At 37.9% G+C, this 144,179-nt stretch overlaps 2 protein-coding genes across 4 annotated transcripts; one reads left to right on the forward strand and one right to left on the reverse strand.

The window, feature by feature from the left end:
* Positions 1 to 6,808: 6,808 nt before the first annotated feature.
* On the reverse strand, positions 6,809 to 50,692 carry LOC137266384 (cilia- and flagella-associated protein 99-like). Of its 2 annotated transcripts, none has more exons than XM_067801881.1 (19): positions 50,642 to 50,692; positions 49,079 to 49,234; positions 46,288 to 46,432; positions 31,066 to 31,160; positions 26,638 to 26,750; positions 25,402 to 25,493; positions 24,636 to 24,694; positions 16,939 to 17,046; positions 16,466 to 16,618; positions 15,439 to 15,527; positions 14,342 to 14,546; positions 13,780 to 13,838; positions 12,878 to 12,960; positions 11,755 to 11,807; positions 10,758 to 10,898; positions 10,121 to 10,204; positions 9,110 to 9,189; positions 8,216 to 8,393; positions 6,809 to 7,180 (listed from the first exon to the last, which is right to left on the reverse strand). In XM_067801881.1, exons 2-19 carry the CDS (start codon positions 49,184 to 49,186, stop codon positions 7,043 to 7,045), a joined length of 1,983 nt encoding a protein of 660 aa, XP_067657982.1. In that variant the 5' UTR covers positions 49,187 to 49,234; positions 50,642 to 50,692; the 3' UTR covers positions 6,809 to 7,042. The 2 variants fall into 2 exon arrangements, with proteins under 2 accessions (XP_067657982.1, XP_067657983.1); XM_067801882.1 differs by having other exon boundaries at positions 6,815 to 7,180; positions 50,573 to 50,669.
* Positions 50,693 to 53,991: 3,299 nt separating this feature from the next.
* On the forward strand, positions 53,992 to 114,855 carry LOC137266385 (uncharacterized protein ZK1073.1-like). 2 transcript variants are annotated; one of them, XM_067801883.1, is made up of 14 exons: positions 54,003 to 54,121; positions 54,294 to 54,344; positions 81,969 to 82,026; positions 82,430 to 82,547; positions 93,466 to 93,528; positions 96,373 to 96,433; positions 96,788 to 96,874; positions 98,326 to 98,403; positions 104,245 to 104,256; positions 106,174 to 106,289; positions 107,620 to 107,655; positions 108,909 to 109,053; positions 109,604 to 109,655; positions 110,421 to 114,855. In XM_067801883.1, exons 1-14 carry the CDS (start codon positions 54,110 to 54,112, stop codon positions 110,630 to 110,632), a joined length of 1,101 nt encoding a protein of 366 aa, XP_067657984.1. In that variant the 5' UTR covers positions 54,003 to 54,109; the 3' UTR covers positions 110,633 to 114,855. The 2 variants fall into 2 exon arrangements, with proteins under 2 accessions (XP_067657985.1, XP_067657984.1); XM_067801884.1 differs by lacking the exon at positions 104,245 to 104,256 and having other exon boundaries at positions 53,992 to 54,121.
* Positions 114,856 to 144,179: the final 29,324 nt, after the last annotated feature.

Raw genomic sequence — 144,179 nt, forward strand, 5'->3', positions numbered from 1 at the left:
CTATCTATCTATCTATCTATCTATCTATCTATCTATCTATCTGTCTATCCTACCTGTCTATCTGTCTGTCTGTCTGTCTGTCTGTCTGTCTGTCTGACCGCTCCCGTCGTGTGGTGTTTTCAGCGTCCGCCAGGAGATCGGAAATTCGAGGGTTCGACCCTGGCCGCGTCTTACCAAAAGACGTTAAAATATGTTACTTGTTGGTCCCTGTCTGGCGCTCGGCATATATGGGTACAATAAAGACTGATCGGGTCGGCAACAGGAACTAAAACGCACTGTCAAAATTAACAAAGAAACTTTCAAGTGTTTTCAGAAACTCCACTGGGAAGAGCAGCGTCCGGGTAACTTCATAGCAGCCTTTGTAAAAAGGAAGTTGCACATTCATAGAACTAACCATATGATGGCAATGCCATTTCCTTAAACATTTACTAGCCCAGGGGTTAAACCGAAGACGCGATGTCCAGTCCCCACAACGTGTCTTGTCCCGTCGTGATACAGATTTGAAAGCGGCGTAAAACCGCACTCATTCACATGACCAATTACAGACAGCGTGAAGTCAGGCGTTAAGAAGTTAAAGAACCAGAAACGTTACTGTTTCAGGATCGTTACCATTATCAAATTCTTGATAGATCGTGAACATATACCACAATCAGGGGCATCTGTGTAACCAATTATAGCAATATGATACAAATGAAAAAAACATGATAATGGAGTGCTATTGATCAACGAGGGAGTTTAAAGTAATGGATCCTGACAGCTGTTACACAATGTCAGCACATCACAGCTGTCAAATGAAGATCAAATGACACTTTTATCTCATGCATATTGTAATACCATTGGGTTCAAAACCGATTATTTGACTGTACATTTGTTGTGATTTTCCCTCAATTCAATTACACGGAGAGAAATACATACAAAGCTATTGCATGCGCAATCTGGATGGTAGATAAGCAAAGAGGAGTTGCTTCCCTTGAACTGAAAAGCCTTCGTTATGCAGTCCCAGTAACGTTGTAAAATTTGGACACTGGTGTTAAATTTGACTTGATAGTTAAAAGGCCCCTTTGTAGTCAGCTGTCAGATTAAGGTCGCATGATCTTCTGAAAACTTTATACAACGATTTGTGTGTTTCTTTTGTCAGCCATGAAACAGGATTTGGTAATGCCAAAAATAAGTCACCTTTTGAACCTTTGTGTTTTCACCCCACAATGCAAAATGGGCAGCATTAGAATATCAATGAAGTTACTATAATCTTATTTTCCTTGGGAATTTGGTCAGTGGTTAAGACATAGTAGCCAGGTCGGTGTAGTTTTTTATTACATATTTTTATTACCAAGATACATATTTAATAAATTACATATTTTTAACCTGGTCACCTTAAGAGAAAAGTGAAAATGTTGTCTTCCGGTATGTGAGTGAATGTATGTATTGTTCTTCACTGCAATATTGCAGATATGTTCGGGTGTCTTGTAGATAATCAATTCTAGACAGATCGGTTGTTGTTTTACGCCGCAGGAAGCAATATTCACGCTATATGGCAGCGGTCTGTAAATAGTCGACTCTGGACAAGATAATCCAGTGATCAACAACATGAGCATCGATCTGCGCAACTGGGAACTGATGACATGTATCAACCAAGTCAGCGACCCTGACCACCAGAAGCACGTTAATCGCCTTTAACATTGGTTACAAAAGCTAATGAACCACGTCAGCGAGCCTGACCACCCGATTCCCGTTAGTCGCATCTTACAACAAACGCGGGTACTGAGGACCAGTTCTAACCCGGATCTTCACTGGACAGGACAAACCAATGATCGAATGAACATGAAATGACCCTGATCAAGCAATTAAATCTGACAACCAACTCCAGGTCAGTCAAGTATTAGGCGGCCACACAAGATTACCGAGTGAACAAACGTGGTCTCACGAGCCTCTTCGTAAAATCCACTCCAAACTAACCACAAGGAGCGTATTTCTCAACAGGTAATGTTTTGTGATATAGTATAGTTTATGTGTATGTAGGAAGATATTTAGTTATGATAATAGAAATATACAGCCTTGACATATGTGCAATGAGTAATTATAACAATATGAGTCTTCAGGGTTCCACGACTATTTAATACAATATTTGCCGTATAAAGCATCCCTGACCAAATTTTACCCTAAAACTATTATGTACCAAACCCCGTTGACGCAGCATAACGTCATTAGCATAAGTTAATTAGCAAGGTAATTTGCATATCACGTGATCGGAACAGGAACAAACGCGCTCAGGATACATCGACGCTTTTCGGTGCCCTCTGCACGTTGTGCACACTTCTAATATACACAGTGAACTTAGTTAAGCATCCCGTTACACATTCTCTTCCGACAGAGGTTATGTAGGTTACGTTGCGTAGGAAGATATGACAGGAGTAACCTCTGTGGGAAGAGAATGCCCCTGACATATCTCACGGTTGAATGAGCCCCGATCTTAACCCTTTGGAACATATCTGGGACATGTTGGTCGTCGCGCTCAACAAAAGGATCATCCTGTATAGACCTAGCCCAGTTGGACGCTGCTTTACACTAGGAATGGACTGCCCCTTCAAGAGGATCAGGAGGCTGACAAGGGGTATGAGGAGGAGATGGCTGACTCTCATACTGTCACATGGAGGATACATTCGGTTATAACTCTGAATCGTGCACGACACACAATGACTCTTTGAACGTTCACCAATAAATTGGACATACAACACTGCAGGGGGGAAGGGAAATCAGTAGTGTTTCTGTTTGTTTCCTTGTCTTTTAATGAGACTTTATCATCATTAAATCAACATGGATTCCAATCATAGCGTCAAAGAAGCATACGGATCAGAAACACATTTTTCCATCGTTGTCACTTAGAGGCGTTTTATGAATATTGGTGGTGCTTTCTTGAAATGATTGATTGTTGTTACTCAAAATGACGCGAAATAGCTGACTCGCTCATGTTTTCAGTCATTTCACGATATAATTTCATATCACAATCTGATTGTAACATATATTCTGCTACAACTACGGTGTGAGGTGGATGACAAAAAATGTTTATAACATGTAAAACTATATTTATGTCATCCACTTCACACCGTGAGGTCATTGTTTCAATAATTGGGTTTCGATGACAGTATGTACAGAAAATAAACCTACACAAATAGAGAGTTTATCACGTTTTAGGATATTTTCTAAAAAATCGATCCTTCTGTGACAAATGTTCATCAAATGTATATTGTTCTTGAAACTGTTATAAACACTAAATACCAATATAGAATTAGAATACTGTCAGAAATGACTGATAATACAATGCAAAAATAGGATTTTTTGTTAAACGTATTTGCTCGACTTTCAAGAAACTGGGTCCTCTGGCTGAAACTCGATGATGACGTCACGGTGTTATTTTGGTCGAAGTCGTGTTGTCATTCCTTGGTGTTAAGAACTTCTTATCTGTGAACGTACTACCAGTTTTGCTTTCTATACCATTCTTCTCGCACTTCTGGCTGTTCCCCAGTTCCTTCTCCGTAGTAAATAATGAACTGTGTCAATATTATACATACATACACGCAAGCACGTACGCATTACGCACGCTCACACAGGCTGAGCTTTAGTCTAGCTCTGAGCCGGGAGTGAATGAAACAATCCATCAGCCTCCTGAACCATTTTGGAGACTCCCTAGAGGGATGTAGATGTTAATCCTCTGGTTAATTCGGGTATAGTACATTCCCACTAAAAGACGTTAGAAGTGACAGGTCCCATGACCGACATGCTTCAACTGTACCCACACTGCCCACATAGTTAAAATCACTGGGAGCGAGTTTGGTTTTACGTCGCGTTTAATGCTATTCCTGCAATGTCGAGGAGAGGCACCGGGAATCGACCAGGGCTTAGATGAGTCTTCCGCCTATTTCATATAATGATCCTTAATTCTGCTTATATTCATGCTTTCAATCTTGGCATTTTTTTTCAGACGTTCTGAACTAATATATCTGGTAGGTGAGATGGAAATTCTATCCGCCGTTTTTAAATGCAACAACGCTTGTGCGAGGCGGGAGGCCCCACATCAGGAGGCAGATCTGATGAGGAGGTGGAGGGACTAATTCTTGATGGAATGGTTGGTTGGCTGGTTGTTTAACACTGACTCACCAATATTCCAGCTTGAGAAAGGGGGGGGGGGGGGCTTTAATTGTTGTCATGTAACGAAATTTACCCGTATATTCTCTAAACCGGGTATTGACGGTGCCTTGATGTAATGTACGCCACAATTGTAACACACATAAAGCGGGGTTGTTTGTCACGACCAGTACTGACCAGTGCTGACGAATAGTGGAGCTGAATTTTCCATTCTATGCTTAGAATACATGTTTGAAACAAGATCATGAATATAATATATGTCCTAGTACATTCCCCCTGAAGTCAACGCATAAGTGCTAATTCCCCTCACAGAAAGACATTGAAGATGGTGCATTCGGACCTATTTGTGTGTATTTTTTACTGGTTTTTATTTTTAATGTTCACATGAACCCAATTTGGTGTGAGAGTATGATATGAGTCTCAACACAAATGCCATAGTTGGCAGGTATAGTGACGACGTCCCTGTGAGGTGCTGCTTTGGATGGGCCGAATGAAGGTCGTGGGTGCTTACCTGCAGTCTTACTAGTCTTAGATGAGAAATCTCTAAGACGTGAGTGGTAATCTGAGTAGATAGTAATGAAACAAATCCACATACCGGGTGGAAATTTGAAGTCGAACTCTCGCTTTTGACTACAGAATAAGGTGGACATATTTGGTGGAGAGGTCAAGATCGGCGTCCTGTACGTCAGGACGTCATCCTCATCCTCTGAAGTTCCTTATCTCCTTTACAGCGTCAGTTTGGATTGTGAGAGGACGTTTAATGTCTTTGTTGAGTACAGTTGACTATCCTGAACTTCTGATGGACAATTGGTCAACAGATCCCCTTTGGAGGTGTACGATTCTTTCAATGCGCTGATGGTTCCACTGTATACAAGCTACTGTATAACAAAGTTGTCAGGAGGTAGCTTGACAGAGCACAATGTTTGACTGACTTCCAGTTTTAGACGAAAGGCATCAGACGATCCCTGAATGGTCTCGGGATTGACATTTTGGTTAATACCAGTAGTCTACAATCGATGTCCTTGGCATCATCAAAGAGGACAGATTCTGGTGACCTGTTTTGCAGACAGCCTCCTCCCGGGTACTGTCTCTGCAACATACCTGGAATAAACTCGGCCAGACTCTTTAAAGAAGCCGGGTGACAAATGTCTTTCTTTGGGCGGATCTCAATGAATTTGAATGACAGGATTTTGGAACTTCTGGTGGGTCAAACGAACAATCTTTTCTGTGATGGACTATAGTCTTCCACTGAAGAACCGTTGAGCTGTCATGAGCTGAAACAACATGCACCTCTGATTACACTTATCAGAGGTATACACAAAGTACGCAGTCTAGACTACCAGTTGCCCGACTTCCATTTTTGTGGAAGTCCCGGTGGCTGAGCTGACTTGGCGACTGACTTTGTGTGCTGGCGTTAGGTGCCTGACTCTGAGGGTGCGGGTTCGATGGGACTCAACCGAAAAAGTACGAGAATTTGTACTTTACAAAGAATATGGCATATGTAACATGCACGTCATTCCAGGTTGTATGAGATGGTTGAGATGTGTGTGAAGACATCCATACTTCATTCAACAAGAGATCACTCTGCATCTTGATGACATGGCCAAAAGAGCTGAAGTTCAACTCAAACAGTTCTTGGGTCGTGTTGACTTGTCTGATCCTGGTCCCAAGAAAATGATGTAGTTAGTTGTATCTCCGAAGATCTTACTAGCTCGTCATAATATTCAGTGAAAGTAGGATTGTGGGTTAAATTCTTTTGCTCTAAGTCTTCATAAATGTTTTTGGTTTAGATCTACTATCACTTGATCAACACAGCATCCTTAGCAGACACTAGAATAACCTAAAACTTACTAGGTGTTCATGTAGGTGTAGGTGTTTCGGCACTCAGCTTGTCTGGACACTTCTTTACAATCTCAAGACGATACAAATCAACCCAAAATGTTTTAAGCTATCAAAACATTTTTACTAAACACCCAGAATGGATGAGACTTCTCTTCACAACTATTAGATACTTTGTCAGTTAAGAAGATGTGTTGACAAATGTGTACTTTTCCCTGCAAGATTACAGCTCAAAGAACAGCGTAAGGCTGTGATGAAAGAGGGGTAAGGTAATCAAAGATTCTTATCCACTTCACACATATTGACCTTGTGGGGAATTAATTCCAGAGTTGTGAACACATCAACTATGAGGCTAACCCACCTCCCCATTAGTAAGTAAGCCATAATAAAGAGTGAATGATCTTAGTTTTATGCTGTTTTTAGCAATAATCCAGCAATATTACTGCTGGGATACCAGAAATGGGTTTCAAATGTTGCACCCAGGTGGGAATTGAACCCAGGGCTTCAGGGTGATGAGCAAACACTATAACCACTAGGCTACCCCACCACCCCGAGCCACAATAATTGAGTGAATTTAGTTTTACGCTTCACTCAGCAATATTCTAGTTATATGGTAGCATTCTGTAAATAACCGAGTCTGGACCAGACAATCCAGTGATCAACAGCAAGAGCTTCGATCTATGCAATTGGGATACGATGACATGTGTCTACCAAGTCAGCAACCCTGACCTCCTGAACCATGATAGTCACCAATAGTAATGGTTGCTGAAGCTCGATTTTAACCCTGATCTTCATGGGTCCGAGTCACAATAACTATAACAACACATTGAAATACAAATAATAACCTTTATTCACTGTGTACTGGCATCATTTTCATGCATTAAAAACAAATGTGTTTATTCAGATTTGTTTGTACAACAATAATATAATGGACGGTTTCAGTAATACATCAAATCGCATTCAGTATTTACAATATTCTTGCACAATAACAATATTAGGGACGGTTTCAATAAATATCACAGCAGAAATTATGATGATGCAAACAGAGCTTTTTAATCCATCATGTTGCCATGGCAATAGCATTGGCTCCACGGAGACGACTGGCTGATTTACTACTGGCAACACCTTGTGATAAGACCCTTGCAGTTTTCTCCCTTGATCGTTCAAGTTCCTGCCATCGATTCTGCTCCAGGTAATTCTGAAACAGAGACCACACAAGTGAATTAGTGAAGGTGCAACAGTCATGGGAGGCTGTGATCTAAGAAATTAATCTGAGACAAGCAAAACCTAAGGATGAATATATGATCATCTTTTCAAGACATACTGTCCAAATACACACAAACCCCAGCTAGCCCTCAGCATGTGACAGAGGGAGCCATATGTGCTCCAGAGAGGTGTATCGATGGTGTTGGGGATAGTGTTAAAGGAAACAGCACCAGTAGAAAGAGTTACACAGGAACCCAGCAGTGTAAGGGGTAAGAGTATAGGGGTAACCTAGTAATATTTGGGATTAGTATACAAAGGAAATTCACCAATAAAAGGGGTGAATCAGCAACCGTAGTATACACTAGTGGTGTGACAATTCATTGACACGCATCGAAGCATCAATCCATGGGCTGATACAGTGAACTGATTCAAAGTTTCACACTGTCGTATATCCCGATATGATACTTCTAATGGCCACGATATATCAACTTTTAAGTTAGAATATTGCTGAGTCTCAATATTTGTCAAGAAAAAAGACTTACTTTTGTTTGATGATTAAAACATATGTTAACCTATTTTCCCTTCATAAATACACATTTCTTGGGGATTCTTGCGTCAAGAACTGTGTCAGAACATTGCTTGCATGTTACCAACATTCACAAAATCTGTGTATAAACTTAATGATCTCTTTTCTGATTGAACATTGAACGCTGGTGAATTTGATCTTTGGTGTTTCATAGTTGGTGTTAGAACTGAAGATGCTAGTATTGTGATACGTATTGTATCGCCATTCTCATGTCATGATTCATATCTTATCACAACTGAAGTGCACAATACTTTGGCAATATATTGTCATAACTTTAATTTCATGACGTCTTGTATAGCTTGTTGTATGTGAATACCAGCACTAGTATGTCCCATGTTGGGATTCAAATGACAGACCCTCTGATCAGAAGCTGGATGCCTTGTCCACATGACCAAAGAGGTTAACCCTGTTAGCACGAGTAGTTATAACAAACAAACACACCTTCTGGTGGATAAGACTTCGTGTCCTCTGGGCAGAATGGCGACTGGCCACAAGTTTGGCGTTTTCCTGTTCACGAAGCCTCTCAGCCTTTTTCTCCTCCAGGCGGCGCTGCAGCTCTGTGAGCTTCTCATCCTGAATCTCCACCTTTACTCCACGTGTCTTTTTCCTCTCTTCATATCTGCAGTGAAAACACACGTGAACTGACCTACATATTATTGGCATCCACCCACAGGGTGTACTACTTTCCTGAATACTGAGCTGATCTCATGGTTGATGAGGTAGAAGTGTGAGTGTTTCCAGTCATGAATGGTCTTGCACGCAATATGGGCAAAACATTTCTAATCAAATATAGGAAATGCAATGTGATTAAAATATGAGAGTGAGCGTTTCCAGTCATGAATGGTCTTGCACGCAATATGGGCAAAACATTTCTAATCAAATATAGAAAATGCAATGTGATTAACATATCATTCTGCTGAAGTCTGACTATTTGATTCCCTGTAAAGAATCGTTGACTATGTGGCAGTGATGACATGGGTTCTAACACCATATTCAAGACTGAAAGAAAGCATGGACTTACAATTTCTTAATGCCAGGCATATAAACAATAAGAACCATATTTAAACAATTTCCTTGGTATCATGGTGCTGGAATCAAGCCACCTTCCACTCCTTGGGCAGACCGCCTATCCACCTGACAAGTGAAGGGCTCTAAACTAGGACTGAGAACCTCGAAAATTGTATGGAACAGCTGGTCAAGAGCCTGTCTTACAAAAACATACACAATACCATACAGATACATAACACTATGTGACCCTACTGTGAAGTCCATCTACCTTAATTACCCCAGATCATGAGCAGTCTACTGGTATTAGACTGGGATGCTTTGACTTACTTGAGTGCGGCTGCCCTTGTCTGCTCTGTACGGTGTTTGGAAATCGTCTCCAGTGTATCCAACAGCAGCTGATCTTTGGCCTATAGAGACACACAGAAACACATGATTTATTTGTTGTTGTATGCTGTAGTTAGCCACAATATACCTACATTGTGCCAGACAGTGATAAACCAAGTCAGTACCACACAAACCAGTGGTTGATGTTATAAGCAACCTTTAAGGCTGTGGAGGAACAATGACAACAATATGTAACCATATGTCTACCTCCTGATTCAGAGACCTCTGACAAGCAACAGAAAGCTGGACACATACATGAAGGCTGATTTGTTGTTTAACACCTCACTAAGTAATATTCCAACTATATGATGGTAGTCTGTATACAATCAAGACTGGTCCGGTCAGTCTAGTGAATAAAACTATAAGCATTGATCTATGCAAATGGAATATGTTGACTGGTGTCAACCAAGTCAGCAACCCTGACCACCCAATACCTTTAGTCGCCTCTTACGACAAGCAAGTGTTACTGAACATCAATTCTAACCCGAAACTTCACATGTTGAGATACACTTGAGGTTTCAATGGGAGAGAACACATAAAACACTGTAGTTGAACAACCACTAACAAATCATACAACTTATGCAAGAACTTTATCTTACATATAACACAAGAAAATCATGGAATATTTCTTCTTATCCCTCCTGATATTATGCATACAAATACGTGTTCAGAAGCTAAAATCTTGAAAACTATGTTTAGTATTGATGTGGAACTGCTCAATCACAGAGGTAAAGGACTTCCATTTTCAAACATCTCTCAGTGCGGAGATAGTTGTAAGTGCCATGCCTTTAGCAGTAACTTACAACTGTCTTAGCGCTAAGAGAGCTTCAAAAATGTAGACGCAGGTTTTTTCTCATACTCAAACGTATCAAAATTTGCTAACAATCACAACAATGAAGTGAGTAGTGGGACACCTTGGTAATTATGTTACAGATCATTGACAGCTGAGCTTACCTGTTTGGATGCGAGGATATCGTCACGGCGCTGCTCTTCTTCCTCCTTCTGAGACGTCCTCATCAGATTTAGACGCTCTTGTAGCTGCACCATAGATCACACACAACTAACACTATGCTCAGACAAGTTTTATACATGCCTAAAGCTTAAATCATCCCCTTCTACACACTATACGTTATTCTTATACTGTAAATTGTTTAGACAGCTACGAAAGCTTAAACAGTTTATACAGTTCAAAGATATTCACTGTGGAAAGGAATGGGTTCAAATATTCAAACTCTTGTTTTCAAGGAATCAGAGTAACTGGTAAATGTTAATGATGACAAATGCTTGTGGTACTAGGGAAGATCATTAAAACAACCAACTGTCCTTTGATTTTAACTCATCTCTATGTCTGAAACATCTGATTCACTTTTAAAGAATTGTGTGTTTTTTTTATCTATTATTTCTGAGGTTGTAAGAATTTAATGACTTAAGTGTTTATTGTTGAAGGTCACACACATCAATATTCAAGGTCTTTACACAAAAATCTAGACTAGACCAAAACGTCCAGTGACTGACATCATGAGCACTGATCTATGATGGTCAGTAAACCTAACCATCAGTGTTACTAGTTGGCTTGACAAGATGATCTCACCTCGGCTATGGACATCTCACTCAGCAGGCCCATGCCGGCTGTAGATGTCAAGTCCACAAACTTCTGTCTGACTGCTGGGACAGCCTCCATTGCCCGGATCTGATGGATGAGCTCCATCTTGCGCCTCATCTCAATCTCCGCCTGAAACAAAGTGTCGGGGAATGTCAGCATGTGAGGTTAGTGATGAATCTAACAGTTCTTTTCACCATAGTCTATCTCATAGTCGAGGCTCTATATTATTTCCCCTTCCACCCAGCTTTTTTTGTAATGCTGTATCCCAAATATGTGAATCACAGAAGTCTAGATTTTGCACAGGTCTGTTTTCATTGGGCTTCTTTTTAATTTATTGATGTTTTCTCTGTCCACTTATGTATTTACAGACACTAAACATTAGTCCAGCCTCAAGCTGTCAGAAAGCTTTGTAAGCCTCAGTTCAACATCACCAACTTATGCTTTAAATATTCATATTTCCCCAATGAGAGCACTGGGGCTGTACAGTGGCAGACGTGAATCACGTTTATGTAGAGTACTTGTTCATGATGTTTTGCATAGGGTCATGCATTCTCGATTCTAAGTATATATTCCTGCTTCAGCCTATCCACTGATGCACATGATGGGGAAATACAGTTTACGAAGGAAGATACTATATGCACTACAACTAGATGTGGACAGTTGACAGAGAAGAGGACTTCTGTTGCAAATGTGAAATCTTTTGTCAACTGATGAGAAACAAAATGCAGGATTTCTGGCAATGATGTGATATAGGTTCTATATTCATAAAAAGTAACTAAATATAATGCACACCTGCAATTGCTGTGGAGAGAAACTGTTCAATATTCAGTTATTACTTTAAAAAGGTACACAGGCCTTTTTTTCCCTTATCTTCATCATGTTTATAATTTAAATAATCGTTACTAATGTTCTATTCCATCATTTGTTGTTCCTCCCTGTGGTTGGTTTTTGATACACAAAGATATAAGACAAGTCATATTCATACCTTCTCCAAAGCTTTCTTCATCAGTTCTCGACTCTCCTCAGTAACTTCCTGAACTGCAGACAACACATACATACAGATGAGCACAGAGTTTCAAAGTAAGACTGACAGTAACAGTTAAAGTAAAAAGTGTAAAGGCACAATTTCACATATTTCTGACTATATTTTGGCCTGTTATATATACTCATGGAAACAAATAAGGGAACACACAAAAATACATGTGTTCCTTTATTCTTTTCCAGGTTTCTTCACAAGGTATATACTGCATTGTGGGTGAAATTCTAAAAATATATAAAGGAACACTTGTACTTTCAAGTGTTCCCTTATTCGTTTCCATGAGTATATCTTAGGGCATTTGCACTCACTTTATCTTCCAATTGATGCAATAAAAGACTTATCATACGTTATGATTTGCCTGAACTTGGTAATTGAAACTTCAAGATGAACAGCTTCCAAACTGTCACATGAGGTGTTGTCAGGGTTTGCTGAATTGGTCCTTTTGTCTAGGACTGAGTACTGTCTTCAAAGGAGTTACAGGATATTCATAAACAGCAATCCAAGAGACATAACTCTTTGGGGTTCGTTTAAAATAATGTTCGGTCAGTAGAGGGAGAGACAGTCAATTTAATGCAACATTAATTCATTTGAGTTTGTAATGTAATATTGTAACCTAAATGCACATATGGGGATACTAATAGCTTTGCTAAGGGTTGGTAGTTTATATTATTGCGAGAAATGCCTCATATATTTGAAGGAAGTGTTGTGTGAAATAGTCCCTTTAAGGAATACAGATAATTCTGCCATTTTTAGCCTAGACAGTGTTTTGCAGCTAGAAGATTGATTGTTGTTCAACTCTGCAGTGATTTGCCAGTGAGCAAATATTTGCTCAATCACAAATCAGCCTGTCAATAATGATGTCAAGAATAGACAACCTGTTGATATTATGAGCTTGTCAAGTACAGCTGAGGTCTACAATGAGAAGCAGCTGAGACACCAAACATGACTCTCCTCCCAATTCAGTCGTTGTTTCTGACAGACAATGCAGTGTTAGGAACCATTTGCAATATGACAAGCTAGGCTATTCCCACAGGATCAACATGAAGAGTCTACATTTGTTATTACCAACCTATTTTCTGTTTGTACTCTTGCAATTTCTTCTTGGCATCTTTGGCATTTCTATGGCCCTGCATTGTGTCCTCCACAAGTTGTCTGGAAAACAGTACCACTTGTCATCACTCATTCAGGAAACATGGAACATACTGCAAGAGTGTATACGTGTTAGAAACCCGCCCAGTAGCCCTTTAGCCACCCTAGGTAGAAAAATGAACTGATCCTGATTATATAAACTAGCCTTCTTTATAACTTGAAGTTGCATAAAAATAGTATCTCATCATACATCTGACACGTTTTGTCTCCTGTGAACTAAACAATTCTGCATTTGCTAAATAAGGACTTGGGTCACTCAGAAAAAGTAGTGAAAACCAGTGCTCAAACAGAAATGTCTAGAAGTAAGTCAGGGCATCCCCTAACACACTGAATATGGCTTACCATTACTTTAATAAATCAGCCTAGATATTTGTGTCACTGAGAATGTCATGAGGGGAGCGAAGTTCTCTTGTGACTTTGAACAAGTCCAGAATGAAAGCCCTTGGCAGAATTTATGTGTAACAGTACTTTACAACATGTGGATTATACTTGTAGTACTTAACATAGTCTGTGGACTAAACTTTAAAGGTGTTACCACAGCAGATAGCATGGATCTCTGTCTATAAACACCGGCAAAAGGAAACAAATTGTATTTATAGATATTATTGACTATAGCTGGGCTGCAGAGTAATGATGAATGGTTATGGCAAGTGAGAAACACAGTTTGACAGTTTCGAATAGTCCAAAATTAAACTACAGAAGAGTACTAGCTTTATAAATGTTACATCATGTTGACTGATGTAGTGTCATAACCGAGTCTCTGTCTCAGTCAGCTACCATGTATCAACACTGGAAACAGCTCAGCCTCCCCAGACAACTCACTTCATCATTTGCTCCTCTTGGAACTTCTTCTCCAAGAACTCCTTCATCAGCTCCTCGGTCTGACAGAACAAACAAAGTACCACTGTAAGTCTAATATGGAGGTGAGGTGAGGTGAGGTGAGGTGAGGTGAGGTGAGGTGAGGTGAGGTGAGGTGAGGTGAGGTGAGGTGAGGTGAGGTGAGGTGAGGTGAGGTGAGGTCTGATGTGATATGTTGAGCTAAGGTGGGTGAGGTACGATGTGGTGAGGTGAGGAGAGGTGAGATGTGGTAAGGTGAGTTGAGATGTGAGGAGGTGAGGTGAGGTGAGGTCACAGATTCAATCCCTTTAACAGTGAATTCTATAGAATATCATCATATGTAACATATATCTGGTAGAGTACAAGCAAGGTTATGAAGGTATGCAATTTCACATACAGAATATATGAGAAAATGTAAGAACATATTTAAAAATCATCATAAATGAAAATAGTTTACTTGACTCATTTTATGATACAGAACAATATGAGAAAATGACTTTGACAGTCTACAAATAGATCATGTGACACTTCTTGTCTCTGGACCTACCTCTTTCTTCATGTCTTGCACTTTGCTCTTGTTATCCCGAATCAAGTTCTGTCGTGCCAAGATGGCTTCTTCATGACTAAGCTTGCCTTCAAGTCTCCGACGCTCAATTTCGGCCAATTGCACCTCCAAGTCCCTCTGCCTCATATCGGACTGCCAGCGTAAAAACGCTGAGGAATCTCGAGCCCCAGCCTCCAGTTTCTCAAGTCTACAATGTTACAGGGATAATGTTATGTTTCACTCTTACTTCTTTGATGCTACACCTACAGCATCTTCCGACAGAAACACAAGTTTCAAATTCAGGAAGTTAAGCTTGAAATGCTTGCATCTCAATGATTTGATGCACCAAACTTGAAGCAACTCATGAACACTGTAAAAATAGAACTAAGTTCTACCTATATAAATACACACATTACTAAATATATTAACAAAGGTTTGATCTGGATTTCATGTCATGATAAAGTGAGTTTAGTTTTTAGTCGCACTCTGCAAAATATGGCAGAGGTCTGTAATTAAGCAAGTCTGGACCAGATGATCATCAGCATGAACATGGATCTGCACAAGTGGGAACCAATGACATGAGTCAAATAAGTCAGGGAGCATGAAAACATGATCCCGTTAGTCATCTCTTCCAGAGAAAGAAGAAAACATGGGTAAGAAGAGCAAAGGGGTAGAAGGGTGGGATGGTGGCAAGTAAGAGAAAAATGGAGTGTGTGTGGGGGGAGTAGGAAGGGAGGAGAAACAGGAGATAAATGGGGCAGAGGATTAAGGCACAGAGAGCGGGAAGGAGAGAGCGGTGGAAGGGGGCATTTTGTTGTTTTATTTGCAGCTGGAGCAATAGGTACTGTTAGAGGAAGAGTGACAGTTTAGACAAAGTGAAGAATACGGTACAGTCTGATAATACAACCTTGACAACCACCCTATATAAAGCATGGTCAGACACTTAACCAAGTGTCTTCACTCCATCATATACAGTTCTTCTTTGCTGTCTTCCAGTCTTCAATTAAACCCCTGAAGAAATGCACATCAGGGGAGATAACTCCATGATGCAAACTGACTGTCTCAGCATCCTACAAATCAGATGTACTAAAACAACTTACTTCTTCAGTTCTTCTTCCTCTTTGCGCTGGTACAGCATGCCTTCGCGGAGAATACTGGCTGCATTCAGTTTAACTGGAACCTCTTTGCTCTGTAAAACAGAAAAAGATGAAACTATGTATCACATCCACAGTCAAGTCATCCATACTGGACTGAACTTAAAATTCACAGTTTAGTGACATTCAACACACATTTCTTCACTGTACACAGTGGTAATGAATAAACAACCTGGAAGAATCTATATTCACGACATTAGTCTAGGCATTGGATATACACCATTTTTATTTTATTCATTGTATTTATGTCAGCATGTTCTTGGACTGGACATTATGTCAGTATGTTCCAGGAAGATGGGTATATGTTGGTATGGTGTCAATAGGATATCATGTTTAAGGATAGTGGCTTTATGTTGGCATATTCAAGTGAAGGTGGGTATATATTGGTATGTTCTAGGACAGGTGGCAGACTTTATATTTGTATGTTCTAGGACAAAGGTTCTATGTTGATATGTTCTAGGACAGGTGGCAGGCTTTATATTTGTATGTTCTAGGACAAAGGTTCTATGTTGGTATGTTCTAGGACAGGTGGCAGGCTTTACGTCAGTATGTTCTAGGACAAAGGTTCTATGTTGGTATGTTCTAGGACAGGTGGCAGGCTTTATGTTGGTATGTTCTAGGACAAAGGTTCTATGTTGGTATGTTCTAGGACAGGTGGCAGGCTTTATGTTAGTATGTTCAAGGACAAAGGTTTTATGTTGGTATGTTCTAGGACGTGGCAGGCTTTATGTTCATATGTTCTAGGAGAAAGGTTCTATCTTGATATGTTCTTGGACAAGGTGGCAGGCTTTATGTTAGTATGTGCAAGGACAAAGGTTCTATGTTGGTATGTTCTAGGACAGGTGGCCGGCTTTATGTTTGTATGTTCTAGGACAAAGGTTCTATGTTGATATGTTCTAGGACAAGGTGGCAGGGTTTATGTTAGTATGTTCTACGACAGGGTATATTTATGTAAATGTGTTCCAGAACTCACCAGAAATCCAGGCACAGGATGAGCTTTATGTTTGTCAAAGTCCAGTTTTCCATCTTCTTCTGACATAATGTTATTAAGAACTTCCTTTGTCTTCTGAGACTTCTCTGGGTTGGCACATGCAAACTGCATCCTAGATGCTTCCATCAACCTCTCCTTAAACATGACATACAGGAGGCATTATACAGGAGATTCTATAAACAGGATTGGGAAGTAATGATACACAGACACTGTGCACACCTAACCTTTGATGTTTGTTTCATAATGAAACACAATAGACCAAAAACAAATTTTGAGATTGGGATTAACATCATTACGAATGATAATTGTCTTTGACTTCTGGCACTTCCAATGTAAAAGCGCCTGATAATATAGATGTGAAACTGATATTCAGACAATTTGACTCAAACAATATTGATTCTCCAGTGAATTAACAGTGTGTTCTGACTAAACCCAGGGGCTTCTGGTTCAAATACCTCGGCAGCCCTGCGGTTGGCCTCCTTCTGTCTGTTGATGCGGTCAAACTCTGATGGTGTCCGGTACAGTCCAGATGGGGGTGGAGTGTGCTTCTGCAGTTTGGGAATCTGTTAAAAACAAGATATAAATTACGACAGAAAAGAAGGGATCTGACAACAAACAACTTTAATAGACAAGTTTAGGACTAGTCCACAATAGGTTGGTTTCTTGTTTAACAATATTCCAGCAATATGGCAGTGGTCTGCAAATACTCAAGTCTGGACCTGACAGTCCAGTGATCAACAGTCTGACCATGGATCTACACAACTGGGAAATGATAACACATGTCGACCGAGTCAGCAATCCTACAACTTGATCCCGTCAGTTGACTTTTACAACATGGGTTCCAGAAGATCAATTCTAACCCGTATCTTCACAAGTGCCCAGTCTATAAGCCTGAGAGCTGACAAGGAACAAAGGATACAATACAAAATGATTTCACAGACAAGTGATTTGACCAGGACAAATGTCAGCAATAACATCCTGTAAATAATGAAGTCTGCACCAAGCAAACCAGTGACTGAAATCATGAGCATGAGACAGATCAGAGAAACCAACTGTTAAAAGGCAAAGATGAAAAGCAGTTTAGGAAAGCTGTTTCATTGTAAAGATGAGCAACAGGAAGCCATAACATTGTTATGCACGAAACATACCATTTTGATGGATTTTAGGGGTCAAGTTAGTGTTATCTATGGGGTCAGCTTATACACAGTAACATACGGTACTATAAAGTCATACCCCAGTTGCCCATTTCTGAAAACCAGTGTAAACATGTCGGTCAGGATTACTGAAGCAATCTTCATTTACATGTCCAATCAGGAAGCCATGTCCAATGCAGGGAAACTGCTCACAGGCTCAAAGATAAGCATGCAGAAAGATCCATTCTCTGTGATAAAGAAGAAATGGGTAATCCTGGGCTGCCAATCTTGAGACATCCACGATCAAGAGGAACTATGATTGAAGAGGACAATACTAAGAGGTGGAGCCTTCATAGAAATCCCAACATTCCTTGGCCACCCTGGACAAAGGATGATTGAAAATGAGACATTTTCTATTTTATTGCATGCTCACAAATGCCAATATTTCTCAGCTGTAACCACCATTACTATAATATAAAATATACATTTCGCGTCTAACTTAGCATCATGCCCATGTTGATGTTTCTATGTCAAAGACATTACTTTTATTATCCTGTAGACTCAAACGGTCACCTCTATACATATAAGCTTACAGCAGATCATCTATTAGTGTTTGTCCACAAATATTCATTGGATTTTTGCTGTGAATCAAATGTTCTTTATATTAGTGAGCACAATGTGCAAAAATATGTTTCACATGAAATGTGACATTTATTTTCCAAGAATTCATACCATCAGGATTAATATTCAGCCTTACGATAGGATGATGTAAATCTCATCCATAAACTAGATAGTCCAACATATACTGGTAGTTTTGACCAGCACACAACATTATATGACCATAGCAGTGACTGACCATGACAACAATAGGATTGGCTAGACCACCCCAGAGTGAGTGAGGCTGGTTGTATGCCACTGTCAGCAATATTCCAGAAACATGATGGTGGGGAACACCAGAAATGGGCTTCACAATTTGTAAACAAGTGGGGATTTGAACCTAGGCCTTAAGTGTGATGAGAGAACTCCTTAATCACGAGGCTAGTCCTACACCCCTCAGCAATTATATACTGAATATTGCCAGCTATCGAGCGAGTGATGTTTTACAGATCTACACTGTGATACCAAGAAACCATTAACACAATGTGCCACGAGGCTAGTCCTACACCCCTCAGCAATTATATACTGAATATTGCCAGCTATCCAGTGAGTGACGTTTTACAGATCTACACTGTGATACCAAGAAACCATTAACACAATGTACCACGAGGCTAGTCCTACACCCTCAGCAACTATATACTGAATATTGCCAGCTATCCAGTGAGTGATGTTTTACAGATCTACACTGTGATGCCAAGAAACCATTAACACAGTGTACCACGAGGCTAGTCCTACACCCCTCAGCAATTATATACTGAATATTGCCAGCTATCGAGCGAGTGATGTTTTACAGATCTACACTGTGATACCAAGAAACCATTAACACAGTGTACCTCTTGATGTAATGAACTAAACCCAGGACCTACTGCAATCTCCCCTTGTTTGTCATTATTCAAATGAATGTTATTTTTGATCAGTTACTTTACAATGGATAACATGCAACACTGCCATTGTACGATTAATTTTCAACTCCCTTACAACAATAACAATGTATACCGAACCCAAATGTCTTCCGACATGAGTCGTCAAATACTTAACACTCTGAAGCTAGCAGGGTTCCAACTTTAATCTACTTTAATGTGTTAATAATACATGATGGAATCAACACACAAGGTTGATATTCTATTTATCACACAAAATCATCCTTTCAACATTATCTGTTTTTAAACAGTAATAACTAACATCTTTACGGTAAAAACGTGCAGCTAACCAGCTTGAGAGGCAGAAAGATTAGATATGTTATTTGATTATGATGTCATGGTAACGCACAACGTCACAATAGCCTGCGAACTACTGGGATGAAATTTCATTGTTGCAACTTCTGTGGAACTCTGTTGGGGATGAAAAACGTTTTAGATTCCATTGTTCATTTACAAAGTAATACAATTTACGAACAGATAAAAAATGCCATCTCCCATTTACAGTCCAAATCCAAATGCACCCTATAACATAATAAAATATCACAAGCAACTGCCCCTGAAGACGCTTTGTTCACACGTACAAGACGTGGTCAGACACAAGAGAAATACATGCTCATGAATAATCAGAGAGAAGGCAGGACAGATAATTATCAGTCATTATCCAAGAATCCCACACATAATGACGAAGCTTGGCAGATGTCTATCAGACAATTATCTAGTCACCTTATCAAACTTGGAGTGTGCGTCTTCCGGTCTGAGCAAACAAGGACAAAGATTGGGAATAATATGAAGATTATACACATATATCACGTATAACCACGGTGTAGTTTGTGCCTGACAGCGATCATTATGTATGATGTGCATAATTATTGGGATTATATAAGTTTAATGGTTACAACATTCTGAACACCATCATGGTGACATCAATGTTGATTGTACTTAGAAAACTCATTATGCAAACACTGACAGCCAGAAACACTGGGGGTGATTAAATCAGATCTGGGTAATTATCTAATGCAAGTGCGTAGTCTTGCGTAAATATAGAATAAAGTATTGTGCTGACTGAAATATTATTTCACCCTACTGCCTTCTTTTTTGACATATGCTCCAGAATTTGTCTTCATCAACTCTTGCTTTTCATAATATGCAACAAAGAGGATTGGGTAGTCAGGTTCGCTGATATGGTTCTGGTGGTCAACACACTCCATCTGAGTAGGTCAATGCTCATGATGTCAGTCACTGGTCTGCCTGGTCCAGACATGATTATATACAGATTATCATTTACTCATATGGTGGGAGTACTGCAGATTGTGACAATAACTGAAAATGAGCACAGGGTTCTAGCTGTTTCACACTGACATCAATGAGGAGTGAGTGAGTGTTAGTTTTACAATGCACCAATATTCTAGCTATGACAGCGGCCTGCAAATAATCTAGATTTCATGTCATGAGTGAGTGAGTTTAGTTTTAAATTGCACTAAGCAATATTCCAGCATTATAGCAGCGGTCTGCAAATAAGCGAGTTTGGAACAAACAATCCAGTGATCAACAGCATGAGCATTGATCTGCACAAATGGGAAGTGATGTCGTCTCAATCAAGTTAGTGAGTCTGACCACCCAATCTCGTTAGTTACCTTTTTAGTCGCCTTATGGGGTTAGCATGGTTTGCTGAAGACATATTCTACCCTGGGACCTTCACTGGTCACGTCAACTAAGTTAACTGGACGTGATGAGTGACTGATTATACATTGTATAGCCACAATATATCAATATCATGCAAAGAGAACACTTTCAGTCTTGTTCTAACCCTCGACTTTAAGCTTCAGATGTATACCAGTAAATTTACAATGTATTCACAAAAAGCCATAACAAACATACAGGAAAGTATGTTCGCAGTGTGCAACATCAAAGGCATGTGAATAATACGGTTAATGCGGCCATTAAAACTATTTGACAAGTGTGAATGTTATTTGGAAGTACATTTAGATAGATCAACAAGTGCCATGGACATGCCAAGTGACTTTAAGCAACACAGATTCTAATTACAACCCATCACAGCATTAGCAAAGTGTGAGCGAGTGTGGCTTGAGGCTGCTTTAGGCAATAATTTGAGCAATATCACAGTGGGGACACGTAAAATGGGTTTCACATGTTGTACCCATGTGGGGAATTGAACCCAGGTCTTCAGCTTGATGAGCGCATGCTTAAATCAATAAGCAACCCCACTGTCCATTATAAGAGAAAGCAATGACTTGAACCACTTAGTTGTGTTGTTCTAATCCTGACTGCATGTGAACATCACAGGTGAGTGAGTTTTGTTTTACGCCACACTCAACAATATTCCAGCTTTATGGCGTTGATCTGTAAATAATCCACTCTGGACCAAACAATCCAGTGATCAACACCATGAGCATAGATCTGAGCAATTGGGAACTGATGACAAGTGTCAGCTTAGTCAGCGAGCCCGACTACCTGATCCTGTAAGTCGCCTCTTAGGACAAGCATAGTCGCCTTTTATGGCAAGCATGGGTTGTTGAAGGCCTATTCTATCCCGGACCTTCAATGGTCAACATGACAGACATGACTGTTTCAGATTTGAGATGGGACAGTCTCCATAAGACTGGTAGTGTTCATTCATCTCAACACAAATCTGAAATGACAAAATTCCTGCCACCTGCCCCCAATATTCTAGATTCATGAATGGTGACAGGTTTATTTAGAGACATTTAAAAATGAAAACATTCTGATATGTTCATTCTAGGGTCTGTAATGTCTTGTTGCTACAACTTATTTTGATCAGTCACATTACCTTTTCATATTGTAAATATTCAAATGTGTCTTTCCGAATATTTCAATGACTTTTATTCAGTATGCTGTGCTGGTGTAAACTGATTTCACAATCTACTTCTCATCTAACCGATTTCGTATTGAACATGTTGATAAAATTTGAAAACCTTCTTACAGAATATACATAACAACCCAAACAGCTTTTTCATGTGATGTAATTTATTCCAATCCTGTCATTATTCTTACTCTCTGTGTATGTCCCTGATCTGGACAACTATGTATTCTTGTATTTTGTGGACAGATCAATATTCATAGACCTCAACTTGGAATCCTTGTCCATTTGTGGCACACTGCCTCAGCAGCACTCATCAGAAGTATCAATCAATGGCAACCTCGTCTTTGCTTCAGGCATGACAATAACACCTCTTAATTGAGGTAATAACTCCACCAGGAAGAAAAGATAGAAAGGACTGTGTTGGTTTATGGCAGCAAACTTATCCTCAGACAGGACCATGGGGATGGAAAATAATACACCATAGTCCCTCTACATATTTCCCCTCTTAAGATAAGGGTTTTAAACTGCCCTTGGGAGTTCAAGGTTGTTGTAAGAGGTGACATGTGGTTTACTGATCAAGCTTGCTGACTTGGTCAGTGCATGTCATCACATCTTAACTGCACAGATTCATGCGAATGATATGAATCACTGGATAGTCTGGTTCAGGCACAATTATTTACACATCAGTTCCATATAGATGGAAAAGTTCAGTATGTATTCTTAAACACCACACAAAATCTAAATGATACAAAATGTGAATCAGGACACAAGGAATTCCACTGAGATTCAAAGCAATGGGTTCAGTTCTCCATTTCTGGTGTGCACCACAGTGATATTGATAGAAAAGGTGTTGTAAAAGTTAACTCACTCACTCACTGCAGTCAGCAATATTCTATGTGATGACAGCCTCCAAATAATAAAGTCTTGAATAGATAATCCAGTGATCTTATAAGCAACATTGTCTGGTCATGGTGACTGTAGTCAGCTAAATGGACATCAAACCTGATTACCCAGCCTACTGAGTCACCCTCGACAAGGAGCAGTGGTTGAGGGGAGCTTATTCTGATCCCAGGTCAATACAAGGTGGATTCAGATTTGATTCATTTTGGCATTATTTCTCATATCTCCTATCCTTCTCTAATCACTGTTCTTCTTTCATCATTGTCCTTTTCTTGTCATTGTCCTTCGCTTGCGCGATAATTGTCCTTCTCTCTTCATGTCCTTTAATCATTGTCCTGTCCTCATCAGCCTTCTCTCACCACTCTCCTGAATCTCTCATCATTGTCCTTTCACGACTGTCATTTAATCACTGTCCTCCTCTCATCATTGTCCTTTTCATCACTGTCCTTCTTTCACATATATCATTGTCTTTCTCTCATCATTGTCCCTCTCTTATCATTGCCATGTCAACATTCTGTCACTCAATTCTTACTCAAATACACACTATACCAACTTCACTAAATCAAAATAGTGTTTCTTATCCTAAGATTAAAAGTCTACATTTATGATGACATCACAATGCCACCATTAAAAAGTGATGTAAAGCATGTACTCATTGTTAGGATTAATATCTACCTCATATTTTCACATAATCACAAGGAATTTATCCAAATGAAAGCATTCAGTAGTTACACTGCAATCACCTCAGAACTAAGGCCCAGAAAAGGATCTTTCATTTACACAAGAGTGTGGGTGTCTTGGAGACGATGTTCAGTCATATCCGAGCTTGGTGTGTGAGAATCAAAAGGCAGGAGCAACATTTACTATCTTGGTGAAACCCACTAGAATTGATACAGCTCTGACAGGTTTTCTGAACTGTCATCACAGGGACACAGTCTATTTCTACGCCAAATTAATTGTGAAGGAAGCTTGATAGTACTTGGATGAAACAATACCCAGCACACAACTGATCACACACACCTCTGTCCATCGTCACACCCACAGGAAAATATACAAATCACATCTGAGATTCTGTACATCCAAAACATGCCAAGAAGGCATGGACGATAGACACACAAAATTAGATTACTTTTTAATGGAACGAAATGAATGAAAACAAGAAAAACAAAGTATGAAATATCAAATTCTAATCAAACAAAGCCATTCCTTTACATAATAAGCTTTGGTTGAATAATCAAAACCTTTCAATATTTAAAGGCCTTTAGTGTGTGATATTATTACAGGAAACTGAGTACTTGTTATCACAAAGCATGCTGTCAGAGATGATGGCCACGGCAAAATGAAAATCACCATTACACAACATCAGTTAAATTATGTATGATTGGAGCACAGTTGCTACAACAATATAATACTCCTTAATTTAACGTATTGGTTACTGAAGCTTGTAATTGGAAAATATATTATTCCTTTTAAAATGCTTTCAATAATATGAGAACTATTTAACAGGGGGAAATCAGCTCTCATCAAAGTGAATGCATTTGGGATTTAAGAAGGAGGAGAGGAAAGGGCAGAAGGTAAAGGCAGAAGATTAAGGGAGCAGGACATGGACAGTTTTAACGAAAGACAGCAAATATAAAGAAGGCGAGGTGGAAAGCGAGGAGTAGGGTAAGTAAGGAGGTCATGGGCTGTGTTGTACTCACTGGCTCAGGAACTGGAATACTTCTGGCTTTTGGCTGAGTCAGCTTGAAGGGTTTCACCTCTGTGAAAAAAACACATTTCATCAGCTCATGGTTTCACACTGTCACATGATTACATGCACTTTGTATAGTTTTCCCATACTTGTCCTTCTAACATCAATTACCCCTTCACGATGCCAGGTTGGAACTGGTGCCAACATGTGGTGGTAACATGGACTTGTTGACATGGTTAATTGTGTATTTCATGTGGTTGTTACTCATCACATCAGTGAATGTCTGGTCTAAAGTGACTACTGTGAACGTATTATATATTGCGCAGGCTTTATTTTCTCACAAAATAATTTACCACAAAATTTAATACACAGCAATTATAATCCTTTCATTCATTTAGATCTACCCACGCCTCTGAATTCTTACCATAACACATCAAATTTAATGATCACAATATATCTCACTTCCTAAGAACTTAATACTTCTGTGAGTAAAGGTACTACTGCATATATTGCGCAAGTAAGGATTTCCTGTGACCAAGCAATACATACCGCCTGACAGGTTAAGACTCTCTGGTTGTTTTCACTGCTATTAGTGGCAGTCTAACATACAGCTTGCAGTTCAAGCAATTACTGACTGCAGAAATAATTGACGGAGCGATGTAGTCAAAACTGTCAACATCCGCAAAATTTGCCCCACGCGAAAAAAATGTATGTTTACAGTATTTACAGACAGCAACAAACAACCAAGGACAAGATGCCAGTGCTGTGTTACCCACCTGTGGCTGGGGCCACCTTTTTCTTGGGCTTCACCTTGTGGTCCAGTTTGTCCTTCATGTGCATCACCATCTCCCGCAGATCTGAGAGCCACCTACATCATCCAAAACATCAAGATGTGTCAATATCTCCAACGGCTCTCACAACCAACTGCCATATTGACAATATTAACTCTTAAACATACAGCCCTTTTTCCTCATCATACCACCCTGATTCCTAGTGACCTTGTGAGAAATACTACTTTTAAGTCCTTCTTGTTGATATCTGAACTGAAAGACCTACTTGTAGATATCTGAACTGAAAGACCTTCCTGCAGATATATGAACTGAAAGACCTTGCAGATATCTGAATTGAAAGGCCTTCTTGTAGATATCTGAACTGAAAGACCTTCTTCTAGATATCTGATTTGAAAGACCTTTTTTCTAGGCATCTGAACGGAAAGACCTTCTTCTAGATATCTAAACTGAAAGACCTACTTGTAGATATATGAACTGAAAGACCTTCTTGTAGATATCTGAACAGAAAGACCTTGCAGACATCTGAATTGAAATATTTTCTTCTAGATATCTGAACTGAAAGACCTTCTTCTAGATATCTGAACTGAAAGACCTTCTTCTAGATATCTGATCTTAAAGACCTACTTGTAGATATCTGAACTAAAAGACCTTCTTGCAGATATCTGAACAGAAAGACCTTGCAGACATCTGAATTGAAATATTTTCTTGTAGATATCTGAACTGAAAGGCCTTCTTGTAGATATCTGAACTGAAAGACCTTCTTCTAGATATCTGATCTGAAAGACTTTTTTTTCTAGATATCTGATCTGAAAGACCTTCTTGCAGATATCTAAACTAAAAAGACCTTCTTGTAGATATCTTAACTGAAAGAGGTTTTTGAAGCTATATTGAATTGAAACTGAGATTTTTCACTGATTTCAACTGTCTACATGCTGCATGTGATCTTGTTCTTGCTCACCATCATCAAATTTGCTCCAAATCTTCATTACTGTTTATCACCATAACAATTCACCATGCTTCTACGTCTTTGTGATTTTTCTTGCATGTAACAGTTCACAAGTAAATTAAAATACCCAAAGGTTTCTACAATTAAAACCAAACCTCAGAGTCATGTTTTCACTTTAGCATCAAAATCTCCAAAAGCTCTGACAGCAACGTTTGTAACATGCATATCTGACACCTACAACATGAACGTAGGGGATTCATCTGAGACAGACTCACCTCTCTAGGGGTGACAGTAGGTTTGTCTCCACAAAGCTCTGTTCATAAAACTTGCCCCATTGATCCTTCACCCACGTCAGTAGATTCCTCTCATCCAGGAAGAAGTTCAGGAACTGCCATTAGGAAAAATACATAAACACTTAACCATCCCTGCTGACTCAGTACAGAGTGATGAGTACAGAATATCCTGTTTATAATGCCACCGTCTGTCTGGCAGAAAATATGGACTTATGTCCAAGGTGGCATTATAACCAGGTAGGAGAGTTAGTGGTGCTATGCAATTAACTAGGTGATTGAGCTGATGTCTGCAGTAATGAACCTTGAACGATTGGATAATCCCTGCGTCTAAGGAATGCAGGTGAGTTGTTCTAGGTGGCAGAAGTGTAAAATCACATGTGTTAATCTATCTGGGATTACATGACTAATCACAGCACTGGTGAACTTGGCCAATTAATTCAAGTCATGTCAATTAACAAATTTAGGGGTGTCTACTATATGTAACCAGTGTAACTGGTATTATAAAAGGGCGAAAATCCAAAAACCATACACATAAGGTATTGTATCCAGTTTGGCATTACAACCAGGGTTATATATGGGCAGTAAATCTGTTCTGACACAAAACATGGCATTACATCCAGGGTGGCATTATATTCAGGGCCATTATAATAAGAGTGTACTGTAGTTCAAGACTAGTAACAGTCCCGTTATATGGCACACATTTCCAGGCTCATTTCCTGCTCACATCAATCTATTACTATCCCTGGTCAAAGGACACTACCATAGTTTCCAATACTTTTTCAACTCCCCTGGGAATATACAGTCATTCTGGCTGTGAGGTGCACTAAACGCTCACATTGCCAACACATACTCAGAGATTAAGTGGATCTAAGTATCTTACTATGCAAATGTGTCCACCGTGGGACCTGTCCATAGATGTCTCCGCTGGGCATCAAACCCATGCATGCAGCATGATAGGCAGATGCCTTACCACTGAAATGTTGCATTCCACTGCGCTCATATCCATGCATGAGTGCTTTTACATGTCTGAAATCCACACAGTTTCATATCATACAGAAGTTTCAACATGAACACCCACTAAGAGAAGTATCTTGAGCCAACCATCCATGCATGAGTGCTTTTACATGTCTGAAATCCACACAGTTTCATATCATACAGAAGTTTCAACATGAACACCCACTAAGAGAAGTATCTTGAGCCAACCATCCATGCATGAGTGCTTTTACATGTCTGAAATCCACACAGTTTCATATCATACAGAAGTTTCAACATGAACACCCACTAAGAGAAGTATCTTGAGCCAACCATCCATGCATGAGTGCTTTTACATGTCTGAAATCCACACAGTTTCATATCATACAGAAGTTTCAACATGAACACCCACTAAGAGAAGTATCTTGAGCCAACCATCCATGCATGAGTGCTTTTACATGTCTGAAATCCACACAGTTTCATATCATACAGAAGTTTCAACATGAACACCCACTAAGAGAAGTATCTTGAGCCAACCATCCATGCATGAGTGCTTTTACATGTCTGAAATCCACACAGTTTCATATCATACAGAAGTTTCAACATGAACATCCACTAAGAGAAGTATCTTGAGCCAACCATCCATGCATGAGTGCTTTTACATGTCTGAAATCCACACAGTTTCATATCATACTGAAGTTTCAACATGAACACCCACTAAGGGAAGTATCTTGAGCCAACCATCCATGCATGAGTGCTTTTACATGTCTGAAATCCACACAGTTTCATATCATACAGAAGTTTCAACATGAACACCCACTAAGAGAAGTATCTTGAGCCAACCATCCATGCATGAGTGCTTTTACATGTCTGAAATCCACACAGTTTCATATCATACAGAAGTTTCAACATGAACATCCACTAAGAGAAGTATCTTGAGCCAACCATCCATGCATGAGTGCTTTTACATGTCTGAAATCCACACAGTTTCATATCATACTGAAGTTTCAACATGAACACCCACTAAGAGAAGTATCTTGAGCCAACCATCCATGCATGAGTGCTTTTACATGTCTGAAATCCACACAGTTTCATATCATACAGAAGTTTCAACATGAACACCCACTAAGAGAAGTATCTTGAGCCAACCATCCATGCATGAGTGCTTTTACATGTCTGAAATCCACACAGTTTCATATCATACAGAAGTTTCAACATGAACACCCACTAAGAGAAGTATCTTGAGCCAACCATCCATGCATGAGTGCTTTTACATGTCTGAAATCCACACAGTTTCATATCATACAGAAGTTTCAACATGAACACCCACTAAGAGAAGTATCTTGAGCCAACCATCCATGCATGAGTGCTTTTACATGTCTGAAATCCACACAGTTTCATATCATACTGAAGTTTCAACATGAACACCCACTAAGAGAAGTATCTTGAGCCAACCATCCATGCATGAGTGCTTTTACATGTCTGAAATCCACACAGTTTCATATCATACAGAAGTTTCAACATGAACATCCACTAAGAGAAGTATCTTGAGCCAACCATCCATGCATGAGTGCTTTTACATGTCTGAAATCCACACAGTTTCATATCATACTGAAGTTTCAACATGAACACCCACTAAGAGAAGTATCTTGAGCCAACCATCCATGCATGAGTGCTTTTACATGTCTGAAATCCACACAGTTTCATATCATACAGAAGTTTCAACATGAACATCCACTAAGAGAAGTATCTTGAGCCAACCATCCATGCATGAGTGCTTTTACATGTCTGAAATCCACACAGTTTCATATCATACAGAAGTTTCAACATGAACATCCACTAAGAGAAGTATCTTGAGCCAACCTTCCATGCATGAGTGCTTTTACATGTCTGAAATCCACACAGTTTGATATCATACTGAAGTTTCAACATGAACACCCACTAAGAGAAGTATCTTGAGCCAACCATCCATGCATGAGTGCTTTTACATGTCTGAAATCCACACAGTTTCATATCATACAGAAGTTTCAACATGAACACCCACTAAGAGAAGTATCTTGAGCCAACCATCCATGCATGAGTGCTTTTACATGTCTGAAATCCACACAGTTTCATATCATACAGAAGTTTCAACATGAACACCCACTAAGAGAAGTATCTTGAGCCAACCATCCATGCATGAGTGCTTTTACATGTCTGAAATCCACACAGTTTCATATCATACAGAAGTTTCAACATGAACACCCACTAAGAGAAATATCTTGAGCCAACCATCCATGCATGAGTGCTTTTACATGTCTGAAATCCACACAGTTTCATATCATACAGAAGTTTCAACATGAACACCCACTAAGAGAAGTATCTTGAGCCAACCATCCATGCATGAGTGCTTTTACATGTCTGAAATCCACATAGTTTCATATCATACAGAAGTTTCAACATGAACACCCACTAAGAGAAGTATCTTGAGCCAACCATCCATGCATGAGTGCTTTTACATGTCTGAAATCCACACAGTTTCATATCATACAGAAGTTTCAACATGAACACCCACTAAGAGAAGTATCTTGAGCCAACCATCCATGCATGAGTGCTTTTACATGTCTGAAATCCACACAGTTTCATATCATACTGAAGTTTCAACATGAACACCCACTAAGAGAAGTATCTTGAGCCAACCATCCTTTGTTTCATTTTGTAAATGTTGAGCACCAGGCATAGCAACATGCTGAATAGCACAAGACTGATGATTCTATAAACATTACAATTTCCTGTTCACTGAATGATTTAAAGCCCCTCTCCCCAAACATATGAATAAAGTACACTAAACCTTATTGGTAGTGGGGTATCCATGCAGTCCTCTACATCCCAACTAGACTACAGACTAGATTACAGCAGAATGTAACCAACCATCTCTCAACCAGACAATCCTGTGATTGATATTGGCAGCAACAATTAGAACATCATGACATAACCAAAGATCAACCAATTCACCAAGTCTGACCATTGAATAACCAATTATGACAAGCAAAGGTCCTGGGGCCTTGATTTTCGAAGTTCTCTTAGCACTAAGATAGACATAAGATAATGTGTGCCTAGCATTCTAGAAATTGGTTAGTAAAGAGTAACATAAAACTTTGTGTATAATATTTCAGTTGTTTTTTTAGTCTTGCTTTCTTGTCTATTGAAACAAGGTAGCTGTGAAGATCCAGGCTAGGAGTGGTCTTCAGGAAGCCTTATTGCTTACTGTATTTGTTTACTGGTCAGGCTTGCTGACACATTTCATAGTATCCCAACTGCATAGACTTATGTTCATCATGTCAGTCACTGGATTGTCAGTTCAAAACCAGATTATTTACACCACTGCCATGCTTGAAAACTGCTGAGTACAGCATTCAACAACAAACAATCCAACAAATTTAATTCGGATATACTGACCTTATACATTTTGTTTGCATTCTGAGATTGCAGAAATTTTCTCAGGTGAGGTAATCCAAGCTCGTCCATGCGAAACAGGATCAGGTAACAGATAACTGGAAGAGAAAGTACAGGTTAATCAATTCACCTGCCTAGCTGATGAGGTTACTTACACATTTCTGTTAAAGTAACAAAGTACTTGCATTACAACATGTACACACTCTCATGTTCCTGTGTTAATATGCCAAATTAATTACGTTAATTACTGACTCCGGCAGCAAGGTGACTCACTGATGAGGCTACCTACACATCAACTTAAACCTGCCCATCTGATTAGGCTAATCTCATACTGACGTTTAGGTTAACTCTGTTCTAATGATGAGACTAAAGAAATAGAAAGAGTTGATACTAAAGAGTTGCTGTAATATTTTGCTGTTTCACAAAAGGAGCATAGTGCTACGGTTGTTGAAAGTCTATGATGCAGAATGGGAGGTACAACAGTCGTATTGCTACAGATGCTTTATGAAATGGGGCACGACGATGGGGACACGAGGCAGAATGATATATTCCATGTTTCAGCTCTTTTCCATATTTTTATATATATAATTGCAAGACTCCTTTTCGTTTGACTGGCTGACTGACCAAGCAAGGTTTTGAATGCATTTGTTTCATTCATATAAAAAAACATAACCCATCCATACCCATTCACAGATTTGTTTTTTGACTGGATGATAATAAAATTCTGTTGTTTGTGTAGCATACTTTCTCTAATGAAATTATATACCTTAAACTTTTGTTAACAGTGATGTATCTATTTATTACAACTGCTGTTAACCTGTTTTAGCCTTTCTCTGCGTTTATGGAATTAAGAATGTAAATACAGACGAGTATACTAGTACATTTTAGTTTCATGCGTTATACTCTGCTACCTATATAAATATTAAAAGTACCGAAGCCAATTCTCAAATACTGATACATTCGTAACCAAAAATGATAATTAAAACGTGAAATCTGATTTCAACTTCAAAGGCTAGACTGAGTAAGAACCAGGGCCCTTATTTTCGAAATGTTCGTAGCGCTAAGAACTCTTAACTTTGATCGTAACCAGTGTGTTAAGAATGGGTTTAAGAAGTTTGTAGGGCTACGGACGTTTCGAGAATAGCTAGCCCGATATTATATCATTTTCATGTTCTGCTTTTATCACCTCTTCAGCCAATGTGTGAACAGCTGCTGAACTGAAGATGTGGTGATAAGTATTATTTACTCACACAAATCTACCATTACATATATTTCCCAGAAAATGCATAACATGAAGACAAAGAGTGTAACTATTTTTTCAACAATATAAACTGGAGTAGAGTCTTTGATAGATGTAAGCCAAGACGGGTTTATTCATTATTATGTTATTGGGTTTTGGATGCTTTAAAGAAACTGTTATTTTCCTCAGTTATTGCTTGAAAACTTGCAAGCATGCCTCTAACATTATCAAGATGATTTATATCTTAAAGACAAGGACAAAATTTGTATATGACCAACTTCTTTATTTGAGATAACAGATAGCAATGCCAGAATATGTGCTTGTATGTATTGAAATGTTGCATCATGTGAACAAAGAGGTTGTTTAACCATAAAGTTTGCCTTCGTCTGACTTCCCAACTTGTAGAAATGCCTAAAAGGAATTTTCTTTTTTGAGGAAAAAAGTTGTTCATCCAGAAAAGTTGTCCATGCCTAAAACCATATTATCTGAGGACATAAATTTTTTTCAACACCCGGGCTCTCAGAGGAAACTACTGCACATCTACAAGCAAGTAATTACACTTTGAGATCATTACAAAAACATCAAATGTATTATCCTGATTTTCCCCCTATTTGTTTGAAACTGTTGAAAAATCTTTGGTTAATCTGCAGGTTGACCTGGCAACCAATGTGAAAATTGTCATTGATGAATTGGTCTGTGTTTGCTTGTAATTACTTCCTGAGGCTATACTAGTTAATCACAATGATCAAACAGTTCTACATGAACAATGAGTTATAACCAGAATGGTGCAACAATATCTTTGTGATATTTCTTTTGTAGATACACTTCCCATGTCGATTTGTATTTAGTTTGTATTTGACTTGCCAAAAAGAATTAAAGAGACAAATAGGTATTGTAACTTAATGGGGTACTCCATTTAGGCAGAACAATGCATTGGTGCATCAGTGAACTGTGATTTAGCAATGTTTAGCAATAATTTCTAATGGTATCAAGGCGGGGACACCAGAAATCACATTATAGCTATGTAGGGAATTGAATCTGGGTCTTCATTGGTGCATCAGTGAACTATGATTTAGCAATGTTTAGCAATAATTTCCAATGGTATCAAGGCGGGGACACCAGAAATCACATTATAGATATGTAGGGAATCGAACCTGGGTCTTCATCATGATAACGAGGGAACGAACGCTTTAACCATTAGATTATCACACCACCCATCCCAAATATAACTGTAACTGAATCAAACCTTGTGAGCAGTGATTGAAATAATTTTTCAACTCAACCTGACAGCCGGGTTGGTGGCCCACAAATGTTGCCTGCCCATCTTGAAAGTTGCTTGCCCACCTCTTTAACTCACTTTTTTGCAATAACTTACAAAAACGTTTTTGTACAAACAAGTACAAACGAGTAATTAACCCTCTCTTTGACTGGGTCTTATTGAACCATGTGACTACAGATATCCAATCATAGCATAGCTTACTAAGCCAACCAGTTTTAGTGTCCTATTACTATCTTTACTGGCTGAGGAGATGTCCATGTACAATTATGGAATATACTTGTAGATTTCATTCATCTTTCTTAAATCAAAATATGACATGACAATTAAAATGGAATGATCGTCCTGAGAGCGAACTGAAAGTAGGTCAACATTAAAAATTTCAGCCAGACAATCGGGCTGGTGGAGAGAAATTCCAGGCAGCCAGATTCAAAATTTACCTGCCACGGGTAGTTGGGCAGGTCGTTATTTCGATCACTGCTTGTGAGTGAGTGAGTTTAGCTTCAAAACCAGTACTTCATTGTGACAAGTGAACAATTCAACCTCAAGGTTACCCAACCATCCCAAGTGCATTGTGTGATTTCATGCACTATGTTACATGACATGCTTATTTTTTTATTAGGGCAGTGGTGTAGAGTAATAGCCTGATCATCAGACTCAAGATCTGGGTTTGATTCCTCACATGGGTGTAAAGTGTAAAGCTCATTTCTGGTGTCCACTGCTGTGATAATGCTGGACTACTGCTGTAACATACCAAGACATCTTCAAAATATGGTGGAAATATGTGTACAGTGCAGCCTGTCCCAGACCGGCTTGGGACCAACTAATAGTCTGAATTACACAGCAGTTCGATTTACACAAAAATTTAATATAAAGAATCATTAAGTTTAGTCCAGTATATGCAGCAATCCGAGATAGGCAGGGTCCGAGTTGGACAGAGTGCACTATATTATGATACATACTGTATTGGCACCTCTCTATCATGACACATATTGTAACATGACCATACTCCACGCTTCACCTCTACCAGCCATTTTAATGTACAGTCAAAATGTTTCCAAGTGATGTGACGTAAGTATGCTTCCCGTGATACATATCGCCTCATGACCTTTCCAAAATATTCCACCCCTAACAGTCACACCCCTGCATGTTCATCATCTAGATCAGGACTTCAAAACATCATGGAAGTCATTGAATATTTTGAGCAGTTAAAGATTCATACAGTTTGCACATTGGTTTTTGCTTTCGTACCTCAATGCAACAAAAGAAACACACTGTCAATTCTTATAATTAAATTCAACAACAAATACTATAGGCTTTCAACAATATTTCTTTAAACATAATCAAATTCATTGAAACAGGTATTTTTGTTACCTCCGATTAACAATTTTGGTGTAAGAATTCGGTAATGGTGTGACTCAGGTAACTCGTTTCCATAAAATGACATGCCTTGCTACCATTAGCCAATCAGCACAGAGCACCCCAAAACAGCTGTCAATCAACCATAAACATGTAGAACAACAAATACATCAACTTTCATAGATAAAAAGGTTTGGAAAAAAAGCAACAAAACAAAAGAAACTTTAATAAAAAAAAAATAACAAAAATATATCTTAAATCAAACTTATACCTTTGTCTTAATAATCAGATTTTAAAATTACTGTGAAAATTACACATAAATTGTGTTTTGCAATTCCCAAAATTCTTGTTTCAATTTTCATTTCACTAATAATTATCTGAGCAATTCTCAACCTGTTTTCAACAAGCGAGAGTATGTCAAAACACATTAGACATGCACAGTGCATTGCTTTCTGAACAAGCTAATGCACATTGTGAGAAAAAACCCTGCACACATTCTTTGTTTAAGGGCCACTAACCCAGTTAATCATAATCTAAACAGAAATGCAATTATTTATAGGACTGTGGTATGTATACTGTCAGTAAGAAGGGAGCATGTCAGAAGGCCAAACTGATGTGCATGTCTGGCATCCAGTGTAGAGTATGGCCCTTCAACTGAACAACTATTGTAGCACTGAAGGTGACAGGTGGCCTCCAGGGTCCACTCAGGTCACAGTACAACCTGTAAACAAGTCTCATGAGTCATGAGAGAGAGTAAGGCTTTTGTGTCTGACACAAGTGAACGTACCCACATGAATAAATATGGTGGTTTGTTTTGTTTGTTGCATAATGCACCACTATGTAAAATACAAACTAAATTATGTGGCAGTGGTCTGTAAACAATTGAGTCTGATGGCCCGCTTTTGACCTGGATAATCCAGTGATCAATAGCATGAGCATCAATCAATGCAACTGGGATACAATGACATTTATCAACCAAGTCGGTGAATCTGACCATCCGATCCTGTTGGTCGCCCCTTGCTACAAGCACGGATTGATGAGGACCAATTCTAACCCAGATCTTCACTGGGCCATAAATATGCATGTGCAAGAGAAGGACTCTCACTGTTTGCTGTTCTGACATCTCTGCATAAACAAAACGAGCGAAGACATGTACATTCCTATCTGACGTTAAGTGCATGGGGAAAGACATGCCTTTAAAACATCCACATAATCTTTCCATATGAGGGGTCTGACTACCCATCTTGGTCAGGCTGATCAGTGAGACTGAATAACTGTAGGTTTATTGAGTGTGGATTGAGTGTAGACTGAAATTGGATTGAGTGTGGACTGAGAGTAGACTGAGGGTGGATAGTGTGGACAGGGTGGTTTGAGCGTGGACTGAATGTGGAGGACAGGATTTGGGTGAGAATGAAGATTTTTATGGATATCAACTTCTTTATGAGAGAACACAATGTTTCGGAGTTAATGCTTACTCCTTCATCAGGTGATTGGGAAAGGGATACAGAGGTGTATTTATATGTACAGGTAAAACAATAACAAAGTAACAAGTGGAATGAGTTAACGAAAGCTAGTATAAACAAGCACTGATAGGAAGCCGATAGTTAAGATAACAATGATGGAAGCCAATGGTAATGCATTACAGTTGATTGGATATGTTTACATAACACAGATACGGTACGGGGTGAGCATGTTTACATGAGGGTTGATGATGTACAAACACAAGTAGGTAAGGATGTACTCGGGTAGATTGGCTATACATGAATTACATAGATAGAATGTACACAGGTAGATGAGATTAATTTATCAATAAGTCCCAGGCACTTGGTAGGTACACTCCTTGGTCGCGGTTGATGGCTGGTTTCTGTCTCCGGATCTCGATGGCCTCTTGTAGTTTCCTTTGGCGCCAGTTGTTGTTGTTGATAGATAGTATCCTAGTGTCCTCCCATCGAATTGAGTGTTCAGGGTTCTTGAGAATGTGTTCAGAGATGGCCGATTTCTGGTCGAGTTTCCTGACTGAGGTCTGATGTTCCTTCATTCTGGTGTTGATTGGTCTCAGCATTTCTCCAATGTATAGGTCGCCACAGTTGCAAGGGATCTGGTAGATGCATCCTCTTGGGTTAGGGTGTTCACAGCTGGGTCCTTTACCGTTGGCTTTTAGGTAGGTCTTGATGGTCTTGCCACTGGAGAAGGTGACATCGATGCTTGGGTGGGTTGGGTGTGGACAGGGTGGATTGAGTGTGACCTACATTTGACAGGGTGGACTGAGTGTGGGTTGGATGTGGATTGAGTGTAGACTGAGGACGGAATGTGTGGACAGGGTGGATTGAGAGTGGATTGAAGGTGGATGGAGGGAGGACAGGGTCGACTGATTGTGGACTGAGGGTGGATTGAGGTGGACATGGCCTTCAGCTGTAATGGGAAGATTTACCATTGTGATCTGAGTAAGGTCAAAGACAGTTCAGGGATGTATCTTGGAGCTAACCAATTCTAAACTATTTGTACCTGACAGGTAATTGAAGGTCATATATTCTGTTCAAAGTGGTTCTCGTATCCGAAATTCAGAGGTATTTTAACAACTCAATACAGTTTCATAATGTAAAACAAAGAATCAGGTCTCCTGGTCTTCATCAAAGATATACATACGCGTAACCTCCAGAAATATTTCAAAGAAATGTACCACTTAATTTACTAATATTTGGACACAAGCTAATTGATACAAGACAATTAAAAAAGTAATAGGTGAGTTAGTTTATCACAGCTTAAATATAGATATATTTGAAAGTACAGTGAAATCCCAATGAGTCGAATGACAGGGTCTCGATTATTTTGCATTATTCGAAGTAGCTGTCAGTCCCAACCATTTTTCCTTTCATCACAGACATACATTAGTACTGACTACATCGATAGTTGCATTTATTACTTGGTCCCAAGTGATCTGACTCATCGGGATTTGACCGGACAAGCAAATACAGAAACAGGCCTGCTAAACTAAACATTATCCCCTAACATATTATCATCAAACATATTTTATGTATTATTGTAGGTTATTACTAACACTAGTGTTTAAAGCATTTGCATGTCATGCCAAGTCCCCTGTTTGATCCTCATAGTTACAATGTATAAGGCAATAGTTCTGTTGTCCCCTGGCATAATTTTGCTGGAATATTGCTGAAAAACTGACATAACGATTTTTAATCGTGTGTCATGTACATTACTTCAAGACCTTGACGTTAACACAGAAAAGATTCAGCTGTAATTAACGTCTGTGGAATACACAAAACAGCATCACTGTATTAAAATGGCAATGAAAGATGCAACCAAATAAAATAATAAGCTCAAACACGATCTCAGCCTTTGATAGACAACCAGCATTTCATGAAGTAGGTCCGCATTGCATGGATATGCGCACTTGATATAGTGGCATGCATGTCGCTGAAACTCACAATGATATAGAATGTTGAAGGTATATTTGTCTTAATAGGAGAGTCCTTGAATTTTTGTGCATTAATTGACTTCACTAATTCATGTTTAATAGTCTTGTTTTGAGTTCAGTTACTGGAATAACACTTTCATAATCTGGCACAGCGTGACATCTAAGCCCGACCTGCTATAAACACTTGCACCTGTATGAAAGATGATGCTTAAAACGCTACCCTTGACCTACATGTGCCATCTTAAGATCCAGAAAACATTTTTGTTGTAATGAATGCATGTCTCCGTCATAAATGGGTCATTTGCAAGTTCATTGTGCATAAAACTTGACTGACTAGTTTTTCAAGCCTAGCAGACTTTTTGTAAAATATGCAAATGGTTAGACTGTCAGAGCTTATTGTCATGTTTGAGATTGACAGTTGTCAACATCACAAGTGCTGAATTGTTGATGATTTAAAGAGGCACTGTTAGGTGTATGTTTTGTCAAATTGTCGTTTTGAAAACAGGTGGATAAATCACCAACAACAAATCCACAAATGATTAAACTCGGAAAACTTTACAGCTGAACTGTTTATTTTTTACAATATTTTGAAGAATATGGTCATCAAGAAAAGTTACCATGGAAATCTGATAAACTGAAGATTGCAATGCCTTCTGTTGCATAAACTTACTGGGTATTCGTTTCAGCATAATTATGCCACAGTTATTTTTTTCTTTTCAATAATGTTTATTGTAACAGCAAACCATCTAATGCCAATAAAATATCACAATGAGTGAGTTTAGTTTATGCCGCTTTTTTCAGCAAAATTCCAGTGATATCATGGTGGGGAACACCACAAATGGGCTTCACACATTCTACCCATGTGGGGAATTAAGCCTGGGTTTTCATTGTGCAAAGCCAAAGCTCTGACTACTAGGCTACCCCACCACCCCAATTTCCACTGTGTGTTACAGCAAGTCCAGCAAGAGTGATCTGTTCGATTTGAGAAGAGTATTTTGATCTAATCTGTCCCTCCGTTTTCTAGAGCAGTAACTGAGCTTTCAAAACAAAACTATGATTTTGACTTGAAAGATTGTATTTGTATGTCCAGGTCTTCATATCTGCAATACAGGAATTATTGGATGACACACTATAACTGAAATTTGGTTATGGTGTTCGTGTACTGATGAAAACCTTTTGTTCTGGAGATATGAACTGTGCACTCAGACAGGTCTTGATGCAAAGAACAATCAACAAAATGTATATTCTAAAAATCCCTAATTTGGTAAATGCAAAAAGCAGCAGATAACAACCTGTTGGTTGTGTTCAACCTACGTACTAGTATTAGAAATACCTGGACAAAACATGACTATGGATGAACTGATGGTCTGATGGATGAACTATATTCTCAGCTAAAACATTACATTCCTAGGCAATATGAATCTATGTTTCCTCAGCGAGTCAGTGAAAAGGATTTCACTCTGCTTTTAATAGTATTCCTGTCATCTACTGGGGTTAAATGGGGAAGAAAGTCCCCCAGTGTCACGCCTCAGTTGACAAGGCTATATGTGCTTCCAACTGTTACATTTAGGCCAGACCCCATTTTGTTTCTTGTTTCAAACATTTGTGTCGCAAGAAAACCTAAAGACAGATATGGTGGTAGAGGTGGTGGAAATAAAATCACCAGTCAAAGTAATATTTTGTATTTTACTACTGGCAGTTTATGAACGGAATATGGGGCAAAAATCAATCTAAAAGTCTGAAAGAAATTTTCTGGTAAGTTTAAGGTTTTGGGCTTATAAAACATTAGGATTTTATTTTTTGGACAGGGAAAATTTCATTTTTTTTATTCTTGAAAAAATATGGCCAGTGGGGCAATAAAACAAAAACAAAATTGGTCTGGCCTAAAGACTGTTTTAGCACTGTATACGAATACTGCATCAATGTGAAATAATTGTTTATCTTTTCATATCATAAACCATCAAATAGCCTGTGAAACATGGTCATCATTTAATATACACTTAAATCAGCACATGTGACTAAAATGTAAGTAGTACAGGGTACATTGTCTGCCCCAGAATACCACAAAAAATGGAGAACATTTATCTTCTTGACAACAAAACTCTTAAAAAATCTGGGACAGGCAATGAATCTAGAAGAAATATTACTCTCATACAGTATAATCCCTAGAGATCAAGGTAGCATATCACAACCAGATACTAGTTACTGTCTGTTTACAACAGTGGGTGCTAGTGCCAGGTAAAGGTGAAGGTCAAACTCAATGAGCGACATTGTGTACCAACTGGGGACCAGCCTGTCTACGTGATGACAGCCACACTGACATATGTCATGGGACAATATCCAAGTCCTGACTTAGCTACTGTCCTTGACAAAACAATCTTGAATATGACATGATGTCAAATATGGTAATTTATTCAAACCGCATTGCATTAGTTAACAATGAGAACAAGCAGAAATCAACAAGGTGTTTCAAGGAAGATAGCTGCAACTTGGTCCACTTTGTTTTGTTTGTGCGGCTATGTGCACATAGTTATAAAAAATATATAATTTGGGGGATACATTTTTTATTTTTAGGTGCAGCCCAGCACTGAATAGTCCATGCAACATTGCCTGATAGGAAGGATACGGATTCTTTCGGAAAATACTGTTCAATGCACACCTTTTATGCCTCACTTAATGTTATCAAGAAACCATCAGTTTTCATGGGTCCATGAGGTAGTTGAGTGAGTGAGGCAGTATTTCATCTTACATCACATCACATCAGTCACACGTGTATCAGATTTAATAATTTTGGTGAAACGTTTGATGCTGATAACCTGAGAAACACAACTAACATGAACCTGGATTTGAACCCCAGACCACTGGTCTCTGTACAGTGAAGCATTATTAAATGACAGAACAAACCCAATTTATTTAAACTCCAGATTTATCGGACTCCTAAAATCTATTCCCTCTCTTTGAGTATTATGGTTTCTAAGGGGCTTTGGTGAAAGGTCAAAAGCACCAACAGTACTTTAGGGACCATTCATTATTTTTAGCTAGAGGGGTGATGATGATTTCTATTGAGATGCACGTACAACGTGAATGACCCATTTTAAAATTAATGTGCAAAGAAAGTGACCCCCCTTGCCTGTCATGTACAAAATCAATGACCCACTGCCCAGAACATGTGTACAAAATTCATAATCACCCCCTACCTCCCCAGAACAAATTGGGTAACACCCCCCTTAAAATCATCATCACTCCACTCAGGCAGTAATTTGCACTTTTTGCATTATGCCACAATGTGTTGTCACTGTGCTGTTCTAGTCAGCCCCTCATAATTTAACATTTTTGCATTACATCACGATTGTTGTCAGTTGTCATCGCCTTGTACAACCTTCCAAAGTAAACTACTCCGCTGCATCTTTTTTCTTGGCTTACACTTGCATCACTCAAGTAACATCACAGGTGAAAACATTATGTTTATGTTTTCAGATGAATTGTCTCACTGTTCCACTCACAATTTTACAGCGTCACAGAACTTTCGCAATGTTTACATTCCCAGAATGCAATTGTGGAATGTCGTTTGACTACCCAGCCTCACCTGGAGGCAGCGATTGAAATAATTTTTCAACTCAACCTGACAGCCGGGTTGGTGGCCCATAAATGTTGCCTGCCCATTTGAAAGCTTTCATTCATCTTTCTTAACTCAAAATATGACATGACAATTAAAATGGAATGATCGTCCTGAGAGCGATCTGAAAGAAGGTCAACCTTAAAGACATCAGCCAGACAATCAGGCTGGTGGAGAGAATTTCCAGGCAGCCCGACTCAAAATTTACCTGCCACGTGCTGTCGGGCAGGCCGTTATTTCGATCACTGCCTGGAAGTGCTGGTCTTAATTTTTATTGGTAGTAGAAATGGGACATTCACATTGCCCCAAATCGTTTACGTCAATCACAGATGTAACTAAAATAATTTAGAGAACATATCGTCCTTGTGCATTAACTATAATAGTTCAGGGTGAAAGTGTGCTTCATTACACTATACATGGTGGTAGAGTGAACTGTATTTCTTAAATCATACCAAGCTGCACTCAGTTGTAAACTATGTAAACAATAATCTGACCTACTGAGTCAGCGTTTCAATATCTAACAGTGCTATCATACTGATAACAATCTTACACATTTACACTATTAGACAGGGCGAATTGTGCCGACAGTCACGCAATCATTGTTCTTAGTGTGGTTGACAGGATCAAAGCGTCATGTAACAGCACTGATAACACTTAAACCAAGTTACCTGCTTTATCTTACAAGACCAAGGTCTGCTATATTCCTATATGACCTATATCACCATGATTACACGTACACATTGTGTGCAAGAAAAACACCTCCTTCAGTGTGACATGAATTTCCTGCTTCCAGCAAAGAAGCTTGACATTAAGAGCATCGTATGAGTTTTCTATAGAAATCACTCCAAACTACTTTAATAAAAGTGAGTTAGTCTAACTTTAAACTTCATGGCTGAAGCAATATGAAGATGCAACACATGTTCTGAAAATATAAAAAATATACGATTCTCAGAATCGAAGAAACCCCAAACATCTGTAAAACCCCATTTCCAGTACGATTTGGACTCTCGGAAGCAGTGACCGTGGCAAGTTGTTTCATAAAATACAAAACCATCAACAAAATTGTATCTAACAATTTACTGAATGAGTTTAAATCATTTAGTAAATGACAAACCATGACCAAATAGGTACATTGATGTTCACGGTATCTATCACTGGTTTATCTGGTTTTGAGTTTGTTTTTTTAAAGACTTTGTCATGAAGCTTGAATATTGCAAACAAATAACTGACCCCACTGGAACTTGCTGAAACCCGGCGGTGACACAGCCTCATTGGTAAAATGTTCACTACCCATATGGTATGCCCATTGCTGGTGTACCCTGCCATGATATTGCTGAAATATTGCTAAAAGCAGCCTAAAACAAAACTCACTCACTCACTCACTCAGACACACTCACTGGCTGAGTATACAAATGGGAAAAATGCACAGCAGAGCTGTGCGGAGCTTGAAAACTGTGAATATTATCAACAACAAACAAATGACTGACCCCACTGGCATTAACGAAGTGTGAATGGGAAAACTGCACATCAGCGCTGTGAGGAGCTTGGAAACTGTGACATCCTGACTGTATATCAAGAGCAATGAATGTAGGTGCCAGAACATCACACTTACTATAACGGTTATTTCCGGAAAAGACCTTGTTGTAGAAATTGTCTTGAAATTTATAGTCTTTGTACACACCACAGTCTGAATGTAATGAAGGACAAACTTGTGTAACCTTGGCATGCCTCCTTAGGTGATGAAGGGCAAAAAGTGATGAAACATTGATACCAAACAATAAAAGCATTATGCATTCTCGTTCTTCCATCTTCTGAATGTTACAAAATGAAAAATGGCTAGACAAATAAGCTGAAATGGAAACCAATATAATATTGATATACTGTCTGGTTGAAAGTATCACGTTAAAATGTTATTGTTTTGAGGTTTCAAGATCCATATTTTCTGCTATAGATTTTCTCCTCATATGTGAAACCCATTTCTGGTGTCCCCTGCTGTGATACTCACTTGCTCACAATAGATTTTCTATTCTGTGGAAGATCTCAATCCAAAACTTTTATGCTCAGTTTAAAAAAATGAATATCCTGTTCAGGGATTTATCTAGACTTGCTCTCGGGGTCAATACCTGGCACTGAGTTGACAACAGTAAATGCTTCCAGGTGGGAACATTTCTTATTTCGTGTCAACAACTGTCAATAACAGACAGTGTTTTAAGTGTCCTGGTGAATTCTACTCCACCAACTAGACAAAACAAGACTATGTTAATGAAAAACAACAAAGAGGTTAAACCGTGATTTTACTCCATGCATAAAAGTAACTCTGAAAGCATGCAATCTAAAAAATTACAATTTAGGGCAAAATAACAAAGTTTTCCCAAGGAATGGTCTTCCGCAGATGTTAGTTTGGAATTATGTATAAAACTCTGGATCCCATTTTGCAAAGTAATGGATGCACTTCAACAACTGGTATGACAGTCGTAACATTGCATTCATTTGAGAAATGGGCCCCTGTCAACAGACCACCGCAAACAAGGATGGTTGGCTTTGATATGCATGCATCATCAAAAAACACTACATCTGACATCAAATGATTTCAGTTGCCTAGCAAAGTAAACCACAACCTATTTAATGATGTGTGAGACATATGAAACATCACTTTGACATGTTTTTAAACAAAAGAAAATAATGTCATGGTAATGTTGTGCAGCTTGTTGATTGTTTGGTTCTTCCTTGCTGCAGCTGCAGGCTTGTTTACACGGTGGATGTCAGGCAGCATGTGCTTCCACATCACAACATTGTGTGTGTGGCAAGATAAGATAAACACAAGTATACATACAGGTATTCAGCTTCATAATATGCTCATTAAATCAATAACTGTGCTCATGGTAAAAATATTTAGATGCCAAGGACGGCTTTCAAGATAGCTCACACGAGGAGTCATGGGACGTAAGGTTTGTTGCTATGGTAACTGAATCCTGAGAATGCGGATCCATCTTTCTTATATTAGTGTCTTGATGGGAAATGGCTGACTTGTAAAGGTCATTCTGATGTCATTAAAATCAATTTAATCTGTTCAGATAAAAAACAGGTCAATAATAAGAACATAGTATGATGTGTATACCTAAAACTTGAACAAAAAGACTGTATGTCAATGAAATAAATATTGTTAAAGTTCAAATTTAACATCAACACAAATTAAACTGCAGGTGTTCCAAATACATGCAAAAACCAGCTATCTGCTATAGACATCACCACCATTTCAAAATAGCTTGAAGTAATAATGTTCCACCCTGTTCTTTGATAGCAGCAACACCTGATGTGATAGCATGCAAATGCAAAATTTCATGAAACTGACAAGCATACTTAAGAGTCTTAAACAATAACTGGACACTGGCCATGACCTATCCAATGTAGTGACCTTTTGAGTGACATTGACCTTTGATCATTTCATTACATGAGCCAAAGGGTCCCCAGGTCCATGTGCAAGAAGACCATTGTAGGATATTTTCTAAGAACAAGGCCCGCAAGGATCCAGTGGAGAACAGGTCTTCAGCAACCCATGCTTGCCACAAAATGCAATTATCCATATCGTAAGAGACCACTAATGGGATCGGGCGGTCAGGCTTTCTCACTTGGTTGACACATGTCATCAGTTCCCATTTGAGCAGATTGATGCCCATGATGTTGATCACTGGATTATCTGGTCCAGGCTTGATTATTTACAGACTGCCACCATATAGCTAGAATGTTGCTGTGTGCAATATAAAACAGTTAAACTAACTCACCCACTCACTCACTCTAAGAACCAACAATCTTTAAGCCAAACTCATGATGAAAAATGCCCTCAAAGTTACCTTGAGTTTTGACATAAATGTACTTGATATTGTAGGAATTTTGTCAAAAATGTGTAAATATATAGCTCTGTGGAGATGACAATTACAAACTGATATTGATATAACCATCTTTTTTTAAAAAGCTGAATGTGTACCCTGACCTTTAACTAGTCAATACTAAAATCTTTTCAAGGCTTGATCTTTGGGACGTTTATGTTTGCTTATCTCATAACCTTGTCCCTTGATCTTTTCATGACATGTCCAAGAGAATTTCCATGGGGCAATGTAAAAAAATTGCCCAAGGAGGAGTAATCACTTTATGTAAAAGCTCACTGTGTTAAACATTAGACAATGCTCAGCCAACATCTCAGTATCTTACATGTCTAGACCTGGGGTTTCAGACAGCAGTCAGCTCGCTCAACAAGTGAGTTAGTGTAGTCTGGACGTAAAATTGCTTTTCACAATTACCTGAGTACAATGACTGATCAGACCGAAGTGTAGACTTTCCATCTTTGGCATAGAACCCGTCTGTTACAATCTTCATGATGACAGAATACCTCGAGCAGCCAGAAAACACCTCCATGATGAACGTTCTGTCCCCTTCTTCTGATACCTAGCAACCAATTACATTCTGAATGATGCATGGTATCAAACCCACACATGAAAAACATATTACAAATTAAGAGTTTTTTCATTGCTTTGATATTACAGTCATGAATAACTGACATAAACAGACCATTTTGGTTGTGAAAACAAAAAATTCAAAAATTATTCTGAAAATTATCGGATTTGTTCCCATGAATAAGAATGAGACTCTATTCAATGTTTTAATGTTATGGAATAAATGGAAACATGACGCTACAAAGGCATCAATATGGCTCATTTCAGACAATTACAGGAAGACTTCCTTGTGTTTATGAACACCTGAAAATAAGCAGACGCAAGCTGATTTTGTAAGGGCTAGTTAAGACAGCATAAAATCACACATGTACATTTCCAAAAATTACAAAAATCATCAATATTACCCATTAGAAATAGACATCCTATCTTATCCTATTTTATCATAATGAGATCTGATAGTCAGTGATACATGATACACCATATTCATACATGGTCGCTATGACATGATGACACTCGGTGTCTTTTGTGACCTCCATGAGCTGGGCGACATCGATCCACAGAAGCAATCAAGAGGAATGCTCGGCCATTCAACTTGTAGCGCCAAAAGCAAGCACTGAAGTGTGTGAAGACCGATTCCTTTGAGTAGCTCAACACTAAAGTGATGATGATTTGGGGGTGGCTAGGTTAGGTGATCATGCTGGCCATAGCAAAGTTTGGAAATTCTTGTTGTCAGATTAAGTTCTTACATGTCCTGGAGACATGAGGCAATGTGTTGAGACAATGCACCATCAGCCTTTGTGAAGCAAACTGAATTAAACTGAAGGTAGCATAACTTGTAAGTACAGTACGGCCACCAGTATGACCAGAGTGGTATTGCTAACATACCTACACCTGCCACCAGTATGACCGAAGTGGTATTGCTAACAAACCTACACCTGCCACCAGTATGACCAGAGTGGTATTGCTAACAAACCTACACCTTAACACTTCTTTACCTACTGCAGACAGTTAAAGGTGACATGCAACGTACAACACAACTTTGCAGATTCTGGTACCTTTCGGTATGCACTTACCGAAACAAATCATAAAAAATGCCAATTCAACCTATAAAGTTGAAAAAAACGCGATGAAAAAAAAGCCCGCGAAATCGGAGTTCAAACGTTTCACTAAATTCCCCCCAGAGCTGGGGGGAAAACTGGTTTCAACAGCTGTGCTGCGCTGCGTCCATAACGCATGCGCAGTGAATAGGTTCGCGGAGCTTGAAACAGTATGCATGCCCAGCGTCTGAGGGCGTGAGCAGTAGTCTAATCTTGGTTGTGTACACAAACAAGTAAATGATCTACTCGTTACGTAAAAAAAACTTGTTGATTGTGGTAAGCAGTCTCTGTCACAGAGAAAGCTCAGTGTCTGGTTTATTCACACCTATATGTCTGCCTGCCTGTCTGCTAAAGACAACATGCAGTACACAGCTTCAATCATTGACCACGTGTAATTTGAACTAAACACCTATCAGAGTATATGGCACAAAGAAAATAAGTTGATTTATGACTCGTGCACCCGAGTCCCGTCTCTGCCACATTATGTAATTAGGCAGGTGTTATACACATGACATGTTTTTATGTCTGTGGGTTGCAAACAAAATACATTCATTTTTTTCGGATGATTGGATCTGACGGAAACTGGTGCAAACTCTTGTCAGTTTCAAGTCCTGCCTTGTACTTGGACGAATGACAGATTCCAGCCACGCAGTAGTTTACCATCTCTACTGATGTGATTTTTGATTGGATCGAGCGCAAATTCGGAGAACATGTATTTTCAAAACCCAACATATCTATATACATTCTTCATGGATAACGACTTGTTTTAGTGTGTATGATTTTGTTTGACAACAGTATATGAATCCATACTGAAACAACGCATCAAGTACACAAAAAGAAGTTGTTATCCACAAAGAATCTTACTTTCTTGTGACTCGCTATACTTCTAAAATGCCCATCAAACAGATCATCTGTCTGTACACACAATGAACCCTCAGCAGATCAGCAAATGAAACAGCCAATCAGAATCCGTCGTTACATTTGAGTGCACATCCAGGTGCTAAGACTGGGTTCGGTCTCCCGAGGGCTTCGTTTCGGGGGAAGTAAGCCCAAGTACAAAATATTGCACCTTTGAATCGCGATTGTACGCTTATAATTTTGTTTATTTGTTTTTTTAAAAGCAGCAATGTATATTATATGTCATGAATAAGTGATAAATGTGTTTTAATTATGTTTGATTTTTTGGTTGCATGTGACCTTTAACATATACAACACTAAACACTGAGTCATTAACACTGAATCTATGAAAAAAAAGAAACACAACATTCCAATTTCTATTCATAACATGTTTTCATTCAGTTTCCCTGCCAAGGGAACATAGAAGTAAGTCTTACATAAATCCCTGATGATAACTACATATGATGTGTGAAAATCTCAAGTCGTCTGCAATTAATATTATGACATTAAAAAAACGGATATAAATGATCTTTCATGAAAGAAAAATACTGTTGTACTGTTGAAATATAACACATGACAAGTTGACATAATTGCACAATATATCAGCAAGATAACCAAGTTCTATTGATGTCACTGTTACGTACCTGATGTTGCTTCAGATAGGCATTGATTTGCTCCTCTAACGATGTCATCTCCTTGTCGTAAGTGTCAAGGACACGGACGCAATGCCCTAACAGCTGACCGTGGTTCATTGTAGGTGGTTTGATGGTCAGGGCAGCTGAACGGAATCAATTGTGCAACTGTCCAGGAATAAGACAAGAAACAAGTTCATCGTAAAATATCTTTCCTAGTCATGCCAAGACCAAGACTGTGGACGGTAAGAGTGTTAGTATTATTACAAGCCTCTACATCTATTTCAGTGATCATCCTGAGCATGATGCAGATATGTGATTAAGTGCTTGCTATTAATTGTGGATTAAATGCTCAAGAACAACTATGTATCTCTGAAAATTTAGTAACACAAATAACTGAAATATCTAGCAGATAAGATCCTAATGCTTTTGCATCAGAAGTGCCATAATTAATGTCATATTGATAAAGACACCATGTGCTTCGGTTTGCAGGGTAGACTATTGAAGAAGTGCTTGTGCATTACTTTATCACTGATTATAGCTTCTTTCTTGCCTGGTGCATGTGGAAAAGTCAATATTTTTGTGAAGATGTTTTGATGAATAGTCTTAACAAGATTAATATTGTTAAAATGTCAAGGTATCAGTATTTTTCAAATAACATGTTTGTATAAATATTGTTTTCTATAAATAATATGCATTATATTATCTATAAAATAAGATATAATACATTTTTTATAAATAATTATGTTAATTATTTAACTTTTGATATTTGTTGTGTTTTTCACTCACTTGTGCCTTATCACTGAATAATGTTGTCTGATTATCACGTTTGATAACTTTCCCCAAATTCAGCAGTCACTACCCTTTTAAAAATATGGGTACACAGGCGTTTTGTGCTAAAAAAAATAACATATGAAATTACCTTTACTTAATTATTTGCAAGGAGTGAGTGGCTGACCAATTGTTACCTTTAGAATTTTGCAATTATGCGTGAGCCCTACTCAGGACAAGGCTATATCTTTTGTCGGTTAACCAATATTGACTACACTAGGAAGCAGTGTTGGCTCAAGAGAGGTTTTTGGAGTACTTTGACTCATGAAATTCAGTGAGGACCCCCTCTATTTTACATCTGCCCATCTATTTAACATTTGAGGGTGTCCAGAAACATTATTTTCATCAATTTGGACCCACTCAAAATTTCACCCAAATCTGACACTGAGAAAGTACTAGTATCTTAGCATTTGGGAATTTCATCAGAAATAAATGGGCAAAGCAAATACGCACGCTCAGTCTGATATCTAGCGAAACCTAAGATTCGCTAAAGTAAGAATGTTCCTCTCGATTCAAAAGCAACACGACTTCTGTCGCGAAAATAGGAAACATAAACAGGTAGCTATTGCTACGGCAACCGTAAACAAAGTAATTCATGGGTCCTTTAAGGGGAATGTGATTTGAATGGTGATAGAAACTGAAATATTATCGTCTCAAAGCATCATTGAAGGTTACCTGGACTAAACAACAACACAGTAAAGCAGTATTAATCCCAGTGAATCAAACAACTTGTCCAATGTTTACCTTCCCGATCAATCAGTCGCCATCTTCTCTTGGTGCATTATGGGAGTATGCGAAAGAAACGATTTTTCTTGTTTTCCCTGAAGCAATCAATTCAGTGAAACATATTATATTTGCATTACCAACCATTTCTAACAATTTATTTTATCATGTATATTCACCAAAGAACTCAGAACAAGTATAAACAAATTACCGGGAAATAACGAGGTCACCGGAATATAATATAGACGGTTTCCCTACGACTTTCATAGCAAGTTAACCAGTCCTGTAAAGTTGAAAACTTAATCGATGGAATGTGAGTTGATGAAGCCATAAATGCTTTCAAGAATTTCTATATTTCGCTGTTCGTAACATTCTCAGTGACTTACTACATTTTGTTGTCATTTTGTCGTTGCACATTAGAAAAAGTTGAAAAAAAAACCCATCGATGTTTGTATGTTGTGGGAACCTCTCGTCTGTCTGAGGTCGTCCGTGAGAATAATATTAAAGCTAACGCTTACAAATATTGTCAAAACAAAACTTTATTTATTTGCAAACTACGAACATTAGTATCTAAAAAAAAAGTTAAATCATACAGTGTATAAAAAAATAACAAAAACCAAAGCAAAAACAAAAAAGAAAACAAACAAAAACAGAAACAAAACAAAACAAGAAACATAAAAACAACAACAAACAAACAGGGAACTGAACCTGTGGAGAATGTAGACTTGCTAATTAAAGGCTGTATCATTCCAGTGACAGGAATAGTGGGTGAGTATGTTCATTTTTACAGGGCTTTTAGCAATATTCACGCAATATCACGACGGGGGACAAGAAAATGGACTTCACACATTGTACCCAGTAAAGGGAATACGAACAGAAAATATTTGTCTGGCATCTAGAGTTAGTGAGTTTCGTTTGAATATATTCCGCTTTTAGCATATAGGCCAACACTATTTCGACGAATGGCACCAAAATTGGCTTCCCACGTGGTACCCATGTGCCGAATCGAACCGGGAACTTCTGGGTGACAAGCCACATCTGTAACTACTGGGCTATCACAACGCCCCTTTATGGTATTTAGACGTGAATCACAAGTGACTGCTATTCATATTACTCCATTCCCTCTCCTACTTCTGGTGTTCCCCGTCGTGATATTGCTGGAATACTGCTTACAGCGGCTTAAAAATAAACTCATTCACTATCAATATTACGAGATTGTGAGGAACGAATGCCTCTTTCATTTGTCAATTAAGGCACCCGAAATCTTCATTTTCGTTTTAGTCGCATATAACGATCTGTCGTGTAACACAAGCACCTAGACGCATTCTCCAATCGACTGGAATACAAGATTCTTATTATAAAACTCGGGGGCGAAACAGAATATGGAATCTACTTGGTGGAATTAATTCATAAGCAGGTATTAGTAATTAAACCTGTGGAAATTTTCCCACATGTGGCCTCAGGGCATTGGTGGATTGCTTTTGCTACACAGCATCTACGTATTCCAAATCGAAAATACCATTTTGTCCTCATCTTTAATGGCAAAATATATGCTAGAGAAATAGTGCCAGGTATAAAAAAGTGTATGCCCATGTTTGACGGAGGCCAAAAGTAAAAATGTTATTAAGATTAATGGTTATCGATAGAGGTGTCAAATGCCATATGATAAGAATTATGTCCATATGAGTAACTCATGCACAGCACAAGACTGAATGAGATTTGACGCCGCTTTTAGCAATATGTTGGCAATAGTTTTATTTTGTCGATTCACACTTGTACTTGTGTCGCGAATCAAACAAGCTAGTGACCAGACTGAAGTTGGTTTACATTCTCAATGGTGAGTATGATAACCATGACCACCTCCCTCATCGATAACACCTCCCACGCCCGTTGACGTAAAGTAACGCCATAGGGAAATCCGTTATACCTCTCGCACCACTCAGCAATATTCCAGCTATATGGCGGCGGTCTCTCAATAATCGAGTCTGGACCAGACAATCCAGTGATCAATAACATCAGCATCGATCTGCGCAACCGGGAACCGATGACATGTGTCAATCAAGTCAGCGAGCCTGACCACCCGATCCCGTTAGTCGCCTTTTACGACAAGCACAGTCGCCTTTTATGGCAAGCATGGGTTGCTGAAGGCCTATTCTACCCCAGGACCTTCGCGGGTCTGTAATGGTTAGAGGTAGGAGGGTGGTTGTAACGTATGACATATTTGGGACTACACTTTCTCAGTAAAGTACAAATTTTTGTACTATTGTTGGGTTGAGTCCTATCCGGGATTCGAAACCGCGCAGTGTCAGCCGCCTAACCCTCGCCAGCACACAAAGTCTGCCGCCTAACCAGCTCAGCCACCGCGACTTCCACAAACATGGAAGTCGGACAACTGGTATGCTCGATTGCAGACTTTTATTCACTCTGCAGATGTGGTCTGTTGCACCCGTACTTGCGGCTCGAGCACTTTGTTCTGCAGCTAGATGAGGCATATCTTTGGTGACTGTCGTCAGCAGTGCTGTTATCGCAAAGACCCAAAGTAGGCTATACCCTCACCCACACGTTGTTTGCCCCTGTCGGCTGGCTTTGCGATAATTGAAATACACACGTGAAGATCCATGTTAGAACTGATGTTCAGTAACCCATGTTTGTCGTAAAAGGATCGGGGGGTCAGGCTTCTGTCATGACTGAAACACCTCATCGTATGCCAATTGCGTCGTGGATTGAAGTTCATGCTGTTGATCACTGGATTGTTAGTCAAGACTCGATTACTTACCGAACCATTATTGCTGAATGCAGAGTAACAGAAAACTCACATCTATGTAAAAGCATGAACGTATTTAAGAGGACCTTACGGTTGGGCGATGGGTCCGTTATTCTAATACAACTTCGATTTTGTAAAATTCAAACTGCTTAAACTCACTAATGCATTTTTTTGAAACACTATGGGATAATATTCAGTGTCACATGTATTTGTCTGCATATACAAAGCCGATAATGGATGCATGACATGCAAACTGATATATCTGGTCAGCATGCTTAAAGTGTGGTGGAGCCCATTTGAAACCATTCATTTGTTTGTCTTGTATAAACCAAATATCGCTGCAAAAAGTGCATGTTTTAACGCGACCGTAATTGAAAACAAGTGTAGTTTGTAAGTGTAGTTTGGTCGTGACAGTTGCAAAAGAGCTCTTTTGTGTGAATTTTCCATCCAATGTAGATATATTTTCAATAATGTAATCACTGTAAACTGCAAATTAGTTTGTGAGTAACGAAATAATAAACTATTGATTCCAGCAGAGTACGTCGGAACAATGGCGATACAACGATAACTAGTTGTAGGGAAAATGGAATGTTCCATTGACCTCGCGTTCAACTGCTCGGGAGAACCCAAACAAGAGAGACCTTGGTTGTAAACGCGCACTGAGGCATTCATAGCAGACGTTCGTCGGATATTTCAATACTTTGTAATTAAGCGAACATTTCAAAATGCAATTAGAAGTGAGTGGCCTTTTAGTCAGAAAAATGAAATTGTTATGCATATTTTCTGTGAACAATCTTAAGAAGAAATGCAGCAAATTACGAAATTCCATCGATTCCGGAGCTTGGAATTTTGGTAAATAGCGGAGTGAGAAGAATGTTTAAGTGCACTCACATATATTTCTGTTTTCAGGCAAGAGAAATCTCAGCTCCAAGAGTTGGAAGGTTTAAGATTTACATTCAGGTAAGGATATATTTTATTTATCCAGAAAGTCATTTTAATATGCTGCTGCTCTGATAGTTGAAGATCGACATGCAATTTTTGTTCTTCAAGAGCGCATTCCAAGTTTACGAGAAAAACAGAGGTTGCGGGCAACGAACATGGATCTGTACACCACATTTGTACGCGTATGCACCTGGTGCCATTGTTTTGATTCATTCTGAACATTGCTTATTGATTAATCAATTGTAGTTTGTACTTTCGCGACGCAGCTGTTTGCTTTCATTGTTTAAACCAGATCGAGCAGTTCTGCTACGACTAGATCTAGTACGAGACTGGTGCTAAATTAGCGTCAAAGCAAATATTCATGGAAGTTTTCAACGAAAAACTTCTCCAACGTATTTGTTGGAAAACTTTAATATCAACTAACAGTAAATAGGCCGATACGTATGTATGTTTTTTATACTTGTTAAAGGAGCACTGGCCAATTTATGAAAAAATAGTTTGAAGAACATGAAACCTACAACAGTTTGAGACGATTGTGTCTGGCTTATTTACTGGGTAAAACGAACCGGGAAGAGAGAAAAATCTTAAGTAGGAAAATTATTGCTATAAGGAAAGTACTGCAAAGAATGAAAATGAGAAAGCTGTTGTTTTAATATGCAAATATGATATGCAGCAAACTGTATAAACATGAACACATGAACAGATTTGCATTTTGTAGCAGAAAAAGAAAAGCACTTGCAGTGCAGACCTAATTGCCTCCCTTTTCAGCCAGTGTTTCTTACCAACCACCATTACATGCTCAGCCCCACAATATCTCACTGCTGGTTTTGTTGTCATGCTAATGCGAGAGTAGCAAGGGCAACAAGTTTCTGGCGGGAAGTGTTTTGCCTGGTGGTAGGGTTGGGCTGTTTACTATCACATGTCCTCGTTTTAGCGTGCTCAAAGGGAAACAGGTGTTTGTTCTCAAACAGTTGACTTGACACCACTCAAATGAAAAGATGTTTGTGAAATTGTAGTTAAAGGATTGAAATAATATCTTGCTGTGATGGGAACAATGGTCTTCTGTTTTTCAACAATGTTTTGGTATAGTGAAGGCGAGCTGACCTTCATTGAGCAACACTATCTATGATCTAATGTATACATTTTGAAGATGGAAATCCATTCTAGGAAAGATAGACCTCTGGTGCATTTCTAAATTGATAATTTGACTAATAACTGAAACTTTTGTTGTTTTTGGTTTAGGGTTCACCAATTAGATTATATGTTTTACAGATCCTGGTCACATTTTAGTAATTTAAGAAGAGTTAAAATTGAAAAAAATGCATGTTTTATAGTGTTACAGCGATGTATTTAGTCGTCTATTCCCTCTTCACCTGCAGAAGAAAGTGTGTAGTGCAGGTTTAAATAGTGTATTTAATTTTGGAATTACAAAAACAAAAAAAATCATGTTTTTAAGAGCTTATGGTAATAAATTATTACAAAAACATACCCAGTGTTTTTTGTAAGTTATGATAATAAATTCTAACATTTTAATAAGTGTTACAAAATCAGTTGAATAATTATGATGAATTATATTTATATATATAATATATTCCTCCATGAACTATTGTGACTGTGAATGTGGCATTTGCCATGAACTTGTTTCAGTCAAGCAAGTTTTATTTCAGGCTGGTAAGATTACTTCATACTTTTACTAGCTGTATAGGCTAGTGAGTGAGTGAGTGAGTGAGACACAACTGTCAACAGTATACCAATCATCTCATGGCAATGAGGGGAAGAAAGCCTGAAGTAATGCAGATATCAGGCTTTTGCCATCATTGTTGAAACCCTCGTCAACCATACATGTGGTGCTGACAATTCTTTTGTGGGAGCTGAATATTTCTGGCAAGAAGCAATACCCAGCAACCAACTGATCACACAAACATCTGTCCACTATCACAACCATCTAGAGAACACAACCATCGAGAGAAACATACACACAACAACTTACGCTTGTGTAACTGACATTCCACAATAACACTTGAATAGAGCTAGAAACCCGATAGATAACACAAAAATGAAATATCATGTCAATTTGCTTATTTACAACAAATCAAAAATAAGAAAACTTGTAAAGAAACACATTTCATTCTAACATGTACTTTGCTTTCAAACTCAAATTGAAAGCCACTTTTAATAATCAATACCTTTCAATACATAATGGCTTGGTGTAGCATAATATTTGGGGAAATGCTGTTCTTGTTCTAGAAAGCATGCATACGGAATGAAATAAGACAAACAGCAGCAGCTGAATGAGACAAAGTAACACTGAATCATTTAGATTAAGCATAATAGAATTTCAATTTGCCGATCAAATGAAGTACATACGCTACCTATCATTGTAATGAATTGGTTATTGGAGCATGCAGCTGCAGAATGCATTAAGGAGTCCTTGTGTTTCTTTGCTTTAAATAACTCCTTTAAACTTTCACAAAGTAAGTTTTAATAGTCTTGTTTTGAGTTCAGTTCAGTTTCCTGAATAATACTCTCATAATTCAGCATAGTCGGTTGCCCTGTCTGACGTAGCTATAAAGACATGCACTTGTATGATAGATGACGCTTATGATGCTATCCTTGACCCAAAATTTAACATCTTAAGAATATAATAAAAATGCCTGTTAAAGGGCAGGCATTTGTGTGTGATAAATAGGTCATTTGTAAGCTCGCTGTTCATGAAACATGGCAGACTAGTTTTGAAAGTGTACGTCACTGATCGTTTGAAATAAACACTTGATGTGTTCTTGTCATAATTGATTAAATGTTAAGGAAGAGAAATTTGATTGCTAAATTCATTATTTGGTCATGAGACCATTATTGTTTATCCTGGAAATGTCACTATTGAAAGGACAATATTCAGAAGTAATATTCATCATGCTTGACTGTCAATGTAACTTTTAATTGTGATCATAATTAGCAAATTATAATTAGCCCCAAATTGCATAAAGATATTGTTTGAGTGCCACATACATGTTGTAGCTTCATTTGAACATTGTTACAGTTTAATTAGCTCTTAAGATTTTCTTTTAGATTTTTATTTATGTTATTTGTCAATGTGGATGATGAATGATGGAATTTTTTATGTATATTCATTTATGCCATCATGGGCAATAATGGAAGATACAAAATGAGATTATTGATACAGATTACAGAAAATGGGTTCCAGGAGGCTGTCATGTCAGAATTCTCCAATGTCAGTGGTGTCTTATCATAAGAGGATTATGAATGATTTATCTATTCCTGATAATATCTGATAATGGCATAACAGTGGGAACTGTTAATGCAAGCAGTACCTCTGCAAGGGAGCGACATAGTACTTGTTGTTTTAGGTCACATATGTTCCTTTGGAAGTACAGATATTGTAATATTATTTGTCATTAAGTTATTTGTTAGAAGATACTCATTTAGTAGTTGATGTAATATGCCATTGTTAGATGGATGTAGCTATCTGTTTTTAATGTGATGTTGTTGATACAAAGGTATATACTTGTACATATGTTCATATTGTATGGATACAAATACAAGATTGTTGATACTGTATGGACCCAAGTATTTTCATTGTCATCATTAGTGAATGCTACACTAGTAATGCATTGCCACAGAAAGATATACAGTCATCACAATGATAGTTTTTGGGTCCATGATGTGTTATGAGACACCTGGATTAAACATAACAGGTGCTAAAGGCCAAGTAAGATTGTATTCTCCATTTGCATTGCATAACTGCTACCTCGTGTATTGTATTTAGAATACTAAGACAAATTTTAAGCTTTCAAAACTGTGATTGATGTGTATTATGCATGACAGAAGGTGGGAAAGTGAAATGTAAAACATGCAATAATGCTGAGGTAAAAATAAGTTGACCATTCTATTGTAAAATATCAAAGGATTGAAATATAAGGTGTATGTGATTGTATGAAGGAGATATTGTTAATTCTTTTTAAGAAACTTTGACATCTTGGTAGATCCATAAATATGGTGGCACATAAACAGCATACATAAAGCTGGACCCATCAGCCTTACAATGTATCATGTGCAGTATTTGTAATGAGCATGTTAGGTTTGCAGTCTACTGAATAGCAGGTACTTAATTTTCACCCCCAAAATAAAGAGTTTGTTTTGCTTCACTAAGTTATTACCATTTAAAACTAAACCAGGGCATTTTTTATGTCAGAGTTAAATAACCTCCAGTGGTTCAAATCATCTTGACTTCCTATGTTAAGTGTGTTGAGGTCTGTGGATAGTTCAAGCACACACAGAGGAAACAGGCTATACCGACCATTAAAAGACACTACCTGTCACCATTATATTCAGGCAGAAAATGATGGCATTTATGCATGTATACCAATATATATTATCATCCAAGACCGAAATAATTTTTTAGCTCAGCTACTTTTGATTTACATAATCAAAGTCACACAGACTGGTATTCCCCTAATCTTTTTTCTGCCTCTGTCCTTTGAAAGGAGTTGATTTGTAATTCCCTTAAACCAAAGCATCTGTTAGTTTATGTAAACAAATGCAGTGTTCCAAATAAAGAGGCCCTTGGGGTGCTTGAATGTTTTTCCTAGAGTATTTAAGTCCTTTAAATATTGACCGCAAGGGCAATGAAAGGACCCCTTGACTTTTTGTGGTTTAGTCTAAACTCTTGACTTTCAGTCTGAGGTATCCAAAATATGTGATACATTACAGCAGTACTCATTCAGGATAGGATCACAGATCACAGTCCCATGGTTATGCAAACCCGATATGTCTTAGGCAGATAATTATTTTGGAGAATTTGGAGAATATGGTATTTTCAGTTTGCTGTTCATGTTTAGATTGGTCATGCGTTCATCTGACCTCCATCTTTTGGTTTATGCTTTGATAGGATGCAGAATGAAGGATGCAGGATGCAGAGATGACTTTATCCAGTAAAACTCTAAAGATTATTTTTTCCAATATTATTTTGTTGTGATTCTGTCATGGCTGGAGGCTATTATTGAGAGTGGTCCTTGATATCATTACCACTGAAGATGTTTGATGTATTTATGACCTTGTTGTGGAGTGAAGAAGAGGCCAGTTTGGTTGAAATTCTATCCCCAAAACAATAACATCTGCCAGGGGTTCAGTTACATTGGCCCATTTTGTCAACTCTCATTTATTATCTTTCATTTATGTGTCCTTAATGTCTTTTACGCCACAACATTTATATTTATTTGAGCATATTGTTTAGAGATGTTGTGTCTGGTTGTCAGGTAGCTATCATACCATTTCTAGTTATGGGCTCAGAAGTGCTTTTCTGGAGTTGTTCTAAGAGCTGAACACTTTATTTAGAATGCCTAGACCCCATATTAACAATAGCTGTATAATTTGCTTGAACTCCAATTCCCTAGATTTAACTTCAATAACTTGTCCTTGACATGTTCTTATTCTTTGATACATGTTTGTGGCTTGTATTACCATGTGGTCTTAACACTTATAATATATGACCTTCATGAGTGTATGTCATTGATTAGCACAGTGTTAGATTTGGGTGAAATTTTGAATGGGTCCAAATTGATGAAAATAATGTTTCTGGACCCCTTCAAATGTTAAATAGATGGGCAGATACTCACTGAATTTGATGAGTCAAAACACTCCAAAACCCTCTCTTGAGCCAACACTGTTATCATAACTCATGAATTATGTAGAGTGGATTTGTTGTTGTCATAAGTCCTGTTCTGTTAATGTACGTTCACTGTCACTACTGCTGTATGTATTGTATAACTTGGTTTGTGATTCTTTCATCATGACATGGCAACATGTCCTTGTTATAACTTCTCTTCTGATTATGCAAAGGTATGTTATGGGCACTGTTGTACAAAGTGATCACAGTACTAAAGGTGACCGTAACTCCCATAACGCATCATAGTTTTACGGTAGTCTTAGCAGTAAGGAACCCATAGAAGTATTTCATTGTCATAACATCTACTCTATAAGTATAAATATATGAACCTAGACTTAGAGGAATATGTCCTTGGTTTAACTCCATTATAAAACGTCTGTTCTTTAAATCAGTAATCACTGTCATACCTGCCAAACTGTCAATATAGATATACGAAGTATACCACAATGTATTTTTGTCATAAATATTGTTCATTATATTGATTTTGAATTTGTTTGTAGTATGCACATGGTTGTAACACCTGGTCAGTTCTTTACATTTGCACACTTTGTGACATGTTCATGGGAAAATCTCATGCTGGCACCTACATATCTTTCTGACAGCCTATAGGCTGCAATGTTTTGTTTGACTATGTTGATAGATACACTGACCTGATTGTCTAATGAGTCATGTTCATCCATGTGACAAACAATTACATTTGTCATGTCTGATTTGTCAGCAATTTGATTTTCGCATATTGTCAGGAACAATGTATAACTTGTAGAGATAGACATTGTAATGAACCACATATACAGTGGTATATGTTGCTTATGTGAATTTAATTGTTTCTACATGTAGTAGCTGCATGTCAACAACGTGTTTGAAATTGAAAACATTGACCTAATACACTTACAGCTACACACGTATACATCAGTAAATCAATGCAGTAAACATACAAGTTGTTTGCCCCTGACAGCTGGCTTTGTGATGACTAAATCAGATCGAAACTATTTTGCCCCTTTATGTGAATCACCTGTTAAGTTCCGTGTTAGGATTGATCTATGCTTGTCCTAAGAAGTGGCTGAATGCATCAGATAGTCATTGTATCCCAGTTGCAATAGATTTGATTCTCATGCTGTTGATCATTGGATTGTTTGATCCAGACTCACCAAATGTACAACTTTTGTTGCTAATACAAAGGCAAATTCTTGTAAAATTGTGTTTCATGTGTAAGATATAACATGCCCCCTGAGCATTATTGAAAAGTAAGCCAGTTTCCCGAGGACTTACTTTTCAATAATGCCCATAGTTCATGTTGTATCCAGCTTATAAAACGACTGAAGATATACACTTTAGATATAATTTCAATATTTGGTATTCACTGTTGAAACCAACTGTGGTGAGACTGGTGGCTGAGGCCCTGCCTTTCACGCCCAGTGCAAGTATTTTGCACATGCTAACTGTGCTCTGCATGTGCACTGCCTGCACTACTCGTCTTGCAGGAAACACATGCCTTAAACCAAAAAAACAATCTCATTCTTTACAGCGATCTTTCATAGCCTAGTGGATAAAACCACAAACACAGTAAGTTACGAGTTCGAAATCAGGTGTTGACAATATATGCTGAAAATATCAATAATGTCATAATTTATGATCACATTCAGTGATTGCAAAACAAAGTCGTATCAGTCTTTAAAACAAATAATAACTCAGAACAGGTAATAAGTCGGAGTAGAGGGACGATATTAAGGTGATGCTCAGGTCAGAGGGACATTATTAAGATAATGCCCCGGTCAGAGGGACATTATTTAAATAATTGCCTGAGGAAGCGAGATTGTATCAGATCAGAGGGACATTATTAAGATAATGCCCCTGTCAGAGGGACATTAGTTAGATAATTGCCTGAGGAAGGGAGATTGTATCAGATCTGAGGGATATTCCCCCCAAAAATGTCCCTGAGAATAAAAGAGTGACGCCCCTGGAGGTTTGTAAGTTGTTATATTAGCTGACAGATGCCAGGTAATACCAGTCAAGTCTTCCGGTAAATGAGGCTAAGGGCCAGTTTTGGTTGGTTTGCTCATTGGGTTTTAGCTATTACTGCGTGTACATGTTGCTAACAGGTGCATTACCAGCTACATTATTGCTTTATGAAACCAAGTGAGGAGTTAAGCAGAGATCTCAACTCTGGTCTGCATTAATTATAAGATATGCAGTCACTTAAAGCTCTGATAATGTGAATAATGTTTACCTATTTTGCAAATGACCCAATGTAGATTAGTCATAGATGCTGTATACATGTTTTCTGAAACAGTATGTATCTTAAAGTAGATTTACTCCTTTTGCAGGGTGATATGATTTAAGGACATTATGGTGATATGATGTAAGGCACGATGTCCTTGATTTCAGTCGGTGGAAGGTTAGCGTTGAAGAGTTATTTTTTTCTGGAAATAGTTTGAACTGAACATAACTTCGCCTGAATGGTTTTGCATTCACAGTGTTTGTTCCTTTGTTGCGATGGGCGATGAGATACATACCCCTTTAGCTAAATCTAAACCTGTTTCGGATCGCTGTACACCTAGCCTTCTCAAGGCAGTTCACTGACATTGTATTTTGAAAAAGTAGTCTTGCAAATCTGCATTTCAGTTTGCTGATTAAGGCTTTAGATCTCAAGATATATCAGTCTGGAGAAGACCTAGGTCAACTCATCAACCATTTTGGAATCCAGTGTTACAAATATATTCACTGAATCAAATTCTGAGAATTATAGGTCCTATAATGATAGCTAAATAACTACGAAACCAAGCACACTACACGATTTCATTACTCTACACAGCCCTGAACATTTTGTACAATAACACTTGAAATAAATTATTGGGGGTCCTTGAAACTTCAGTTTTGTAAGTCAAGGTAAACCCACAAGTTCAATGCCGTTTTCTGATCTATATTTTAAGCAGGTCAAGATAACAAATATTATCAGTCTGTGACTTTCTTGTGTTGGGTAATAGTGCCACTATAGAGTATGAGGTATAAATGTTGAACCATGCTGTACAAACGATGGTGGTCTGTATTAGTCAGATTAAGTCACCATAAACTAAGTATTGATATTGTGGGCATTGTCCTTGCCTTTGGGTGTGATGATATGCAATATGCAGGCTCACAGAGCTTTTGTCACAAATCGTTCTCATAATGTCTTTCCTTCCAAATTTGCAAGAGTATATGGATTCTTATGTTTCAACAAACAATTGACAGCAGATGGTGGTGGCATGCAGCTTACAAATAAGGTGAAGTTTAGCAACATACGTTGGAGATGCTGTATTATCCTCAGGGAGCAGAGAATGAAAATGTTCATTGCACATTGATCTCTAGACCACTGTAATATTACTTGGGCTGTAATATAGCCAGTGTTCAGAGGTCAGCATAATATAATATGGACATTTTATTATTATGTTTATCATCATTTATTTATTATGCATAAGTCTCCACACCCCGTTGCCACTGCTTTGCTGAAACATGACTTTATTGTTCATTGACATTACTGTGATTCATGGTATTCATGTGTGATGGTATATAGGATACTACTACTATTCTGTCATGATATCCGTTTCCTCACAATGAAATAGGGCATGTCAGTCATTGCATCAACTCAGTAGCACTGATGTAAGAATTGTTCATTATGTTTGATAAAGGATATAAATAGGATGTTTTGCTCCATTTATGCTCTTAGGATTTCCTGATGCTTACACTATTATTGCCCGGTTGAGCTGAAATAGGTTTTGATTCGGAGATTTTATGGCTGAAAGGCAAGTCCAAACTGGCATATCTGTATAACTGCCGTTCAAAGCTTCAACTGACTGTTAAGACTTACTCAGAACCAGATAATGTTTCAAATGTGACAGTAGAAACTATGTGGGAACTAGTTCCCAAATTTAGCAAGCCAGTTGGGCTAGCTATGTCTAAAAGTTACTAGCACACAAAATAGTTCAAAATAATATGATGAAAGTGTGTTAAGTTATGAAGTTGGAGCTCCGATATATTTACAAAATGACCTCATAAGAAAATCACTAGCCAGTCAGGCCAGTGATTGTGGGAATTTACTGTCCCAACAGGATTTTTACTAGCCACAGGTTAGCAGGCTAGTGGCTTTTTTTGCACACTTAATAGAAATATTTAAATAGATTCCTTCAAGGCCATGAACTCATAAAAATGGAAAAGATGTCTTCGCATTTAGACTAAATGGCTGAGAACTATGGCACCACTGGATTTCGGTGCAATAGCTATTTGCATTGTCATGTGACTCAGCAGCAGAAATTCTGACATTTTGAACCTTTGGATGGATCAAGAGTTTTGGGACACATTCAGAGTATCCCATTATCATGCTGGTCCCAATTCTTTCACATGAATAATCAGCTCAGACTGTAGAATCACTCCTTAACACTACGAATCTCCCACAAGTTCAATCACAGTCATCATCTGTATCTCAGGAACAATTATCTAGTCTGCTCCACAGCCTCAATCTGAAACTAATGTCAAGGTGACAAGGAGGGATTAACTCCGTGCTGGGTCATGTACCAGTATTTTGCGTATGCCTGTAGACATTTGTTGTGTTGAAGGTTAGGAGATGCCTTTCAAACACACAGCAGTTATGAACAGATTCAGAACTACATGTAGAAAAGCTGAGATGTTGTTCAACATCAGAAACTTAATCGACCTTGTGGTAGTGAAAGCATGACTTTAGTTCTGTGTCCCCCATGCAATGTTTTAATTTACTGTGGAGACAAAGAGACCTCACTCATCACAAACACTCGCCTTTATTCAGTTGCATGGAGGCTATTGTGTGTCTTCATGAGGTTCCTTTATCAGTATTTATGCGACAGGACTTTGTCATTAGTAGACGGTGACTTTTAGACTAAGATGGATTTAAATGAATGTGTAGTCTCAGCTATATTTGAAAAAAAGAAACATATTGTATGTTAGCCAGAACTCTAATGGTGCCATTCTTAAATCTCAGTAACATTGTAAATGAAAAAAGTTTTTAATAATGTGTATTTTTTTGTCTTATAATACGTTTGATTCATTCATTTGTTTTGTTTCCTTCCACCTGTATGTTTACTAACTGACATAGCTCATTGATGCTTTGATTGCATGACCTAACTATCTTATGTGACTTGTTTAACAACAATGGACATTAAACGTTGCAATTCTGTAGCTTCAGCAAGATAACCTGATCTGAATGATATTTCAAGAGTAACCTTTCCTATGGGAAATTTTAGAGTGCCACTGTTTTCTCTTACAACTTCTCAGTAACTAAAAGTGCAATGTGGCACAGCCCCAATGTTGCTAAAAACACCGCCAAAAATAGCTGCTGTGGGGGCTATGTTTATACAATGGCAGTTGTGATTCACCCATACATGCCATTCTGCTGGTATCAGCAAATCAATGACATTAATAGAATGGCTAATTAATGACCTGCAAAATGGTAGCACCACATGGCCATATTCCTACCAACAAAGGGAAAGCAGAGCATAAATCGCATGTTTGGTAGCACTTTGGGTGTAAGTGCTAAGTGGTCAGTGCGGGATATCTTTCACAATGAAAGACTATGATTTGTGGGGAATATCATGCAAAACTTAGCCAAGCTAGGCACATCTGTCTTCTGTAGATCATGAATGTCAACATCAGAAATATCAGTTTCAATACTTCAATTTTCTGTTGATATTTATCTCAGTGGATATGATTAGTATAATGACACTGAGAAAGAAACTCAAGTCTAACCAGGGGTTTATGTTCAGGAATGACCAATAACAATGTGAGCTTCAAACTGCTTTGATAGTACAGTCGTTGTAGATAGGTCAACTTTCTGAAGGTCATCATCCGACAATTTTACAATTGTTTATGATACTTTGCATGAAATAGATCTGAAGTGTTAGGAATTTTTTTGCTATAGAATTAGTTATTCTAGGTACCCACTGATTTTCATTTTCAACAAAAGATTTATGAGAAGATCTGAGAGCTTTCATTTTTCATATTAATTCTTAATAGGTGGTTAGACTTGAAATATCTGGTTATCTCCAAATATTGCTTACCGATATTCAAGCATTGGGTAAGAGAACTTTGACAATGAGCCATTTTCAGGATTATTAGCCATTTTCTGCATTTAGAATGGGCCTCTGCCTTTGTATCAATAGTATGCTCCAAAATTTTAATGGGTCATTTTTTATTCTAATGTGTGAAATGGTCCATGACCCCTGCCTTTCCCAGTCCCTGCCAGTATTTTAAAATTCCAAGATGTCCTGATTTCTGAAACCTTTCAAGGAAGCCAAACTTTGAACAGTTTGCTGCCATAGTGTGCCAAGATAATCCAGTCCACTACAAATTGGCAATTTCCCCAGTGCCACATGAGTAAAGTTAATTTTGATGTTAAATGACACAAGACATTACTATTAATGAATCCTCCACAGTGATAAACAAGATGGTGTACTGACACTGTCAGCATGCTGAGTCCTTTGACAATACTCTTGAGCCAGATTAATCTTTGCTACTCCCAGTGATTACATTAATTGTTGGTCCTGAGATATGACATTCAGATGTTAGCTATGCACAGATCAATATCCCAAAATAGGAAATGTTCAGAAAATGTGTCTAATTGCTGCATGTAATTCTTGTACACATGTGCTTGATATTCTGTGTCAGTTACTCATGACTCGGTCCGGAATGTTGAAAGTGTTGTGCAACTAGTGCTGATTTCGCAATAATGCAGAGTATGTAGAAATCCTGGTGATCTAGTGTACAGACTTGGAAACTGTGTGTGCATTAGCTTTTGGATATCAATTATCACATGTTAGCATGCTGGCTAAGCTTTATTATTGGGTTAAGGCAGGAATGTTGATTTTTTATGAATACATTTATTGGCTTACATCGTTTTCAGTTCCTATTTGTGTCAGTTTCCATGAAGTAAGAATCTAATCTTCCAAGGGCAAATCTGTTTACACTACACATTAATAGGTTTTAACTTAATGGGTCAGTATCTAGACACTGTTTGAAGGTGATCTCTATACAAGGTCATTCCATCAACCTCAACCACCTTCTACACTTTATGCCCCACCCAACACACGGTTATTGCTGGGTTAGAAAATGGGCACAGCTACCCATGTTTGTTATAAGAGGTGACTTATGGATTGGGTGGTCAGGCCAAGTCACTTTGTTGATTTTGTGTGATTATACACTGATAGTGTGGATCTTTGATCATGATGTAAATCAGTCACCTGATTGTCTGGACCTGACCTGATCATTTAGCTGCATTAATTAATTATGCAACATGTAAATAATTTTGCTCTTATGAATTCCATCAAGGAAATGATATTGGTTTGTGAGACATGTGTGATAAAACACTGAAAATATTTTGCACAAAAAGTTTGATTTAAGTGCTGTTATGTTTTAAAGAAAATCTCAAAAGGATATGATGCTAAGTTATATCTGTTGTCTGAACATCATGCTTCTCAGATCATGTACCCTATATAAGTAGATGGACCGCGTTTCAGAAAGCCATCATAGTGCTACGACTGTGACCTCCAGTACTCTAACATGGACCTATGACAGTTGTAGTGTTACGACAGATTGGCGAAACTGGGCCTTGGTTTGGATATTTCTGGTTTCATAGAGTGTAGGTGCAAACCCTAAAAACAACCCCCATATAAACTGGCAAATGCAGAAACCTGGTGGGAAATAGGGAAATAGGGAAACATCAGCTTTATTACCATGTTCATAATAAAATTAGCAAGGTTCTTTGTTGAGGGGATAATGAAGACGTTTCCTTTGAGGTATTTATCAAGCCTATCAACACCATTTCAAATTTATTGTCCCAAGTTTCGTAAGGTGATTTCTGTGAACTATGCATGTTTTACACGCTGTGGTACACTTTAAAAAGTGTGTAAACATAAATCTGTACTGAAGACTTTTTCATAGGCATTTTTTAGACAGGTTCTCTTAAAAAAAGTGTGGATTATAAAAAGACACACATTTACTGAACTATTGTATTGACCATTGATGAACAAATGCATTTTCGTTTTACGAAAGTAATTTTTTTGAGCATGTAAGTAGTTGAATGGTTATGAGTGTTTGTGAAGGTTTCTGTGTATTGACTGAGAAGAAAGAAAGATCAATGTAGACAAGCTCCCACCAGCTTATTGCCTGGCAGGCAACCTCCCTGACCCTGCCATGTCTACAGCCACGTAGATCTGGAAACATTGATTTCCACATCCACAAGCAACCAGTGTTCTTGGAGGGTGGATGGCAGTCAGGAAGGAAAATCCCCAGAAGGAAATATATTGACAAGAACATACAGCAACATGTTTGCTGTATACTGTTTGACAGATCTTCCTCACACTTGTAGAAATAGTAAATATGTTAACGAATCACATATGAAATCCTATTGCTGTGTGTGATGCATGCAAATCAGTCAAATTGATTTTCGTTGCAGTAACTAATGGTATTTTTCACTGTTTCTGTTCATAAATCGCAGTAGACCTTTTTTGTCCAATTATTTCATTAATATGATGTTTTCATGAAATCCAAGATGATTACGTTTTATTTACACTGCCATCAGTTTAATCAGTGACTCAGTTAACTTGAATATCAATGATTTGTTGTTAAAATGAGATTCTCCATCAGCTGGATGTGCTTTGATTTTGTTATTGCCTTCCTGACAATTCGTGCCAGTATTATTGCATGCAGCTTTATTGTCCAGGTCTGTATATCCCTCTGTGCAACCTGTTGAGTGCACTGATATTATAGTGAGTGTCATTAACCATAGAACACTCCATCTGAACCTCCTGAATCCTGATTCCTTGCTCCACAGACAAGCTTGTGTGAGCGGTATCGATTCCAGTCTCCCTAACTCAGTATTCGCTAAGAATTGTGCAGTTGAACACGGAACTGCTCGGCATTTGGGACGCTCTATTAGTGTAGGAATCAATTCTGTGCGTGGGCCATTGACACTGTGCTTGAATTTGTCGTGGAGAGGCAATGATTACGAATGGTACCACTTTTGTGGAGTAAAGTCTGTTTATTTGGAAGGGTAATGATTACAAAACACTGCTGGTGTGTCATCTGTGATCATTACCGATCTCATCGTTTATTATGTCCTGTGACCAGGTTCTCCTTAGTTTATCTGTATAGTGACCACCTTCAATGAATGTCACCATCAATATCTATGATAGATGCAGACAGATTGCTGTCATAGTCAAAATTTAGAAATATTTTTGCTGATGAGTTGTTTTTAGGGAATACTTATTGAAGTTTCTAAAATTAGAAAGGTTTTATTAAAGTATCGACTCAGTGCTTGAGTTTATGTCTTAGGTTATACTGAGGTTTTGCAATACTTAATTACAAAAAGCTTTTAGTGCCAACAAAGGTGATAGTAATACCTTTTTTTAATCTTTGATAGCAATAGCCTCATGGAGAATCCAGTCTCTTGGAAACTATATTTGTCATAAGAGGTGACTGAAATAGATCAAATGGTCCGACACGATGACGCGGATGTTTGAGTATAGGCAAATCTGACCACTCTCTCCCATTTGGTTGCCACTTACTACCAGTTTAGGCTGCAAGAGAACAGTTTTGATGTGAGAACTTGCGTTGACTGCTGTAGTATGTTTGCTGTAGGAGACATAGGCATTATCTACTGTAGTGCATGTATATTGCACTACACATTAGATATTGGATAGTATGGCATTCAGTGAACAGATGTTTATGTTCAATCTGTTTGATATATTATTAATGTTTACATAATCACTGTTACGAGAATAAATCAGTATATGATATGTGTGGTTGACATCCCTGTCAGAAGGGAGACACAATTATCATACCCAATTCTTCATTGTCAGATATATGAGCAAGATTTATGCAGCTCAGTGCTTTTTGAAAATGATGATCTATAAGACATGCAACTTCATTTTATGACACCTTGCTGCACAGTTGCACATAGGACAAAGACGGTTATTGCAGCCAAGGGTGTTTCATAAAGTTACTGACAGTTTTATCTCTGTAGACATCATGACACAGCTGAAATTTTGCTGAAGAGACATTTTATTTCTCTTTACTGTCAAAAATATATACTTTTCAGCATTTCATGATTCTGTCTGTATTGTTTTTATGACACGTCTTGTGAACATCTTTTGTCATCAGTGTTTTGATTATCTGGTCATGCAATTTTCACAAACAATTATGCCTCAGGTGTCATATGGAATCTGCTTGGTGAATTGTTGGAACAGTTTTTTTGGTGTTGATGATTTACATTGATGTGCGAGTGGCTAAGTTTGGTTTTACACCTCTGTCAATGATATTCCATCAATGTCATGGCGGGGACATCAGAAATGATCTTCACACACTGTACTTACGTGGGGAATGGAATCCAGGTCTTCGGGGAGATGAGCAAATGCTTTCACCACTAGACTACCCATCCATCCTTACATGGTTCATATGTTATGTCAAGTATTTTAATAGTACTTAAACATTTTGCAACACCAATACAGAAAGTGCTTATGGGAGTATTTCTCCTTTTCTGAAATAAAAGGTAAAACATGAATTATGGAAAATAGTCAGTCTTGATTTTCTGCCCCAACTGATTCCAATGGGTAGAACAGTTGAAATAGTGATGAAAAATATGAATGGATCACTGGATCTGTGATTCATTTCTAAATCATTTCTACTTTTGTTCCATGATTCATACACACGTGATACCATATTGTGCTGTGTAATTTTGCTATAGGACAAGTATGTAGCATCTGCATCAGTCGCTAATGACAACAATCTAAATATACAACATATTGTATTTGTAATGAGGCAGGTGACACCAATTTATTGGTCATCCTGTGGACGTAGTGTTTCACAAATGTTTCTGATTTCTGTTGGGCTAAATTTCCATTTTACAAGTTCCATGATGAGAATAATGAAGTATGAAAAGATAATGACTGTAAATAATGTCATTGGATATATCCTAAACTAGATTACTATGATGAATACAGTATCACTGCCAGTGCCAGTGTAGAAAGGTGGTTGATTACCATGAACTCTGCTGCAAGTTTTTGATGATAGATTTTGTTTTGTTTCATTAGGTTGCTATGGTTACAGCCTTAAAAGGCTTATTGTGAAAGATTAATGTCCTTTTGTATTATTTCCATGGAAATTAGTGTCTACTTGAAGCCCAAGGCAAATCACTACCAGCCATGCAAAACTTCCACAGATTAAGAACCTGTTAATACCATAGCCCTTTTTTCTAATTTGGTAAAGGCTGCGGAGTGTTATTGATGATGAAGAGATGATAAAGGTCATCTGATGGGGTATTAATTGATGTAAGCTGCAACATCATTGCTTATGAAGTGTGCTTCTCATCATTCCTTCTGGCATGGATTGGACACAGCTCCAGGAAGTACGTGGCAAGTGATAATTCTCAGGAGGTCTTCATCTGAAAAATCACACTGTTGGTGCTTCTGATGACAGCTATTACTAAATTTATTAGCCATATGTCATACCTGGCAATTATACATCCAGCAGAGTGATTTGTTAGCAACTTGTAATTGGTTTCGTTTTGAAAAAATGTACCTGAATATTATTTCTTGTATTTGCTTATTTGTTACAATGACATCCAAGAAATAAAGTTATCAGGTACAAAAATGTGTGTGCTAAACAGACAAAAATCCAAGTGACCCATGAACAATCCCTAATTTCATGGATTTGGAGAGGCCCTGATGCTGAGGAAATCTAGACTTATCAAATCCTTCTGGAGAGATTTGGAACCATTTCTAGTCTGTTCATAAGGGCCTTGGAGACAGACTGCTCAACAAATCTAATATATTAATTCAGAACTTGGATAAGGGATACAAAGCATGGACGTTGGACCCAGTCCTTGTACAGGGAACATGCAAAACAAGCACTTTTATTATTCAGTGAATTTGTCCTTTCATCTGAGTGCCGTTTAAGGATTTTGATGTTTAGAGAACAACATTTGATAAGATCAGATAACTTAATTTAAGTGTCATTCAACACCTTCCAGTCTGCAAGATGAATTTGTATGTAAGAATTTTTTTCATAGTATTCATGAATTAGATCAGAAGAAATGTTACTGGGCACTTGCTACGAACTAGTGGCTAAAGATGCAAACAGCAGTGTTACCTGAGTGAGTGAAACTTCAATGACATCATTTCAGTTTGTCACAGTTAATTGGGATTGGAAAAGACCAGTTAGTCTTTGTAATGTTTGTGTGAGTGAGAGATATGTATAAACTATAACAACTCAGATGTGGGACCTTTGTCCACTGTGACAGTAATGTTCCCAAATTGTGTAATGTCATGTTGATATTTGAATTACATTTTCCCACCCAGCCATAATATAGGCACAGAGATATAATGCTGTGTTTGGCACAAGTAGTTTGACCTTGAAAGTCTGTCTAGCTTTTTGTGGATGAAGTCAGTAGGATCCTTTCCACGGGGATATTGCCTCACAACTGTTGAAAGCGGCTGAACACCTACACTCTTGCATCCCATCCAAAGCACCAAGCCAATGATGAAATGTAACTAAAGTAGATAGTGCGGTATAGCCAGTGCATGTTAGACACAAGGGTTAATCTGCGAGATTCAAGCTGGAAGATAATCTGTGGTGTGCACATGCTCTCTTGCATGTAGATGTTTGTACAGCTGTTTCCATGTACATACCATAAGTAGGACTTTAGAAGGAGATAAAAACAAATTGATAAATTTACAAAACATCTCAAGGATGTTGCCCTCATGCATGTTGAAACTTTGCCTTGCTCTGATGTCCTCCTGAAAGATAACTCCATGCATCCATGGTAATTCTCTCCTTGTAATAGGCAAGTCTGGATAAGCAGACAGCACAGATGCCAGTCTTTTTAGGGTTCACCTTGTCCGTAATATTTATATCATCTTGATTTTTTTGTTTACGCTAATGGTTAGCTTTCACAACTTACTGTTTTGAGATGTGTTGAAGTTAGTAATATGTTAATATGATAGCACTAACAAAATTGTAGAATTAACAGTTAGTAATGTTAAAACATATTTTAAAACTTTGGCCAAATTCTTTTTGTTGATATTGACAGTTATTACTTTGGCCAAATTCTTTTTGTTGATATTGTCAATTATTATCCCCAGCTGTTAAGTGGGAGGGGGATATTGATTTGAGCTCTGTCCTTCCAATATGATACGGACAGACTCTCTGAGAAAAAGTTATGGATAGGGAAACCTAATAATGTTTTCAGGACATGAATGCCTTTTTTGAGTTTGAAAACAGAAACCAAGTTACAGTTTGTTCTGAGTTATGTCCCTTGTCATGCATTTCCAGACTTAGTGCACACTGTCCCCCAAGGGAACAGATTTTCTCATTTAGTAGGTTATGTATGAAGCTTACTTGCTGGGAGAATGAATAGTTGTCAATAGCTGCGGATATTGCCGACCATGTCTTCTTGTTAGAATTATGACCATTTGTGCTCATCAAGTTTCACACAATACACTCCTAAGCTATATTTAACCTGTGATTATTTGTGATGCGTGAATGCTGGAACACCTGAGTCCATTCAGTACTGACTGATAGGAGGGTGTGTGTTCAGCCCTGACACAGTGTGAGAAAACATCTCAAGGGAATCTGCTGTCTAATGTTCCTCTGATGCCAGTCATACAGTACTCTATTGATTTTTGGAGTTGGTCACTCTGCTGGCCAACAACACTCAGGCCACCCAGATTTTCTTTGTGGGTCATTGCCATCCACCATCACAGCACATGACACCTTCATTACCATTCCAGTATCGGCAAAGTGATCTGTGTGGAAGCACTCATTACAGGATTCTTCAAAACATTCCCTCTAAACCCACTTCATGTGTCATTTTGATGCAAGTCATGTAAAGTTTAAGATTGACATGTTTACTTTCTGTTTTCCAGATTGATTTATATTTGTTTCTTCAATAAGATTGGTTTGAGATGGCAGACAAATGGAAAAGTACCAACTTATACGGTGCATATGAAACTAATTGTATGAGAACTGAAATGGCAGCATTTTCTAGCTGCAGAGAAATTATTTCAGCATCAGGACACTTATTTGTTTGTAAACACGCTGTTCAGTTGATTGTGAATCCAAGAACAACATTGTAACAGACTGCCTCAGTAAGCACAGTGTGGAGCCATGTCACTGTACAGCAACAGTGCTGAGAAGAGCTATCACTATGAGGAGCTTGGGTCACTGGCAGGGTGATTTCTTATGAGTACCTCCACTTCCTGTCTCCATCAGGTGCAAAGTCTGTTATTCAAACACACAACAGTCTGCCTTGTACCATGAAATCTATTCTTTGCTGGTGCAATTTGAGAAGGGAAATAAATCAATGGGAGTGTGACTCATGTTCTTCCTGTAGGGATAAGATGAAAAAAAGGAAGTCAATTGTGCAAGTTCTAACAGGTTTTCAACTGAAAATTGAGTTAATAATTGCTTACAAAGTGGCATCACATGAACAAGTCATGTTGAACGTCAAGGGTTTAATACCCGAGACACTTTTTTTATATCTCATTGCATCAGTTGCATTTGTGCAAACATTTTGTGTGTTAGACAATTAGAGCTCCTAATTATTGGTATTGGCTATACCAAAGACACAGACACAATCAATGTATGTACGAAATTCCATTATAGGGTTTGACACCTTCGATTCACTCTTATGTATAATGTCAGGAAAGAGTTATTGATGTGAGGAGCTTGAGGACATACATCGACTCATATGTGTGTTTTGTATTTGGAGTGTGTGTGTGTGGAGGTCTCAGTGTTCAAGTTAACGCAGAAACGTGTTTTTCACACACACACAAAAAAATAAAACCATAGATTCTGGACGCATAGATTCTGAGCTACATCATTTTAAAAAGTACCATAAAACCACAACATATAAACAAAAAATAAATTATAACATGATAACATGATTCAGGATTGTACTGAAAATTTCACATGCAAATGATTTGGACTACATATTTATAATTTTATTTCTGCATGCACTCGTTCAAAACCTACCGTGATCAATGGGTGTATGGTTGAAGTAAGATCATTGAAGCATTACTGTTTGTATTTAAGGAAAAGGTCATTAGCAGAATATGCACTTAATATTATATGCCTTGAAAACATTGGATGTTGCTTTAAGGCATAACTAAGACTTAGAGTTATACCATCAAGACATGGCAGATTCTCTTGTCAATACTTGTGGCTTCAAGCATGATCCAAGGTCATGGTCACGGTTATGACACTTTGACGACTAGTGCATGTAGACTGCTGTTGGCAGTTTAATTTGAAATTTAACACAATGTTATCATTGTGAGTAGCCTTAAAGTTCATCAGAAACATGTTTTGAGGTGTTGAAGTGAGCATGCTGTATTGCTTCGAGTTTCAGATGGATCAGGATGAGGACAAACATCTTTATGGTTTTAACATGTTGTTGCTAGTATCTGGTAGTGCACAATCCAGGCTATGAACCTATTAACATGTTACCTTATCTTACCAAAAGCATGAAGGACTTTTCCACTAAATTTGCTATTATCTGTTGAGGTAACATTTCCTTGTGACAACTCCTGTTATCAGTGGTCATCACAGACAGAAGAATTAATGTCATAAAGCATTGCAGTCATCAAAGTTTGCAAATATTTCAATATATCACCGTTTGTGTTTGATATTTCATGCAAAATATTTTCATGTCTTTGTATTAGAATGGCATTAAGATAAGAGAGTGGCCTCTTTGCCAGTCCATTTCATCATGGAATAAATGTTTGAAAGAAATTTAGTGTTACCACTTAACAGTTATGTTGTACTTACATAGGGGTTTTTTAGCATGGTTGTTGTCTCTTCCTCCTTTCCTTTTAAGTGTGCTAATAGTTCATTGGGTATTTTTGAAGACAAGATCAGGAGTATTGAGACTTGGGAAATAATAGTACTTGTTTATTATGTTAGAAACTGAAAGATCCATGAGGTTAATACAATGATTAATATGTTGGTAGGTTATGAACAAGTGAAGTGTAGATCAGATTTGGTTACAGGAAAATATGTATATTATACAATCATGGTTTATAAGGTGACATTTTGTACTGATATGAATGATTATAAATGGCATCTTTATTTGCACTCACTGTGATCATTGCTGCTGCTGATGGATAAATGTAAATGTCTTACGTCTCAGAAACTGCTTTCAGTTTGCAACGATACTCTCCATGAATGTTTCTGAGATATATGATATGAATAATTTACAGGTACATTCAGTTGCTCTTACTTAACAACCCGATCACATTACTTAGCCCACAAAACTTACTTGAAGAACAAGCATACATTACATGTAACATTGTGTTGACCAGAATGTGCCTGGGAGCAAGAGTGATGTGGTGCTAGTTTCTGAAAAGTGAAACTTGTCTTTCCAGTTGTTGATAAATGATAGATTTGGGGCATTTGCTGCCTTGGAAACCAATTACATTACGGAAAGAACTTGTTGGCTCATGTGTCTAAGTGTTATGATATTGTCATCTGATTCCTTCATATTGCTATAGTTATTCTGTCAGAACACTCTCAAGTCATACAATCATGTTCAGGTCATATACATCTTCCACCCTAAAAGGGTTTAGGCTTAGCTGATTCTCTCATGTTGATAAACCATATAAATCTGGCATGACAGAATCACTGTTAATATGAAAGAATTGGATGATCCTTGATATTTGAGTAGCATATATGATATGGACGCAGTTGTATCACTTGAGTGTCCTGACAGCTAGATATAGTAAATATGATGGAATCAGATGATTATTAACATTTTTTAGTAGTACATATGAATTGGCCACACTTGTATCGCTTGAGTGTGAATGAGTGCTTTCAGCAGTATTCGAGCAGTATCGGGGCTGATACCAGAAATGGGCTTCACACATTATACCCAAGGGTGGAATGGAACTCTTGTACTTGGTGTGATGAGCAAACACCACCAGGAAACCCCACTGTCCTGTTACATGAGTGTCTCCAGAGAAATTAGCTATTGTAACAAATGAATCAACTGATCCGTAACTTTTTTAGTAGTATATATGACATGATCACAAATGTATGACTTGAGAGAGTCCTGACAGATTAACTACAGCAATGTGAAGGAATCAGGTAATCCTTAACTTGTTTTGGTGATATGGCATGATCCCAGTTATAGCACATGACGGGAGATTGCTGTATTGTTCAAGTTGTAAACACCCACTATCACATGGACAAGCCAGGAGAAACAAATTAAGTTGATGCAGCGTTATTACCTGTCAGACTTGATGTACCTGGCTCCAACAGTCTATAATGTATGGGATTCTGCTGGTGTTTGTCATTAGCACAGTCACTACCACCAGATGCACAATGTCAAACACCAACATCTACATGATGCTTAGTAAATGTAATTTATGCATTTCATAATTATTTTAGTGGATTTTATTAATAAACTATTACACAGACTATTATCTAATGTTTGGATTGATGATATTCGATACTTGTTTTATGTATGTAAGTAATTGTTGCTATCAGTGCAATGGTGAGAAAGATTTTATGGTATGTGAGAATAGAATTGTCTTGAACAATGTGTTGGTAGTTTTGAGTTCTCTGTATTGTGTATGTGGATAGTGTGACTGTCATGAGATATTGTTATGTTTTTAGCTCTTTTCACTATTCCAAAGGTTTCAACAAATAATATTACTGTGTAATATGTCTGTCATTGTGATCTGTTTGTATTCAGCACATCATGGCTATATGTAAACTTGATGTACTATCAGAAACCACAAGACTATTCAACTGAAAAAAATATTCCTGAAGCTTACAAGGTCCATAAAATATTCACTGAATTCTCATTTGAATATTCATACAGTCCTCTTAAGAATGTCATTGTGGCGTACTCCTCCATTTGTTGATTTGTCATCGTGTAATTTGTAGTAACCATTTTATGTGATGTTAAAGATCATTATTTTGAATGTCATTCTGCATTCATAGCTTTCAGCCAGTGAGCCGTGCCAATTTACACTTGTCAGGGGGTACACAGAGTATGTGATCTAGACCACCAGTTGTCACATTTCAATTTTGTGGAAGCTACAGTAGAGTAGCTGATTGGTTGGATCATTGATGTTGTATGCTGGCGATTTATTCCTTAATCTGAGAGTCTGCGTTCGAATTGTAGACGTTATTCAACCCCCAAAGTGCAATAATCAGTACTGTACTGAGAAAGTGTCACCATAAATATGACACATTTGGCCACTTTCTATATGGCTTAAATGATATCAGCAATGGTGTCATGAAAGTTATGGTATGATTGACATTGATTGTTGGTTTGTTTGTATGTATTTTCACATCCTTCATGAAAGTGAGAGACTCATGATTTTGTTCTTATTCAATGGATGGAAGCTGTTAAGTTCTTACTTGTTATTCTCTCTGGTGTTTTGATATATTTGAGGTTTATGACAAGCTGACAGTGATTCTAAATGTCAAATTTTCATACTTTATATGAGTACAGATATTTGCATTTCTTATCAAGCAAGCCAGCAAGATACTAAATCACCTGAGTACTTTCAGGTCTTTTGTGGCCTCCTTTAGATGGAATTATGTATGCCATATAGGTTAGGAGTCTTGGTTTATATATGTTCTATCAGCATTTCTTGGTGAAAATATTTCCTGTATCCTGTTCAACTGCTTTAGAGAAATACTTTTTGACATTGATCTTTCAACATTTTACTAGCCATTGTTTTGAAATGAAATTGAAAGATTGGAATCCGGTTTGTAATTAGAACATGTTTCCTTGGGCTGTACATGCAATATGCAACAGATTGTGTGGTATGTAGTGAAATAAAGCATAGCAGATTTGTCGTAGACAGCATATCAATATTTAGCAGCTGTAGCTTTGCTGTACCTGACAACATACAAACACTGATAAGTTGGCAGGGTAGTGTCTTGTTACTTCCACATCAATTCAGCCATGGTAGGCTGGTTGATGGTGGATAAACAGTGTAGTAAATATGTCCGGAATTCTGCTTGGTTAACATTCTGCAGTAGGAAGAGGAAGTGGTTCAAGGTCAACCAGGGAAGGCAGGAATAAGCAAGGGGGAAGGGAAGGAAGGAAGAGGTCAATCTTCAGCTTAGTTGAGCTATCTCAGTTTATTTTTAGGAATCTTCATTTGAATAATTCAAATGTTGATTACATCTTTTATGAAATGAACAATATTCTTTTATATCTGGCACATTCAAGCATTTGAAATTGAGTATTTTAGTACAGGTATCTCTGAGCTTGAGATTCACAGCAGTGGTTTGGGACAACTTAGGTCAGTACATTTACTAGTATTCAGACTAGTATTCTTTTTCTTACCAGGAAATGGTTGCATGAAGTAATTTTAAGTTAGTTTAAAACCATGTCCTGTTTTAGTGGTATGATAAACAGCAACAGGTGGAAAGGCACATTTGACTGGTTATGGTGACATTACACTTGATGTTGATGATTGCTTAGTAATCATAAGAGCGTTTATGTTAGCTTTGGCCCAAATGTTCATTCAGTTCCATTACACAGACTGTCTTAAGTCTCTGCCAGAACTGTGACATGTATGTGTTTATCAGCCTTCTGTGAGCATTCCATGCTGTGCGGATGTGAGGCATATCGTGTGTTATAATACTGTGTCTCTATCAATGGTTTCGGTGTCAGACCTTTTGATTCCTTTGCAGCACGTGATTTGAACAGCATAAGGTGGTGTTGCTAATAACACGTATGAAAGCTTCACATGTTGTGTGTCATGTACACACATGTTACTTCTCACAAATGTGACATATTTTAAGTAACTTATTGTACTGCTCTTCTTTGTGGCAGTTTGACTTAGCAAGGTTCTACTACTAGTAGTAGAATTGAGGTCTGTATTTTCATGCCATTCTTGAGGTAGTGCACATTAACTTCTTGCTTTTTGAACGGAGTCAGCATTTCCTGCATTCCTGTTTCATAAACAAAAATAGATAGGCCTTGGGCACGAGTGGACTGTTGACTGTTGATAGTAGAATATGCACAAAGAGCACAAGTTATAGAACTTCATTGAAACTTGGAAAACAGATCATGTTTAGACAATTTATGAATTATCCATAAAATGCAAGGTCAGCACATCCCTGCACACAGGTGGTTTTATTTTAGGCATTTTTGCTGATATTTGCATAATACTTATTAAAGCACCATAAGTTTAGTCATGCAATACAGCCAACAATTTCAAGTTTGAATAAAGTATGGTGATTACATAACCCATGTTAACTATCGTCCTTTAGTGTAGTCCAATGTCTGTCAGCCTTGTCATGAAACATTGTATGTCTTGATACTATGATATCACATATACTTGCATCGTTAAATCTGTACAATAGGGTTCCCTGTTCTTTACACAAACCTTAAATCTTAATATGGTGCTGCCTGATAGGATTTGATTCCTTCCACAATTGTCATAATATTTGACTGTTCAATCCGTTTTACATACACCTTGATGAAGCTTGGATCTATATACCCAGTTTCAGTTGTAAGGTTCATATCATAACATGTGTCCTGGCTGTGTGTCATCTTGGACCCTTCAGTTGAAATAGTTACCCTTTCCTTCAATATCTGATTTTCTTGTCTCAGGCTTGAGTGTTTACAGAGCACCTTGATACAGCCTGATTGTATGGTGATGTGAAACAACATTTCTTCTCTCACATGTGATGATAAACATGCTGCATGTGTGAAGTTATGGACTGATTTACTGCTAATTTGTTCACTCCATCAGCAAGTCATCTATGTCACCGTGACATCACTAGAATAGCTTGAATCATTTTCATAACAATTCTGCATTAGATGAATGCTGATGTAATGTTTGAAGCTGTCACAAGGCCTTTGCTTTGTCAGTATGCTGCATGTCATAGCTACATAACTGTTTCATTGTCCTGACTGAACTTTACGAAAGCCATGTACTGTATCTTGGAGAGTTTTAATCTTGTAATACCCTAAACCTTTAAGGTGAACAGTTTCATTGTAACTGTGGGTGAAAGGTTTGTGAAGCAAACTAGAATTCCAAATCCATATTTAATGATTGTTACTATAAAAGTGATGATAAATTATAGTTCACACACAACAAATTTATCAAAGGTTTTTGTGGAACTCTTTAGAGTGTTATTTCATACTCTTCATACTCATACCAGGTGCAACCTTGAGTTAATCAGGTTGTACTGTCAAAGTATTGGCTGCACCAAGTTATCAACAATGTTGTCTCTGTGATTGACTGCAAATGATTCCTTATCAGCAGACTGAGAGGGATTGTCACAGCCAACTTCTCTATCTCTAGAACTACTCACTTTGATGCAAGTTTGAAGGAACATTTGACAGATTGTTGTTTTTTAAGTGACATTTCCATTCAGAAATCTAATTTCTTGTTCACTTGAATGCGGTTGGCAAAATCAACTTGTCCACCATTGCAAGTGAGATATTGAACAGTGCCCTTCATCTGACCTTCCATATTGTGGTCTATTGAACTTAGGTATTTAAGAATATGAAAACAGATTTCTGTGCAATTTTTACTTAAATAATCTATCAACATGATAGACGTCACCTGAAGAGACCTATTTAATGTGGTAAATTTCTATCAATGCAGTTCGTAGGTGAATAAAATGGCAACCAAAGTCACCTAGATTGAAGCAATATTCTACCTGCACTGGTGCAGCCTGGATGTAGTGAAATAGATCCCTGGGAGGGTATTCAAAATCGGTTACAATCACAATCCTGTAGTGTTTTTGAAGTTGTTGAAACAGACAAATCTTTAGTAAATGTCTCTTTTCCTTACCAGTGTCTTTTACGATTAAGAGCCATTAGATCACACTCTCAATGGCTCCATGATGTGTATTTTGTGTCCAATGTGTATATGATCTTGAAATGTTTCAGTTGAAAACCATTTTGATTGATTTTTCTCTTGCAGGGAGACTTGAAGCACAACCAGACAGCTGTGCTGACTGTTCACGATCTAGGATGCAACCGTAAGTACATCAACACCACTGCAAGGGCATCCTTGCCATGGAACGCCAAATACCTCACTCAGTCACATAATGCAAATTTACCCAAGTTCAGATTACCACATCAAATCATGAAATCATCTTACTTAGACATGTTAGATGTGATCAATATGTTGGAATTAGAATCCCTCCACCCTCAAACATAGTTACAGTATCAGACTGTCTTGATAAACATGTTTTGTCTAGATACTTTAAATGAATAGTTAATGAAATCATTTCCTTATTGTAAGAAGTAATTATGGAAAGTTATCTCAAATGGTAAATGCTTGCAATTTGGCAAGTTTGTGGAATGTGAGGAGTGCTAAACAACATGGATGTTGATTACACTCAAACAGTGTTAGAGTCTGTACCGACGTTGCTGCTTTAGATTCAATGTGGACCAATTTCCTGACCCATCCTTCAATGGAAGAGATCACAAAGCGAGCAGCTTTTATTCACGTGGATGTTCCAGGCCAGGAAGATGAGGCACCTGATTTGCCAGCAGAGTAAGTTACATTGTCTTCCATTCTCTCCCCCACCACTTATGCTCCCTGTCTTACTCTCCATGGTGTAGAATCCAAATCAGATAGTGTCGTTGTTATTGATCTTGTAAGGGATTCAGCTCCAAAGACTGAAGGTGGTCCTGAAGATCATATATGTCATTTCTCACTCCACTAGTCTTCCTACCATGTTGGATGTGTCCATTTCAGTAGCATGATCATATTTTGAAAAGCAGTAGTTATCCCATTGCAGCTCAAACCTTTGTAAGTTCCAGCTACTTGCCACTGGATATTTGTTTCAGCAAGTGTCTCTGAAACCACTTCGGACATTATCATATCTTAATATCAGTTTAAGAAGTTTTGATTAGCTTGAACAAAAGTTATATCTCAAAGTTTTGGAAACCAAAACATGCCTTTTTGTATTGACCACTGAAGGCCATATTTAGGAGTCGACAGGCACTACTAATATAGCAAGTTGTGAAATATTCGATACTTGACCATGGTATTTTCTTTCAGTCATTTTCAGGAAAACTCTGTGAGTCCTTTAATTTAATCAGAAAGTTTCAAGCACCAATCTTGTCAAATAAATGTAGGTGACTGTAAGTTTCCTAAATGGGATTGTTCCAAAACTTTCCACCATCATATTATGGTCATTCACAGGTTTTGCTTTACTACTCATACAAAATATCAAATTCTGTTGTACACCATCCTCATGTTTAATTCACAAGGCTGAAGCTAGCAGCTATTGGGGCACCTATGTATTAAACAGATGACATGTTTCTTCCCAGCACACTGCTTACACACCTTTAGACCCAGAGTCAAATCAATGACAGATGTCAAGATAAAAGGTGTGTTGATCCTGAAGTGATTCTGTGATATGTCAACTTCAAGCTGCTGATGGTGGTGTAACAGGAGAAAAAGTAAATGAAGCAGGCAATCACTTAACATGCGCTCTTGTTATCGGTGTCCGATCATAAGCACTTAGCGACAATCTCCAATGATACTTTTCATCGCTGTGTTGCCACTGCGTTACTGAGGTTTTTGTCAGTAATACGTTGGTTGCTTGTTGATGTGTGTTACCACTGACAATGAACAAACTCATTAAGTCCTCAGAGTAGTCCAAATACACTGACAGCTGCTATATTATGCTTCTGTTTGAAGTGCACCGGCTTATTGTTTAGATATCTTGCAGTTTATTCTTTTATGATAATGCTTATTTATTCCAGTTATTGATTTTTGCAACTGTTGGTGCTAAAAGTGAAAAAGCCTCTTTCATGGTGCAACTTCCATTGTTTGAGAGTTTTAGTCAATTATCAACATGATTGGTGCTTATTTTGACATTTTTCTTTTCGATGAGGATGTTACAGTGTTACAGGGCAACAATGGTTGCCATAGAGCTGGGTTTTTGCAGTTGCTGTTGAGTAGCTCTGCCCAAACAGGAAGTGTGATTTGAAATATTGTGGTGAAATGAACCCTTTCAGAGTTCAGTGCAAACACATTAATTGCCAGTATGGACCTTACATATTATTTCAATTTTTAAAATGTCGAATATGTTCGCCTCAGTGTCAGCTCTGTCTTATTTTGCATGATGATGAAATGTTTAGATGAAATGGTGGTACAAATGTGATCTTTGTTGCCGAATTGAAAGAGGAATGTTTCAACTTAGGACACATCTGATTTTCTTCAAGTGGTTAAACTCACAAATGTCATTTGCTGATGGTTTATGCAGAACTTGAAATGATAGTTCTTCCAGTTGTTGCCATGTGGTAGTATTTTAGTCTTCCTTTTGCATATGGAACTTCAAAGTAATTTATATTCACCAAATACAGGATGTATATTTTGCAAGAGTTAATATATTCTGGCCAACAATGTTAGGACTATTTTGCTTCTCATTTATTACATGGTTAAACTGATGAGTCATGATTCTGAGATGGTATGATGTTTTGTTAAGAAAAACTTTAGGCTAGTGTGGTCATTTTTCTTACTATGAGATCGTGGCCATATCTTCATTGTTGTTCACCACATGGGGCAAAGCAAACAGGCACATTCTGCACTTCAAGTTGCGTCTTGTAAGAATGTTTAGACATTTTCAGGCTTACATTAATTTATATCGTTAGACTCAAAATGACACAGATTTGTCCAGGATTTGACAAATTGATAGTAACAAATATGTTTATTCTTTTTTATTAGGTAAATTAAGTTTGAATTAAACATTGGTACTTACTGAACAAAGAAGTCATTTGGGAACAGATATTTTTGGGGATAGTTATTGCATTGAACACTTCACGCAATTCCATGAAAATATACCCTCTAACCTCATGATCCTTTACTGATTTTGCTCAGTATATGATTTGAGTGGTTTGCATTATTCAATTGCAGAAACTAAAATCTTTCCCTTTGACTCTCTTTGATTCAAGATTGTCACCAATTAAACTTCTCCCACAAATCAAATGTTGATCTTTTCTTTAACAACATGTGAAATAACATTATTCACAAAACATAGACTGAACCAGATGACCTGCACAGCCATTGACCTTTGCTTAGTTCTCATAGGAATTGAATTACTTGCATGACATTTGAATGTTTGTAAAAGAAGGTTCTTTCATACTCTAAGGATGTGCTAAGGATCAAGGTCCTTCAAATCTACAAGGTTATCTTCCCAAAGGCTCAGAGCAATGAGGAAGCAGATGGAGAGCATCATGGTTTAACTGAGATTATGTAATTCGGTAGGAGACAGTTCTTGCTCCAGTCTCAGACACCATCTCCTGAAGCCCTTGTGAACGTTCACAGAGATGTGGGTGGATTATTTCCTTGGAGATTGACTACTTATGTGTCAGATGGAGTCACTCAGCATTTGATATGGATCTTGGCTTGATTTCGTCAATACATATGTATGCTTTGTGTAATTAGTTCTCAAAATATTATGTATTTATCGTATCTGGAATCGTTTGAGAAGCTGTTTTACAAAATATTCCACTTGTTTACCTTCATAAAGTTACATTTTGCAAAATTAGCAGTGACATTCCCATTATCATCTTTGAATATTGCAGTGAACTTCTGAATTGAAGTAGTGACTATAAAATTTGCATGTACTAGGATTCAAAATACAGAACTTTATGGACACCAAATCCAAGTGACAACAGATTGCAGTTGTCATCTGTGGAAGGACTGCATTTGCAAAAGTTCAGCAAACTAGTACTGATTGACTGTTAATCTTGCTTTGCTGTCATGGCCTGACCTACAACTTCAGTGTTTCAATGTAGATGTCAAACATGCGCCATGGTATAATGACTCTGGCTTTGTGCCCCATGGCACTTCCACTATATTTAGATGTCAAATATGCACTGTGACTTTTGCCTTAGGCTGATGCTGCAGTGGAGCCAGTGTCAGTGAATGTGTAATCTCCCTGATCATGTCTGCTAGGCTAAGAACTAGAACTAGTAGAAGGATGCTCCAGTTATTGATTAGCTATGTACCTCCTGCCTTAGTGCATCATGTCATTGCCTGTTTCTTGGTCATTGAAAGAGGAATCACAATGGTTTACCATCCATCTTCCAAGTTACAAATGGATTCTACTGGATCAAATGCACTTTGGTGCTTACCAATGGGGTTTTTAGAATTCATCAATGTATCACCTGTAGCAATCATGCTGTCTTACTGAGAAATGGTCTTAGAGATGACCAGACAGTTGTTGCAGGCAATTTTCAATCTACGATATAGCAGACAAGTTGGTGTAGCAATTACTTGTCACATTTTAGACATTTTCCTCAGAGGGTGGTCAGGAGGTTTTATAATGGAATCCATCAGCAGCTTCCCACTCATCAGATATTACACAGCATTTATCGATATAGCAATAAAATCTTATCTCAGGATATTCATTACCATCAGTGCATCATGTTATCAGTTCATAAACAGGCTTGGACTTGTAGATCAACCTATTGTGTACTAGCAGAGCCACTCTCAAGAGAGCAGATTTGCAGGTGCTTTTGTTGGGGGTGAACCCACATGGGTTTGAGAACATGGAGATAGTTTTGTTAGCGACAGCTTTATCGGCATTGTACGCCCCCATATTTGAGCCACAGTTCCTTAATTGTGTCTGTGTTTGCTGAGCAGGCACCATGGCTGTGTGTGCTGGGTATGATCTGAACACCAATGGTTGGCTAAGGCAAGAGATCTATGTAATTATTTGTCCAAAGTCATTGGTTGAATGTTTCCTCATGGCCGAGTGACTGTTGTTATTGGTAGTTGATGAAATCTGGTTGAATAAGTGCAGCAGTAGCCAAAGACAACAGTTCTTTTTTGTTTAATGTTATAATCTGTGTCAATGACCTGAAAGTATGACATTTTCTCTTTTGACTGGGTTTGGATCAAAGCTTAAGTAGTGTAGACAGTGGAACTGTTGCATTTGAAGACAAGGGATCAATATAACATTTTGCCCTGTTGACCATTTACATACTGATTCTCTTTCACGTTGAAGAAAGTTTTTTCAGGGTGTTATTACTCTCTTGGTGCCATTCTATTCGGTATTTTTGTGTGAAAGTGTGAACTTTCTTCTTAATAATTCTGCTTGAAGTGTTAAGTCAGATGACTTCTGATTTGTAATAGTCCATGTGCTGCCTCGTGTGTAATTTTGCTAAAGCTCACAACAGCGATAAACTGTCTAATTTACAATAACATATTGACTTTTTATCCATTTTCTTAAAAGTGTCCATCATCTCCATGTATGTGTTGCCTGCATTAGATGAAATAAATAAAGATCTACAAACATGGTAAGGAAGACAAGTATGCAGATTAAAAATAGATATATTGGGTAATCACTTTACTATTGTTTATTTTTAAATCAATTTTACATTCTTTGTTTGGAAGCAGCTGAAAACTAATTGGGTACTGGTGATATGTTTTGTCTGTTGTACACAAATACACTGGAAATATATGTAACCTTGTGTATCGGCCACAAAATTTCTGAGTCCCGTGCTGGGATTCGAACGATGGACCTTCTGATCCGAAGTCCACTTGACCAAAGAGGCTGACCCCTGTCAGTAAGCTGACAAGGTAAGGATGTCATCTGTGGGATGACTCCACACCCTGCTATACTTGCAACAGTTCTTTGACGGAAATATCCTCGTTCATCAGGATACAGCTCAAGGAAAATGAAGAAAATTTGAATCAAGTTTCCCTCAACAGAAACTGAAATTGGATGGGGTTTTATGTGTCTGAAGCTACATGTGACATGAGAAAAAGTCAGATTAGTGATTTTAAGGAAAAGAACAGTATCAAGGACAAATGATAAATGAGACATAAATGTTTGAAATACCCTGGAGAGAGACCAAATTGACTTAGCAGTGTAGAATTCAGGTTGTCTTATGTCAAGCCATGGCCCAGTGCGCCTTGTTCTCAGCTGATGCGGAGACAAATGATGCTGGCACTTGCCCTGCTGAGATCTTAAATCTTTGCAACTTCAGATACTGGTTCCATCTCAGAAATCTACATGTCTTTTGTTTGTTTTTAATCCCTTGATATTAGATTTATTCACTTTCAAAATAAATTCAATACAGTGGTGTGGTGGAATATAGAACTGCAAGTAACATTGATCTATTCTGCAAATTGCCACAGATCCCCAGCATTTCTTTTAATTCTTAATTTACCAAAATAAAATTCATTGAACATATTTCCTGGAATCTGTTTAATGAAAAACTATAGTTTTATGGCAATCAGCTTATTACATATTTGGATGTGCACATTTAAGCTAGTATTGACGGTAATTACTCTGTATTATATTCAGTTTGATGATGTTATCAGTGCACATTCAGGAACCAGCAACAAAGATGTTCCAAACGATAAAACTTGTGCACTGATCAATTCTCTCAATGTTTGATGCAGTGAGAGATTTTTCATTAATTTCATTGTTTTGATTGTACTCAATATCGAATCATCCATGTGTGTAGAAGATGCTGCTGCTTTGTGGATTGGCAGTTATGATTTAAAAGATTAAATTTTTGACACATAAAAAATGTAAAAGATATTTATCTGTAGCTGAGTTACATTCCCAAAGAACAGTTTGCAAGGTTTTGTTTTCCCAGCAGCTATTAGAAGTCAGTGATTGAATTTGATCATTTTAAACATCAGGAGTCAAAGTATTTGTACAAGGTTGATGGAGAAATGCAAAAGTGAGACCTGATGGAGAATGGATTGATTTGGATTCATTCAAAATAACACCAGTTGTATGAGATTTGGTTGTTCTGAACTTTGGTCACTAACAGAGAGAAGATATCTATTCTAATTTTATCTAGAAATATTCTGCTGAAGGTTTGCTGATTGTAATACAGTCAGATCGTTTGTTAAAGGCCAAATGTATTGTGAAAATGTCTGCGCTTTTGCACTGATAAATATTCAATGCACACATGATTACGAAGTATGGTTGTTGTTGTTGCTCAATGCTGTAAATGCTGATACCAAAAGGAAGCAACCACCAGGATTACTAACACTGCTTCTGAGCATTCTTATGCTTGCTTCTTGAACTGTACTTGTACTTTCAATATGAACACAGTTCAGTTCTGAATCTGTGGAGGTGGTTTACTTCGCTTGATGGTGGTATATAAGAACAGGACATCAGGACTGCTGGTCTTCTTGCAGTTGAAGCCTGGGTTGCCCAGTAAAGGTCAGATTAGAAGATAGCCTAAGAAGACTAACTTAAGACTAAAATATTTAAAAGGAATACTGATAAGATGTAAGGATGCCTCCTAAAAAGCTCTCCAAGCCCTCAGGATACAGTTATAAGAGTTGAGCAAACCAAATGGCACTACTTTGCATCGATAGCTTAGTCTGTGGGAACATTGAGATATTGGTAAATTGCATTTCCTTGCCATGAAGAAACTCTGATCTGAGTGTCAACCCTTGATTCACCTGCAAACAAACCAGCTATACAATATGCTTGTGGTTAGGAGTATCTAATATCTAACTCTCTTTGGTCCATATATACACAGTGTTAAGATGTATGAAGTGTACAAGCAGTAATGTCTGTGTTATATTCAAATCAGCACGAGACTGTGACCTAATTGACGTTCTGTATGACATACAATGTTGACTCTGCTCATATCCAGTACTGTTATTCTCATGCTGACAGGTCCCCTCCCAAGAAAGGGTCTGGAATAAGCGTTTGGTAATAAAGTGAGATATAAGTCATCTTCTATGGGCATGGATGTTAAAGTCTGCATGGCTTAGGCAGGCCAGGCCTTTGGCACTATCAATGGATGGCAAACATGCTGTCACTAATTGGCACCCAAATCAAGGACATAAGTCACAAATTGACTACAGCTGTTAAATGTCTAGTTCCTATTATCATACACTGATCTGGTATGCCATGACTGCAATCAATTATCAAGATAGAATGTCGCTTACATCCTCTGAGTTTGATTCATTGTAATAGGCCTGTCATAAATATTGATCACTAACAGCTAATAACAACTCTAGGAAGTTGGCCACAGTGTTCAGCAAATTAAGTTACTTCTAGGGAGGTAATATTGTTTGGAACATTTCAAACATAAATTCTTATGTGGTTGTCATGAAGTATTATCTTCATGTTCATGGCAGTGCAACATGTTAAATGACAAGCTGATAACACATTTCAGTCAGGTATTAAAACAGTATGGGGATACAATCAGGTTTTGTGTGTAATAATAGCAAGAAGTTTAGGAAACTAATTCCTGCTTAGACAGATATATACAGGCTTGTCTTCTGGTTCAATTTCAAAATGTCATTCATGTGTATGTTTGTATTTCCATGTCAAAAATGGTATGGATGCCAGTTTGCACATAAACTTACATGAAACAACAAAATCAAGGCTACGAGACAAGGGTACCATGGGAATGGTTGATTATTTGAAAGTATTTTACGTCAGTCTAGCATATCAGATTAGGTTTGATGGACATGGTAAAACATGACATGGTCTGCCTGTTGTGGCCTGAATGCTTACATGTATAATATTGTTCCGTGTGAGGTACGTACGTACGTCAGTATCGTCGTAGTTCTCCGTGTGAATAACAATTGACTGACTGTATTGCGCCTTCTATTGACATGCGTAACCTTTGCATTTCTCCATGACTGATTGCTATCAGTCTTAACGCAGTTCTCTACTGTCAACTATAAACACTTACCTTCAGTTCATCCTACTTATTGTTTTTCATTTGTGTTACCCCTAGCATCATCTGTGCAGAATGCCCTCTATCGTATCATTTCATTTTATTTCACCTACATGCCCGATCATCTTAAGTGTTGAACAGATCTGTTTGACATTTAATCGGGTTTAGTTCAGCCATTTTGATTTGTAGAAACTTGTATGAATGCCAGACTGTAGAGCATAGATATTGTATTGTGTTTGTAAGTGAACTACTTTTTACAATGCTTATCCCAATAAACTTTTCATTGTTGGTCTTGAGTGTTGCCTCATACTAGTTTTTCTCCTTGTTTACCTTTTAATGTTGTTTGTGTTTGGGTGAAGATGCTGAAGTCATATCTGATAATGAATGGGGCTGTGTGTATACTTTGGCCTGCCAGCATGACGGCATAATACTGAACTTCACCATTACTATTTTATATGCATATTATCACACAAAGCTATGCCTAATATCTGATGGCATTCCTTGGAGGTAACCATGGTAACAGGAAAAGAACTATATACTAATATGATGGCCATGTTCCTGGCATGACTTGTCTAATGTCTCCCTCCAGCACTAAATTCCTCCCATGATTTGACTGACTGCCCAAGCACCCATGTTTCAGTGTGTCATGTCTTGATACTAATAAGTATTCCTTTTCATGTAATTGTCTGCTGTATGGCAGATCCATATCTTTTACGACTAGAGATGCAAGTACTTCAGAGAAAGAAGTACTTGTTTGAAGCACTTTGTCTCATTTTTAATATATATTTCACTTTTTGCAACCATATTTCCAAAGGTACCACAACACAGACCATATGCAACAGCTCTTGTGTAGAATTATATTAATGTTTACAAGTGTATTGTGGTCTGCAAGCATTCCCAACATGTTATGCCTTGCACTGAGGAGGCCCGGCTGTACATGTAACAGTTACTATAACGCATAACAGACAAATGATTTACCAGTCTAGCTTGTTTGGACAATTTCTTTCCTTTCTTACCTTGCACAATCAACTAGCCAAGAACATGCCAACATATGGATGACATACTCCAGGAATTAGCTGGAATTTAGCGGTTTTACAACTGTGCTCAGGCAATTCAGCTTCAGTAAGAAAAATTGTAGTAGTGGTTTGAGCCAGTCCTTCACTCCAATTTTAGTTCCCAAGGCACATCCCACACCGGAGACATTTTCACTGCAGTAATAATAATGTAATTCTTATTGATCTCATGGAGAGAGCCACTCACTCGTATTTGAGAAAGTGAGGGCATTGTATTAGGCAGGAGACAGTCCCTAAATTGAGAGCAGACTTCTTAGATGATAGAGGCCTTGGTTATAACTGGTCTGTGTGTCTTGAATCTGTATTCCACACCAAAATGTTGCACACTTACATAGAGAAATTGTGCATGGTAATATCTTAACCATGTAGACTCTGTAGTAATTAACTAAATATTATAATACTAACAGTGAAAAATGTGTTATTTGATGACAACTGATGGCTATAAGAAGACTACTTATCTTGGATGAATTACGGATAGTTTTGTGTTCATAGATGTGCAAACATGGTAAATTAGGCATTAACATTGTATGGTGTACATTATTGCCAGTTGAATGACTATAAAATAGCAATTCCCACAAATGTCACCAACATCTATCAGTTTTCATTGTCAATTAATATTTAATGTGTTTCAGCTTTTCAAAGGCATGTGGACCTGTTGACGCTTTTGAACTATGTACACACATACTTACATATTGTATGTAATTTATGCCATAGAAGGACTTAGTATGAGACTATGTGACTGAGATATATCATGCATATCTTGTATATCCTAACAAATACAAATCACAAAGACTGCGGTAATTATTCAGGCCAACTCAAAATGTTTTTTTTTACCTAGAGAGTAATTTGATTCCTGGTAGTCTTACTCATGACGTAAGCATTATCAGTCGGAAATAGTGAAACACAATGTTTTTGTTCTACTTTAATGAGCATATTGTTATTCTGTAGTTCTTGTCAGTGGGATATTGGAGAACAGTGTTCTTATCAGTTTCAAAGAAAAACATTGATTAGTATGTAATGTTATCACATAATCATAGTGTTACTGATAGAATGGTGTCCTATTCAGACACACAGCAGATTTGATGATTGAGATAGCAATATACTGACTCTATGATAATGGTAATATTCCTAGGGTATATTTTCATGCACATGGACACTGTCAGGTAATGAAACTAATGAAACTCATGAAAGCTGTTGTCACAATGTATTTACAGACACTAACAAGGAAATAACTCGTAAACACTTCTAAAAGCATGGCAACAAGTAATGAGATTAGGGTTTCAAATTAAGCTGCATGACAACAGATTATCTGGTAATGTTTACTATTATATGACTAATAAGGGGGATGTAATTTCTGCATACCTTTTTCTTCAGATTACTATTATTTCATTTTGCGGGTTAGAGTTAAGATTTTTTGTGATGATGTTTATTCTCATGAGGAATAATTTTAAAAGTCATTAAAAAATGACAAGACTTATAGCCTGTTTTACAGTAGTGTTTCTGCTATGTACAGCTACCAGTTTTCCTTATGGGACAATGAATGTTCCTTTGCATTGTCAGCAGCCAATAATTTGCTCCACACCACATGCAATATTTCCTTATTTAATTCTATAGCAGCCTCTTTGTTGTATTGATATCATGCTGTATTGCCTCCTTGACTTGCAGGGTCAGCGTGATCTGCATATATTTGTTGTATATGTTTTGTTTTTTCAGCTACACATTTCCCAGCATGCAGAGCCTTGGCGAGGACCTTGTGTGTGTACTGGACCAGTTGGAGTATGTGTGTTTCCCTGTCACCACATATTGCATAATACACAGCTTTATCCTCATCTCACTGTGCATAGCTCACGCCTAGCTGTGGGTCAGCACTCTTGTGTCCTCATTTCTTAGTACTGTAACATAATGGCTGTAAGCCTGGGGAGAAATTGACTTTTTATGATCATGGGGTCCCTGGATCCATTAGGTTCCTTAGCTATTGGGGTAATATTCTGTGTTTTGCATTTGGGTTTAAAATGATATACTTTAATTTGCCTTCTTGGCTTTCATCTTTTGAATTCTGGGTTGCACGATTATGATTGGTTTGTCAGCCATGCTCATAGGTATGCAACAACATGGTAAACATTGAAGTCCTGTATTGCATTGGGCTTTCCATATCAAGCTGACATCAGAGATGACAACACTTACGATTTTATTGTATTTGTTTAGGAGAAACCAACTTAAAATACGCGACTATGGTAGCGGTAAAAACATACAAATTTTTCAAAGAATACATTAAATTAAATTATCAGTCAGATGGCATACATATCATACACAGTAAATCCTAAAAACATTTTAATCAGTATCAAGCTGTATGTGGATAATTAATTCTGAGTTAGATGAGTACACTGTTATTAACAAGCTCTTGTGTGTCTGTCTGTCTATCTATCTATCTATCTATCTATCTATCTATCTATCTATCTATCTATCTATCTATCTATCTATCTATCTATCTTAAATAAAACCCTTTGGAAAAGTTAATGCTAATTTTGGCAGAAATACTAATCGGGCTAAATTAGGGTTGGCATCTCTTTGACATGCCATGGCATAACTGGAATATTGTTTAAAGAGACAATAGACTCTACTCTGTCACTTCCTTGCTCATAGTTCTATTCAATTTCTGTTCTAGTGACAAAAGTGTGGTAAAATCTCACTCACTCTCTACAGTTAAAGCTAATGCAATATTAAGAACGGATTTAATCTTCCAAGAACAAGTTTTGTGTAATGATAACCCTTTATGTGTGATTCTTCAATGGTAATGAAACAAATGTTTTCATTTTTTTGCTCATTGTATTGTCCCATGAACAAGATTTGTAAATCACAATGTCAGTGGCTATGAGAAATTACCAGTCAAGGTACTCTTTTGATCCTTCCACATGAGAGTTGTCAGTGTCATCCTAGCTATAACTATCAGTGACAGCTGTCAGTTCTGAAGTGAAGTAATCCTGTTTAGCTTCATTCATTTAGAATGCATCACACCTAACTAAGTGTCTAGAGAAACACAATTTGGTCAAATGTTTCTGAAAAGCATTGTGCGAGGCATGAACAAAAGTGTGAACAAACATTTGAAACGTTTTGAATCAACAGACAAATGTTCAAAATCAACTCGGTTTTGAAAATCCACTAATGGAAAGAGAAAAAGAAGCAAAATGGACAAAAATTATAATCAGTACTAAGAATGAAGGTTTTAATAACCTTCAACTGATTTTTTGTCGATTTTGAGTGTAAATGGTAAGATTTGTTGCGTAGAAATGGTTTGGCGTGTAAGAGCATTGATCTTTTGGATAGTTTGTTGACAGATATGTTAAGGAAAGATCTAATAAGAGAAGTACAAGCCCTAACTTTGCTTTTATATCGAATACATTTGAACAAGTCCACTGGTAGCTTAAGGTTTGCTGTACCTATGCAGTTTCCATGTTGGTTTTGTAAATCCTTGACAGCAGTAGTGAAATTTCCATGAATAAAGTGTATTACACAGTAAAGGCTATGGCAACCTGATATACCTCAGGGGTTATATGTGGAGCTAGGATTTGATCCTATATGGCTTCCTTTGGTATTCCTTTTGCATTTTCATGCTTCCACTTTCACAGACTGTACTGATCAAACTTAAATATTCCTAATGACTATTTGAGCCAACTGATAAATAAAACAGACTTAATCTCATTAGGAGATCATTGATCTGATCGGAACTTTGTTGGAAGTGACATGCTTAGTTTCTGGAAGATGAATTCACAGATGTTTCAGTGCCATACATATATGTGGAAATCTAAACATCAAAATGTTTATTTCTGGCATATTGTAAATATTTCACTAAGAGAAGTGTGGAGATTTAATCACTGAATAAAATAAGGGCAATGTTACTTGTGGGAGTAGAAGAATATTGAGTGAATTGATTGAAGTCTTGAAGGAAATCACTGTGGGAAGATTAATGAATATGTTGCATGTGTAGAAATCGTGTTGTAGACACACTACTGGGTGGTATTGTATTATTTAGTGAGAGAAGGAAATTTTGTATGCCTCACAGACTGATGGTCTAGATAGCCTGTTCCAGCCACAGTCTGTGATGGTATGAAGTGATGGATTATTTCTAATTTTCAAATTTTAGCTCAAGATAAATAGGGTTTATACCAAGTGCATATATTTAGGTCTGCATCCTTTCAATCTTAATGCATTATATGTTTGACATCACCTTGCAAAGTGTTTGGCCTGTTACACAGAATGTTGTTTTAATAATAAAACCAGACACATTAGAAATGAGTGATAATGGTAGAATTTGTTGAACTGTATTGATCACAGTCCTTGTACAGCTGGAGGGTTGATTCAGCATGAATTGATGAAACTTAGAGTAACTGTCACTTTCTTACTTTGGGTGTAAGGTATGTTGTGTGTGCCTTTAGTTTTAACACACCTGCCCATGCAGTTTTGAATGAAGATGCATGTTTATGGCAAGTTAGGTAACGGGTATCTAAAGTTCAGGCTTACAGTGTTACCCAGTCACATGCAGAATAATAATTTCTGGCAAAGTCTGATTAAGAACTCTAGACAGTACAATGCCCTGACTGTGTGTGTGTGTCTGTGTTTCAGCGTGAAGCAGGTGATTGGCCTTGGAGAAGGAGCTGGAGCTAACATCATCGCCAGATTTGCGGTAGGAGAAAGTCGAAGACCGTATTTCCTGCTTGTTTGTTGTATTGGAAATACATGATGCTGACTTTTGTATCTGTTTGAAAAATTAGGATGTTTATTATTAGAGTGTATAAGACATACATGGATATGCAGATGTGAGAAAAACCGAATGCATTTTTGTTTTATTGATTATTTGCATATTGTTTTTGTAAATGCATGGTATAACAGTATGGGTTGGCACCCACATCTAAGTGTCTAAGTATGTTAGATATTTGAAATGCAAAACTGAAACAATATACTATTGCGATGTTTAAAGGTTAAATGACTTATTAACTGCAACAGATAGTACTTTATTATAACACTGGTATTTGTACAGATGGCCCAGCCTAACCGTGTCCTTGGAGTGTGTCTGATCCACTGTACAGGGTCTACAGCAAACTTCATGGAGGCACTCAAGGACAAGGTATGTAAGTCTTCCTGCAGCTGAACACAAGGGTATATTTGTTTGTTCTTTTATTTTATTTTTCATTTATTCCAGTAAGTCGGGATACTAGCACAGTTGTATTGGGAGACAATGGTTACAAAAGAGCAGCATATAAGCATTAGTTCTCTGATCCAGAGAAACAATCAATGACAGTATTCTGATTCAAATAGATATTCACACACTTCACCTTTCAAAAATTGATAAACTGCAGCTGTATAACAAAGCTCTGTCAAAGTGTTGGGATAATATTACGAGGTTATGGCAAAAATGTTCAAAGCTAATGACACTACACAATGGTAGTTAGGGTAGATTGAGTTCTGCTGTGAGCAGTATGTCAGTTACTCGACTTGGGGTAGCCAAATGGTTACACCAGAGACCTAGTTCTATTTCCCACACCATGATATTGTCAGAATAGTGCTAAAAGTGGTGTAAAATCTTACTACATGATCAGAATTCAAGAATTATGTATTTATGGAACTTCTGACAGATGCAGCTCTGCAGAGCAAATTATGGCATCTTTACAGACAGGGTCCATGTGCCTACAGAACTTGGTTTATTTGAGAATATGTTGAAAACTGCATGACATTTTCAACACAAAACAGCTACTTCACTAATATGGATTCACATACTGAATACATGTTTGTTTCTTTCTCTGCTGAGTTTAATATGACAAGCAGAATGATTGGAAGATCATCAGGTGGTTTTCAAGGGTCAATAGGCTAGCAATCACTGTTGAACTAGTAAATATTTGACGTATTGTGTAACTTGTGTCTACATCAGGCCAGTGCTCTGCTGGAAGCTAAAAAGATTGGAAAGGGGATATTGGAAGCATGTTCCAGCTGTGTCCCTGCTTACCTGAAGATTTGTCATCAGTGATGCCAACTAACGTCACTGTAACATCTCAGTTACACTTGAGTTGCATCTCATTCAATCACAAATATCCGAACCTAAGTGCTTTACTAACTATTCCCAGCAGAAGGAGTCTGAATTATCGTCTTGGTTATGCAAGGGAGGTAACTCTGTCACCAAGATCTAACCACCGTTATACCCACAAATCAAAGTTGGGATTGATAGAAGTCAAACTTATTAAATGATGACAGGTTGTAATAGTTAAAAATTGATCATTTAATAGAATTCACAATAATACCACCAGTAGTAAAATAAATAGTAGAAAAGTATAGACAGAGAGTAAGTTGATATAATAAACTGGGTATTGTATTTAAAACTTCAGTGAACTAGGCACAATTGAAAAATGAGCACTTAGATCCTTTTATGATTTCTGTACTGATCATGTTTTTCAGTTTTTTATAAGCCCTTATTTATGTGATGCTGTGTCATGTGTTTGCATAAATACCAACAAGGATTGTTGTATAACTGGAATGATGTTTACCATAGAATTAAGTGTGTACCTTGTCTTCGTGTGTCCACAGGTTAGGACGTGGAAACTTGACCAGATCGGAATGAACCCATCAGCAGAGGCTTACTTGGTGTTCCACAGATTTGGCTCAGTGAGTAGCTGGCATGTTGCTAGTAATAGATGTCTTGAACATGTCTTGTGTCTTAGCTTGTGCATCATCTTGTGTGGAAGGTGTTCTTTGGTGTTTGAGTGTTCAAGGGATGGGTGTCAATGATGGATCGACAGCCATGGGAAAGAGGTTGAAGCAAATTCTTTAAATATCTGAGGTTGTATCGGTAAAGTTGATATGTGTGAAGCACATTAGTTCAAGTAAATATGATCCAGGTTGAATGTTGTATATTTTCCCACTGCCAGATTTATGTGACCATTTGGGAAAACATTAGTTAGGTCATCATTCAGTCTTCAAGTGCCATAACAGAGCATAGTGATCTATATAATTGTAAGATTTTTCTAGTAAGGCTCTTGTTCAGGGTGATTGTATTACAATTATCCATGACAGGTATTAAGGTTGCACAATGCTAGTTTCTCATTTTGTTCAACAGCATTTGGTTTCTGAATTAGTTACAGCTGTTACATAAATTTTCATGTAGAATATATACAGCATAGTAAGTGTTAAGTTGTATTTCATTTCATCATAGATGTGTTAATTTTGCCAGTAAGTTGTTTATCATGTCCGTGTGATGGGGATGGATGTGCTTTTGCACTTGTGTGATTTCAGTTTTCTAATGTTTATATTGTGTGTATGTATTGTGTTTCAGGGATACAACGTTAAGGTGCATTGTTATGTTTTGTTTGTGTTCATTCTCATTTGCTCAACTTCATTTCAGTATTTGGCAAGATGTTACCTATGTTTCAGTATAGAGAGAATGAGTATGAGTTGGAATTAACACTTCATGCAGCATATCAGTTATGTCTGGACATATGAGATTAATGGCACAATGTCAAACGTTTTTGACAATATTTTGGTGTAAAATATATATATTGAGGCATAAATACTCACTTTAACTTCCTGTTAACACAATAAAAGACTTAGTATCCCTTATAACTCGCCTGAAATGGATAATTGAAACTTGGAGGCAAACAGCTTTCAAACAGATAACTCTGTGGGATGTAAACGATTCCTCTCTATATGGTGTTGTCAGTGTTTACCAAACTGTCCTCAACCAAATGTTGCTTTATAGTATTATATATAGAGAGCATTCCAAGGGACGTAACTGCATGGAGTTTGTTTGAAATAAGTTGCGAAGAGTTGATTTGATGAAGTGTTGCATTAATTCACTCAAACTTCTTAATGTCATATTGTAATCTTAATATGTAATTTTTTCCTGGAATAGATTACGTGGTACCTTTGCGAGGGGCTGATGGTTGGTATCATTAGAGAAGTGGGCCCTTACTGTCATAGGAAAGAATGTAGTGATTGAGGTCTTGGAGATTTACCTCTGTGGTGAAATGGACAAGCATAATTATCTTCCAAACAAAGTATACATGATCAGGTATTCAAACCAGTGATGGGATTCTGGCATACTGAACAGAAGCAACCCTGCACAGATCTATGTGGTAGTATTAAACATTTGAATGGGACTTATGTGTCACGTCAACCTCTTTGTCTCAACCAGACCCACTGCATACAGGTGAAATTGTTCAGTTTCATCCTAAAGCTTCTTCCTCTCATGCAGGTACAGACTAGGATAGTTCTGGTTAATTATGAGTGGTCTGGTATCCTTGCAGTCATAGTTTTGAAAAAATTAATCACTTCAAAGACCCAGGTTGGAATCCCCACATGGTTAATAAATGAAGACCTCTTTTAATGTCCTCTGTCATGTTAGTTTATTGTTGAAACAGCATAAAACCAGCATTACTCACTCAAAGCCATGAATATTCATTCTATTCTGCAAGCTCCAGACTAGTTGCCCTTGTTACATAGTAGCATTTGGAGGCTATTATTCTGAATCACTTCTCATTGCTTGAAGTTTGCCTTGAATTGGATCTGAATATAACTGATTTTTGTATTCTGAAGCAGGACTGTTTACAAACTAAAATGAGGCTTATGTGTTGCATCTCACCTAAATTTATACAAGCGTTGACCTCCAAGACTGCTCTATGACACCAAGTAGTTAATATGGTTTCTTTGACCAGTAGTCTAGCAGTGATCATTCTAGACCATGCCCTTGCACCATTCGTGCACTAATTCCCCGGTATTTAACGTGGGACAGTGTACAGATATGGGTGGGTCTTGTCTACACATCCATAAATGCAAATCTGAAACTCATCACAAGTTTGTTTTCGCTTGGCAACCAAAACAAAACTCAAATTAGTAGGTCTTTGAAAAATTACAATGCGCATTTGTAACACGCAGTATTTTCTAAATGGCCCACATAACTGAGGGCTGGTTGGCCATGGGCTCACCTTTTAGAAATGCTAGGATGAGTCTGGTTTATTCATTTAAAAAAATTACATCTTTTTAACAAAACAGGATGAATTGTTGTGTGTACATGGATTTTTTATGGGGAAAAGAAAGCCTAATAACAATGCATGGATTGTTGCTTGTTACGTCTTTCATTCAAAACAGTCTCCTTGTGTAATATGGCCTCTTGCAATATAAATTGCTTTTGGAAAGCTGGGTATGTTTTGATCTTGAATCAATGCATTGATCTCAGCGGTTGTTCATAGTCATTTTACAGTTTCATTTGCTTAAAAATTTATTGTGTTGTGTGTCATTTGTTTGCAGTGTTATTGACTGACTGATGTTTCTCCACTTTTCAAAATACCAGAGCTTCATCAGGCAATTTGATGTTACACTGGTAGTGTGGCAAAACATGCTGTTCTAAGCTGTATTGGAGACTCACATCGTATGGATTTGATTATAAAATGTATCTATATCAAAATAATGAGATTGCAAAGATATATTCCTTGGGATGCCTTTTAGAGGGATGCCTTTTAGAATGTATTCAGATGTACCAAAACACATTTTGGGGATGACACTTCGTCAGTGATGTACAAATAAAGTACTTGTGAGAAAGATACACAACATATATTGCCTTGCCTATGAGTTTCCGGATTTCCATTTTTGTGATCACTGAATTTGTATGCTGGCAATTTGTGGCTCATTCTTAGAGAGTGGGTTTAAATCCTGGATAGGAGTCATGTCAAAAGTACTGGAATGTGTAATTCACTGAGAAAGTGTATTCCCAAATATAGCATTTGTAACATCTCATTTTGAAATTGAAAAATATATGTGTTGAATTTGGATGAATTTTGCCCAGTGAAAAACCTACTAGTAGATGCTAAATATTTTTCTTGAAATTTAATCATAGTTTGGTATCAGCATGAGGAAATTTCAGTCAGTATGCATTATTCATGTCTGTTCTTCGCTTTGACTTCTTATGTTCTATGCATTTTATTCCATTGTGTTTGTGTGTTTCGTTCATGTGCATTATTCTGATTCCTAGCCTGTGATAAGTTATTGACAGTGATGAACTAATGCTAGCATCTTCATGCACGAATAAATGAAGCTCAAAAGGGGGTCATTAAATATAATGTGCTTAATTGTGTCTGAGGTGAGGAGAGGTGGGGTTTGAGATTGTGAAACTTAGTGATGTGTAGCATCACATGCCTGCATGTGTGTTCTGTCTAGACTACTGCTAGCTCACTGAGATACCCTGTTGCAGTTTTGGATACACCACACAGACAAAATATACTGAGGAAAAAAGTAAGTGATCATGAAAGCAAAAGTGTTCCTTTATTTTGTTCTAGGTGTCTTCACAGGCTGTGTGATACAGAGCTTGTGAAGAATCCTGGAAACAAACACTTTCATGTGATCCCTTACTTTTTCCCTCAGTATGTAATGACTAGGAACTGGCCGGTTCATGTTCTTATCCTCCAGTGTTGAGGGCCAGGCAGGGTAAGAACAAGTACCAACTTTTAGGCATAACATGGCCAAGGACACTCTATTCACCACATTGTCAGTCCATTATCCTACAATATCCTAAGTGTACATTCACATTTCACAGTGTTACCCAGTTAGGTCTCATTAATCTTTCCCCTTCATCTCTGTCATCTGTTACATTCCTTGAAACAGATAATACTTCTAGAACAAAGAATATTGATTTTCCTATCATTGTTTTACTTCTCGTCCAATTCTCATCTACAATGTTCCATTCTGATATTCAAATATATACACCTGGAAATTAATCAAGCAACACCCCAATTTTTTCTATTGGAGCAACTTTGAAGTGTTCTGACAATCAAAATATGCCGGGTTGATATAGTTTGACACTTTTTTATTCAACAGACGATCTCTGACAAACAACTTAAAGGGAAAAAGTATCAAGACTTTGCTTTATTGCAACGAAATCCAAATTCTTAAAACTGTCTTAAATTCATGAAAAAATGGACACAATTTACTATTCATCCACAGACGTTGTTGTCAGGTGTATTAACACAAATGTCACATGGAAAGAAAGAACAGTCATCTGAGAGTCTGCACACCGACTTTCATCAATATCTAGTGTGTCCTCCCTGCGCACGCACCACCGATTCCAGACGCCTCCTCATTCCTTGGATGAGTCTCCGGATCTGATTCTGGGGGATCCTGTTCCACTCCTCATGCAGGGCAGCCGTCAATTCGTTGAGATTATGGACTGGTGGGTCTCTCTGCCTCACACGACGGCCAATAAAGTCCCACAAATGTTCAATGGGGTTGAGGTCAGGGCTCATGGCAGGCCATGGAATTCTGTCAATTGCATTTTGCCGCAAAAAATCATTTACAGCATGCGCCCTGTGAGGTCTAGCATTGTCGTCCATAAATATGGGTCTCGTTGCCAGAGGATGGTTCTCAAAATGAGGTACCACAGCCCTGTCAAGAACCTCCTGTTGGTAACGAACACCGTTAAGGTTGCCACGGATGGTAATGATATCCAACTTGCAGTTCATGGAAATGCACCCCCATACCATAACGGAACCTCCCCCAAAGGCCACAGTCTCCTGGATGTTCCGTGGAGCCATTGCTGTGTTCCTCTGCCTCCAGACCCGAGTACGACCGTCCACCATGTGCAGCAAGAACCGGCTCTCATCTGAGAAATGGACCTTCCTCCAAGAGGCAATGTTCCAGTGCAAACGGTCATTACACCAGGCCAGTCGGGCTGCCTTATGGGCTGGAGACAGTCTGGGTCGCTTGATTGGCCTCCTTGCCCGGTATCCTGCAGCTTTCAGACGATTCCGAACAGTCCTGTTCGAGATGGGTCTCCCTGGAAGCCACTCCTGTCTCAACCGAGAGCTCGAGTCGAAGGACCTGCGCCGTACAAGTCTCAGTAAAGCTCTGTCCTCCCGGACTGTGGTCTTCCTGGGTCTTCCTGGTCTAGGCAGGTCTTTAACTTCATTAGTGGCCCGGTATTTTTTCAAAAGTTTTGAAATTATGGAATGATGTCGTCCGATTTGAGTCCCGATTTGTCTTAGAGACATACCAGCATTCCTCATGCCGATTATTTGCCAACGAGTGGCCTCTGATAATTTCCTACGTGCCATGACATTGAAATGAATGAAAAACCGAATGCAATCGACAACCTGCGCTTGTAAACACCCCAGGGAAAAAGTGCATTTTTCGAAAGTTGAGGTTAAAGCAATGCACGTGCGCTGTGCAAGCTTCACGCGCGTCATATCAACCCATGAAAAGCTCATGCTGTATGTCAATACATCAAAATTGAATAATCAATCATCAAAATTACTTCGTTAAACTTTGTTAAGTTTTTATGTGTCTTTGAATTTGGTGTTGCTTAATTAATTTCCATATGTATATATTGCTATGTTTGGTCCTTCTGTTTGATTCTACAGAAGATGGGGTCATTTATAAGGACTATTGTCAAGCAGCACTTGCACAATGCAAGAGTTGACATCAACTTTCACTTTCTTTTCATGTTTTCTTTCATGGCTTTAGTCGACTGATGAGGTAACTTCTAGCTTTGGAGAAAACTACTTTTACTTACTCTCACTCAGTTTATGTCTGTCTGAAATGTGTTCATGTAACTCTATCTTCTCATCACCTTACTGAAAACTGACATTTGATAAATCCCAAAACTGCTTTGTTAGAATTCTACAGTTCTATATTTTAATATTGTTTTTTTTTTTTTTTTAATTGTCTTGTAAATTTATGTTTCCTTGCAGATAGTTATGAAAAATGTATTTGGGAAGATTGGGACAGTGCAATAGAGTAGATAGGAGCTTACATGGACACCTTGCCTTATTTTCTACTTGTATATATTTACTTCAGATTTATAAGGGCAAAGGCCTGATGAGATGATCAGTAATGATCAGCCTTAACAATGGCTTTGGGGAGTTAGTACTAAGTATTAAAATATCTGTATGACGTATCATGATCATATTCAGAATCTAGCTAACTGCATGCTTCTGATGGAGAATAATATTGTCAGTTTTGACACTAACATTTTAGAACTGATGCTTGCCTAATGTTAACCTGGTGTTAACCTAACATTAACATGTGCCTACATAATCTGCAATATTCTGGGCACAGCTAATCTGTAACATAGATGGGATTCGCAAGTAGGAATTACTTTGAGATTGAGGATGTCAGTACGTCCATGATAACATTTCAGTACAGCTGTTGAGAATCTGGTTGTTTGCCTTACTACACAATCAGTAATTAGTACTGTTATTTTGTAGTTCCTGTTCTGAATCTTGTTAATTATGAGACAACTGATGCCTGATATTGATACAATATTTGCATGTAATTGATCACTTGGGTAGACTATTGCACATTTTCTTCCTAATTGTATGTTGATATACAATAGCCTGGTCTTGATCCAGACAGTTGTAAGTCATCACTGTCATAGATACAATTTTAGCTGGTTAATAATACTGTTACATAGCACCTCAGTGAAGTCTCAACTTGTAGATATATGTAGTGATTTGTTGTAGCGCTGTCATAGGCTTATTTCGACAGATTTATGAGTAAAGTAGGATGTCTGACAATGTTTGTTTCAGGGATTTCATGCGGAAAAAATAATAATTGTACTTGACTGAGGCAATATGTTTGTTCAGTAAATGATGAACGGTGCACATTTTGACTGATTTCACCTTTCTCTACACAACAGTTATCTTTCAACAATAATGTATTCACAGTACACAAGGTTTGAGATAGTGGAGTAAATCTTTTCTATTGTACGTGTGCTCATCTTTATGTGTATTTTTAGAACACATGGTAGATTTCTCCTGTTTTAACACAACATTCATAGATGCAGCTTTCTTGGTAATAGTGCACATAATATAAAAATTAGATTTAAGAGATTCCTGTAAAGACTAATTCATTGTAATATGTATGTGTTAGAGGACCTATATAAATTGATTTTGAATGAGGGCATCAACTTGCACAAGCTTGATATTATGTTTTAGATTGTCCTTAAATTGTGTTGTCAACAAGAAATAGTGAAGTCAAAACGAGCACTTGTGCCATGCATGGTTTAGATCCATTAAAAGTTGGATCTTCGTCTGCAAATAAACCAGCATGTTTATACAAAATTTTCAAACTTCGTTTGACCTACACTTGATATTAGACGTTTGCATGTAACACATTTCAAAACTCCAGAGAATTTTTTTCATTTGTGCAATGAATTTTAGATCTGTCAACATGGGTTGAAAGGACGATAAATGAATTTTGTATTACTTAAGCACAATATGTGAAGCATTCAAGAAACATGGAGATGGTGTGTTTTTGATGTCGGTAAGTTTCAAAATGAAGCCACAAATAGGTATTGCAAATTTACAGAATGTTAGGATTTTGATCTACATTTGTTCCTTATTTACATTGAATTTGGTCATGATTTTAGGATTGTTTTGCTGTGTGTTGCAGTTTGAGAAAGCTGAAAACAAGGAGCAGCTGGAGAAAGTGATAGAGTCGTTCCAGCAGTCTCTCCGATCAAAGATCAATCCCAGGAACCTTAAGAGATTTGTCCAGGCTTTCATGAAGTAAGAACCTTCTGATATTAATAGGAGTGTCAAAGCAAGAAATATGTGAAAGATTTAAAAAAAGTTAACATATCTTTCAGTATATTATTTCTAGTGCTGTAATTCATACTGTTTAAGATTTTCTCAAAAATGTATACCAGAAACTCTCATGTAACATTGTTCCATGTTTAATTTTCACATCGAGGGTGACAAATGGCTGGTGGAACAATGCTGGCAGTTTCCTGTCAAGTCAAGGGCTGTGCTGGGTTGCATCTTAAGTGCATGCCGATGCTGTGCCACAAGCTGTTACATGATAGTTTCTTAAACAACTACATGTATTTTGATCATAAAATGTCAGATTTCAGGTCCTGTTGGGTATGGAGGTTTCAGGACCATGTGTGTTATTTATTTTTGTGGACTTATCCCTATTTCGAGTTATTTAATCATTCATCATTCTCATTTGAAGGCCGACAGACTGTACAGTAGAGTATAGTGAAAATAGTAATCCATCTATAGATTGTTTAAGGCTTTAGTTTGGAGTCTCTAATTGCACCGAAAAATGAAAATTTTTTATTGATGCTGTTACCCAGACACAGACTGGTCACTAACAGTGCTTGTAGAATTCAGATCTCATTTTAATTTCCATTCATGGTGATACCTTTGTTGAAGTATTTTGGTATTTTTTGTACTCCACTTGAATAGTGACAGTTCAGGAAGAAACAATGGTGTTATCCATCAAATCAAATTAATAAGCAAAGTTATGCGTATTATTAACTATTTGAACTGTTATTTCAAGCATGAAAATGGTTTATTGTTGCTATTATGTACGTGCAGTGGTTGGTTGAGTGGAGTTGTCTCCCTTCTGGAGCATACATTGTTTCAAAAAGAGAATTCTCTCCCTTGGTGCATACAAATTTGTTTAAATTTTGTTGGGTAAGTGCTAGAGTGGGTTTAATGTTGCAGCATAGAAAAGTGTCTCTGCTTATGGAAGTATTATTTTGGATATTGAGCTCAATACAATACTCAGCTGATATCTAGCATCTTTGATCTTTTGTATGCATTTTTGTGTTCGTCCATATCAGGCATGTATTTCGTGTGTGTGTAAATCATAGGGGACGTCCAACTTGGCATGCTTGTAGCATTATATAGTCCAGGTGAGGGTCAGTGCCAAGGCTGATTCACTTCATGTTGATTTCATCCAAACAGTTTGACCACTCACACCGACTGGCATTCTTTTTACAGATTCTGTTCATAGTGATACTTCTTTTTTAAGTATTGATTTGTTAGTCCTAAAATTTATGCTTGTTTTCATTATAATATTATGTTAACATTTATGTGTTCATCATTTCAGACGTTCCAACATTGCTGACAACATTGGAAAGATCAAGTAAGTATATGGTTGAAGTAGAATCTCGTATCACACTCTGTTGTAACATGTTCTGTGATTTATGACAACAGGATGGAGGAGTAGCATAGTGGTTCAAAAGTAAGTATTGCCAAAAATGTGTGAAAATAGTTCACATGCTTACGTATTTAATTAAAAATTAATGTGATTTTGCAGGGGGTATTAAAATGCTCTCTGTCGGTGCATTTGTCCGTCCGTGCATCCATGCACATTTGTCTTTTCCAGAGCAGAAGTTCAAAACCATTCTGTATTTCTTCACCAAACTTGGCACATAGATAGCTCTTGTGTTGTACTAGTGCTTATTGGTAGCTTTGGTATTCTGAATGAAATATTTTTTTGTGTTTTCATGGCAACAAGTTCGACTTTGACTTTTTGTGGGTGTGCTTTTTCCGGACCAGAACTTCAATAACCTTTCATTATTTCTAAACCAAACTTGGCTCATAGATAGTACTGGTGCCTTTTGGTAGTTCTGGATTTTTTTAATGAAATAAATTTCTGCATTTCCATGGCAACAGATTTTATATTTAACTGAATTTGATGGTAGTGCTCTTTTACGGAGGAGAACTGTAAATCCTTTCAATATATCTTCATCCAACTTGGCACATAGATTGGTCTGGTGATGTACTGGTATCTATTAGTAGTTTTGGAATTCTGAATAAAATATATTTTTGGGTTTCCATGGCAACAAGTTTGACTTGTTTGTATTATGCAGGGGATATTGATGACTTTGTGTTCCTGTTTCTAATTGTTTCACTGATATATATTCCCAGTATTTGTATTCATAACCTAAGAGTTTTATATGTATGTTATTTGCATTGTAGTGCTTTCACCCTTGAATGGTTAGAATTCATCTTTGGTAACCCATGCTTGTTGTAAAAGGTGACTAACAGGATTGGGTGGTCAGGCTTGCTGACTTGGTTGACACATGTCATTGTATCCCAGATATGTAGATTGATGCTCATGGTGTTGATCGCAGGATTGTCTGGTCCAGACCCGATTATTTAAAAATATAACTGGAATGTTGTTGAGTGCAGTGTAAAACTGCACTTAGTCACTGACCATAGAGAATTCACTACAAGCATAATATTTAGATTAATTAGTTGCATGTCGTCTTATTTATAAGCAAAACTTCCAATTAACGACATCTTCACGGAATTTGAACATTACTGACTGTAATGAGAACTACATTCCCCCACACACTTATCATCTGAACCATGTTTGCATAATGTTGCCAGGTGCCCTATCCTGATGGTGACAGGGTCAAAGGCATCAGCTAACCACCCAGTTCACGTACTGTTTGAGAAGATGAGTGATCAGATCTCCAAGAAGAACACTGAGATGTTGGAAGTTGATGGAGTGGCCAATGTTCTGGAGGAGAGGGTAAGTAATTACTCAAAGTCGAAAGTTTGTCTAATTTTCACTTATTCAATTGTGTGTAGAAACCTCATTAAAATGGGACTGTAGATGTCCTGTTAAAATGTATGTTTCCACCTCCTCCTTCACTAGGAAAGACTAGTAGGATCTATAATCTGTTGCATATTTTGTGTCAAGGTCATTGCAGAAGAGGGGCAGTGGGGTAGTATAGTGGTTAAGGTGTTTGCTCACTGTGCCCATGACCTGAGTTCAATTCCCCATATGGGCACAACGTATGAAGCCCACTTTGTGGTGTACCCACCTTGTCACTGCTGGAATATTCCTAAGGCAGTCTAAACCTAAACTCCTATTAGGATTTATTGAGAGCTGATATACAATCAATTTGAGTTTTCTGACTACATCTAGTGTGTAGTTTAAGCTTAGCAAGGTTGCCAGCTGGGCTCAGTATAGTTTTCCTGTTACAGAAGACATGACATGTCCTTCTTCTAGCTTACCTAGTGTTGTTATTGCCACTGTGTTATTGTTATTTCATATTGCCTTTTCTCCCTCATTGCAGCCTGCAAGATTTGCTGAGAGCTTCTTGTACTTTCTGCAGGGCTTAGGTGTTGGTACGTTTTTTGTTTGACTAGTTTTGCCCTCTGTAGACCTGTGAAGATATGCGTTAGAGTTGATCTTCACTTACCCATGCTTGTTGTTAGAGGCAACTGATGGGAACCATTGGTCAGGCTTGCCGCATTTGTTGACACACATCATTGTACCCCATTTGTGTAGATTGATGCTCTTGCTGTTGATCACTGGATTACCTTTTCCAGACTCCATATTACAGACCAATGTCTTACAGCTGGAATATTGCTGAATATTGCTTTAAACTAAACTCAGTGAGTCACATTCTTTGTGTGTATTGTGCCCATTAAAACTATGTTACAAGAGGTACAAGAAGGTAGGGTACATGCGTTCTGTATGTGTAGTTCTCATGAAGAACACAAAGGCTATGACACATTCCTTAAATTTAATGTTAATACAGATGTTTTCAGGGTGATAATGTAATAATTTAATTGGAAACAAGAGCTAACATCTGTATAAGAAAGCTTGCCAAACTACAGAAGCTAAAAATAGCCATCAAGGTGAAAAGTGATCTTGAGTCACACTAGGGTTTAGTGATCAGACTTACTGACTTGATTGATGCATGTTATTGTATCCCAGTTGCGTAAATCGGTGCCTATTATGTTCATCACAGGATTATCTGGTCCAGACATGTAAATTAGAGCATACTGTCAAGTAGCTGGAATATTGTTGAGTTGGGTGCTAAATAACAAAGAAGAAACTGTAAGATCACAGTTGACAATTTCTGTATGATTAATCTCTTTTTCCAGCTGGTGGGGTACCAATGATGCGGGGACAGAGATCCTCCTCCTTTGAGGGTGGTACGCCACCCTGCCGCACCAGAAGCATGTCCATGGAGGAGGCTGACCAGCCAAGGGGCATCTACTCCATGAGTCCCCCCAAGTTTGGTGTATCTCCCCCAAAGATGAGCTCCAGTCCACCTTCAGGCAGTGTGTTATCCACCAGCCCAACCAAGAGTTAAACAGGGACCCAGAATATTGAGGAGGGGAAGGTGGGAGGGGGAAGTTCTCCATGTGTATATTTGTCAGAGAGATTGAGGCTTGTAGGTCCGGTCTTGTTTGTCCTTGTCCTTGCAGGGCATACAGTGTCAACATTTTCTGCAGCCAGCAGCTGTGGAAGTCCGTCAGTCCAAACAGATTGCGGCCAATGGTATTGACAGAAAGACAAATGCCCATTACAACCATGCTATGCACTTGAACGACTTGATTGTTGTATTGGTTTGGGCTTGTATGTATTGAAGAAGTCTTTTATCATGCTTACCTAGAATTGCAGGTGTTGCTACTCGAAGGGTAGCTGCAGCATTGAGTAGCATGTACCCAGGTGTTGATACCCAGATGTACACATGTGCATGTATGACAAAAGCAATCAGTCGTATTATCTGTGTTTGGTATTTCTCATGGTATTTTTTTAGATAGTCCTTGGTTACGTCTCTTATTGGTTGATGAAATATGTGAGTTCAGTTGGTACTGGGTGGATGTGATGGACTTGTTGGACTTTTCTACTGTTGGCTTGACCTGGCTGCGAGACAAGGATTATATTTACCATCAACACTGCAATATGCTGCAAGCAAATGTCAATATATGAGCACTGTTTTTGTACTTTACTTGAATAGTGTCACTTCAGGAGACAACAGTGGTGCTATCCATCAAATCAAATTGATATGCAAAATTGTGTTTCATATTAAAGATTGAAACTGTTATTTTAGACTTGAAAATTGATTGTAGTTGCTACTTTGTACCCACAGTGTTGGGTTGAGGGGAGTTTTCTCCCTTATGGGGCATACATTTTTTTCAGAAAGAGAATTCTCTCTCTTGTTGAGTACAAATTTGTTTTGATTTTGTTTGGTTAAGTGGTAAATTGGGTCTAATGTTGCGGTAGAATGAGTTGTGTCTCTGCTTATTGAAGTAATATTTTGGAAAGTGAACTCAATACAAATACTCAGCTGGTATGTAGCATCTTTGACCTTTTGAATGCATATTTGTGTTTGCACATCTTACGCCAAACGTTTTGTAATGCTTGTGATTAAATGACATTTGCTTGAAGCACAGTGATAAGTGTTTCTTATTTTGTGAGTACTGAAGACAGCGAAGGTGTTCGTCCATATCAGGTCTGTTTTACCTGTGTGTGTAAACTGTAGGGGACATCCAGCTTGGTCTGCTTCTAGCATTTATGCAGTCCAGCTGGGGGTCAGTGCCCAGGCTGATTCAGTTCATGTTGATTTCATCCCAACAGTTTGACCACATACACTACATGATATCATGTGTCTGACAGTGATGATTACCAAATGATTACCATAATAGCATTCAACAAGTGACCTTCAGGTTGAGTGTAGTAATGTCAGGATATTTCAGCTAAACTTCATATCAATAATGTAGCCTCAACAATGATGTTCTTATAACATTATTGATTCTTCACTAAGCATGGTGTGAAAATGTCCAATGATTCTTCTTGATGTTAACTGAATGAAAGACATTTTTATGCTCTTTATTTGTGTACAACAGCATTTGCATTGCAGTAATAGCTCTTATGTTTCTTGACAAAATATTCTGTATGTATTGAACATATGTAACATCAGTTAGTCATCTTCAGAATGGCTTGTTTGAATTATTTTGTACAAATATTTTAACCAAACCAACAGTTGCAGTGATGTGATATCTTATATGGAAACTGAAAATCGAAACAGTTGAAATACTTAAAACAGGCATATGACGACAGACTCACTAGTGTTGCTTACTTGTCAGCCATCTTGCACCCTACATAATCTAGTGTTGAAAACACTACTAAACAAAGGCAGCACACCATATACAACATTGTAGACTTGACGTTCCTTGATTGTGGCTGCTTCTGTTCATACCAGAACGTCCGGCAAGTCCAGACAATCTCAGCTGACAAAATGTTGTGTTTGAACTATTTTTTTGTAGAGATTGGACTCTTGAACTCCTGTAGCTCTCAGATCATACTTAAATGTTTGTTAGAGGTATATATAATTTGCTTATCCTTGTAGTCAACAACTAACTGGACATACTTGTTACAGATCTATCAACTAAACACCTTTGTTTTCTCTGTGTACAGATCAACACTTCTTTAACACTGTCAAACAAAGCATTCTGTCAAACATGGAAGCTTTACTTTGAAGTTTCTGTGGTAAATGATTGATTTTCAAACATGAATGTGTATATGTTGATAGAGCTGATAACAATGTTGTTCCAATGATTGTGACTGTACACCTTTTTATTTTATATTCTTTATAGATGTGTTTTTTGGTTACTTACATACAATATCATCATATATATTCTACTGTATTTTATAAGCAGATGGTGGCAAGTTGTTACAGATACTTATAAACCACATATAATCAATCATTCCCTATATCTGTGTTGACACTTGTGAAAATGGTCTGCTTTCTTCTGCTCACATCGTTACAAGTATAGTGCACCATTGTTAGTTTTATTGTAGTCTGATCTTGTTTTGTCAGTTGCTCATGGGTTGCAGGGATTTTGTTCAAATAATAATTTGGTATTCATGAATTTGAAATTAATGTGACAAAATGACATCTTGCAAATACACATTGCTCTGTTTAGGATGCCTGACAAGAAATATGTCTTCTCTGTGACATTAGATATGTTTTCTCCTTGATCTTGGATGTATTTTTTCCTTTATATTTTTAATGATATTTTAGGACTGATGATTTATCTTTTCATCTGGGTATCTCTGGAGTCAAGTATGTTCATGTAATGGAGTGGAAATATTGTCACATTTGTAAAGACATCTTTTGTATGAAACCAAGGGTAGGTGACATGTGAGTGTCACTGCCTCAGTATTGGTAAGTTGGACTATAACAGTTAAAGCAGGAATGGCTTGGGAGTAGCCTTGAGGTGTTTTTTCTCAGTGAGGCTACTTTCAAATTCAGAATAAGACAGTTGAGCCATGAGATGTTGAGTGTTGTCAGTGCAGCAATTTCGTCAACTATGGATCTACTACAACAGTGGGCCGGTCATGATGCCCTGCAATAAAGATAGCAACTGCACCCATGTTTGTTTACTTTGACCAGTGTTGTTACAGAAGTTGTTTTCAAGTTGTATTTGAACATTTTGAAATGTTACTAAGGTTATGGACAAGTTTCGTGTTACCTGAGACGTATGGTGTGGTGTCCTAACAGCACTGTTCTGACCAGTCTTTATTGGGATTATTTGGTTGAAGATTGAAGAAGTGATAAGAAGTACTGGCCTTTGCTTGAATGTTAGAACAGACATAATCTATTCATGACAGTTGACTTGTTTGTGTCCTATGTTTGTTGGTTTCATTGATAGTTAGAGTACAGGTAACAGTTTATTTAAGTATTTTGTTCATACCCTGTATGTAGCAAGTTGTGAAGAATCCTCTGGTGTGGAGACATCAATTCTTAAGTGTCATGACAAAGTATGCAGTGATTCAGTTTCAAATGATGGTTGTTGTGAACCGTGTTCTCACACAATGTGATGGACATCAGATGACGTTTTGAGCCAATACTGTTTGATCTATTTGTAAAGAAACAACTGTGTGATATTAGTCCATAAGCCTTCTGTACATCTCCAATTGTGTAGTCAGAATTGTTGTTTGTTGTCAGATGTTGGTTTATTCATGAGAAGCAAGTGGGGGTCATCTCTTCTGATTCCTGTCAGTGCTTGATTGACAAACAGATGGCCTTGATGTTGAGCCGACAATATATCAATTCTTTACATAGAAGCCATATGTTTTTATGAATATTTTGGAGATTACAGTTAAAGAGATCTGGAATCCTATTTTTGTAAGGCAGCTTCTGCTTATGATGTTTTTACTTAGGAGTAGATATCAGAATGTAAGATAAGCACAGTCTGCTCCCTGTTTTGCAGAACATTGATTGCTGGCCACATGTGAGCTTGTACTACTTAATGTGTTGCTGAGAACCATAAACCTTACTGTAGCCAGTCATAGACCAAAATATTGCAATAAGCTATGGCTGATCTACTTTTTTGCAGAATTCTAGAGCATTTGGACATCAGGACAACAAGCTGTGTTCTCACATTCTCCTTGTAGATGTTTGCTATCAGTTCATGTCTTATTTTTAGAATATGATGAATTTGAATAATCAAGATGAAATGAACCCATAAACCTCATTACCGGGTAATTGATGTCAAGATTTTTGAAATAAAGTATTTGCAAATATGTCTTTCTTTGTTCTAGTTTATAGAGAGCTCCCTTCAAGACACCATCAGAACTGCATCTGTCAGCACTGTTATGTACTGGACAAAAATAGTTAATGATATATGCATATTTTGCGATTTGAATAATGATTTATGGATTCATTGACACACTGATGACGTATCAATCATAAAAATACCAACATCCCTAACTCATTTGGTCCAGTATATGTTCAGGTAAATGTTTTAAGAGAATGTATGTGCTGAGGCCAATGGGCCAATAAATGTGTCAATCTCCTGCTGTCCTGCAACATAAAGGAGATAGGTCTACCTGAAGTACAGCAAGATGTATTTGGTATCAGAATTTGGCTTGGAATTTGTAGTTGTTCAAAATCAATGTGCAATATGTCTGGGACAGTGTTGAACAGAATAGACCTTTCACTGTTTGTGCTGATGGCATTGAGCTATAAGACTGACATGATCAGCTTTTGTTTCAGACAGAATATAACCTCTACCATAGCAGGATGTAAAATATATAGTTTCCTCTGTTCCTTATAGTATTTTAGACCTATAATGTTGGTATTTTAGGTAGGACAATATATTCCAAAGAAAGGTCTGAAGAAGTGACTAATGGATTTGCAAGTTGGACTTAGTTCTTTGCATCATTCCATGTGATAATAGCTTATTTGCAAGAGTTGATGCTCATGATAGTGATTACTAGATTTCTTATGACCACTGTAATGTTGGGTTAAAATGAGGGGATAAACAGGCCAAGTATTCCATAAATTCCAAATAGACTGTCTGACACTATCACCAGGGAGAAATAATGCGATTTTGAAAAGGCTGCTGTATTGGCATATACTACAAAGTGTGTGGTATGGGACAACAGGGAGGAAACAGTTGTTTGATAAGGAGCACGTCCAAACAGTTAAAGGTTCACTTGTCATGCCTACTGTATGGGTTTGTATCATGAGGCTAACATGAAACATGATGTTTTCATATGTGGAATGGTTCCAGCACACACTCACAACACAAACCCAATGACCTTCACAACATACGAGAGTCTGTTTTGTGGTCATTGGTTGACAGTTCCACTTGTTTAACCTTGCAATCAGCATAAGAAAAAGACAACATTGTGCATGAAACATTTTTTCAGCTATGCACCTTAGGGTGGGCTTTGCTGGATGTGCCAGTATTGCCAAAAAGAGAACTTTTTTGGGTTTAACGAATGTTAAACATGGTGCAAGTTTCTGTATTACTGTCAGCAGGGACCCCTGAAGGTCGGGGTAGAATAGGTCTTCAGCAGCCCATGCTTGCCATAAAAGGCGACTATACTTGTCATAAGAGGCGACTAACGGGATCGGGTGGTCAGGCTCGCTGACTTGTTTGAAACATGTCATCGGTTCCCAATTGCGCAGATCGATGCTCATGCTGTTGATTACTGGATTGTCTGGTCCAGACTCGATTATTCATAGACCGCTGCCACATACCTGGGTAATGGCGGAGTGCGGCACAAAACTAAATTCACTTAGTAGAAGAATTAAAAAACATCAGCGTTAGTTTTGTCGTTGGTCAGTACTCTCTGTGAAAGTCTGGACCGGACAATCCAATGATTTACACCATGAGCCACAATGCATGGATTTGCGATGCCATACATTAAACATGTCAGCAATCCTGACCACCCGATCACGTCAGACGCCTCTTCAGTTGAGGGCAAAACAGCTGAAGACAACACATTGTTATAACATATTACAAGCATTGAAAAATATTTCAAACCACGTAATTGTACATAAATACAAACAGAACTCTGAGTCTAAATAAAGTAACCGATTACGCCGTTCTACATGGTGACTGGAGGTGCTGGATACTTGTCAACGAGTGAGTATTTAGCTTTTGTCGGAAGCGGCATATAAATCTCTTGTTTGTTGCCGCTGATCTCGTTCGGGAAACAAACTGCAAGGAGTCTGGAAACTCATCAAGGATTTTACGATTGTGATATCCTAAAACGAGATAATCGGAACAGATGTGTACTGAAAAGCAAAGGTTTGTGTTAAAACGGAAATGAGTAATTTGTGATGAAGCAATGAAAAGGGTTTGTGTCAAACTTAGAGAAAGAAAAATGTACCGTTGATTGCCTGAAAAACTCCGTTCATCCTTCGTCCTCCCGTGAGGATCCGTATAAGAACTAGTCCTGGACAAACCTTATTTATTTTAAGAGTGCACTAACGGCCTCGGGTAGTCCCACTCACACTTAATTATTTGCCGACCGCCGTCATGTACGTGCAAATGGTGTTAAATGAAGAAACAACACTTTACTTTTCCTTTTATCGAAATTGTGAACCCTCTAAAATAGTATCTCTGTTGAGAGAGACAACCATTCATTGTGTCCATATGGACAGAACCATTTATCACAATTGTAGACAATTTTGAATGAATAACCTCTGTTAAGAAACTTAAAACATATGACGAAATCATTCAGTTATTTCTCGAATTGATCCCAATCTTAAAGTAACTTAATGAATCTCTGTTAAGAGACAAACCATGGTGTGAATGAAACCATACATATATTTCCTTAAGTAATACATTTATTATCCAATGAACCGTCCAAAAAAAGCTCATGCAATGAATGTGTTAATTCAAACTCATTGAGTGGAAGGTCGTGAATTTGAGTGGAATGCTGAAAATGATAGTCATGAATAATAACAGATTTAAAATTAGCCTCTTCGTAGAAAGTATTACCATCACTGAACAAATTCACTGTATTATCTAGGATCAACTAACTGTCAGAAAATGTGAAGGTTTGAAGTAAAACAGTGCTACTTTAGTCTAGAAGGTTTTTGGTCGAAACAAAATAACAAACCATGTCCTTGTCAGTGGTGTTTGTTATATATTGCTAAGCAACCCTTCTAACATTCAACAAGCTTTGTGGATCCAGCTGTTAGTTGTGTACTGAAATAAATCAAAGTTCCACGACTGTTCAGATGTGACAAACTTGCACAAATCTTCAAGGACACCGCAAATGAAAGTGGGAAAAAACAAGTCTTGCCATAACAGCGGTAAATGTTCGTCAAGCAAGATGCAAGGAGATATTTAACTGTGCGATCAATATTGTAAACGCTATCTGCAAACTCTCCTTACGTTAAACTCTCCTTATGTTATCCTCATAAAAGGGGAACTTTATCATCAGTTGTTGAGGTAAAAACAAGTAAAATAGACTCTGGCGAATGACTGTTTTGGTAAAGATCATTTGGGTTCCCAAACAAGAACAAACGTGTTTCAGCTTTTACGTGATTGAGCGAGTATTGGTTTACATTGCTTTTAGCAGTGTACATGCAATATGAAGACAATGAAAACCATGCTTGGAGGATAAACAGATCGTCCACTGTTCAATATATGGAAGGAACACATGTTTTCTTTCACAACATGTCTCTAGAAATGGACATAGTTCAACACCGTTTTATCGAACATGTTTTTGAAATCGAAGTAAAAGCTTTGTACGTGTGTATCATCTATTCAATTCATCATTTTATGGTTATGGCGAACCTCTGATAACTCGAAGTATTTATGTAGGTCCTTCCAATTTCGATGCAGATGTGTTTGACTATGTTCCTTCTTGCCACTTTGTGTATTGTACCCTTTTGCAATATTGTGCATTGTACCCTTCTGGCCCCATTGTCTTTTGTACCCTTCTTGCAACATTGTTTATTGTACCTTTCTTGCCATATTGTGTATTATACCCTTCTTGCAAAAATGGGCATTGTACCTTTCTTGCCACTTTGTCTATTGTACCCTTCTTAACACATTGCGTATTGTACCCTTCTTGTCACATTGTGTTAGGATTGTAGTCTTAAGGATTGGAAAATAAGGACAATCTTTCACTTACTAACTGAACTTGGGCAACTAAACTGTCAGGATGAACATACTTCAGAAGCGTCAATCTGAAATAACAAATAATGTTATTTAGTGGTGATGTGTTAGTTAACGGTATTTGTGTGTTTTGTACCCGATGTGTGTAGTAATTCGGGAACTGCTTTCAGCCTAGTAAAGTTTTGGCATATTTTATATTTTTCAAAGCCCTATTTGTCTATTTATATAAAAAGTTGGTATTTTTATCTTAACATATTCTCCTTGTTGAGCAATGGGGATTGCATTAAGGCAGTTTTCAAGTCGTTTGTCATAACGTGGTTGTTATTTCCTCTGTGCTTCCATTCCACAAACGGAATTCCTATTCTTATCTTTCTTTGGCTATTGTCCAAAGCAGACGGGCTATAGCCTATATTTGGTTTCATAGTGTATTTCCTGCGCTATTTTCTTGATGGATTAGATATGGAACATCAACAGACGAGCTGGCATCATTGTGAGTCACGTCGACACATCCAGTTTCTTTCTCATTGTTTATTCATTGAAATACAAAGACGTAATATCAGAGACAAAGATAACAGCACCACAGACAGTCAGATCGGGACTAGGCTTCGTACAACGTCACATTCCCCATCGACAACAGCAACGGATTTTGACAACGTTTCCCGTAGACACAACACACAACATACACAACGCGTAGATGCATGCACTTGGAGCATTTGAACATCGGGTTAAACCTCCATAAACCCCAACTCAACACACACACAAACACACGCACAGACACAGACACACACACACACACAAAACGAGAACGCGAATGTGTTAGAAGTAAACAACTGGCGTTTTTTTGAAAGGCAGACGCAGTGTCTGATACCGATAACAGTCTATTTTGAATGACTCGCAGGAGTTGTGTAAATATAATATAAATGAATGAAGAACACGTTGCTTTCAAAATCAATAAAAGGAAAACATATTTCTTACGTTCGCAATCCGTAAAGGTCCGGGGTGGAATAGGTCTTCAGCAACCCATGCTTGCCTTAAAAGGTGACTGTGCATGTCGTAAGAGGCGGCTAACGGGATCGGGTGGTCAGGCTCGCTGACTTGTTTGACACATGTCATCGGTTCCCAATTGCGCAGATCGATGCTCATGTTGTTGATCACTGGATTGTCTGGTCCAGACTCGATTATTTACAGACCGCCGCCTTATAGCTGGAATATTGCTGAGTGAGTAAAACTAAACTCACTCACTCTTACGTTCGTAAGGTTAGGGTCGTGAACATACTGTATGGAGAAATAATGTCTTCACCACAAACTGCTGCATGCTGCCTCCTTGGTGTAGAGTATAGACAGCCACCTGTTACGACAGAGGTCGGTGGTTCGACAAAGGACATTAAAAGATGGTACTTAAAGTACCGGGAACATCGTAGTAAGGGATAGAAGAAGGACTGAAGCGAATTCACCATACTATGTCTGAGTGGGGTATCCGGGATAAACTGAGGCAATGTATCTCCGTGGGCTAGCACTTATATCTGGCGTTAGTCGGGACTAGTACAAATCTTAACATTGTCACTTGCTCCCGTAGATACTAAAAAGGTGTAGCCTAATCTCAGTTTGGTCAGTCTGGTAGAAATGAAAACTGAGGGAGTAACACAGGCTAACGGTTAGTCTCTGCATATATCTGACTTTTATAGTAACAAACAACTCCCATTTAAATTGAAAAGCAGCCCCAGAGAGACCAGAGATTCAGAACCTGAGGAAATCTAGACTTGCTTCATGAAAGGCTTTAGCACTGCAGGGAGGGTTTGGCAGCATGGAAAATAATGTGGTTCAAGGACTGTAAGACAGACTTGAGGTAAGACCTACTTGCCTCTTGGACATTTGATATTTGGTAAATGAAACCTTCGTCTTACAGAATAAGTAGCTTGGTCTGAACAGAGCTGCTCTAGACTTCTGGATATCTGTGTATTTGTCCTGAAGGGTAACTTGGAAAATGTTCATTGACCCAAATTGGTTACGAATTACTGAGAATAAGTGGTATACAAAATAATGCCCTAGCCAGTTGTAACGACGATGTCAGTACAAGGAAAATCTCCTCAGCATCTAGGGTAAGTCTCGGACTGACCAGTCAGTAACACCTTGCAACAGTCTGGTAATGACGTTACCCTTCAAAATAGGACGATCGGTTTTGGTGAGAAGGGACTACTAAATAAATTTTCATTACAAAATAATATTTAATTTAAAAAAAAATCTAATTTACCTATACACATAAATTCATGATTGAAATATCCGATGATGAAGCCGAGCCGTGCCGTCAGTTACAGTAAATTCAACTTCTATCGGATACTTTATGTGAATTGCTACGGTTAAGAATTTACCGTGACAAACGATGTAAGATATCCCCTTATGAACCAGCAAACCAGAACAAAGACAAGTTATAAACGTTCAAATTATGTATTATTATGCAACGAGAGCAAGGTATACAAAGTCACAAGTCAATTCCACAATGCTCATTACAAATACAATTCAAGAGAGACAAAATCTTTGTGTGAATAAGGAGACGGATTTGATGGTATATATGCTAGGACATGCCATAGATATCACGTTTAAGGGGTTCTGTTAGAAGGTGGAATCCTTGAAAGAAATATGTACGGGCGGATCTTCAGAAAATACATGATTTATTCATCTGCATATGTTCTTTAGAAAACGTTGAAGGGAGAACTGTTATAAGTTGTTACTGAAATTATTCATATTCACTTGTCAGCGACTTCTCGTAGTGGCTTTTTGGTATGAAATTGGTCTGTCTCCACGACAATTAAGACGCGATTTAAATAGCAGGTCTATTTCAATACACCTTTCTACTGCACTTTTATCAACGGCCCACGTAAAGCCTCAACCTGGCCTGCATTGATTTCTAACGCCCCCTCATTAATACGCCAGATTTCCAACACATGTATATTTGGCAGATTATACAGGCTATCTGACATATTGACATCCGAATCTCTCGCCAATGTGAATAGAAAACGTTCATGTCTCTTCACGAAAGAAGGTGACTGCCCTAAAACAATTTGGGCACAATAATAAATCTATCTATAACAATCTGAATTTGACGTCAAAAGTCTCCTTAAAATGACTTCCGGGATTAGAACTGGATTGGATGCGTTCAATGACAGATTTTAAAATTCAGCCAAATTATGTTTATACCCATGTTTCACAACCATTGTCAAATTCCAAAACAAATTTAAATTTATAGCTGACAGACAGATCCGTATTCTTGTGAATACTGTTTTTTTGTTTCTCTGAATACATCCATGTTTAACAACGATTGTCTTCCTGCAGCTAACCTTTCACCCGAATGTGTCTCCCCATTTATGAATTATGAGTTAATATTTGACAGCCAAGACGTCATTAATACTCGATCATGTCCGATATCAAGAAGCATGTTGACAATAGAGGGTTGTAAAGGCTGCAATGAAAAAAAAACCCCCAAAAACAACAATGTTTGACGTCACTGTACACAGCACATTCTCCTCAAAGTGACTGTAAGGTTATGGAATTGATTGGTTTCAATGGCAGCTGAGACGCAGCTTGTGTAATTTCATAGATTTGGTGATCCTGTCTCTTTCCGAACACACCTCTTCAGCTTCGTAATCCCGATGTCTTGTGGACAAAGTTCTGAAGTGACCTACTTTGATTCCTGACGCCACATCCGCGCAGATTTGCAACAAACGTAGAGACATCATATTCTCGAGATCAGAATGTTTGCCAGAGTTACTAGAAGCCACTTTGGCAGGGTTTACTATCCCATCGAAATCTTCATTTGTCACCACTATGCACAACAGAAGACCCTACTTAAGTTCAAATAATTGCTTCATGTGCTTGTCAAAAACAGGTAATCATTGAAATGCTTCAGAGACAAATTTATCTTCCCACGAAAACTTTGCTCTTTTACCTGGATGCAGGAATTCTGGTCTCTGTTCGGAAAAAAATTAACAAAACACTTTTAATACTTGAGTTGTGAAATGGGGTTGTTTTCGAGAAATAATTACCCCCTGTCTAAAACGTTTTCTATCGATTACAAAACGAAAGCGTGCATGATATTTGTGCGTGCAACATTTGTAAAAGCTTGCCCCTTTCCGTAAAGTGCTATTCAGCTTGTCAGTTGCCACGGCTTTGCGTTTTGTTGTCACGGCTCTCGTCTGTTTCGAGTTTATGGGTGGCGGCCGCTGCACGCTTCATATTGCTGAGTCAATAATGGAGAGTAACGTCCCCTGATGACTCGTAATGGAGACAACTCTTTTGACACCGAGCAAGCTACTAATATAACATCGGACCCGGTGACTCTGACATGAGCACAGACCCCAACTGCGGGGAAAATCGATAAACTAAGTCCTGGTTTACTATCCAACCCCCACCCCCCACCCCACCCACCTATTATATATAACACGTAAAGGTACATCACAGACATGAACGATAACCGGCCAATTACGCACACATCAATCAATATAACGTATTCTCAGAAGTATCAAAGCTTTTGTCCATAATTCCGATGTGTGTAGGGGGCATGTACTCAGGGTTTCCGTGGAGGTGCATTTGTTTGATATCATTAAATCGCTGAAGACCGAGTTGCCGTGGAGGACGTAGACAAAATTAGGTCGTCACTCATCATCATATTTGTGATGCATTATCCAGAAACCCCATGCTTGAAACTGGTTACGATTTTACGGTCCTAGCTAAAATGGCCAAATGAAAAAAACAAAAACAACAACAAACAAACAAAAAAAAACAAACAAAACAAAACAAAACCACACAAAACAAAATAAACCCCAAACCCCAGAACAAAAAGCAAAAACAACAGCCAGGTAATAAAAAAACACAAAAGGTCAAAATGACCACTAACCCCTAGTCGAAATGGCCTTACGGAAAAGTCAAAATGACCAAAGAAAAAGTCAAAATGGCCAATCATTAGTTTTTTATTGTTTACTACTCATAGCACTTTCACAACTGTCATGCTCTGAAAACAATGCTCAATGATCAAAGGGCCATTAAATAGCATCTAAAAGTATTAATTAAGCAAACATTGCCAGAGTAATTAAACACCTCAAAGTATTATATAAGAAAACATCTCAAAGTACAGGTAGGACAGGAAAGAAGAAGAAGAAGAAGAAGAAGAAGAAAAACAAAACAAAACAAACAAATAAAATAATGTATTGCCATTTTGACTTTTTGATATTACCATGACGTTTTGCTATGACCTTTTGACTACTGATGGTGACCGTTTTGACGTAATATGTTTGGCCATTTTGATTAGGGATAGTACTAGTGTAGCCAGTTTTTCGTGTGGCTTTTTTTAGCTGTTCCCACGATCATACACATAGTCGACTCTCTGATTTGTATAAGCTCATCCAGTCTTTGAATGACATTCAGAATAGATTGACATTCAAAGGATAAGGTATGGATCTCAATTTCTTCATTTTAATTCACACTGTTTTGCGTTTCTAACAGTAGTGAAGTCTATTTCCATATATACCATCACTGCACCTTAGGTCGGAAATGTTTTATACACCATGTACACATAGAACTCATGAGACTTGAAGGACATGAAAATGGTTTATACACCATAAACACATAGCACTCATGAGACTTGAAGGACATTATACAAACTTAAGAAATGGAAATAAGAGATCCAGATGGTTTTATTTTTTAGTAAAGCTGTGTTTCTGCTCGAATATTTTGAATATTTGGTCCATGGAGAATTAGAATTTGTGACAGTTCATGATGTTTTGTTCCTTTCTAAACACGATGCTTACGCCTGCCGTATAATATGAATGTCTGCCATTACGTATAGAAAGTTTTTTCGACAACAAGGGGGAAAAATCAAAGTATATATTTAAGAGATTGTATACAATAAATGCCGCTACATCAAGCTAACACTTCAAATAGTTTTACATTTCTATTTTGCCAGGATTGATGGATGGGTTGTGAAGATACTTACCAGCTCGAATCATGTCGAAGATTTACCCTTGGAATGTGATAATGACTGATAAAGAATAAAGCAAGACGTACGTACTGACAGCCATGGGAATACACAGCGACTATTGATCTGAACATTTGTGGACAGTCTTTGGATGCTGCAATGACTTAATCAAGATGAATACGGTTTGACGAACTCTCTCTGTGGCAGCTTGAGCATTGTGTTTAAGTATTTAATTATTGTAATTATGTATCAGAATGGAATAAAAGGGAAAGGATACAAAGAACACCCAATATTTGTGGCCTACTTATTCTGCTGCATGCATCATGGTGAATGACACTTGGTGAATGGCAGCTATTTGTTCTCTACCACAATGTCTATTATGACGTTTGTTATGAAACGCATCTTTGCTACATGTTCACTATCGTGCCGTCCCCAGTACAGTCATCAATAACATCTTTGCTACATGTTCATTACGGCATCGTCCCCAGTACAGTCATCAATAACATCTTTGCTACATGTTCCCTACCGTATCATCCCCAGTACAGTCACGAATGACATCTTTGCTACATGTTCATGACGGTATGGTCCCCAGTACAGTCATAACATCTTTGCTGCATGTTCATTACGGTATCGTCCCAGTACAGTCATCAATTATAACATCTTTGCTACATGTTCACTACAGTACCGTCTCCAGTACAGTCATCAATAACATCTTTGCTACATGTTCACTACCGTACCGTCTCCAGTACAGTCATCAATAATATCTTTGCTACATGTTCTCGTTGACGAATACCATCTTTACTGCCGAGACAGTTAGGTTTTTGATTGAATTTATTCACCACTTGAACTGCTATTTTTGTGAACGTAATGTTAATCTAATTCAATTTTCTTCTGCATTCAGCCAATTTCACAAAAGTGAAAAAGAAATCCTTTCTCATATTTCTGTCCTGACCGTGTGTCACTCGTTGCTGTAGCAGTTTGTAAGTGTAATTCGAGCACGTGCAGACCCGGAAGTAATCACTGGAGATAAATGAGTTCAAGATGAGACCACAATGTTTACTTTCCCTTCGTCAAGGAACTGCATTCAGTTGAACAAATAGGAATTGGCTTGTGGAATTAAACAATCGATCCAAAATGGGCAACTTTAAACTGAGTTAGATTAATCCTGCCTCGTGGGACTCAGCCCATGTAAAATGCATGTCTGTAGGGATAATACGGTACATTAGACAAAACGTTAGCAATTTTTATTTTTTGGAGAATGCAGAATTACTCTTTGTTAGGAAAGTTTATCCCAGTCTTCCTCATCAGAGAGTTTTTAATCAGGAGAATGACTGGAAAAAATACCAATTCCCTGTAAACTGGAACCAATAAGCAAATACACTTTTTTTGAAAAATAAAAATAATGTTAGTAGGTTTTGACTAGAAACATCTCATGGATCACGGTGTGCAAAACCCCCTCAAAACAAACAAACAAACAAGAAAAACAAGAATAGGGAACACTCCCTTGACCAGTTACTGTCTTCTGACAGTGGAGACATCTGTTTCGTTTTGTAATCTACTTGATTTCTGTGGCAAAAATCAAATAACACAGATTAAGAAAACATAAATGTAACTACAGTAATTTTGATATTCCCGTTTATGCAGTATGACTCGCTCCATCAAAATCAGTGACAGCTGGTGGGATACATTTTTTAACTTCTGAAAAAAATGCTCAAAAGGTAACGTAGAAAACTGAAATCATCTGCATTACCACCATATGTAAGCTAGATGAGCATTTTCTTTCAGTCATTATAATGTAACATCAAACAAATTTGGAATAAAATATTGCCTTGTACATAATATCATCCACTACTGACCAGAAATCAATGTAATATTCTTGCTTGGAAACGGCACCAAATGAGGAAACTGAACACCTTCGAGACACAATACCATTTTTGCTAATCTGCGTTACAACTCATTGTATGGTAGCTCTGTAGCTTTCGATACATTTATGATCACAAATTATTACAAAACAATGAACATTATGTATTGATGAAACAATGCAAACAGATGCCATGGAAAGATAACGAAGTGTAGCATCATTAGAGGGTGTCCAATAATGTGAAGAATGTAATGAGGTTACCAAGATGGCTTAGAAACATTACCTAGCAAATGCATTGATCTATAATTAGCTGGATTTTGTTTTATTGATAGGTATTAGTTGTATATGAAAATACTGTATTATAGCTGCCGGATGTATCACATAACATCACGTATATTACACAACAGAGATTACATTTACGTGTATAGAGTATCCCAAACTATCTCTGTGCATCATCTGTGACATATTAAAGCAATTTGCTGCATCCTCCTGAAGCACTTGCCCCTCTACTGTCGGTAATTTTCAGCATTTTATAGTTGTGTCTTAAAATACGCAGGTTACTCAGATTACATCCTTTATAAAAACTGAACGATATAAACTCTAATTATGCTTTGATTGTTTTTCGGAGTAATCGGCTGTTTATTTTTTTTATTTATTTATTTTTTTTTGTTTAGGTTTAACACATGTTCCTAATTACTTCTTCAGCTATTTCACATCATTTTATGAATTTTAACAAGGTATTTGTGTGTTCTAGATATTGTTACTGAACAGTAACGTACATTACGCATGTATTGGGTTACATTGTACAGATAGGTACCCCGTCTGGCGACAAACGCTTTTACATAAAATCAGTCCATATGAACATCTGTGGATAGTCGGATAAACATGAAGGCGTGTCATTTAACTTTGTTTGCGGTGCCTCTGGACTGAGATTTAACAGCAAACACATCTTTTTAAATACAAATTCCAACTCCTGAGGCTACAGTTTAAGTGCGCTTTACAGAGATCTGGACCAGGTGTAAAGTCGTGCATGTTTCTACGCATTCTGGGGAATCGAACCCGGGCCTTCAGCGTGACGTCCGAACACTTTAACTGTTAGGCTACCCTACCGCCACAACAGTAAGAGAAACTGGTCTTGTCATGGCAAGGGGAAAATACGGAATGTGAGACAAGCTGATCACGACAGCGAAATTAAAGTAACCAAAGCTTGTCCACAATCACAAGACAAGCAGTCAAAAGCTGAGTTATTCGTTTTCGGGAAGCATCCCTTAATCAATCAGGATAACAAAGTGATCATACTGATGATAATGATAGTGATAACACTTTCCTGCTCGACTGGTGGCATCCATCTTGCACACATGCACTTAAGGACACCACACACGTGCAAAGGCATGTCAGTAAAACCATTGAAACACACGGGATAATCAATGTCACTGAGGCGCCACGTTTGGAAATGTCCAAGACATATTCACCACAAAACCATATATACCTTTGGTTTTGTATAAGTGTCGTATGAAAGAAAAAGCAAAATGAAAAAATCAAGGCCATGATACCAAAAAGGTCAAGGCAAAGGACACGAGTGTCTAAGGACTGACCAAATGGAAACGAAATGTGATCATTAAGAATGAAAATGTGAAAAGGAATAAAGAAATGAGACAAACCAGAAATAGCTGTAAGAAAACAGTCAGTGCAATAATACATGATATTCCAAATGTTTAAACTAATACAGATAGCACCTAGACCATGTTGGGGTGATGACGTGGCATAGTACAGGCACGCCATTGTCATTATTGCCCGCATGAACTCATTTGAAGGAACACACGGTATTCAAAACAACAAAGAAAACATTCCTAAACCAGCCAACATATACTGGACAAAATAATTTAGGGATATTGGTATTTTCATGATTGATATTTCATCAGATTGTCAGTGAATAAATTGATCCTTATTCATAATTTCAAAATTTACATATATCCCTTACTGTTTTTGTCAAGGATACATGATAGTATTGCTGTAAGTATGTTTGAAGTGGCTTAATGTGAGATTTTACTCTTGATCACAGGAAACAGCTGATATGTCGTGATCGATTCTTTTCTTATCAGGCATTCTTTTCTGCGGGTCTTTTATCTCTACAAGATATTTGACAACGCCAATTGGCCACATTGAATTACCCTGTTCGTCTGACTGCTAAGTGTTTATTGAGACTCATCTCAAAGAGATGGATTGGAGTGATGACCTAGACTGGGTTTCCATTACATTGCTTTACATTAGCCGCTGATTGCTTAAACTGGTAATAGACATGCCATCGTATCCGCGTTTGGGTCTCTGCTAAATCTGTCAACCATTTACAGACAAAAGTGGCGGTTAATTTCAAGGTTCGTGTTAGAGGAAAACAGTGGCCTTAGCTAATCATGATTTTTTGTTAAACAACCATTACACGATCCAGACCCTTGCACCAGCGACTGATAGTTTAACACTGGGAGGGACTGTTTAGCATTGTGTAGAGGAAGAATGTCCGGCATTTCTCATTCAGTGAATTAGTGTAATACAACGCAGCTATTACCGTGGTAGTTAGTTTGTTTGATCACAGGGGTGTGATGGCGACAGACCTTCAGTTATGGTCTTGAGCGTTTTACACATTGGTGGGGAAATAGAAAAGAAGAACTAACATCATAATCATGCCGTTTCAGGGACGGTGGGGTAGCCTAGTGGTTAAAGTGTTCGCTCGTCACGCCGAAGACCCAGGTTCGATTCCCCACATGGGTACACTGTGTGAAGCCCATTTTCTGGTGTCCCCCGCCATGATATTGATGAATATTGCTAAAAGTGGCGAAAAACTTAACTCACCCACTCACTCATGCTGTTTCAAAACTGAACCTATGAATAGGAGAGATAAGACCCTTTCCACAGGGGTAAGAAATCAATGCTAAATGCAGATTTCGACTGTATCATGTGCACGTGTTTGTTTTCCACCGCATTTAGCAGTATTGAAATGCTAAACATAGAATATATATCGTGGAATTTTCTGCCCTTACTCCTCACGATTTCGTTTATTTACATCTTCTGACTCTTAGAGGTAATTATAACATGAAATAATTACTACGGAAAATGAACGGAAAACACTTTGCTTTCAATGGAGTAAGTAAATCTTGAAATTAAACCTTTCATCCACCTTCCTTAATGGCCACGTTTCAAATCGGAGAATCTTGATTCTGCTTTACATGAATATCACGCGAAGTAGCTAATAAACATTACTGTTTAGCCCCGCTTTAATTTGTTACAATTGTTTGCTGTGTAACTTTGCCATTTGACTGGTATATATACAAGGGCCTCTATCGACAAGGAAACGACATGTTCGGTTACTGCATGTCTGTTATATGGTCTGAAATTTCACTCGGTCTTACCGTTACAATCTCTTTGTGAAACAGAGAAAAGGGATCTGAAGGGTGGCACGCGACATGGTTTCCAATCAGTTTTTTAACAGTTTATGACGCATTAAATGAATGGGCAGATTGTAACCCGTAAAGGACCGTTGACGTATTAGTTTGATGTAGTACTTTACATTTCATTTGCTCCCGAAAATCAATCTGTTTATTCATTCTCCAATCTCCAGATAGCTCTGGATCTCGAGTACAAAGCTGATTTCGACCAAAAAGACAAGTTTTTCTTACACAAAAAGAGAAAAGTAAAAAGGATACCGACTTATTATCTGTAATATATTTGAGTTCTGAACGGACATGAAAATGGATGTGCAACGTCATCTATTATTCAAGGAGCACCATCGGCATGGGGAATTAACGAAAACGAAACCTGATGTATTGCTTTACTTTCCACAAGCGTCACACTCAACATTTCAAAGAAGAAATAGTTTGATAAAGGTGCCGTAGTTTTGCATTAATTGTTCCAAAGTTCCATTTTGCATTACACTGGAGTACGGCTACCTGCAATGGAAACAGTGCCTAATCACATGCATTGTGTTTGATCTCTTTCAATCTGTTGGTTTCACACTAACTTTCTACTCGTTGTGCGCATGCGCAGATAGTTTAAAATATACTCTAGTGTGTTTCCGGTTTGGTTGTGTGCTTTATTGGCAGTGTAGATACTGTCTAAATAAAATCTGTTAAGACTAGTTTCGTGTGGCAGCTGTTCATAGCTGAATACATACATCCATTTGCCTACGAATTAAATAAAAAGATGATGTCCTAAAATGAAAACATTTTCCAATAAAATCAGGGTTTTGAGAAGGGGATGCGCAGGAAGGACTGTGGTGGTGAGATGTGTTTAAACAAAAGCTTTTTTAAGTGATCCCGGTATGTGATTCATAAATGAATCGAGACCACTTGCATTCGACATAAAACTATGTATTTGTTTTGGTTTTTGTGTTCTTTAGTGAGGGTATACAATATCGGTAAAGCATACCACCAAACCGGAAATATGTTTAAACGCCCTGCGCATGCGTACATCGAGGTGAACGTTAATGTGAAACCACCGAATGAATCAGGACTGTTCCTCCGCGCCTAAAACAGCTCACACACATCAACACTAACTTGCGATAACTTTACCACCAACATCATGTAGTGGTTTCTATCACAAGTGGCGAAATGGTTCCTAGAGTGAGTACTTTGTTTTAATGCAGGTGAGTAATAAAATCTGTTCCAGACGACGTATCAAAGGCTACAACTATTTACATAATATATACCTATATCAGGAGACAAGCGCTCATGGCAGTCTGATAATAACCTAGCTAGACCACAAGCCTATTGATGCTTACCCAAATACCATACGTTTCATTTGAAGTGGGACTATGTTTCTAAGATAGAGGTTCGGGAAAATCTACACCAAGTTTCAATAAATCAATAATTCAGTTTCAGTTGCAGTTCATTTTACTTGATTGTCGATTGAACATGATTTTCAGGATGTATGAGAATACTGGTTCCCAAAACATGCAAGATGACTGACGGTGCAGCAGGCATGGCAACGAATCTGTTTATTCCAGAAAATCTCAACCTTGAACGTCTTATACCCGGAAATAAACGATTTTAATAAGTTTGAACCCTGATGACTTGAAGACATCCGAAAAGCGCCCAAATCCAAAACACACCGTCGTAAAATCATTTTGAAGCAAATAATCACATTTCTGAGATCTTTCGAAAGTGCTCAACCGTTCACTATTGTGTCGACGTCTTCGACAAGAAAATTCTTTAAACCGCATATTAGATTAAGTGGGTCGGGGACGATGTGACTTGGACTGTCAATCTCCAGGTTCACCACTGCTAACAGACATGAACTATACTCGGATAACATATTGAACGTATAAAATAGAATTCTTTCCAGGAATTGAAACAGCTAAACTCTAAAGCTGTTTGGCTGAAACATCACTCATTCACTATCCTGCCGTTCATTTTAACGTTACATGAAAACCAAGCCAGTACAAATAACTGACATACATGCATATTGAAACACCAATAACAATAACTGACATACATGCATACTGAAACAAGATGTATTTAAAATTCGTTCTGTGAGACACAAGCAACAATGAATATCCAGTACGTTTGCGAAATATATATTCCATGTAAGATTCCATGTAAGGCACATGCATATATATGCCATAAAGTATTGATTCTGTTGCCTCATTTTCCAGTTTATGGGGGTTGGGGGTAGTGGTTACAGTGTTAGTTCGTCACACAGAAGGCCCGGGTTCGCTTCCACATATGGGTACAATGTGTGAAGGCCGTTTCTCACGTACCCTGACGTGATATTGCTGGAATATTGCTAAAAGTGGCGTAAAACTAAACTCATTCACTCACTCCTGTTTGTGCATTCTACCAATTACATTGGTGTTAGGTGACAGGCCAAAGCGCTCTTACTGTCAATTACGTCACTTCAACTCATTAATATCATGTGAATCCATTTCCTTTCTCAAGACAACCCATTTCTTCTTTATCTGTAAATAACCTAGACCAATAACTTTCTAATCAGGTAACTTTATCCAGCCGATGGATTACCTATTACATTGTAAAGCCTTGTAGAGTATATCATAGACAGGATAGAGAACTGTAGTGCAAGTGCAACGTAGAAATAATTAGATTTCTAGAAACCACTGTTAAAAGCGTTCTTCTAATCTGCTTGCCTATACATACCTTCAGACAAAGGTGACACTTCATTACAAAGGGTCCCGTTATATGAATAATGACTCAGTTTCCTTGAACGTCAGCATTTGACGACGACGACAGACTCGTTCCAACTGACGCCAAGAAAATGGAAAATAGACGTGGCTGTGATAAACCTGGTTCGGTATCTCGCGTGACATGGTGACATGTACTAATTGTAAGGAGTGAGTGAGTGAGTGAGTTTAGTTTTACGCCACACTTAGCAATATCCCCTCTGTATGGCGGCGGTCTGTAAATAATCGAGTCTGGACCAGACAATCCAGTGATCAACAACATGACCATCAATCTGCGCAGTTGGAAACAGAACACATGTGTCAACGAAGTCAGCGAGCCTGACCACCCGATCCCGTTAGTCGCCCCTTACGACAAGCAGAGTCGCCTTTTATGGCAAGCATGGGTTTGCTGAAGGCCTATTCTACCCCGGGACCATCACGGGTCTGTAATTGTAAGGATAATAGTAACAAGAACAGATTTATGACCACAACACGTTTCTTTGAAGTGAGTGAATGATTTTAGTTTTACGCCACACTCAGCAATATTCCAGCAACGGAGGGATACGCCTTTCACTTTGTACCCATGTGCGGTATTCCGTTGGGTTGCTGAAGATCAGTTCAAACCAGGATCTTCATGTGTCGAGGTAAGCGTAGGTTGTGTGATGGTTGAATATGGGATTAGCCATGACCTGCAATATGAAATACCATCAATTTCAAAGAGTGTCCTTTTGCAGCGAAGAAGCAACCCGAGAAATATTTTTCCAAATTCGTTTCAAAAGCAAAGGAGAGGATTGCATCGTACTTTTCACATGACAATATACGGTAGCCTGAGATTATTTGTGCAAACTGTCTTCACCCTGTGACTGCTGTACATTAAACTACATGTACTTGTTTATTTAATCAGGTGCTGTGTTGTGTGTGGGTTGGTATAGTCAAGCAAGCCAATTCCCCGAACTCGCGATTTAATGATACTAATGTTAAGGATGTATCTAATGCTGACGACAAGGCAGATCATGTGCCCAACGTATCTAATGCTGATGACAAGGCAGATCATGTGCCCAACGTATCTAATGCTGATGACAAGGCAAGATCATGTGCCCAACGTATCTAATGCTGATGACAAGGCAGATCATGTACCGAATGCTAAGTGTAGGCTTCAAATCCTTACATATTCATGAGAAATTGTCGATTGTACGATCCCGACTGCATGATATGTTATGAAGCACAAGGAAAGTGCATTATATCTTGATGATGAAAGGGAATTGTATGAAAACCTGCACACGTAATGAGTGATCCGTTTCTGAAATGATCTTTCATCTGATTTCACAACTGCCCTATTCATAGGATAACAGAAGAAAGGAGAGTGCAACTAAATGATACTCAGAGGTTTCAAGAATTATATGACAAATTATATTTATTTCATAGTATGCCTTCGTAATGTTGAAACCAGATATTAATGACGTTCACTCTCTTTAACCAGCCACGTAATACAGATGAAGCGTCATAGATCAGTCATAGAACACCTGTCTGATGTTGAAAGCTGTTATAGAACACAGATGAACAGCAATCATATGTTGGATTAAAGGCTAGAACATCCTGCTGAATTCAGTGTAGGAAAAAAGGCCTTAATCAGAGTAGGGTTTCCATTTGTCAATGTTTCAAATATCGATTGCTTCATGTAAGATATCTCTTAACCACGGCAGATAAAATCAGTTTTGTCAGTGACATAAAACTGCCGCTGATGTTTGGTTTCTGTGCTTTTTGTCAGCATTATCATTAGAAATATGAGGAAACATGCGAATAACCTTTGAGGTGTTTCTAACCAGATTCAGTGATACTGAGTCAGCAAAGAATTTCTTTAAATCAATACTTCAGGTTACGATCAATACATGATAGTTACGCAGTAAGTGTGCTGCTGGATTGGACTGCACTCGACACGTCCTTGTCGCCATGGAAACCGATAAGTTGTTTGTGAGAACTATGTGACAAAATTATATTTTGGAAAATTATAAAGAGTCGTTATCACTACAAGCATATATTGCTACTTGTCGACTTCAAGGTTTAGTCAATAACTAAAGACTGTAATAAATACGTCAAAGATGTCATTATGAAAGAGACGAAATCAATACAAATTCTCCTAAATAGTCCAGTGTTTGACATCGTGATGATGGATCTGCGAATTTGGGATATAATGACATCAAATCGAGCACGGTTTGCTGATGAACAACTCTAACCCAGGTCTATCCTCGAAAAGGAGGTCGTGAGGCGAAATTAGGTTTAACGCTGACGTCATTGTAGCGAAAAAGAGGAGGAACACAATAATGCTCATTGTAATTCCAAATATCTCCTACACGTGCATGTAACTCGCAAAAACAGTTGAACTTAGTGGCCTCTTTAATCGACTATGTTCTCATGTTTCTATCATTTTCTTATCTTTGTAAGATAAACCTGGTAAAACTGTCACTTCTTCTTTTGTGAAATTACGTGTTGGTATAGTGGGAGAATTGCTTTTGAAGTGTGATGTCTTTAAACACGTAGTGTTTGCTTGAGGCTCGAGTCAACTCAGAGAACGGAGACATAATGACCCATGCTGTGTGCATACCTCCTTGTCTCACTATATCTGTCAAGAACTTGAAGGTTCAGTAATCTGTAGACACACACTCAGACGCAGTAACTTAGCTTTATGGTTTCCCCGAGTGCTAAACGCCTTATTCCCAGACACAAGTGGCATGTTAAATCATTACAAAGGACACTGTTGTGGAACTTAGCTTTTTGCAGCCAGACTATTCCTAATGAAGCCTTTTAAGCAAATGACCAATTGCCATGATAGATATAAACATGGAAGCATTTCCCGCAAAATATGGAGTCAATTTGTCAAAAACATTACAACCGTAATTACTGCAGGGTAACACACGAAGTAAGTCAACCCACCTGACTGGGTATGATGGGACCCACGGTACAGCTTCATGTACGATCCACATCACGATTTCATGCAGTACTAGCCAGTATTAAAGAAAACTCCATAATGCATATAGACTGTTGCACTAAATATCATATCTTAAGTATAATACCCCCGAACATTAATAAGAAATCTCTGCTGGAAGCAAAGTAGGTATCACAACTGTGACTATATCATTGTCAAACGTTTGTTTCAGTGGTATTACAATAAAGCGTTATAGTATTACAATAAAGCGTTACAGTATTACAATAAAGTGGGGACATGTTCAAATGTCAAGGACACAAGATATGAACTATTTTGAATTCAGTGTTCAAACACACGTATATGTAATGAATATTCTTTTCGGTCAGAGACACAAAAGCATAATATTTTCAATAAATTGACAACCAAACTGCTTGTATGAAATGCACATTCGCCCTGTGATGTGTTTATGGTGTTGACATTTTTATGGTGTTGAGATACAAGAATTGAGCAACTTAATGTCAATACATATTTTTAGTTTTCAAACAGAATATGGGTGAGGTATGGAACATACCATGTTGTTTTACAAACTAATATGTTAACGATGCCCGTATAAAGCCTCCTTAAGTGATTAGAGGGAGTTTACTGAGGGAGTTTATTTGTACGCCGCACCCAGCAATATACAAGCTACATGATGATGACGTGTGTCAATCACGTCAGCGAGCCTGACCACCCGATCCCGTTAGTCGCCTCTTACGACGAGCATAGTCGCCTCTTGTGGTAAGCATGGGTTGATGAAGGTCTATTCTACCCCGGACCTTCATCGGGTAAACACGAGTCAATTCAGGGCGAGTTTTCAGAATCAACATATACTTTGCATCCAGCACTTGTTAGGTGTTAAATACCGAAGGCACACCCCGGTAGCTACACAAGAATGAAAGACATATGAATCATTACGCTGTCGCAAGAGGTGTGCCTTGTTGAATTCCCACCTGGATTACATGGCCTTTTGGTGTTCGAATGACCTCTAAGCTGAAATACAAAGGTGATGAGACACTTTTCTTCCATCATACTTTCAACGCGTAAAAAGAGAAGTGAACTTGTGACATTTTAGTTTCGGTTTGGTAAAACTTAAGATGTAGAGTTTAATGACTCTTTTTATGGGAACAGAACACAGGTGGACAGTATTCGTATGCTGAATTAAAGGCTAGGACATCCTGCTGTATTCCATGCCGGCAAAACATCTTAGTCAAAATAGGGTTTCGAATATGTCCATGATCGAATATCGATTGCTTCTCATGGGATATCTTTTAACCAATGGCGATAAAACCAATTTCGTCGGTAACATAAAACTGCACCTGATATTTGGTTTCTGTGTTCTTGTTAGCATTATCAAACATAGGAAATATGAGGAAGCAGGGTTTATTGGGAATAATCTTTGAGGTATTTGTAACTTGATTCAGTGATGCTGAGTGGGCAGAGAATATTGACAGTTACGCAGTAAGTGTGCTTCTGAATTGGGCTGCACGCGACACGTCCTTGTCGCCATGGAAACCGATAAGGTGTTTGTTAAAATTGTCACTCTTGAACACGGTTTATATTAACCATGACCCATAATAAATGATCAAAACGAAAATGTATTTTCAAACTGGAGGTATGACCTTATTATGCTAAAGGGGATTAAACTGTCGATTTTATGTGAAAAACATACATTCTAGAAGAATAATAATTGTCCAGAAAAATACCATTCTTCACCATATATGACATTTAGGAAAATTAAAAAGTGGTTATCACGCACTACAAGCAAACCTGTCCTGCGGCGGCGTCGTTCACAAGATGCAGTTCGTAGTCAAAATTTAAAAATGATATAATCTCTCTATTCACATGACACTCTTTGTCTGAAGTGAGTGTAGTCTTTTGCAGCTTTTAGTAATATTTCAGCAATACCACACACCCGGAAATGAACTTACATATGTGGGAGATCGAACCTGGGTCTTCGCTTCAACCACAAGCCAAACGACCTCTTCTTCGGTGAATGTGAAAACCGTTGATTCCAAGGGGTAATCGCTTTAAGAAGACGTATAAACGGTTAAGCCTATAACCAATATCTTGTAATACCATCTCATAACATCACAATTCTACAACTTTTTTTTGAAAGTCACTCATCATAATAAAGAGTGTCATAAACAATATCAACAATTTTCCGTGATACATGTAGCTCAAACTAGGCTTTATACACATGAGTCTGCATGTCCTTGTATCGCGTTGTTGTTGTGCCTGTATTGCCATTCTTTTTTGGTATAGCAGCCATTGTGAGAAGGTAGTTTTATGTCTATCGCCGGTTAAAAAAATGTTTATGCATGAAAATTTGATTTGACATGTTATCAGCATGTTAGTATGATGAAGATATTCTTAAAAAGGTGAAAAACATAATGCGTTTGTTGGGAGGCACACGTGTAGTAGCGATCAATATCTGAACACCTATTTTCAGATACAGAAATTGGACTATTGCCAAAACACTTAATTAAAAAGTCACAAAAGATATACAGAGAAAAGGAAAGGAGCACATTTATGCTAATCACTCCCAGATTGCAGGAAATGTCACCTGTACACTGGAATCATCGTCGGACTGTTGGTAAAATCATGGTACATGGAATGTACACAATTTTCACAGAAACAAATATCCCAGTGAGCGCAGAGATACTGTACCTGTTAAAAAACAGACTTTTCCTGTAAGACTTTTCATTGAAGAGGGGGCTCGGCGGAAGGGGAAGTAATGAGGTTCGGGGATGCGAGACTGGCTTCCATCAATCTTCAGAATCAGCTGGAAGACGCACTGAGGGACGACCGGCAACGTATTTCAAATGGCATCGTCAGACGGGGACAACGTCAATGAGACGGTATTTTCCCTGTGGTCACTTTTCCTAAAATCTGAGAAACATTGACACGTGCGAACCAACTCAAAGTCGCCTTAACAATACTTTCTTCATGTTGCAAAAGAACTGTGTAAATCCGCCGCCAGTGGTGGAAGTCAACACACATCACGTGCACGTCTAGGTAATGTTTGACGTAAATATCGCCCAGTTTAGTGTATCACACCATCACTGCGAATCCATTCTAAGTTAACCACTTAAACTTGTGGCTATAGTTGCTATTGCCAGACGGTGTATATTTATTTCCCTGCCACAACACAAGCATAAATGGCACCGAGATTCCTGAAGATCAATGAGGTGGAAGAAGGAAAACAGCTGACCTAGGGTAAATGTAACTGCATCTCATGATATTCTCATGTGTGATAACGTTACGTTTAGTAAATTCAATGAGCAAGGCATAACGTGACAGATACTTTTGGCACTGACATTGGCATCCATGTCTTTTGTGAATATAATAGAGTCCGTATCTTTTGTTTGGAAAATGAATAAAATGATGTCACTGAGTTAGTGATTGAATGTTGACCTTTGCTAAGCTGCATAATCATTTACCTACAACAAAAATGTTTAAAGGGGAAGTTTTAATGTGACTGGTACTTTTGGCACAGACGTTGGCACAGACGTTCTTTGTTAAATATAAAGGAGTCCGCATCATGTATTTGCAAAATGAATAACATAATGTGACTGAGTTAGTGATTGAATGTTGACCTTTGCTCGGCTACATAATCATTTATCTACGACAAAAATGTTTAAAGGGGCAAGATTTAATGACTACTTTTCCATTTGTGACTGTCTTTACATTGTCTTTTATTGTTTTATCATCATGGGCTATTTGACTACGCCAGTTCAATCATTGTCAGAGGTAATCTACCGTGAAGGTGTGGAACATGGTGACGAGTGAGTGAGTGGATCTAAGTCTATGGTTAATAGAACATCCTTTTTAAGAATATGTTCAAAATACATGTGCCTTATTTATTTCAGGGTTTCAGATGTAGTGCCGTTTACGTTGGTATATTATGTTCATAGCTGAGTCATTGTGTACTGCTGTGGAGGTGTGGTGCCAGCTAATATAGAGGAAAACATAAGTCAGGGATATTGGTTTTTATGATTGATATTTCATCAGTGTGTCAATGAATATATAGATAATTATTAATAATTTCAAAATTTACATGTATCCCTAACAATGTACGTCCAGTATAGGTGGTGTCTGAGGTTCAATATGCACATAAAGAGCGAAGTGACGGTTAACACTACGTGCATAGCTCTTCATTTTTTCAATGTCCGTAGAGAGCCTCCAGGCTGACTAAGGCATTGGGTGGTCATGCTCGTTATTCTGGTCCTCATGCACATCTTATTTGCGTAGATAAATGTCAGTGGTGTTAATCATTTGATTGTTCAAGATAATTTTCAGAACGCTGTCATGCAGTTTTACCGTTGCTGAGGACAATGGTAATAATAAATGACTTAGATTTCTTGGACTTCACGGGGTAATAACATCTTGCTGGCTATTACCTGATCACCCGCACTTCATCAAGAATACTTCATCAAGAGGAATACACTGGTTTTAAACATATTTTATTCATGAGAAAGGAATTGGGTACAAGTTATACAACTTAGCACATCCTCTCCGTAGTATTTACATACTATTATTTACATTCATTATACAAGATGGACAGACAAGATCAGACAGATGTGAAAGAGTGGGGCAAATCTTTTGACTGACAAATATATGCTTGAACAATTTTAAATATGTTTAGATTTATATGAACAGTCAGATGTGCATTGTCATGTAATTAGTAGCTCAGAGTTTATATTCACGTTTGTAACACTGTCATCGTGGTAGATCTCTGTAGAGTATATAATTGAAACAGGTAATGATACGTATTTTCACAAACATTTCCACAAGAACAACCGGGGCTCTCTATTCTACCAGCACGGAATACATCATAATTCAGCTGACTACACATGTAACGTAGTATTGTAAGAATGACATTAGTATTTCTCGGTCCAAAATCAAAGTATTGGGGAGCAGTTTTGTTAAGAATTCGGTGACACGCTTCTTATCACTTCAACTGGAAATTCATTCCACATTCTAATTGTGGATGGAAATTACGAATTATACGAAAAGCTTAATCATGAGAAAGGAAGTGAGACATCATCAGAGTTAAGAAGATTATTATTTAATTTTACTTTTAGATGCTACCTTCCCTGGAACAACATCATTAAGGTACGATGGTGCCATATTATGCTGTGTTTTGTAAAAAAAGGTATAGTTTAGGTTTCTCCTACGTTCTGCTAAAGATTCCCAATCAGTTTCATACTACAGATGTTCATGATGAGTCAATTTCTGTAAACCTGTTACAATTCTTGCTGTTTCTAATTGCAGTTGTTCTAATTTATTTGCTTGATATTGAGCACATCTACCCCATACTTCAAGCGCATTTTCGAAATGGGGTCTTATGAACATTACATAAATCCTATGTAATACAGAGCGTGGTATTAAAAATTTGAGTTTACGTGGAGGAGATATCATTGTGAAGTTGTATTTACTATATTGTCAATGTGGTTAGACCATTTACAATCTTTTCAAAATGTTAATTCCAAATGTTTATGACTATCAACTGCTTTGACACAAACCCCGACGAAGTAGAGAGCGCCTCCAAATTCTTATGCAAGGAGAAAATAATTGCCTCAGTTTTATCAGGCCTGGATTATAGGTTATGAGCATACATCAGTATATTCAGCAAAATATATACAAGTACTGCACTGGACCCAGACAAATCATATTATGTTACTAACACATAAATGTCGTTTTCGACATTGCATTGTACCCCGCTGCCAATGGCAACTCATTCAGTACTTCGTGATAGTGCTTCTATATCTCGAATATTATTGATGATGCACGGACATTACCAAAGTCATGTGAACGCAAATGGAAGGGATATGACTCTAAATTTGTTTTTTTCTTGTGCATAATCTTTCCTCTGCATAATCTAGCGATGACTATGAAAAGATTGACCTCGCATTCCAATAGATAATTTTTTTACAAAAAGTTCAAATGTAGTTCCTGTGAATATTAAGAGGGGGAATTACACCAAGGCGATTTTACTGAGATAATATCTGCGGGAAAGCAGTAAGATGAAAGATTCGAATCGTTTGATTCACACAGGTTGGCTGAAGTTCACAATCCGATACCCATGCTTCAAACAGTTCAAAATCAACACTGAAGTTTTCGGATAGGTTGTCCTGCTGTGTGGTTAACGCATGCCATCGTAATCCAATTGCGTAGATGCTGTTGATCACTTGTTTGTCTTGTCCAGACTAGATCATTGCTAGGGTGCAGCCATGTGTCTGAGATATTCATGAGTGCGGCGTTAAACAACAAACAAAACCTTTTGGACAGTGCCGTCGATAATCTCCTTTGATAAACCTTAACAATCAAAGAGTCTTAAACATGCATATTAACAGTTTATGACAAAAAACAGTTTCTTTCCAATAGCTCACCATGAGATGCTTGCTCAGACCGGAAATTGATGTTGCAGGTGTAATGTTTGGTAATGGAAACCATTTGCAATGCAATTTGCAAGTCAGGCATGCAAAATATGCTTAATGGTGAACCTTTCATTACAAAGGATACAGCTCACGGTACAGTTTTCAGCAGACACTGTGGTTTTAAAGAACAACCAAACTCAATTTTTGGTACCCTTTTTATCAAAGCATATGAAAGACTTCTGGTTAGTCATAAACGGAACACCATTTTTTTTTTTAAAAAAACAAACTTGTGGTTAATTAATACCAAGCGCTCAAAAGTTGCAAAAAAAGCCGTCTGCTTCTCTCTCGCCCGCAAACGAATCCGCAGACAGGTTACGTAACTCTGTCGCCAGTGACGGCATAGAAGGAATGAAGTTAAATGTATTATAAAATGTGTAGGAAGCTCGTCATTTTGCTGATTTCTCGACGTCACCAAAGACATGCCGAATTGTTGTGTTGCCGTCAATTGTTCCTTGGGGTCGGGTGATGGTGTCACTATCCCCAGATTTCCACCGGACCCAGTAGTTTGTGCTTAAATTGGTTGTTAGTGTGTGCGAAGTGAGCGTTGTGGAAGCCTGAGGTATATACTAAATCGGATGGTTCGCCCCCTACCATGCTTCCAGGATAGAAAATGGAGTTCAAGTTTCATCGAGTTTATAAAATCAAGAATGCTTACCACACGTTGGTGACTAAAATGATTTTGCATGAATATAACGCTTTCTTCCTCGGAAACGAGGTTGTGGTCGAAGTGACAGTACTATCGTAATTAATCTTATATTGACCCCTTATGTTGACCGATTCCAAAAGTGAAATTGTTATGTTATAAGCAATGCCATGTAAAATCCTAATGTCCATCAATAAAACACATATTTTACTACCAGTGAAAAGTAATTTTGATTTTGTAAGTCGGTGAAAACAAACTTAAATGGCATTCATCCCAAAACAGGGCGCCGCCATTTTTGAAAATCGTGAAGTCAAATCCATTTGAATTAGTGAGATTATGGTTTGTTTTCATCGAGTTAGATAATCAAAAGTACATAAATATGTAATTGAATCATTACCGAAAGGGGTTTGCATGACACAACCTATAGAATAACCTAAGCGCGGTCGGGGTCGATCAATAAAATACATATTTTACTACCAGTGAAAAGTAATTTTGATTTTGTAAGTCGGTGAAAACAAACTTAAATTATAGCATTCATCCTCAGACAGGGCGCCGCCATTTTTGAAGATCGTGAAGTCGCGGCTAAAGTCCTTTAGAATTATTGAGATTATAATTTGTTCTCATCAAGTTAGAAAATCAAAACTACTTTTTACTGGTAGTTAAATATGCATTTGAATCATGGCCAAAGGGATTTTGCATGACACAACTTTTAACTTCTTCCAAGAAAGCAAGGTGGGGTGACATTTATTTTGCAAGCAATATTATATTGACCTCCACCTCGCTTCCAAGAGTGAAATTGTTATGTTATAAGCAATATCATGCAAAATCCTATTGTCCATCAATACAACACATATTTTACTACCAGTAGAAAGTAATTTTGATTTTGTAAGTCGGTGAAAACAAACTTAAATAGCATTGATCCCAAAACAGGGCGCCGCCATTTTTGAAAATCGTGAAGTCAAATCCATTTGAATTAATGAGATTATGGTTTGTTTTCATCGAGTTAGATAATCAAAACTACATAAATATGTAATTGAATCATTACCGAAAGGAGCGCGGTCGGGGTCGAAGTGAAAATACTGGGCGATAAATCTCTTCACTTGCTAAATTTACTTGGTTTGTAACGTTCACTCACGAGTATGTAGACACTTGTCAATATACGTCTTTGTACTTGGTCTCATAATCCTAATTACTCTATAATCACACTTGTATGCATTTTGAAACTTAATAAAAATAAGTGATCTGCATATATTCAACAGGAATGTAATATGTAGACATTTCATAGTTTGCCTATATGAATCATAATTCGCACTAACGCCCTAGTGTATGTCGTCTGCATCATTACACTTCACGACGAAAACAATGACTCTGTTGAAAACCACGACAACTTAATAAAAACTAAAATGCAAATATTAAAATGTAAGTTATAGGAGCAGTGTCAG

Source organism: Haliotis asinina, chromosome 15 (assembly GCF_037392515.1).
Source record: "Haliotis asinina isolate JCU_RB_2024 chromosome 15, JCU_Hal_asi_v2, whole genome shotgun sequence".
In the NCBI taxonomy this organism is placed as follows: domain Eukaryota; kingdom Metazoa; phylum Mollusca; class Gastropoda; order Lepetellida; family Haliotidae; genus Haliotis; species Haliotis asinina.

What these genes read in the sequence shown, in the direction of transcription:
- LOC137266385 (XM_067801883.1), top strand. An exon ending in GCACCTGATTTGCCAGCAGA is followed by an intron (nt 82,548 to 93,465) that starts GTAAGTTACATT and finishes TTGTTTTTTCAG; the next exon opens with CTACACATTTCCCAGCATGC. An exon ending in TCTGCAGGGCTTAGGTGTTG is followed by an intron (nt 109,656 to 110,420) that starts GTACGTTTTTTG and finishes CTCTTTTTCCAG; the next exon opens with CTGGTGGGGTACCAATGATG.
- LOC137266384 (XM_067801881.1), bottom strand. Translation starts at nt 49,186, where the DNA reads ATGAACCACGGTCAGCTGTTAGGGCATTGCGTCCGTGTCCTTGACACT. An exon ending in AAAGGTGGCCCCAGCCACAG is followed by an intron (nt 24,695 to 25,401) that starts GTGGGTAACACA and finishes TTTTTTTCACAG; the next exon opens with AGGTGAAACCCTTCAAGCTG. An exon ending in TGCAAGACATGAAGAAAGAG is followed by an intron (nt 13,839 to 14,341) that starts GTAGGTCCAGAG and finishes TTGTTCTGTCAG; the next exon opens with ACCGAGGAGCTGATGAAGGA.